This window comes from Lissotriton vulgaris, chromosome 1_1, assembly GCF_964263255.1.
Source record: "Lissotriton vulgaris chromosome 1_1, aLisVul1.2, whole genome shotgun sequence".
Taxonomy (NCBI): Eukaryota; Metazoa; Chordata; class Amphibia; order Caudata; family Salamandridae; genus Lissotriton; species Lissotriton vulgaris.
The window spans coordinates 1,397,754,035-1,397,898,213 of NC_141685.1; the positions used below are offsets into that span (position 1 = coordinate 1,397,754,035).

Sequence of the window (144,179 nt, forward strand, 5' to 3'; positions counted from 1 at the left end):
CAATAGCTTAAACGTTTGTAAATAAATTTTGTGAAGATTATGTTCAGTGTATTTTATTGTGATGAAAATCCAAGAACATTGCATTTGCACCTACACACACATATGTGTTGTAGCACTGAGTGGTGTGAGGGTGTATGGGTGGTGTGAGGGTGAGGGTGAGGGTGAGTGGGTGTGTGAGTGTGTGAGGGTGAGTGAGGGGGTGTGAATGTGAGAGTGTGTGAGGGTGAGGGTGTGAGGCTGAGTGAGGGTGAGAGGGTTGTGAGGGGGGTGAGGATGAGGGGGTGAGTGAGGGTGTGAGGGTGAAGGGGTGTGAGGGTGGGTGAGGGTGGGTGAGGGTGTGACCAGTTAGATATGGTTGGTATATGTTAAACATAATGAGGATAGGAAATGGACCGTAGAGCGTTAGATATATATGTTTACGATATTTGCAAATAGAGGAAAGCGTCCCTACCCCTGCAAGAAATACTGGCAGGATAATGAGCAAGTAAGGGTAAATTAGATTTAGGAACAGCCATACGAGATGTGCCTAGATTCACAGACGATCGGTCAGGCGATGGAGCCGAGATTGGGCTCCAGTCGCCTCTTTCAAAGACTTCAACTCAGCTTCCATATAAGGTAGCACAGGATAGACGATGTCGGTGATGCAACGTGCGCCCCCCCTTCGGTATGCATTTGGAGCGGGGGAACCAGGCTTGATCCACCATGTTTGGCTCGGCACCCAATGATTAGGAGCAAATCACGTAATCACCCACGGGACTAACACTAAGGAAGGTGCCCCCGTTCTATAACGCTGCTGTGCGCGTAAAAAAAAAATTGCTTTCATACCCGCAGGCTGAGTCCACACCAGATATAGCTGTGCACTCCTACGCATTGGAGGTAAGACTACAATGCAAAAAAACATTTGCAAATGTGACACCTATAGCATTTGTAATGCAACATGTTTTGTATTTACCTGACTTAGATGTATTGATATTACAAATAACAACGGCTTTTAATTGTTTAAAATTATTAATACTTAAATAAAAGTGATTGTAATTTATATTGGCAATAGCTTAAACTTTTGTAAATAACTTTTGTGAAGATTATGTTCAGTGTATTTTATTGTGATGAAAATCCAAGAACAGAAGTGAAATATTAACATTTTTTTGTAACATTTGTAATGAAGCTTGAAACATTGAGAGAACATAATTGAACCAGTTGTTGTTGAATGGTTGTGCAGATTGATGCTGTGATGGCGCGGAGTGATGTTGTGGTGGCACTGAGTGATGCTGGGGTGGTGCTGAGTGATGCTGGGGTTGCGCTGAGTGATGTAGTGGTGATGCTGTGGTGGTGCTGTGGTTATGCTGTGGTGATGCTGAGCGATGCTGTGGTGGTGCTGAGCGATGCTGTGGTGGTGCTGAGTGATGCTGTGGTGGTGCTGAGTGATGCTGTGGTGGTGCTGAGTGATGCTGTGGTGGTGCTGAGCGGTGCTGTGGTGGTGCTGAGTGATGCAGTGGTGGTGCTGAGTGATGCTGTGGTGGTGATGAGTGGTACTGTGGTGGTGCTGAGTGATGCTATGGTGGTGCTGAGTGGTGCTGTGGTGGTGCTGAGTGATTATGTGGTGGTGCTGAGTGGTGCTGTGCTGGTGCTGTGGTGGTGCTGAGTGATAATGTGGTGGTGCTGAGTGGTGCTGTGGTGGTGATGAGTGGTGCTGTGGTGGTGCTGAGTGATAATGGGGTGGTGCTGTGTGATGCTGGGGTGGTGCTGAGTGGTGCTGTGGTGGTACTGTGGTGTTGCTCAGTGGTGCTGTGGTGGTGCTGAGTGATAATGTGGTGGTGCTGAGTGGTGCTGTGGTGGTGCTGAGTGATACTGGGGTGGTGCTGAGTGTTGTTGTGGTGGTGCTGAGTGATAATGTGGTGGTGCTGAGTGGTGCTGTGGTGGTGCTGAGTGATACTGGGGTGATGCTGGGGTGGTGCTGTGGTGGTGCTGAGTGATGCTGTGGTGGTGCTGATTGATACTGGGGTGGTGCTGCGTGATGCTGGGGTTGTGCTGAGTGGTGCTGTGGTGGTGCTGTGGTGTTGCTGAGTGGTGCTGTGGTGGTGCCGAGTGATAATGTGGTGGTTCTGAGTGATGCTGTGGTGGTGCTGAGTGATGCTGGGGTGGTGCTGAGTGTTGCTGTGGTGCTGCTGAGGTATAATGTGGTGGTGCTGAGTGGTGCTGTGGTGGTGCTGAGTGGTGATGTGGTGGTGCTGAGTGATCCTGGGGTGATGCTGGGGTGGTGCTGTGGTGGTGCTGAGTGATGCTGTGGTGGTGCTGAATGATGCTGTGGTGGTGCTGAGTGATAATGGGGTGGTGCTGAGTGATTATGTGGTGGTGCTGAGTGATAATGTGGTGGTGCTGAGTGATGCTGAGGTAGCGCTGAGTGATGATGTGGTGATGCAGAGGGCAGAATTGCACAAAAACGATTCTAACAGAGGGCAGAAGGGAAGAAAAAAAGTTTAAAAAAATAAAATGAATCTTCTTGTTAGAGATACCGCTACCCTGTAATCTCTGTGCATGTTAGAATTGCTAAGTTTAAGGTTATTGTTGCAGTTTAATGAAGGACTGTGTATATTTTGCAGGACCCGTACTGGGGTTTAAAAAGGTTTAAAACTCAAACTTTCAATGTTCTATTTAACCTTAAGTAAGGCTGTGCTGCATAAACGAATGAGACCCTAAGATGTGTGAACCAGGCAATCTCTCTGCTGACTAAGATGCCTTCATTTAAAGGCTGCGCGTTTGTCCTTGCTAAATCTAGTAGCTGGTTCTTAGGTTGAAACGAGATGCTATAAAATAAACGCATCGTTATAAAAACGTCACCATTTGAGTGGAGGAAAAGTCCTACTTATTCTGCATACGGATGGCAAAGCCTACTGAAACATCGAGGTACGGATTTTCAGTAACACCCCAATTCCCCTCCCCCAGCGCACAGAATATTTTTTCTGAGTGAATGCACTCCTGTTAATCCCTCTGTAAAGCTGCTTGCACCTAACGACGCAGCCACATGGCAGCATTGATGATTTTTGTTTTGTAAACTCCAAGTACATGTTTCTGAGGGTTCGGGAGATGTGGCGTAAGCGCCAGAGCTGCCGACTTTCGAACTCGGATACCGAGGTCAACACTCTGTGATTCTAGGCAAATCACTCATTGCCTGAAAAACAAGGGCCCAGATGAGAAGTGTGTTTTGAGGGTTGTGAAGAGGAGTGAATGAGATGGTATTGGGGTACATGAGATAAGTGTAGGGCATGGGGTTGTGCACTTGATGTTACAGCTAAGGTGTGTGTGATACGGTACTGAAGAGCATACATTGAAAACTGTTGCAAACATGGGCCCCCAAAATAAGTTTGGCCCAAGGCCCCAAAAATAAGATATTCCTACTCAGCACCTGTCAGATAGGAGGAGAACACACAAATGTAACTGGGTAATAAACAAATGAGTTATTTTCTGCTTAGTGGTCCCCAGGGGTGTCATGGACAACGAAATCGAATCTAGACTTCACCAGGCTGCTGGAAACCCATAAGGGGAGGGGAGGTACGGGGGACAGGTGGGCGACCGCCTCGTTCAGACTTACTGCGGGACATTTTTTGTTGTAAATGGCGCTCTTCGCCTCCCTCGCTAGCCTCACTGCCCAGGACAAGCAAAGCAAGAGTTGGGAGAGCTGTCCCGGTGGGTCAACCATAACAACATAAGAATCAACCTGGGGCGGCGGCAAGGGCGGCAGCCTCTTCCTCCACTTCACTCTGGTCTGGAAAGACCCGCAGGCCCTATGTGTGACGCCACAGTCACTTCCATCCTGCACAGCATCCCCGGTGGTAGTGCTCTATTCCATGTGCTGTCCCGAGCAGAGACAAGCTGTTAATGGACTCGCCCTTGTGGAAACTAATCTCCTTCTCTCGCACCGTCGACCCCTCACTCAGCAGCACTTTAGAGACAGTTTGTAAAATGGGCAGGTTTGCTGGAATCTAGACTTCACCAGGCTGCTGGAAACCCATAAGGGGAGGGGAGGTACGGGGGACAGGTGGGCGACCGCCTCGTTCAGACTTACTGCGGGACATTTTTTGTTGTAAATGGCGCTCTTCGCCTCCCTCGCTAGCCTCACTGCCCAGGACAAGCAAAGCAAGAGCTGCCACACTGCTGAAGCGCTACAGATGAAAGAGGCACTTTCGGAGGCTTGAGATAACGATGCGGCAGACGGAAGAGCCCTCCAAGTTTGTCAGGGAGCGTCAATTTCGGCTTGAGATGGCCAGGCGCTGTGAGGCAGGAGGCGGTGAAGTGACAGGCGCTTCAGAGAAGAAAGGCTGTAGGCCAGGGGCAACCAGGGATGATGTGGGATTGCGTGGTGGGGTAAGAGGGTGCCTTCATCCCCCGCATTACCCAACAAGCTCTCAGTGGGGGCTCACTGCTCCACAAATACTGCGTGACTGGGCGGGACAAATTAAAGGTCTCCGACAATACTTACAGATTTTTAATACAAAGATGAGGCTTGCCAGAGCGTCCTGGGATCAGCCTCAGACTGTCAGGCACTCATTTCAACTAAGCATCTATTATCTGCCTTTGGGCCTCGTGGCCCCTTCTCCCGTGCAGGCCAAGGGCTGCTGGGGGCGCAGGCAGGGGCTGGAGACAAGGCGTAGGTAGTATGCTACAGCAAACAGACTGGGAGCGGCCTTAAGAGTATGTGTGAGACTAGCGCTTAGAAACAGTCAGGTCAGGACGCTGTTCACAGAATGCAGTGAGTAAAACAGAGTGGCTATCAGGTATGGAAGAGGACGAGGAGTGCGGTTGGGGGCGTGTTGCCCACCCGAATATGATCGCCTGTAAAGCGTACTCTGTGAGTCTCTTTATTTCTGTCTGAACTCTAGAGGGGCTTCAGGGAACTACATGAGCCCTCTACCCTTGCAGGCCTTGCTCGTCTCTTCGTGTACTGCAGCGGTCGGCTCACAACGAGCGTTTCTTACAGGAATGGATTTAAGTGGTTGCTCTACAGGGAGCCTCGAGAGGCAGACTCCTCAGTGACACATAAGTAGCCCGCAAGAATGAGTGCTCCAATGTACGGCAGACAACTAGAGGACGCATCAAAGGAGAACAAGTCTTTAAAATAGATGCTGCTCTCATAGGGAGAGGTTATGGGTCAGCGGTGAGAGCAGCCAACCAGCCATGAATAATTAGGGGAGGAGAAGCCGCACAGCACACGCTGGGAGAAGCCCTTTGATGTGCTGTGCGGCCGTGAAAAAATGCAATTATGAGAGAGAGAGGGAGGCTGATGCGCGTGCTTGTTTGGTCACGTGATTCACGTGAACTCAAAGAAACCGCACGAACGAAACCCTTGGTTTCACGAGTATTTTGAGCACTTGAATTCTCGCCATTTTCCAATGGAAAAGGCGAGACCTAAAAAACTAGACGGGTAACGTTAGGAGCATAGCTTACGTACTGCTACACTTCTTTATTCACAGATACAATGATGCATTAACGATATACCATGATTACTTGCAACAGTTATTTTGGAATATTAGGTAAGCGATGTGTTAGGATTGATAATTTCATCTGAAATATATATTATGTGGCAGTATGTTATTAGAGATTTCTTTGAACTTTCAGATTACTATGGTGCTAACTGGATACAGTACCTAACATAAGTTATGGGTACATTGAGATTACTTTTGAGGTAAGCTCCCCTACCTTACTTTATAAATATGAGGCGGCCATGCACGACTTAGTAGCATACAGTACTTAGTTATTTACAACATATATTGGGATTATATGGCACAAGTGGTGACTTTATGCTTGATTAAATGCAAATCGAGAAAATTTCGGTAATATATACTTTCCGATTCTCTCATCCTTTTGATCTATTTTTGTTTATATGACCTCCTTTAACTTGTTTCTTAACTCACAAGTCAACTTCGGTACTTGAAATTTTGTGAGGGACACTCATGGAACAACTTGGGTGATGGATCCCGATGATGGGACTGGATATATTATCATATCCTTCCTTACTCCAATTTACTTGATCTTTCCCCATTCCTTACGATGCTGTTATCTTTATGTTTCAGCCCAGATGAAGTCTTGTTAAAATTTAAATAGATGAAACATGTGTTGAGAAGGAACTTAACAGCAATGTGAAGTATTCGGATGTTCGTATAAAGAACAGTGGATATTCGAATTGCAATGCATCATTTGACTCATTGAGTGCTTGGAGATTCCAATTTAAGATATCAGAATAGGTCAGTGTGCAGATCTCTAGATTGGGATCTTATTTATTTACTTTATGAGTACATTCAACTGAATGGGGAAGAGGATGCTTTAGTGAGAAATCTGCAGTTAGATACAGTTTTTACTAGAAAAGACGTTACCGAAGGTAAGTAACTAGTTCTTCCGATAGAGACTTCTGACAGATTCATCACCTCGTGAATAGATACTAAAGCAGTTCCTTCCCAGATGGTGGAATTACTCAGAAATCCTGCAGGAAAGCTCAAGAACCCATCCCGCTGGACTCGTCGAGCCAGGCAGGTGTGCTTCGCAAAGGTGTGGATTGACACCCACAAATCAGCTTGGCAAATATCCACAGGGAATGGGACTCCGATATGAAGGTCTACCCAAGTTTGAAATGAACCAAGCAGGAGGGGTGACAACTAAGATTTTGACAGTCACTGGATCAAGTACATATCATTAGATACCTTGATCGTAACGGCTAACTGATATGTTCGCTTTCGCTGCATTTCCGCAATTTTCCCCTGACGAAGGGACTTGAGTCCCGAAATGCATTGGGCTCACATGTGGATTGTGATTGCCGGAATTAATGACTTTGTTACTTTAATTGAACGCATTAAATATATAATGCGCAAAGCATGTATCTGATTGATGCGCAAAGATGTAAAGAGCACATAAAGTAAAAAATGTTAATCACTGTTTGAAATTAAAGTGATGTATTAAATAATCATGGGATGAAATAATGTCAAATCGCTGATATATTGTTTGAAAGTTGTGCACACCTTATTCCAAAGTGCCTGTTAGTTCTTGGCTATCCTTCATAAATGTCCAGAACTGGCATAATGCACACCAGCTCAGTGGTAGAAGCCTTTGCTCTGGTGCAGTGAACACACAGGCGTTCGTGGTGCTGCTTCTTGCCTAGAGCATAGAAGATTTTAATACATAAAACAATGGTAGATAGTTTTTTTCTGCACTGCTTTCACCTTTTTTATTGCAGCAAAGCTCATATAAATTTGATCATCCAATCAATGGCCTCTGGGCCTCTGGGCCAATCATTTAAAACCTGAGGGCCATCTTAGAGTTAAGACAGTTTCTCCTTCTTAGGGGGGTGAAGTAGAGTATAGGAAGCCGGCAAGGTTTTGGATTAGCGTATGTGGAAGGACGTGACTCCCTTTGGCAGAAAGGCCACTTTTGTCAACTTGTTTCGGAAGAACGATGTATATAGTTGTTGCCCAGACAAGACCTTAAGTTCACTAACTCACCAGGTAGATGTTATTACAGTTTTCCCAGCAGGCTCACAGAAGTGGAGCGTTGTAGGAGAAAATCCAGATCTCCAGGTAATGGCCGATGCCACCTTGCCGCTTGCCAAATTACTTGGAACAAGATCCTGGCTTTGCTTAGGTGTGCATGAACACATCAGAAAGAGGCTCAATAAATGGGAGTATAGGTTCTTGACTCGTCCAACCTGGGTTTAGGACCTTCGTCAGGGTATCTGTTTTAGCCTCTATTTTAGGCAGATAGAGTTCCCAGACAACTGCTGTTCTTTTGATCAGAGTCGCGAAAAAGGATGATGCCTCCGAGACCTTGGCAGGGTTTAGGGGAGGAAAGGCCAATTTCTGGAGACGTGTCCAGACCATTGCCATCTTGTAAGATCTGGAAAAGGTTCTCATCATAGGTGTCATCATTGACATTATCGCCAGCATATTTGTAGGCTATTTCTGGGTTGTAACCAAGAAATATCCCAACAATTACAACGCATGCTTTTACAACGCGATTTTTAGATCACAGCTACAGCTACCATTACGTCGCACGATTTTACAACACAGGCCATTTTGACGCATTTTTAAAAAGTACCATTACAACGCATTCCATTACAACGCATACCTTTACAATGCATACCATTACAATGCATTTTGGGGCAACAGTAGGGTAAGTGTTGGATAGTGTAGGTGTAAAATTACTATTCCCACTCCAGTGAGTGCAACAGTAGGGTAAGTGTTGGATAATGTAGGGGTAACAATTACTATTCCCACTCCAGTGAGTGCAACAGGAGGGAAAGTGTTGGATTGTGTGATGGTAAAAATTACTATTCCCAACTACCCCAAAACACATACAGACACTAAAACTAAAAAATCCCCACTACTTACCTTATAATTTGTTGTAATGGCATGTGTTGTAATGGTATGCGTTGTAATGGCATGTGTTGTAGTGGCATGCTTTGTAATGGCATGCGTTGTAATGGCATGTGATGTAAAAGCAGTGCGATGTAATGACTGCGTTGTAATGGATGTTTCCCGTGTGGTGTTTGCAACCCCAGAGGGTTGGGGGACACAAGCTGAGTTTTGGAGTCTGACAGATTTATCAGCTCCACTTCCAGCACCAGTGACGTCTATGGCGGCATTGAGGTTGGGGCTGAGGGCTTGGTTGTGGCACATTTGGAATTGCTTTTTTCGCCCTAAGTTGGCAGGGTATGCCCAGACGTGGGTTCCTCGCTCATTTTGCCACTGGATTCAAGATAACCTGGCTGATGAGGGTTATGAACCCGATACCGGTCCCAGGATGGTTGTTTCAGGTCCAGGGAAGACATGGCTTGGCAGTTCGGGCTGGACTGTTTCCACGAGGCACAGGGACAGACTGATTTGCATATGGCCATGTCTGAACTGGGGTGGTGGAGTGAGCTAAAGAACGATTATGGATTAAACTCAGATCAGTTGACTGGGGGTGAGTGTTTGATTTGCTCAAACGCTCCGTCCATTATCCCCTTTGGTATTGCTGTGGCACCAAGGGTGGCATTGGATGTAGAACTCAAGTCAGAGGCGGCAGAGTCGAGCGTGAGGAGGGTGGTGACCTTGTCGAGTGGCACAGTTGTGATCAATCTGTTGACTGCAGCCTGACTGGAGGTCACCTAAGATCTTTATGGCGCAAAGGCGCTCCAGAGAGATCCTGTAGAGTACCAAATATAATGTCCATGGCCAATATCAGGTTTATGGAGCAGTGAGGAGTCACCAATTCCAAGTGACACATTGAGAGCGGAGTGAGAATCAGTTCTGAAATTGGAGCCTGACTCCGTGGTCTGGAGCAAACAGGTGCGTGGCTCAACTCTCAACCATGGGAATGGCAGGATGAAGAGGAGACATGTCTTGGCTTCTTGTGTTTTTAATTTTTTAGAATTACTGAATCTGTCACTTTGACGATGATTGATTGTGAGATTGGCCTTGGGAGTGAGTGATGGCACAGCCTTCTTTGACTTCCTTTGGAGTTCTGCAACAGCAAGTTTGGCTCTGCGGTCACAGATGAGCTTTTGGTTCATCATTGTCTAACAGTCACATGACGCTGAGTATTTTTTGTAAAACACACTGCAAATCACTGACTCACTACTAGGTGCTTCCAAATTTTGGAGTTTGGGAAAGTGATAGCGACGTGATTTTCCACAATCACACAATTTGGCTAAGTGGGGAAGCCAGGATTTGAGTCAGTAATTCTCCCACTTTATATTTTCTTATCTTGTATCCACGTTTACGCCACAGAGCCTTTATATGTGCGTGGCTGTCTTTTAGGAAATTCATTTTCACAATCTTTGCAGGGCAGGACTGGGACCAAAAGCAGATTTTGTCATATTAGACCCCATATTGCATTTTTGAGTGAAGGCCTGACCACTCCAAGGAGGCTTTAGTGGCATGTCAGCTTTAGGGCGCCAAGCTTGAGGGTGCGCCCTTTGCTTCACAGGTTGCTGCTAGCTAAGAACAGCTTGCAGAGAAGATCTTTGTCTGCCTGCCATTTTTCAGACGATAATAACGGGTGTTAACTCTGGTGGTTAATGCACTTGATGAAGAGATCTGTGATTTGTCTAGTCACTGTTTTGATAAAGTAGCACAGATGATTAATGTTTAATGTTCAAGGTGCAAAGTGCAACGTGTAACATATAGTATCAGATTTGTGTTTTATGTAGATAGCTCAGTAGGTTACTGCTTTTAGCACAAAAATATTTTTGATATTTGGCGTTCAAAAGTTACTATTCGTCGACTGTAGCGCACTGAGCTATGAACTGGCATCAAAGCGCTGCACGCAAATTGCAAGATATACACTTAGGGCGATATGCATCAAAGTGTTTTGCCCATTCTGTGTCTATGGGAAAATGTGTTCATGCATATGGCTCTTAGAAACCTAATTGTTTTTGTCTTCAATATTTTGTTATACTAAGGTTGCTTAAAAGGGTTAATTTGGGAAGTAATAAAATGTTATTAGTACGACACTCGAATCCCTGTGTTTCGCCTATATCCTGAGTTGATGGGCAGAATAATTAACACTTTGCTCCTGGTTGCATCACAGAAGTGACTCAGATCTGGTTAAAAATGTTGTTTTGGGATTTACTTTCCAGCACAAATCCTGAGGTGTGCAACTTTGCATCAAGGAGGTGCACCATGACTGGTACATGGAAGTTTCCAGGCCCATACCAATGAATTTAGAGAGGCAGACTTACTTTCTCCAAATGTTTCCAACTTACAACACACATACAAAGTGTCAAAGTGCTAAACGTTGTCTAAGCATAGAAATTTCTGCTTGAAGGGTACTGTTTGAAAATAAAACATATGCTTTACATCACGTTCACACCCTTGCACTCTGGTGCAAGGGTGTTTGTATTGTCACACGGCTGCCTATGGTAATCCAGCGCTAGAGGAGACAGCAACAGAGCCATACCTTATTGGGTATGTTGCTGTTGTGCTTTCTCGTTTTCAAGCAGTGCAGCAACATTGGTTAATGCGCCTTGGAACAATGTAGTTAATCTGCCCTTCATTTCTCAAGGCCAAGCGCTCTTAGCATATGATGCCTACTCGAATGGATCACATGTGGCTACTATACCTTGAAGTCCTCATTGTCTTAAGTAACATTTACTATACAAAGATTTACTTTTTATGACTCATTGTCTCTGTGTAATATGCTTGTGATGTAAAGTTAAAAATGTTGTTTTGGGGTGCCAGGACACCGTATGGTAACAGTGCGCTTTACAAGTGTCAAAAACAAATAAATAAATAAATAAAGTGCTATGACGCCCTTCATTCAGATGAGTAGCGCTATGAAATAAATAAATGTGAGGGCGGGGCTCAGGTAAGATGAGGGGCACCATTGGCGGGTAGAAGTAAGCGAGTCCGTAAAGGAGGAGGTCAAGGGTTGGCTACAAAGATTGTTGCACCGGATGACACAAATGCTAAAGCCAGCCCTGTTTGCAGGGGTTTCTCCCCCTGGGAAATTTTGGAAAACATTGAAAATATGGTGTGTTTTACAGCACATTTTTCTTTATAGAACCTTGTCCAATCATTGACCGGATGGATAGAGATAGGAGACAGGGCTGCATGTCTGAATGAACAAATAGTTGGATGGCGAGGAGCGGGCGGGTGAGTAAATTCAACAATGGGTGACAATGAATACAGACTTTTAGCTGCGGTGAGCAAATGGTCTCAATGCAATGACCGAGGGTGGGTGCTCTGGTTTCATTGTTGCTTCCGCACTCAAACCTCACCCTCTCCAAACACTGCCACCACCACTCTTTATGAAACATGCCTGGATGTATGTAAAATAGTGCACTGGCTCAGTGCTTCAAAGAACTCAAGACCAAATATTAAGGTTTGATGTGAAAAGCGGGAAAGAAAGAGATGACCAAGTAGTGGCTGAACTGCACAGCGTGAAGCCGGGAAACCTGGCGCCAATCCTGGCTACCACTTGACCACATCGCCAGGGCAGTGGCAGCGTGTGCAAGAATGTTTCCATGCTCATGATCATAATATATCACTTTTAACAAACACTCAATGCAATGGTATAATGTAGTATACTAAATTGACTTGAGTTGCACTGTTCACATTATAAACAAATGCACATTTTTAAAAGTTGAAGAGTCTTCATCATATATGTACTGGAGACTCTGAGGCAAGCAACAACAAACTCCTCGCCAAACCTCGCCCTGAAGGTGAGCCCTGCTCGTGGTGACCCTACTGGAGTCAGGAACCACCCGAATGCAAAAACAACTGGTTTTGAAGCGATCATGGTCTGACTGGGCACGCTGCACGCTTTAGAAAATGTGTTTTTTGTTGTTGATTATTAAAGCAAAGATGCAGTGCAGGCAGGAAACGTCATCAACCCCAGCAACAAAATCGCCCCCTACCCACAGTCAAACCTGTCCCCACCCTGCCATCCCACTGGTAAAATCCCCGGTGCCCCGTAGGCCAGTCCGGGCCAGGATCTTTGATTAAATTACTGGGGGAAAAGAGATGGAGCAGTGCCCAGGATGCTGAGGTCAGCCCCACTTTGACCAAGACCCGAGCCTTCATTGCCCACCCCCTTTCCCACCAATACAAATGAAGCTCCGTATTTCTCTTACAGAGCATTGCTACAGCTGTTTTTTTAAAATAGAGATAATGCTGGAACTGGTAGTCAACCCTACATGACTCTGTAAGTTCCCTTTCACACCCACCCTGCCTCTTTTATTTATTTATCTTTCCACTGAATTCTCTCATAGATGATTATAGGTTGATAAGCTTCTTAGGAAGAAACCTTGACCCTTGCTGCCCCTCCTCCCCGCCTACACACTGGGTTCTCTGCCAATCACCCTTTTGTAATTTTCCTCAGAATCGGAGGTCACGCCATCTATATGAGTCACTTACCAGCTATATAAGGCGGAACCCTCCTGAGCAACACCAGCCTGAGCAGCTGGGATCGAAGATCCAGCCTGAGCAGCAGAGATCGAAGATCCAGCCTGAGCAGCAGAGATCGAAGATCCAGTCTGAGCAGCAGAGGCAGTAGATCCAGTCTGAGCAGCAGAGATCGAAGATCCAGCCTGAGCAGCAGAGATCGAAGATCCAGTCTGAGCAGCAGAGATCGCAGATCGAAGATCCAGCCTGAGCAGCAGAGCATGGAGGACCAATGGAAACCGGTGAGTGTGAAGCAATTGAGGAGGTGAGTGTGAGTGACACGATGAAAGCGGTGGTGGGACAATGGAAGAAGTGAGTGGGAGTGACTGCACGAGTGAGGGTGTTCTTCACTCTTCAGTGTGGGGTTGGTGACTTGCCTATGGGGTCTTCAGACCATGGCTTCCTCCAGTGGAGGTGTGTCATCACCAGGGGCGGATTGGCAAGGCGGGCATTCGGGAATGGGCCGAAGGGCCGGTGCCTCAGTGCCCTCTGTGGGCCGTTTTTTTCTCCCCTGTCCCAGTCCACAGAGAGTGGACTAGGAAAGGGGAGGAAAAAAAACGGCCCACGGAGGGCACGAGACAGACAGAGAAAATGAAAGCAGCCTCGCTGTGCGGCCGGACATTGTCAGCTGTGGCCTCTCTTCACCCCTGCCCTGCCAAGCAATCAAGCTGAGGCTGGGCTGGGGAGGGGTGATTGTTTGCAATAATCGGCCTCCCTGGGGGCCAGGTGTTTCTCAGGCCTTTGAGCCATTTTCACCTCGGCCCCCCTGGGGCCCATGCAGCCCAGAAACGGTGTTAGTCTTAACACCTCGCCCACAGCCCTTCACGTTCAGGGCATAGTGGGCGAGGAAGAATGGGTCTTGCTGTGGGGGCAAGGTGATGTTTGGAATTTTTTTATTTTATTTATTTATTTATGCAATTTTATATAGCGCGGACTTTACCCGAAGGTGTCAGAGCGCTTCACACAAGGAACAGCAATAATACATGAGGAGAAAAATTACAAGTGGACAAATTACAAAAGCAAACGTTAAGTTACATGAATCAAAAGTGACAGTGAGCAACCAAAATACATGAGGTAGCAATCGGTACATTACAGGAGGAAAAAGTAATATGTGTGCAGGTTACAAAAGCGTACAAAGTACAAGTAGAGGTATAATACTGCAATAAATGGCAGACACTCCAGCACAAGAACAAACGTTACATAGGCAATGGTGGCACTTGTGCAAGTATCTAAAGCAAACAAAAGTGAGAGGTAGCATACAGTGTGATACCAGAGAAAAGTGACGTGTGCAAGTTACAAAAGGGTACCGTACACAGGTACAAGGGTAATACTACAGTAAATGGTAAACACTCAAACTGCCAGAACACACTGGGAAGACACTTCCCATGCACCAGCTTCACCTCAGCCTCCCCCTGGCTACCTGGCTACATTGGATGACCCAGAAAGCTGTGTTTTGTGCTCCCCTGCCAGGACATTTTCCCGAGGCCTGGAGGGCTGATTAATTTACTAATTGCAGGGTCCTTACCTCTGTTCATGTGCTCCTGAGCTGAAAGTCTGGGGAGGGCTGAGTAGGTTAGTAATAGCAGGGGCTTTGCTGCTTTTCAGGTGCTCCTGTGCTGGAGGGCTGGAATAATTTTGTAACAGAAAGGGGCCTTGCTATTTTTTTTAGTTGCTCAGCATGTAGGCCATTGGCACCTTTGCCCTGTGTCCTGTGCAAGAACAGTATCCTCCCACTTTCATTCCTTGTCTGTGCAAATATTGTTTCATGAAAGGGCACGCCCCTTGAATGTGGGCCACGCCCCTTAAATATGGGCCACGCCTCTTGAATGTGGGCCACTTTTTTTGTCAGTGCCCGGGCCGAATTGTGATCCCAATCCGACCCTGGTCATCACCTGCGTGTGTGATGGGGCTGTGGAGCTTGAGTGGCATCAGTGAGGGGCTCTTCATTGTTCTGTGTGTATGGTGGCGTTCCTCAGACCTTATCCTGGGTGTGAGACAGGTGCTGCTCGAGGTTGTGATGCGTGTGCTGCACTAAGAATGGAACGCAAAGAATCTTATATAGCGCATTATGCCAAGGCGTCAAAGCGCTAGAAGCAACAGAAAGAAGCATTCGCTAAATTCATGAGAAAAGACAACATGCCATTACGGAAGAGAAGAGAGCCACGTTTTTAATTGCTTCCGAAAGGCATAAAAAGAGTCCAGACTAGCAATTTGAGTGGGCAGGGGGTTCACATTTTGGCATCCGCTACAGAAAAGGAGCGGTCGCCCCATCCAGCTTTCCTAAGTTTTGGAATAGTCCTCTTCTTAAGGCAAGATGACCTAGGATGTCTTTTCTTTCGGGAGTGTACCAATGAAAAGCTGTTCTGAGAGGCACAGACCTTTGCTGGTGTAGAACCTGAAATACCATGCAGAGCACCTTGAATGTCTAACAGGAAGTCAGTGAAGGGAGCGCAAACCCTCCCTTTCTGAGCGATGTTTGGGGACATTCAGAAGCAGGTGTGCAGCCGCATTCTGAGTGACCTGCAATTTGATGAGCGATGACACTTCTGATGTGTAAATATAACAAGGCGTTACAATAATCAAGGCACCATGGGCCATATCAACAACCATTAGAGATAAACAATGCTAAGCGCGTTTAGCAATATTTATCCTATCGCTGGATTTCATCGCCGGGATAGCGCTGTATCAACAAAGCTTTTCACCACAGCGATAAGAAATCCAGCGATAGCGGGGAAATCGCCGTTTTGCAGGGAACATCGCTGGTTTTCCAGCGATATTCCCTGTAAAACGTCGATAACATTGCTTATACGACCCTGTGGTCGTATCAGCATTTTCCACCCCTTATGTTAAGCATAGGTAAGTCAGGATTTTAGCAGATGTTAGTTTTTGGCGAAAACCACAGTTTTCGCCAAAATCTAATGTGTGCTAGAATCCTGTGGGCTGCCTTGTAAATATTGCGATATGAACATCAGCAATATTTTACAAGGTAGTCCATCCGGGGTACGCTCAGTGACGCCCACTTTGCATCTCAAAGGGAGGCATCTGGAAAGAGGGTGCTAACATGCGAATATGCATGTTAGCACCCTCTTGTAAATAGGACAACAGTTTTGAGATAAAGCCCTTGTTAATATGCCCTCATGTTTTAGAGCAATTGCTACTGCCAATCTAGGCTCCACCAGAAGGAATGCAAATATTTTTTAACGGATTTTGATTATATAAAAACAGGAGCTTACAGTTCTATTGACCTGTGTGTCAAAAGTGAGAGAATTGTCAAAAATGACACCTACGTTTTTGCCTGAGGCCACAGGGGTAGGTAATGGGCCTCACATCTCAGGCCACCAGATTTCTGATGATACCGATTGCTGTGCTCCAAAAACCAGGATCTCGTCTTATCGGCATTTAATTTCAGATGATTTTCCTTCATCCAGTTACTAACACTGACCATGCAGAGTTTAATCTTGTCAGCTGTCCCAGGCAAATCATCAGTTAAAGGGAACAATGATTTGCATATCGTCTGCATAAGACAGCACCTGGAAGTCAAACGACCTCACCAGTCTGGCCAGGGGTGCAACATATGTGTTAAAAACGCAGGGAAGCTGGAAAGGATCAGCCCTGAACTTGCCACAGCTGACGGCATGAGTCCTATTAGTCAGAAATTACTCTAAAAGTTCCAAAGCCGTATCCCTCACCTCTGCCTGATGCAGTCTTTGCACCAGGTGGGATATCGTATTGAATGCAGTTGACAGATCCAGCGTTACCAGAATAGCAGCACCTAGCCGATCTACCTGGCAGCGTACAGAATTTGCAGCGGCAATCAATGCTGACTCCGTGCTATGACCACTGCAAAATCCATTTTGTGGGGGGTCCAAAAGATCATGTGCAGTTGTGAACAGGCACGGTGCGTTCATTGGGGCGTGGGGGCGTAGCCCCCCCGCCCGCAGCTCCCTCGGCGTCTTTGAACTTAAGTAAACTGAATCAATTTACTTAAGTTTAAAGACGCCGAGGGAGAACTGACAATCATATCAGTCAGCATGACGTCGGACCGCCCACCCCCTTCAGAGTCTAAAGGGAGTGGGCGGTCTGGCATCATGTTGACTGACATGATTGTCAGACCAGTGGGGGGCAACAGGCAGCAGCACAACACAAGTGTGCATGAGTGGGAACGGAGGGCGAATTTTCGTGCCGTGCCCACTCATGCGCACTAGTGTCTGCTCTGCTGGCGCATGCCCATTAGGAGAGCGAGGGTTGAGCAAAAGCTCAAACCTCGGTCTCCTAATGGGCGGGCGGGCGAGTAGTAATTGTGCCCTAAGCCAAGCCTGGTGCTGCTGGCAGCGCCAGGATTGGCTGAGAGTGAGTGGCTGTAGGCGCCAACACTGACCCGAGGCGGCGCGGACCGGACCTGCTCAGGTAGGAACAACCACTACATTTTTGGAGGCTTAATATGTTTACTTAGTGTCGGGGTTATGAAAAACATCTAAAGAAAAGTGCTCAGTAGCTGAAGGATTTGTACATTTGATGCAAGTTTAAGGTTTCCCCCTTACGCTATAAAATATAGATGGAAGGGACCCGTTTTTCGCTCTATCGGCTTGTTCTGACTCGTTTGACAAGAGAGTCTTGCTGACATTTCCCCCCACCAACCATGTTAAAAATACAAAAGTGAATGGCTAAAAGTGCTTATGGTCTCCGAAGGCATTGCAGAGGCCTCCTCTCGGCTGCGCCTTGCTAACGCCATCGCCCCTTCTTGCCCTGGTGTCTTCATAGCTCTGTCGCCTTGAGGGGAGGAGGGGGACAGGGCTCTGTTCCAAAGTTCATGCCTTTTCGTAATCAAGTGCTATTCATCAGAATGCCCGTCTTATTATAGATTATCATTTTTATTTTTGAAATATCTTTTCATCAAGAGATTGTTCTCAGGCATATCATTTTACAAAGAATTCCCCCACGCTGTTACAACATCTTATATTTACAATCCTCAAACCACCTTTCAGCAGTCCCAACTCGCAACTCCTCACCCTCACTATGAGGAATAAATTAAGGGGCAAGAAATGCGTTGAAGATTGATACGAGTCCTGCAAAGGCCAAATGAAACAGCACTACGAGGACATGAGATGTTCCAGGTTCACTCTTTGAAACTGCACGAGGGTTTGTGGTTGCCTTTAAATGTTTGCCAGCATTTACCACATTTTAGAGTTAAGTGAACTCTTCCACCAAGCGGGATTTCCATAACCTGAAGCAGATGAGTGCATGTGGCTGTACTTTTGTAGTGCGTTCTGCAATATTTAGATGAGTAAGAATTACACTACTGTGCGCCTACAGCGTTGTTGGCTGGCTACTTGGCTTTTGGTTTCGTTCGTGGCACTGGCAGCAGATAGTTTAAGACCCTGTATGCCTTTGTGTGCAGTGCAGAGTGCACGCTCCCACAGGTAGGTCTGGTCGCACTCACTCCATAGGTAGGTGGGGGTGACGCTTGGTTTACTAGTGTATGTTACACACACACGCAGGTTCAGGTTTATTTTATTTTTATTGAATGCATTTTTATATAGCACAGACTTTATCTGAAGGTGTCAGAGCGCTGTACAATAGAAAGAGTCGTCGTATGTGCAGACAGCAGGTGGGGCCCAGGCACAAGAGGAAACACACATTCCCTGGCTCCCGGTGCTGCCCTCAGACTAAATGCATGCCCGAAAGAGTACGGGCAATCAATAGCCATGACAGCCAGAACAGCGCCCTGAAGAGCAGCATCTGGCATGTAAGGGCTGTGGAGCTGGGGAAGAGTCAGTCGCGTGTGAGGCCATTGTCTCTGAAATGGTAGCAGCATTAACACTGAAGCGCTTAAACACGCGGGTGCTTCCAAAAGACTGAAGGACTAACCCTGGGTTGGTAAATGACTGACGGGTTCCTCTCGGGTCAATCGTCCTATTTATGCACAATCGCCTCTACTTCTGTGTTATTGTAGAAGAAGGCTTGATTATACAAGTTGCATACATAGTACTAGGTTTAGGATAAAATCACATGTGAAGCGGTCATGTTGCAGTAGCGTGCCATTGCAAGTAAACTCCCATGCGTTTTCATTGCATACACGTACCCTCTGCTCTAAGCGAGGGGTGAAGACATGTGGGGGCCTGATGGTGTGGTTGAGAGGAGTCTGGTCGAGAAAGGGAAGCTTCTTTCTAGCAGTAGCAAGTGTAGTGAAGCTTGGCTGCTGCCACCAAAGTGTCATGCATGAATTTCCGTCTGGTTTACCAAGCAAAAACCTCGTATTTGGCTCTTCCGCTCCGAGTAACACTTGCTGGGGAAAGAATGAGTGACTCCTGGGTGCCATCAGAAGCTCTGCCACTCTACCTGCAGCTCAGTCTGGGTGGAAGGTATTGTGCCATCACAGTCTCCTAAATAAGTGCATAGGTAAGCTCTCAATCGTTGTTTATCATCTTTACCTGGACATAATCAGTCTCCATCGGCCTGCAAAGGCTTTCCTAAGGCTAAGATCTCACCATATCCGAATAATGTTGTGACCTGATACAATATTGTGTTTCCGCTTGTCTGGCGAACAGGCTAATTGAGAACGTGGTTCAAATACAGACAAGCAAATATACACTTTCATTGAGATGGATGGAAGGGAGGTTGTCTGAAGATGGCTGGATGGTCTGGTGATTCACCAGTGGTGAAAGGATACATAGATGAATGAGTGGGCAGAAGAGTTACAGGAGAGTGTGTCCAGAAGGATGAGTGAATGTGTACATGAATGAATGCTCCAAATGATGGACAAACAAGTGGAAGATTTTCTAGTGAATGGATAAATGGATGGATGAGCGAACGGGAGAGTCTCTACAAGGACCGATGGATGAACAGATTAGTGCAGTGGATGATAGAAACATGGATAAATTAATGGTGAATGATGCGTGGGCTGAACACCTCTTATGTCGGCCACACTTGCTCGCTATGTAAAATTCATCCCCAACTTTTAGGCCTCACCACTTTCAAATGTCACCAGCCACCACTGGTTATGAACTTAACCAGTTCCTGGTCTAAAAATGTTTGTAAAATCTTTGCTAGTGCAGGCTGCAGCAAAATAAGGTGCATATTTTTAAGATCCTCCGCATCCCCACTAGGCTTTTTTTGGAGGGGAGGACTACTGCTTCCTTCCACAGTTGAGGAAATACTCCTGTGGGCAAAATCTGATTGAAAACTCTTCCAGGAGACGCACAATCAGATACGGAGGACGTTGAAGAATTGTAGGAGGACAGGGACCATCAGGTGATCCTGCTTTTAAGCTCATAAGAAGATTTTCTGCTTCAGACATGGAGATTGGAGTAAAAGCTGACATAACAGAGAGCACATAATGGTCGAACGCATATTCCGTTACCAATGCAGAGGGAAGTTCTTTCTCCAGTACGTTGAACTCAGACTAGATCTTTAAGATCTTGTCTTTGAAATACGCTGCAATATTATTGCAAAAACTTTGAGAGCTTTCCAAGGGTTGCTGAGTACCCGGTATGCAAAGCTCTTTGACCACCTTGAATAATACATTGGGAGTGTTGGTGACAGTTCTAATTTTTCTAATTTAACAAGTGGATTTGGTTGCGGCACTAGCACGTTTATATATAAGTAACACTTCTTTGTGTTTACCTTTCTCCTCTGATGTAGAATTAGCCCTCCATTTTTCTTTTGCCTCCAGCACTGCCTTCTTAGTATTTTCAATTCTTCCGAGAACCAGGGTGCGGAAGCTTTGGCTCTAGTGCAAATCATAGATTTAATAGAAGCGACCTGGTCAATGGTGCCCGTAAGCCAGTTTTTAAAGTTATCTGCACTAAGTTTATGGGCATAATTGTTATTTTCAAAAGCCTCTCTAAGGCCAGATGTCATATCTTCTGCAGAGATTTTATTCCAACTCTTAAAGAGTATAGGTTTATCCTGTGACTGTCCTACTTTTGTCTGCGTTAACATTCTATAAGTCACCCCTGAGTGATCCACCCAGCTTAAAGGAAGAGTATCCCCCACCGACAATGCTTCATGGTTGGTAAAAATCCATTCCAATTTATGTCCTACTGTATGGGTCGGGGATTTGACCTATTGGATAAATTCAAAGCTTGACATACATCCCAGCAGTTTGATGGAGTCATTGCGCCCCTTATCTTCCAAGTGGGAGTTAAAATCACCCAATGTAGTGAGCAAGGTAAAGAAATTCGGCCCCAGGACTCGATAAACTGAGTCCAAGAGCCAGGGGGTGATACATCAGTAACCCGGAGAGTGAGATATTCTTAATCACTTTAAATTTAAACTCTGCCACCTCACACATCCCGTCAAAGTCCACACTAATTGGCTCTAAGGTGCACCTAATAGACTTTATTTTAGTATAATAGCCACACCACTCTATGGAGGGGCCAGTCAAGCCTAACAATCATAAAGCCTGAGGGGACAGATGACACCAGGTCGGGTCCTGAATCCCCCTAAGCTTAGGTCTCTGTAATGAACAAACATTCTAGATCCAACATCAGTGAGGGACTCTTCCATGTTCTGTGTGTGGTGGCGTTCCTCAGAGGTGCAGATCACATGCCTCCTCAGTGTGTGACCGGTGCTGCTTGAAGTTGCAGTGCGTGTGCTGCACTAAGTGTCTTCAGTGTTCAGCGTGTGTCGGTGATATCTGCCCTGGTGTGGCCTCAGTGAGTGACTAGTTATCTAGAGTGGGTTTGTTCACAGGGAAGAGGGCAGGCACTGCTGCTCAAGAGTGAATGCTCCTCTCCTTAGATAGTCACGGTGTGAGGCACCAGGCAAGAGCATCTCAGTTCCCACTGTGTGACAGCGACACTCAGGAATGCCCTGCATTAGTGAGGGTGTGTCACTATCCTGTGTATGTGACAGGTCGTGCTCAGGGTTGCCAAGAGTGGATTCGTGTAGTGCAAAAGGTGCTCTTCAGTTCTGATTGTTTGACGAGTTTACTGTGGTACAGAACATGTGCCGCATCAGTGAGGGGGTTCTTCGGTCGTCTTTGGTTCCCCGGGGTCTTAGGTGTTCAGAGAATGTGCAGCGCTAGTGAGAGAACTTCGTGCCATGTGGTGTTCAGCGCTGTAGAGTATTTGCTTCTCTACTGAGGCAGCTTTTCGATTCCCGATGAATGATTAGTCAATCTGGGCAGGGGCTGAACGCAGGCCCCTGCAGCCCCTGGGGAGCAGGTGGGGACCCCAAACCTTTAGGGGGCTCCAACCCTTCAGGCGGTCCCCACTGAGCCCAAGACCAATGATTATCTGTGAGAGATGGGCTACTCAGAAGCCTCTATCACATTCTGCAGGGGGGGGGGCTCATAATATTGTGTTACACCAGTGGATCTGAGCTGAACATGTGCTGCACTAGTGTGAATGGACTCTCCATATGCCATTGTGTGACAAGCATACAAGGGGCTACAATGCATATGCTATACTAGTGAGGGTGCTCTTCAACCCGTAGTATGTGCCAAGGGGCCTGGGCACGTCATAGGCACTACTCAGTCCCCGCGTTTAACAGGGAGTTCTGAGGATGCATTAAGGAGAGGGTGTTCCAGGGAGTTCTGAGGATGCATCAAGGATGAAGTGTACGATGGAGTACTGAGAATGCACTAAGGAGAGGGTGTACCAGGGAGTTTTCGGAGGATGCAAGAAGGAGAGGGTGTACATCAGGGTTCTGAGGATGAATTAGGGAGAGGGTGTACCAGCAAGTTCTGAGGATGCATTAAGGAGAGGTGTACCACGGAGTTCTGAGGGTGCACTAAGGCGAGTTGTGTACCAAGGAGTTCTGAGGATGCATTAACCCCTTCCGTGGGGCTGCGATTTTCCCCGTGTGCGACCGCCGGCCGAACACGGGCGGGCCATGACGAACCCCAGCCGTCATCAGCACACGAGCACCGTAGTGCATGACGGCTGGGGTTCGTCACCAGCATGGAAGGGGTTAAGGAGAGGGTGTACCACGGAGTTCTGAGGGTGCATTAAGGAGAGGGTGTACCAGCAAGTTCTGAGGTTGCATTAAGGAGAGGGTGTACCAGCAAGTTCTGAGGATGCATTAAGGAGAGGTGTACCACGGAGTTCTGAGGATGCATTAAGGAGAGGTGTACCACGGAGTTCTAGGATGCATTAGGGAGAGGGTGTACCACAGAGTTCTGAGGATGCATTAAGGAGAGGGTGTACCAGCAAGTTCTGAGGGTGCATTAAGGAGAGGGTGTACCAGCAAGTTCTGAGGTTGCATTAAGGAGAGGGTGTACCAGCAAGTTCTGAGGATGCATTAGGAAGAGGGTGTACCACGGAGTTCTGAGGATGCATTAAGGAGAGGTGTACCACGGAGTTCTAGGATGCATTAGGGAGAGGGTGTACCACAGAGTTCTGAGGATGCATTAAGGAGAGGGTGTACCAGCAAGTTCTGAGGATGCATTAAGGAGAGAGTGTACCAGCAAGTTCTGAGGATGCATTAAGGAGAGGTTGTACCACGGAGTTCTGAGGATGCATTAAGGAGAGGGTGTACCAGGGAGTTTTTGGAGGATGCACGAAGGAGAGGGTGTACACGGGAGTTCAGAGGATGAATTAGAGAGAGGGTGTACCAAGGAGTTCTGAGGATGCATTAGGGAGAGGGTGTACCTCAGAGTTCTGAGGATGCATTAAGGAGAGGGTGTACCAGGGAGTTCTGAGGATGCATTAAGTAGAGGGTGTACAGGGAGTTCTGAGGGTGCACTAAGGAGAGTTGTGTACCTCGGAGTTCTTAGGATGCTTTAGGGAGAGGATGTGCCTCAGAGTTCTGAGGATGCATTAGGGAGAGGGTGTACCTCAGGGTTCTGAGGATGCATTAGGGAGAGGGTGCACCACGGAGTTATGAGGATCCATTAAGAAGAGGTGTACACAGGAGTTCAGAGGATGAATCAGGGAGAGGGTGTACCAAGGAGTTCTGAGGATGCATTAGGGAGAGGGTGTAGCTCAGGGTTCTGGGGATGCATTAAGGAGAGGGTGTACGAGGGAGTTCTGAGGATGCATTAAGTAGAGGGTGTACAGGGAGTTCTGAGGGTGCACTAATGAGAGTTGTGTACCTCGGAGTACTTAGGATGCTTTAGGGAGAGGGTGTACCTCAGAGTTCTGAGGATGCATTAGGGAGAGGGTGTACCTCAGGGTTCTGAGGATGCATTAAGGAGAGGGTGTACCTCAGAGTTCTGAGGATGCATTAAGGAGGGGGTGTACAACGGAGTTCTGAGGATGCATTAGGGAGAGGGTGTACAACGGAGTTCTGAGGATGCTTTAGGGAGAGGGTGTACCTCAGAGAGTTCTGAGGATGCATTAGGGAGAGGGTGTGCCAAGGAGTTCTGAGGATGCATTAAGGAGAGGGTGTACAATGGAGTTCTGAGAATGCATTATGGAGACGGTGTACCTCAGTGTTCTGAGGATGCATTAAGTAGAGGGTGTACAGGGAGTTCTGAGGGTGCACTAAGGAGAGTTGTGTACCACGGAGTTCTGAGGATGCATTAGGGAGATGGTGTACCTCAGGGTTCTGAGGATCCACTAAAGAGAGGGTGTACCAAGGAGTTCTGAGGATGCATTAAGGAGAGGGCATACCAGGGAGTTCTGAGGATACGCTAAGGATAGTGCTCTTCCATTCACAGTACAGAGATCTGGAGGGGTGCATAGAATATGCTACACTATTGACAATGCCCTGCGATCGCTAGTGTAGGGCAGGAGGTGCTAGGGGCTTCTGGGCATGCACTGCACTTCTGAGGGTGCTCTTCAGTCCTCAGGGTTGGCAGAGCGTGCCCAGGGGCTGTATTAATAAGGTAGGTCTGAAATCTTCACTGCACGAAGAGTGCGGAGGGATTTAGGAATGTGTTGCACTACTGAGGTTGCTCTATCAAAGGCAGTATAAGGCAGAGTATGTTCACGAGAGCAGAAAATACTAGTGAGGTTGTTCAGAACGTGGTCCCGGTAGTTCTTAGGCATGCAGACAATGTACAGCACTAGCGAGGGTGTTCTGCAATGTGGTCCAGGTAGATCTTAGGCGTGCAGACAATGTACAGCACTAGTGAGGGTGTTCGTCAATGGGGTCCAGGTAGATCTTAGATGTGCAGACAATGTACAGCACTAGTGAGGGTGTTCGTCAATGGGGTCCAGGTAGATCTTAGATGTGCAGACAATGTACAGCACTAGCGAGGGTGTTCTGCAATGTCGCCCAGGTACATCTTAGGCGTGCAGACAATGTACAGCACTAGTGGGGTGCGCCTCAGTTGGTGACACTGGTGGTCAGTGGTAGAAAGACTATGATACACTGGGTAGGGTGCTTTTCATGCTACAGTGTGTGACGGAGAGTGCACAGGGTGAAGAGAAAGCTACACTAGTCTATAATATTCAGTGTGAGTCAGCAGGTGTGTAAAGGTGCATAGAATATGCTCCACCAGCATGGGTGCTCTTCAGTACTCAGTGATTGACACAGTCAGTGGTATATGCTGCACTGGTGACGGTCCAGACTTCAGTGTGTGACACAGCCTTGGGGTATATGATGCACTGGTGAGGGTCCAGACTTCAGTGTGTGACACAGTCAGGGGTATATGCTGCACTGGTGAGGGTGCTCTTCAGTCCTCAGTGTGTGACACAGTCAGGGGTATATGCTGCACTAGTGAGGGTGCTCTCCAGACTTCAGTATGACACGGTCAGGGGTATATGCTGCACTAGTGAGGGTGCTCTTAAGTCCTCAGTGTGTGACACAGTCTGGGGTATATGCTGCACTAGTGAGGGTGCTCTCAAGACTTCAGTATTACACGGTCAGGGGTATATGCTGCACTGGTGAGGGTGCTCTTCAGTCCTCAGTGTGTGACACAGTCAGGGGTATATGCTGCACTAGTGAGGGTGCTCTCCAGACTTCAGTATGACACGGTCAGGGGTATATGCTGCACTAGTGAGGGTGCTCTTAAGTCCTCAGTGTGTGACACAGTCTGGGGTATATGCTGCACTGGTGAGGGTGCTCTTCAGTCCTCAGTGTGTGACACAGTCAGGGGTATATGCTGCACTGGTGAGGGTGCTCTTCAGTCCTCAGTGTGTGACACAGTCAGGGGTATATGCTGCACTAGTGAGGGTGCTCTCCAGACTTCAGTATGACACGGTCAGGGTTATATGCTGCACTAGTGACGGTGCTCTTCAGTCCTCAGTGTGTGACATAGGGGTATATGCTGCACTGGTGAGGGTCCAGACTTCAGTGTATGACACAGTCAGGGGTATATGCTGCACTGGAGAGGGTGCTCTTCAGTCCTTAGTGTATGACACAGTCTGGGGTATATGCTGCACTAGGGAGGGTGCTCTCCAGACTTCAGTGTATGACACAGTCAGGGGTATATGCATCACTAGTGAGGAAGCTCTCCAGACTTCAGGGTATGACACATTCTGGGGTATATGCTGCACCGGTGAGGGTGCTCTCCAGACATCAGTGTATGACACAGTCAGGGGTATAGGCTGCACTAGTGAGGGTGCTCTCTAGACTTCAGTGCATGACACAGTTAGGGGTATATGCTGCACTGGTGAAGGTGCTCTTCAGACTTCAGTGTATGACACAGTCAGGGGTATATGCTGCACTGGTGAGGGTGCTCTCCAGACCCCAGTGTATGACACGGTCAGGGGTATATGCTGCACTAGTGAGGGTGCTCTTCAGACTTCAGTGTGTGACACAGTCAGGGGTATATGCTGCACTAGTGAGGGTGCTCTCCAGACCCCAGTGTATGACACGGTCAGGGGTATATGCTGCACTAGTGAGGGAGCTCTCCAGACTTCATTGTATGATACATTCTGGGGTATATGCTGCACCGGTGAGGGTGCTCTTCAGACTTCAGGGTATGACACAGTCAGGGGTATATGCTGCACTGGTGAGGGTGCTCTCCAGACTTCAGTGTATGACACAGTCAGGGGTATATGCTGCATTGGTGAGGGTGCTCTCCAGACTTCAGTGTATGACTCGGTCAGGGGTTTATGCTGCACTAGTGAGGGTGCTCTACAGACTTCAGTATTTGACACAGTCAGGGGTATATGCTGCACTAGTGAGGGTGCTCTCCAGACTTCAGTATGTGACACAGTCAGGAGTATATGCCGCACTAGTGAGGGTGCTCTCCACACTTCAGTGTGTGACACAGTCAGGGGTATATGCTCCACCGGTGAGGGTGCTCTCCAGACTTCAGTGTATGACACAGTCAGGGGTATATGCTGCACTGGTGAGGGTTCTCTCCAGACTTCAGTGTATGACACGGTCAAGGGTATATGCTGCACTGGTGAGGGTGCTCTCCAGACTTCAGTGTATGACTCGGTCAGGGGTATATGCTGCACTAGTGAGGGTGCTCTTCAGTCCTCAGTGTGTGACACAGTCAGGGGTATATGCTGCACTGGTGAGGGTGCTCTCCAGACTTCAGTATATGACTCGGTCAGGGGTGTATGCTGCACTAGTTAGGGTGCTCTCCAGACTTCAGTGTGTGACACAGTCAGGGGTATATGCTGCACTGGTGAGGGTGCTCTCCAGACTTCAGTGTATGACACGGTCAGGGGTATATGCTGCACTAGTGAGGGTGCTCTTCAGTCCTCAGTGTGTGACACAGTCAGGGGTATATGCTGCACTGGGGAGGGTGCTCTCCAGACTTCAGTGTATGACACAGTCAGGGGAATATGCTGCACTAGTGAGGGTGCTCTCCAAAGCTATAATGCCTGGGGCCTTCCCAATATCACAGGCCACTACAAATGTGGGAACTGCAGCGTTTGCCCACTAACTGAGAACACTAAAACACTTGCTCTTGAACCGAATAAAACGTGGACCATTAGTTCACATACTAACTGCAACAGCTCAAACGTGGTGTATCTAATCACATGCCCCTGCAACCTGAGGTATGTAGGGATGACCGGCAGAAGAATAAAACAGCACATCTGCGAGCACAGGAGTACTATCCGATGCCAGAAGTCAATGACAAAACTGACAGAGCATTTTCTATCCATGAAACACAGCCCGAATGACATCAAATGGACAGTCATAGAACAAATTGACAATAGCAGGTACCAAAAGCAACGTTTATTCGAAAAGGAGCAACGTTGGATTTATAGACTTTCCACGCACAAATCTGGCTTAAATGACAATATCCCATGCAACTCTGTCCTCCCTAAGTAACAGCAGACCGGGATTGGTGTCCAAAGCTAGGGGCTTCCCCTGCACGTAATTCAATGTAAGAGACACTGTGGAACACCGGTTTTATTTAAAAGAAAAAAAAATTGATAATTTTTTGATTGATTGTATGAATATGGGGTTCTCCTCTGGACACAATGCTACTATAGAGACATTATGGAGCACTCCTGTAACAATACCGATCCAACAGGGTTTGCTAGTGAGTCCACTATTCCCTTGGATCCTCCACTCTGCCCACTAGTGTTAAATAGCATTATCGCTAATGATTTTACTACTTCCTATGATCCTCAACTCTGCCCACGAGCATTTATTTTAATGTTAATTTATGTTATTTTGTCTCTCTGTAGCAACAATCACTCTTCCTGAGCATTAAAGCCCCTAATTCAAACAACAGTGTTTTCTTGTGAGGCGCATTGCCCGATAAAACAACAGTGTTTTCTTGTGAGGCGCATTGCCCGATAAAACAACAGTGTTTTCTTGTGAGGCGCATTGCCCGATAAAGTTTTCAGGTCCACAACAGGTACAGTGCGCTTTGACACTGATTAGCTACTAGGTGCCTGGCAACTAATGATGCGCCATGAGCAGTCAGTCAAGCCCCCGCGACCGGCAGCATTCACTGGCTGCAGCAGGGGGGTGACGCGTTCATCCTAACCACACCCTTCCCGGAAGCAGTCAACTCCTTATTACTGCCGTGATGGGCTCGATCTCCACACTACGGGGCTCCCTTTGAAACAGCATAGGCACGACTTGCACCCGTCTTCCCTCCACAAGTAAGGTTGTTTTATTTAATCGCCGAAGCCGAAGGGTATTAATACCGGAGGCACATTTTTTCTTCGGCTTCATTACTACCTGCCTGACCTCGCTGTTTTTCATCGACAGATTGTTGCGAGGGCTTCATATTGCAGGCTCGGGGACGCCCATGGAGCCATAAATTCCAGCGCTCCTTGTAAGATATTACTAAACGCCAAGCAGTGTTTGATTCAAGTTTATTCATTTCTCATCTATTAACTTTCGCTCACACGTAGGAGGTACCCTGGTACCATCAGGTTCCCTCGGAAAGCGCGTTGGATTTGGATGCAGATATGTATTAAGCATGAGCGGATTTTGCGGATTGGCAATCCGCGAATTTTGCGGATTTGCGGATTCGCAATCCGCAAAATCCGCGAATTCCCGCGAATTTGCGGATTTTTTTTTTTTTTGTGTTCGCCCGTGTTTCTGCCAGTTCGCGAGGGTTTTTACAATTTCGCAATTTGCGAACTTACCTGTCGGGTCGCAAGTTTTGCGAACTTGTTGTTTCTACGTGTCCAGCCTGTTTGGGACACTCTTCTTCATCACTGCCACTCTCTGTCACCACTGCCACTCTCTGACTACTCATGCCACCCTCTGGCCCACCCATGCCACCCTCTGTTTCATCACTACACCCTCTGGTTGTCCAGTGTACATTATTTACGGCAAAGCAAAGCACACCTTCCCTGCCTCAAGTGACCTGAATTAATTTGGGGCTGATTAATGTGTCACAGAATATTTTTTTAGCTGGCACCTGCTTCCTTAGTGCGCCCTGATTAGTGATCTTTTGCACTTGCTAAGTGCTTTCATTGTTGCAAAATTAGTTACAACACCTGCCCTGCCCCAACTGACAATAATGAATTAGGGGCTGATTAATGGATTTTAACTTCCAGCCTGGCTCCTGCTTGTCTCCCTTAGCTGTAATTCAGGACCTTTGTGGCATATGTGTAACTATTCTGAGGTTCAGAGCAGGGTCACATAATAGTTTCAACTGGCAACTGAACTCTGGAGGGGCCCCTCAGGAAGCACTACAGGAAATGGCTACTAATGATGTGCCTGAACTTTTGAACCTGGTAAGTAGTTACTTTCAGTTTTGCCAAGATCGTATTTCTGCAATTTTGCACTTATTCGCGGGGCGCGAACTCACGCTAACAGTGCGAGCAGTGCGAGCAAAATCCGCTGCTCGCGGATTTGCGGATTTTGCGGGAAATTCGCAAATCTCGCGGATTGCGGATTTCCCGAAAATCCGCAAAATCCGCGAGCGGAACGGATTTTCCGCCCACGCCTAATATGTATGTGCTGACAGTAGCTACGCGCACGTACCACGATCACTTCTACCTCAACCACGAGGCATGACACCCACAATGCTTATTACTCTGTGTGCCTGCCTCTTCCACTAGCGCTGGCCACACGTATGGATGATAGCTCACAAGTAATACGTTTCCAGTGGGTTGAACCAATATAGATACAGAGATACAGCTTTTTTGTAACAAGCACGTAATGTCTGAAAGTTCTATTGGCCATAGAACACACACTCTCAGTTAGTGTGAATCATTGTTGGTCCGCCACCAGATAATACCACTGATGTTGTGGGGACCTCACAAGGTGGACTTATCATGATAAGATCTATATATGTGTATTTGTTTGTATATATATGTCTGTTACCCACAACCCTCTCCCCACCCCTTTTTTTCCCTAGGTTTTTTCCAGAATTCAGGAGAAGAACACACTTTTTGATTTAGAATCACATTTTGTGATTCTGACTTTGCTACCAACGTGGAGAGGGTGTGCCTTAGCGTGCGTAGACCATCCCGTTGGCGCTACATTGGTCCTGACGAAAACCTTACAATCACACATAGGTTGAAACATGTAGACCTCTTTTTAACTACACTATACGACTTCTTAAAACACCAACAGCCCACCTAATTGGGCAACAGGTGTCCCACATTTTAATTAGTATCCAAGACACTCCAGAATAAAGTCTTTGAGTGGGTAACATTGGATACCTTTTAAACACACTGGTGGTTTAGTCGTGGGGTGAGTAACTCTCTGTACGATTACGCGTTGATTCGGATCGCGCCGCTGGCCACCAATGTTAGACGGGGACCTGGAGGGTCGGCCGAGGACAAGGGGAGAGGTCTCCGGGGAGAGCCGTCTCCTAGCGATCGTACAGACGAGTAACTTCCCCCCCACAGATGGACACCACACAAGGATGAAGTTAACGTTCTTTATATATAGTTCTTGAAGCAAGGTATTACGATACAACAAGATCAGGATACGAGGATCCTCTCAATTCTAGTCTCTGTAAGGGAAAGGGGGTAGCGGGACAGTCTTGTTACCAATCTGGTATTGAGATGGAGTGATGGGTAGCTCACAATCCTCGAGCTCGGCGTTCTAGATGGTCGGGCCGCGGCAGCGCCAGCAGGTCCCGAGGAGGTCGTAGGTGGTAACGGGCGCGGCAGCGCCAGCAGGTCCCGACGAGGATGAAGTTTGCAACGGGCCGCGGCAGCGCCAGCAGGTCCCGACGAAGATGGAGGTTGCAAAGGGGGCCGCGGCAGCGCCAGCAGGTCCCGACGACGAGGAAGGTTGCAGAAGTCCGCGGCAGCGCCAGCAGGCAAGACGATGGTTCACAAGACAGGGCTGCGGCAGCGCCAGCAGTCCGTCAAGGATGAGTTCTTCAAGGTGTCTCTCGACTCCAGGATACAACTGCCTTCCTGCTCTGGAGCAGCCCCAGTTATAGGTCTGGCGCCCTTTGATGTCCGGAGCCTCGCACTTGGAGGTCGGGAGGTCCGGGATGAGGGAGTCCAGACACCCAGCAGGGGGGTGGAGCCAGCGCCCGGGGAGGCTGGGGCGATCGGCACCTGGCGGGGGAGAGCCATCAACGCTCCTTTCTCCCATTGACCTGCCAAGTGGTCCGTTCACCTCCTGGGTGGATGGTGGTGCCGGGCTGTCGGGGCCTGGCCAGGCCCAGGGTTGGGGTCGAGCTGAGGCCACGCGGCCTCGTGGTGCAGTGCCCAAGATGGCGGCTGGGCCCGGGCAATGGTGCTGACAACGGCCCGGGCCAGTGATACAGATATGTCCGGGAGCAGGCGTCCCGTAGGGGACGGGTTACGGGTCGCTTCTGTGGGTCGTTGGGGTTTTCCTCCGGGTAGCACCTGGAGGGCCGGTGTCCGGGTTCTGTTATGCGGGGAGGGAGCGAGCCCTTTCTGGGGCCTGTCCAACATGCGTCCCCCCCAGCTGAAGGCGGGGAGAGTCACCCATCATCTTGGGGACTCTCCTCGTCGAGGCAGAAGAAGCGTGACAGGCCATCTGCGTTGGCGTGGTCTTGGCCAGGGCGATGCTCCACAGTGAAGTCCATCCCCTGCAGGGAGATGGACCATCGCAACAGTTTGGGATTCTCCCCCCGCATCTGCATCAACCATTGCAGGGGGCGATGATCGGTCTGTACCCAAAAGTGGGTACCGAAGAGGTAGGGCCGGAGCTTCTTGAGGGCCCACACTACTGCAAAGGCCTCCCGCTCGATGGTACTCCAGCGCTGTTCTCGGGCTAGCAGGCGTCGGCTGATGAAGGCCACTGGCTGGTCGACTCCCTCGGAGTTTAGTTGGGAGAGGACGGCCCCAATGCCATGGTCCGAGGCATCAGTCTGGACGATGAACTCACGGCTGTAGTCGGGGGCCTGGAGCACAGGGGCGGTGCACATGGCGGCCTTCAGTTTCTCGAAGGCCGCTTGACAGGCTGGGGTCCAGTTGATTGTTTATGGGTGTTTCTTGGATGTGAGTTCCGTGAGTGGCCCCACAATGCTGCCATAGTCCTTCACAAACCGCCGGTAGTATCCGGTGAGCCCCAAGAAGGCTCGGACCTCGGTTTGGGTGACGGGGGGTTGCCAGGACTGGATGGCAGCGATCTTGAGCTGGAGGGGGGCCACCAGACCGCTCCCCACTTGGTGTCCGAGATAGGTCACGGACTCCTGGCCAATTTGGCACTTGCTGGCCTTGATTGTGAGGCCGGCCCGTTGGAGGGCCTGCAGGACCTCTCGGAGGTGGTCTGACCAGTGGCGGCTGTATACCGCTATATCGTCCAGGTAGGCGGCGTAGGGGTTCCTCCAGCCCCATGATCATCCCCTTGAGAGTGCGGTTAAACCGCTCGACCAGTCCGTTTCCTTGCAGGTGATAGGGGGTTGTGAATCGGTACGTGACTCCGCGCTGCTGCCAGAGGGATTTCATATATTTGGAAATAAAGTTCGTGCCCCTGTCGCTGACGACTTCCCGGGGGAAGCCCACTCGAGAGAAGATCCCCATTAAGGCTCGGCCTACCACTGGTGCTGTCACCGTTCGAAGGGGGATGGCCTCGGGATAGCGGGTGGCGTGGTCCACCAGGATCAGGATGAATCGATGCCCTTGTGCTGTTCGGGGGTCCAGGGGCCCCACAATGTCTATTCCCACCCTCTCGAACGGGGTGGTGATGACGGGGAAGGGTTGCAGGGGTGCCTTGATTTTTTGCGGCCGCTCTTCCCGCTGGCCTGGCAGGTGGGGCAGGCCCGGCAGTGGTTGGAGACATCATTTCGCATTTTGGGCCAGTAAAAGTGGGTTACTAGGCGGTTGTACGTTTTGTCTTGCCCCAAGTGCCCAGCAAGGGGGACATCGTGTGCCAAGTTCAAGAGGAAGTCTCTGAAGCGGAGGAGCACCACCAGCACCCGACTGGCCCCCAATTCTGCGATTCTTTGTTCGCTGTACAGTAGGTCATTGTCCCAATAGATCCAGTGGGCCCCTGCGGTGTCTCCGCGCTCTGGGCGAGTGCTTGCTGTCGCAGTCCCTCGAGGGAAGGACAGGTCTTTTGCTCCTGCAGGAATTGTTCCTGGGTGGGTCCCCCCTCTTGACGCCACTGAGCCAGTTCTGGAAGGTCTTGGGGCTGAGCGGGCCCTTCTTGGGTTTGTTCTGGGGGATCAGTACGGACGGTGTCCTCCTCGGGAGTGATCGGGGCAGGAGGTACTGGCCATTCGGGTTCTTCGGGTCTGGGGATGGCGCGGGCGGCCATGGACTGGGTTGTTACGCACGCCCAGTCCGGGAGGCCCAACATCCCCAGGTGCTCTCTTCTTTCAACGGCCGCCCACTGGGAACTCTCGAGATCGTTTCCACGGGGGCATCATCGCGGACAGTCACTTTTAGCATGCCGGACACTCCTCCCCATTCGAAGGGGACGCAGGCCATCCGACACAGGCTCTCGGAATTGTCGGCCGATCGGACAGGGCAAAGGACGTTTGGCAGGATTTGTTCCGGGGTCACCAGGTGACAGCGGACGGCCGTCACACTGGCCCCAGTGTCACGCAGGGCTTCGGCCTTGCGCCCATTTATGTTCACCCACTGGCTGTACTTTCTGGTGTTGGCGGGTAGGGGAGCCCGCGGAATCATGTCTCTTCCCCCTAGGCAGGCCAAGACCATGGCGGCGGGTTCCCACTCGGGCTGCTCCTGCTCGTACTCTTCATGCTCTTCGGAGATTTGCTCCTCCCCTAGGGCGGCGGCCGCGACCTGGCGGGGCCCGGGAGACTGGTTCTTGGGGCAGTTCGGGTCGCTGGCATAGTGGCGGACTCGCTGGCATCGGTGGCAAGTAACGTTGGCCCGGAAACCTGGGCGCATCGGTGGGTTTCCCCGACCGGCCGGGGGCAGGGTGTTGTTGGCGGGAGCTGCTGGGACGGCCTCTCTGCCCCGGCCCTGGCCTCCTCCTCCTCGGGGACGATGGTGACCTTGGTTGGTTCTGTTCTGCTCTTTTGGCCCACTCCGGGCCACTCGGGTGCTTTCCCATCGGTCAGCTTCAGCGGCGAGCTGCCGAGGTTCAGTCAATTTACTGTCGAGGAGGTGCTGCCTGAGCTCGATGAAGCAGTTGTTGGAGAGGTGCTCCCACACAATGAGGTTAAAGAGTTGTTCGTAGGTGTTTACGTGGCTACCCTTGATCCATCCCTCGACGGCTCGGCTGAAATAGTTCACATACTCTACCCAAGTTGTACCCGGGATCCGTGTGCAGTCGTGGAACCTCTGGCGGTACATCTCGGGCGTGAGCCCATATCGAGTGAGGAGGGCAGCCTTCATGTGGTCATAGGACGTCATCTGATGGTCCGGGAGCTGTAGCAGGGCATCGCGGCCTTCATTGACGAACCTCCCCCATAGACCGGCTCCCCAGTCACTTCGATCGATCCGGTGGGAGGTCATGGCGATCTCGTAGGCCTTGAACCACTGTTGTATGTCGTCGTTCCGAAAATATTCTCGGACGACATCCTTGGGGATGTGGACCTTTTGTTCTGTAGTGCCTGGGGTGCGCGGTTGCTCGGGCACCCCCAATTCTTTGTTCTGTTTCCGTATTTCTATCTCTGCTAGTTTGCGCTCGTGTTCGTATGCCAGTCTTTTTTCTTCGAGTTCTCTCTGTCTTTGCTTTTCTTCCCGCTCTTCCCGGAGCCATAAGTGTTCTAAGGTTATCTTTTGTTCCGCCAGTTTCAGCTCTCCGTCCAACCGGAGCCGTGCCAACTCTAATTCGTGTAGTCTGCTTTTTTCTCGTTCTTGGATCTCTTCCCGGGAGAGACCGTTCTCCTTTCTTCGGTCGGGGTGGAGTTTGTCTCTGGTGCTTCGACGTTTTGGTTCCGGGGTTCGGCTGCACCTGTTTCTGCCCAAGATTCTAGGGCGTGTTTGAAGTCCTCTTTCGTGCTCAGGCCGGTGGTAGCAATGCCTAGTTCTATGCAAAATTGTTTTAGCTCTCGATGACTGTACTCTTCTAATTTCTCCATCTGGAATTTCTCTGTGGATCCGCTCTGTTTGGTTGTCATCGTGGTTTAGTCGTGGGGTGAGTAACTCTCTGTACGATTACGCGTTGATTCGGATCGCGCCGCTGGCCACCAATGTTAGACGGGGACCTGGAGGGTCGGCCGAGGACAAGGGGAGAGGTCTCCGGGGAGAGCCGTCTCCTAGCGATCGTACAGACGAGTAACTTCCCCCCCACAGATGGACACCACACAAGGATGAAGTTAACGTTCTTTATATATAGTTCTTGAAGCAAGGTATTACGATACAACAAGATCAGGATATGAGGATCCTCTCAATTCTAGTCTCTGTAAGGGAAAGGGGGTAGCGGGACAGTCTTGTTACCAATCTGGTATTGAGATGGAGTGATGGGTAGCTCACAATCCTCGAGCTCGGCGTTCTAGATGGTCGGGCCGCGGCATCGCCAGCAGGTCCCGAGGAGGTCGTAGGTGGTAACGGGCCGCGGCAGCGCCAGCAGGTCCCGACGAGGATGAAGGTTGCAACGGGCCGCGGCAGCGCCAGCAGGTCCCGACGAAGATGGAGGTTGCAAAGGGGGCCGCGGCAGCGCCAGCAGGTCCCGACGACGAGGAAGGTTGCAGAAGTCCGCGGCAGCGCCAGCAGGCAGGACGATGGTTCACAAGACAGGGCTGCGGCAGCGCCAGCAGTCCGTCAAGGATGAGTTCTTCAAGGTGTCTCTCGACTCCAGGATACAACTGCCTTCCTGCTCTGGAGCTGCCCCAGTTATAGGTCTGGCGCCCTTTGATGTCCGGACCCTCGCACTTGGAGGTCGGGAGGTCCGGGATGAGGGAGTCCAGACACCCAGCAGGGGGGTGGAGCCAGCGCCCGGGGAGGCTGGGGCGATCGGCACCTGGCGGGGGAGAGCCATCAACGCTCCTTTCTCCCATTGACCTGCCAAGTGGTCCGTTCACCTCCTGGGTGGATGGTGGTGCCGGGCTGTCGGGGCCTGGCCAGGCCCAGGGTTGGGGTCGAGCTGAGGCCACGCGGCCTCGTGGTGCAGTGCCCAAGATGGCGGCTGGGCCCGGGCAATGGTGCTGACAACGGCCCGGGCCAGTGATACAGATATGTCCGGGAGCATGCGTCCCGTAGGGGACGGGTTACGGGTGGCTTCTGTGGGTCGTTGGGGTTTTCCTCCGGGTAGCACCTGGAGGGCCGGTGTCCGGGTTCTGTTATGCGGGGAGGGAGCGAGCCCTTTCTGGGGCCTGTCCAACACACACGATTACCTCTCTTTTACATATAAAGAAGAAACCAGCTCAACTGTAGTCAGGTGTCGCAGCACACTTGAACGGCACTCGGCTGTTCAGGTGGGACCCCGATGATGAAGCATGTCACCAACCAGGTTGGTGAGTGAGGGGTCTTCGAAAGGACAAAGGATGTCCCATAATGGGTTGTGATTAACGCACCTCGACCTCCCCTACTGAGGTTGGGATTTATTGAAAGGGTTTACTCCTTACTTTGTTGTTTAATTCTGAAATAAGGGGACCAGGAGTCCTGACCCTGTCTTCACTGGCAAAATACCCTTTTTCTCCCATATTGTTTCGCAAAATGACAGCCAATCTAGTCAGTGCAAATAATGAGTGCACCAATGAAGGAGCTTTTAAAACCTCAGTGTGTAACACGTGGTCACGGGAACAAATTCTATGCGGCACAAGTGATGGTGCTCTCCAGGCCTCAGCGTGGGAAGTGCAATTAATGACTGCACCAGTGAAGGTGCTTTTTTGTTCTCAGCGTGTGCCGGGCCGTTCAAGGGAGGAGCTCCAACAATGAGAATGTTATTAAATTGTGGGAGGAGCTGAGAATGTGATGCACACATGAGGGTGTTCTTCAATCCTTTATGTAAGACGGTGGATCTGAGAAGTGCAAATAACGTGCAGCACTAGTGAGTATGATTCACTCCCCAGGGTGTGATAGGGACCCCTCTGAGGTCCACACAATGTGCTGCTCTTGTGAAAGTGGTCTAATTGTTTGTCAGTTCCTAGTGTGTGCCAGGAAGTCACCAGGGTGCAGACTGCGCTGTAACATTAAGGTGACGCTTCAATCCTCAGGGGTGCATGACGTGGTGCTCGAGTAAGGATGATCTACAATCCTCAGTGTCTTCCATGAGGGGGGGTCTCAGTGGTTCAGAGGATGTGGCCTTGCAGTGAGAGTGTTTTTCAATCTTCTAAGTGTGGTAGGAGTGCACATGACATGCTGCCCAGGAGAGAATGCATTTCTTGCCTGGGAAACTCTGGGTGCAGGAAATGTGCTGCACTTGTGAGGGTTCTCTACAGTAGTATGTGTGCAACCGATTTGCATACAATATACTCCACTAATGAAGGTGCTGTTCAGTCCTCAGTGAGTGGATGTCAGATGTGGACATGTTTTGCTGCTTCATGGAGGGTCTCTTCACTCAGCATCACGTGGCAGGGACCGAAGTCCACTTCTCAGCAAGGCTAGAGTTGTCAGGAAGTCCCTGAAACCCCTGCAGTGTCCCATGATGCACGCCTTGGAGCCGCTGCTGGAGATACTGACTCACATTTCGTAATGCACCTGATTCAGGAGTCATGTGGACCCTTTTCTGTGATCCGGATCACATCACATGTAATGTGCCTTTTTGTCATGTTGCCACTGGTCCTCATTTTGTGTAATGTCCCAATATGGTTTTAAAACATGGAAAAGCCTACCTCTTCCTGGTCGCAGAATCACCATGGCAGTTTTCCAAGGCCGCCATTTGGACCATCCACAGTGGCGCAAAGGAAGTGCCCTTCCCTGACGGTGACACAGCGAACAGGGGTAACCAATATGGAAGGCAAGACCGCCGCGGTCTGTCGAGCCTATTTTGAGTTTCCCCACTGTCAACATTTTCATAGTGGTGAGCCCTCCATGAAAAGGCTAGTGGTGGAGAAACAGAGGGGGCCCTAGGGGGCCCCCAAGCCCTTGCCACCATGAGAATGCATTCACGAGGGCACAACATCGGCCCCTCTGTTTGCATGCACCCCAAGTTCCAGCACGGCATGGACTTCACAGTCCATGCAGTTCTGGAAATTCTTTTGCGTTCCACAGCAAAAGAAAAGCCCGCCAGACACAAGTTGTACTCATAATCTGGCGGGTGAGACCATGCACAGCTTCGGTGGTGCTGTGCAAGAGCAAAGCTGCCGCAGCATCACCAAAGTCGTAACCAGGCCCTTTGTTTTCAGCCACTGATATGGTGTCAATGAGGGCAGCACATTGTGTAATCCACCGACCATAGTGTAATAGAGGGGGGGGTCAGAACCATATAGCAACCACCTCCACTCCAATGTCTCAATTTGTTTTCTCTTCTCTCACAGACACTGGTGACCGACAAACTTTGTCTGAGGCCTGGCAAGACTCTAATCATTGAGGGCATTGTACATTGTCAGACCGAACGGTAAGAGTTGGGGTATCTGGGGTGAAGGGAGCACGTTACAGAGGACAGGACAGGCACTGAAGGTGGAGGGCTGGCACCTGTTGGTGGGTCGGGGTGAAAGCAGTGAGAGAGAAGAAAGGACACTTGGAGGCGGAGAGTATGTATCTGTGTCTGGTGAGGAAAGAGAAAGTATGGACGTGCATGGGCTAGGCATTTTGGTGCATCAGGAGGGGCAGTGGGGTAAGGCTGGGGTATTTAGAAACAGGAGGTGTGAACTGCGGGTAAAAAAGTCTTTAAAATTTCGAGACAACCTGGCGGACATTCTCCTAACTGATTCCGAAGTCTTTGTACTCCGCTGGGGACCACTGGTGGCCTACTTATCCAGGGGCTTGCCTTCTGCGGTTTGTCCGCAGTGTCCGCCAACAGTGCGGGCTATGCACCTTTACAGCTTTAGCGGCCTCCTCTTTGAGACGGTGAGCCTAAGCAACTATTCCGAATGTATTATTGACTTATCTGTGCACCGCCATTACTGCCTATATCACGGCCTATTTCTATCTTTGTTATTTACTAATTTACTTCTTTTACTTTTATTTTGTCACCACCGGATGGGGCGGGAGGGGGGTGGGGGGATACTGTTGGTTTGGGTGAGGGGTTACTTGTTCAGGACATCAGCATAATCCATCCAGTACGGGACGGTGACCAGCTTGGGGACTTTGCGAAGCTGAACCCACCATAGCTGCTTCTGTTGACACCCGGGCAGTTGCCCGCCCTTTGTACTATTAAGATTGCAGTCTTTTGTATTTGGTCACATTTGATGCTCAATAAAAAGACAACTTTAAAAAAAAAATGTCAAGACAAAATGTAAGCAAAGTATCTTTTCCCCTTTAGCTTTAACATCAACATTGGGCAGGACCTCAACACCCTTGCTTTGCACGTCGACGCTCGCTTCAACTATGGCACCTCCATCAATACCATCGTCCTCAACTCCCGTCACAACGGCAACTGGGCGGAAGAGGCCCGCTCCTATGTCTTCCCCTTCTGTCTAGGACAGAAAATGAGGGTAAGTGTTATGGCAGGGTTGTGGCAGAGGCTAGAAACCGAACCAGACTGCCAAATATGCCCTGACTTCCCGCATTCCACATGTTCCCAAACACAGGCCCTTCTCTCTCGTTTAGCCCTCTCGCACTTCATTAGGTTGTCATTTTCGGCAAGTGCACTCAGTGCTTTAAATGGAAAAAAATAAGTGCAGGTACTCACCAAATTGAGATGTGGACCAGGGGGCGGGGCTTTGGGGGTGGGGTGGTGCTTTGGGGCGGGGCTATGGGCAGTGAAAGGGATCCGGCAAGGAGCACACATTTAATGTGATTGAGATTGAATTGGTGTGCAAATGTGCATAATTATACTAAAGCATTTCTGGTATATTTTGATTATTTCATTTCCCTTATATGTACAAAAGGGTACATTTATCATTAAAGTGGGCTTCTTTACTAAAACTTGATGCCCAGTGCTGTGCTACAGCATCACTGTCACCACCTTCCTCCTCGCTCTGGCTCTGGCTGCTGTACTCCGCTAAGCCAGCAGGAAGCCTTCCCTTCGATTTTCTGAGAGTCAGGAGATAGGCCTGTTAGCAGGCACTGCCCACACGCCTACCGAGCTATTGTCAGGGCTTTAAGTGGGCCGGGTCTTGCCGGTGCTCAGCACCGGCAGTTCTAAAAAGCAGGCGCCGGAACGGGTCTCTATCGGGCTCTCCATTCATTTTTGCCCTCACCCTCGTTGGAAAAAATTATCTTAACTCAGCAGGGCCACCCTTCACTGCCTTAGATGTACATTCAAAGTGACTCGTTATACTTCTTACATAGTCTCATCATTTTAGAACTGAAGAATTTTTAATATTATATACAATGAAGTCAAAGTTGTTGCTTTTTTGATCTTCTACAACTAACAGCCTTTGACAAAGTGAATAGTGATGGCTTGATGTAGGTGTAATATTACACCAGATTCTGGATGCAATGACAGAAGTAGTAAAATACCAGTCAGGCGACACACTATGCTAAACCACATATATGTAACTTGTGTTTTTAAGCCATGCCCTTAATTATACCGGTCACATCCCTTTGAGAAACCCCCCCAGTTATTTCATCACACTTACAGCCCTGGCTATTGTCTCCACAGAGCGGACACAGTGTCAGTAATCACAGTGCACCTCGGACCCCTCCCAAACTTCCTTTCAGCTCAGAAGGAATGCCTACGGGCCGCCGCTCAATTAGCACATTAAAAGGAGAGATTAGCACTCGATCAGAGTGCTTCATGATAACGGACCCACTCATTGTCAGCTATGATGCGCTTCTCTTTGTTAAAGACAATTTCACTAAGCTTGGTTTATGGCCCCATGAGTACCTGTACTCTCTTTGGACAAAGAGAAGTTCCGGTACTCAAGCGCCAGAAAGTTAGAAGTGCCGGTACTCAGTACCTGTGAGTACCGGCCCATTTAAAGCCTGAGTGCACTGCTCGGGCACACGCTGTCGATGGGCGCAGTGGCTTCGGCCATGCTGCAGTCCATTGCTTCAGGAGGAGCGACTCAGGTCTTTGCCAGTGTAACATTTTGGATTACGCCTGAGTAATCTGCATAATTTGGGGAATTTCGCGTCATGCTTGTTATGCAAAATTCCTAATATTATGCCATTATACCACATTGCATATTTAAATGCCTTTAATAGTAAAAATGTACAGTGAACACGCCTTATGAAAACAGCAGAATGCGAGTGGCTGTTACTAGCTGTGCTTTCTTTTGTTTTACATTCTTTTTAAAATGTGAAATGCGTCCTCCTATCAAAAATTGACACAAGGACACATTTCACCCTAAGGCAGAGCACTGAATGACTGGTTTTGATCTTATATAAGTACGTGTAATTTTACCAGACTTTTATTTAGTTATGATAAATGCAAATTATGCGCATTTCACACTCTCCTACCGTGGTCAGACCACTGTTGATTACTTTAGGTAATCAAAAATCATCATATATCCCTCTGGTTATCATTTAACACTTAACAAAAATAGTCCATTAACATCAGGTAAATTCTATCATTATTGCAGAATAACTTGGGAATGAAAAATGTGGTTTGCCAGTTTGGGGCATAAAGATATTGCTTTTTAAATACTAGGGTCTATTGGGAGCAATTAAGAAGTTGATGGACTCTTTTCGAATTAGGTTTGAACTTTTATTGTATTAGTCCTTCAAATAGGCCACACCATTGTGTACTACCTTTTTATGATCACTTTTTTATGTATTGTTTTAATATTTCAACCACTTGCACTGTGTGATCCCTTTACTTCACAGAGCAGAATTATTGCTTTTTTAGTTGATCCTTGTGTACAGTGCTGTAACTGTAAAAATCTGTTTTTTCGATGATCCCTGTACATAAAGGAATGTAGCATATCACATTGATTTACGTTTATCATAGCTAGTTATTCTGCAATAATGATCAAATGTACCAGAGGTTAATGGATTATTATTGTTAATTTTTGAATGAAACTGTGGTAAATATAAATTACCTATACTTAATTTATGCGGTAAAGTTCAATAAGAATAACTCAGTCAAAAATAAGAGGCAGAATCCGTGGTATTTGAGGTTTTAAAAGGGGTTTTATTCCTTAAAAAGGAATTGGTTATATGGTTCGAACCAGGCAAATCGCATTCCATCGCCACGAAGGCTCAGGAAGGGATAGACAATACTTTATTGACAGGTTATCATATATATAGTCAATGCATTACAGTAAAGGCAGATGCAGGAGGCGTAACAGCTGAGAGAAGAGATAAGAATACACATACGTAATGAAAGAGGCGTTACAATAGGCGTGCATAAGGGCATGTACTAGAAACGTCATTATGAGATGTCACAGGTGGGTGGATCCATAAGAGAATCCTGTAGTGTCAGCAGAAATACATGGCAGAGATGCGCGCGCAGCAGCATGACGTGTAATTGACGTAGAACTGGAGGGTGAAGGGGACTTGACATTTAGCCTTACATGAGGAGACAGAAGTCCGGGATGTCAGAACAACCTAATCCCAAATCGTATCTAATATCTTGTGTTTAAGGAACTGTATTATCTGGAAGGAAAGGTCTCTCGGGCAAAGGCTATTCTATACTGACTGCTAGTGCGTGCATATGCGTCTACGTGTCTACATGAGATGCGAGGGGGGCATGGGCCTACCATGGTAACAGGAGCTATGAAATATTTGCATGGAGACAGTGAGGCCGGGCCCTTTGCTCTGCAGCTGGAAGGATGTTTTCCTAAACTACTAGACAGGAATGTATTTTCGAGGAGCGGAGCAGATAACTTGAAGGCAAAATACCGTTTTGGCAGGCAAACAGGCTGAGCCTGGTACCGCTAGCCGCGTAGGGAGTAAGACAAAGGTCAGGGAGACAGATGCAGATCCAGGCTGCAGTATCTAAAGACAGAAGGCAGGCAAAGACTCGATGATAGAAATCAGGGCCTAACTCGCCTGAGCCAGGGAAAACGTGAAAAGTGCACCATGAAAAGACGTTGGCAAGGCACACTTAGGAACGGAATATCCGACCCATTCATAGTGGATCTGAAAGAGGACATGTTAACGTTGGACGCAAATGTATTTGCGTCTTCATAGCTGACACAGAAGGGAAGTTACATGCACTTTAAGCTCGTACATGGAGACGGTGGGGTACACGTTAGGGAACATTTCTAACCATAAAAATTTATATTTCCTCATTCCCTCCTTGTTCCCTACGGACCCTTCATGAAATATCGATACTCATAAATCTATCAATCTGTTCACGTAGTATCATTTGCTCTTCTTTCTTCTTATGTCGTTTTGAATGAGAACTTGAATGAGGAATACATGATGTGGCGCACAAGCCGCAAATCGCTGGCCCACATTGTAGACATAGGCAACAACTGAATACTATGAGAAGGGCAATACCTAGGAAGGATAGGACCTTCCATCCCCAGGCTGACAACGTGGTCCAGAACCAACCGGACCAAGTCCAGGTGCCTGGATTCTGGTGTATCAAACTTGCAATTTTGTGAAGACGAGTGATGGCGTTTTCTGGAATGAAAACACAGCAGCTTGATCCGATGACTCTACAGGCTCCGCCCCTATCGGCCAGGATGACGTCAAGGACGAGACGATTTTGAAGAACAACAATCCGCATCGCAGACTGCTCCTCTGTTAAGTTGCCTAGGGCAGAACTAGTCTCATTCACTACTGCTTCGAGAGTTCTGGTTAACCTGCGTATCAGTTTACTATTAAAGATAGCACCTAAGTAGGGGAAGAAACCTTTATTGAAATCGGTGTATTGCTCCCATGCCGTTTCAGTATAGTCGACAATCGGGAGATCTCTCTGGGGTCTATTGTGTACTAGATGGGTATTCCTATGATAATCAGGAGGGGCTAGGAAAACAGGTGGCAGAAGGAATGCAATGTAACAGGTACCATCCCAATCTAGAGGTAAACGTATATATGCGGTATGACCACAAATGAAGTAGGAATGTCGTGAAGCTTTAAACGCAGACTTGCCCTTATCACTGAATTCGATCACAGTAGTACATTTACTATGACCCAGATGTACTGAACCATTCTTTCTAACACATAATTCACCTTTGACTGGTAATACTGACATAGCAGGCAAGACTGGCTCGGATTCGGATTCAACATTCAGAATCATGAGATTAAGTGTAAAGTTACCTAATCCATATACTTCATTTTCTAGATCAGTCCCTGTCCTCGTGGGAAGTCCCTCCTTGTCAGGGAAACATACTTTATGCAGAACAGTGTTCAGGTTTCCCCATACCCAGTTGCCCTGGTAAACTACGGTATTTAAATCTAAAGAATTAATTAAATTAAACCATGCGCCACAGGAACCATTATGTGTGAACGGGTACGGAAAGAGGGGCAGAACTCCCTTGTATTTCTGGTAGGGAGGGAGTCGGCCACATATCCAACAATTTGTAGCGTTGCTGGTCTGATGAGAGTGATGTAACATACTAATGAAGGTGTTGTTGCGCAGCGCAAGTCGGTAAGACAATTCATGCGGGGGTAATTCACTAAAAGAATGTTCAGCAGTAGCATTGAAAGCAGAATGTGCACGCTTGAAAATAGGGTAGTATATGTGTAACAGTATACTTGCAGCAATAATCAAAAGACTTAGAAAAAACATAATCAATAGTGTCACTATACAGTGACTACGAAGTGATTTACAATATTCATGTTTCTTGAGCTGTTTCTGTCTATCTCTCTCTCTATTTCGGTCTAGGGGATACATGTCAGAGACTAATTTAACCGATTCACCTAGGGGAGGACTTAAACAATTAAACTGTCTGACTTGCTAGACCTTAGTTTCAGCTTATATTCCTGGGAAGCGGTTTTCTCAATCAGGGGGAGTTTTGAGTCAGTCTGTGGAGGAGGGCAGGGCTGAGAATTCAAATCAGAAGGCAGTCCGTGATATTTTTTTATGTGACTCGAGTGAAGCCAGCCTTTACGGCCCTCGACTTTCACTGCTGTCCTCGTCGTCAAAAGTACTAATTTCGGCGTCTGCCAGCGGGGCTCCAGCGGACTCCGTCGATCAAAGTTTCTTATGAAGACAAAGTCGCCTGGAACAACTTCATGGGGCTTCACCTCGGTGTTGTCGGGAAAGGCTGCAGCTACCTGTGAACGACAAGATTGTAGTGCAGACATCAAGGAGGCAAGGTAATCTGTCAGCATAATACAATCAACATCAGTAATCTTTCGAGGCAAAGGCGTCCCCCACATATTCGGTGGCCTACCAAAGACCACCTCATACGGGGATAGCCCTGTTCTGGAGTGTGGGACCATTCTTAGGTAAAAGAGTGCGACTGGCAAAGCTACTATCCAATCAACTCCTTTCTCTCTACAGATCTTGGCAAGTCGGATTTTCAAAGTCTGATTATGACGCTCCACGAGACCAGCTGCCTCGGGATGTCGGACACAGTGGAATTTCCACTGATAGCCTAACAGGAGTGTAACTTGTTTTACAAGCTCGGATGAGAATGGCTGACCGTTATCTGAGTATACGATACGGGGTAAACCATACCGTGGGAAGAATTCACGAACCAGCTGCTTGGCAGTGGTCGGAGCAGTGTAATCTGGGACTGGATATGCTTCTGTCCATCGGGAGAGTGCACATACAACTACGAGGACATATTTGAATCCTCGACAACGTTCCATCTGGATATAATCCTTCTGGAGGACTTCAAAAGGTTGATCGGGAGGATGAAATCCACCTTGCTCTACAGGAATGCTTTTACCTGGGTTGAACTGACAACAAATCATGCAAGTACGCACTTTCTGTTTGGCTGCTGCTCGTAAGTGTTTATTGAACCAGATGTTTTGAATACTGTCTAGGATAGCTTTTTCTCCTAGATGTGCAGGACTGTGTACTGTATTAATGATAACTTGAACCATAGAGTCGGGGAAAAACCATGTAGATTTTCCCTTCGTCATCCATCCCTGATCTGTTTGGATCCCTCCTAGTTCAGTCCATTTCTTGATTTCATCTGGTGTAGCATGTGTCTGTATGTCAATTACATCATGGGCGGGATCCCTAACTGTCATGCAGTGTGTCGGTGTCGGAACTATTGTCTTTGTCAAGTCAGTTGCGCGAGTCTGAGCTGTGTACTTGGCTGTTCGGTCTGCCAGGTCGTTACCCTGGGAAACGATATCGGTGACTTTTGTATGTGCCTTACACTTCATGATGGATATGGCAGTAGGCAGATGTATTGCATCTAACAGAGCTTGAATGAGGGGACCGTGTTGAATGTTGGCACCGTGAGAAGTCTAGTAACCTCTCTCTCGCCATAATACACCGAAGTCGTGCACGACTCCGAATGCATAACGGGAATCTGTGTATATGTTAACTCTCTTGTTCTTGGCTTGAATACAGGCTTGTGTCAGAGCGATGAGCTCTGCTGCTTGAGCTGACAGGGTGTCAATACAATTTGTTTCTATGACTTCAGTGTCTGTCGTGACTGCGTAGGCGGCCACTAACTCTCCTGTACTTGTTCTCATACATGAACCATCCACATAAAGTGTCAGGTCTGGATCTGGTAATGGAGTGTCTGTCAAGTCTTGTCTAGGCTTCGTCGTAATAGTAATGACTTCAATACAATCATGTGCCAATGGGTCTGTTCCACTTAACGGCAAAAGTGTGGCGGGATTTAATGTACTACAGCGTCTGATCTCTATGTGTGGCTGAAACAATGTCAATTCATAACCTGTCAGTCGTGCTATAGTCAAGTGCTGGGTCTGTGTTCGGTTCAAAAGAACTTCCACGGAGTGTGGAACTTGTACTGTCAACTGATGTCCTAACACTATAGAATCACTTTGTCTGATTGCTAGAGCTGTCGCTGCAACTGATTTCAAGCACGCAGGCAGAGCCTGGGCTACTGGATCTAATGTGCTAGAAAAGTAAGCACACTGTTTGTGTGAACCTGCTTGTTCCTGGGTGAGTACTGACAAGGCAGTACCTTCGCGTTCTGTGACAAAAAGTGTAAAAGGCTTACTGTAACATGGTGTTGCTAAAACAGGTGCTTGACATAAGGCTTTCTTTAAGTCTTCAAAAGCTTGTGTATGTTCCTGAGTCCAAGGAAGGACAGTCGAAGACGCTGCCTCCTGGGTTGTCAACTGAATGAGTGGCTTTGCTAGAAATGCGTACTGGGGAATCCATTGTCTGCAGTAAGAAGTGAGGCCTATGAAGGCCCGTACCTCCTTTTGTGTCTTGGGTCGTGACATATTTACAATCAACTGGATACGATCAGGTGTGAGCTGTCTCCCCCCTTTGGACAGCAAGTGCCCAAGGTAAACAACTTGCTGAACACAGAATTGCAGCTTCGAAGGGGACACCTTGTGCCCCTTGTCGGCCAGAAAATGTAAAACCGTCAGTGATGCCTTTTCACATTCAGGTTCGCTTTGGGCGGTGATCAGCAGATCATCGACATACTGAAGCAGAGCAGTGTTATCAGGCATGTGAATACTGTCAAGTTGTCTTTTCAGTGCTTGGCTATAGATGCTGGGGCTTTCTGTGAATCCTTGAGGTGCGCGTGCAAATTTGAAGCTTCGTCCATTTAAACAGAATCCGAACAAGTATTGGCTTTCCGGGTCAATTGGAACACTAAAGAAAGCGTTCTTCAGATCAATTACAGTAAAGAACGCTGCTTCTGGATCAATAGCTGTCAACAATGAAGAGATATCTGGGACCACGGGGTACTGTGGTACAATACATTTATTCAAATCGCGCAAATCAATAACTAATCGATAAACTGGAGGTGCATTGGGATCGGTGCGTTTAAGAATTGGAATGATAGGGGAATTACATACATTGGAGTCGGTTTCCACAACCACTCCTTGTGCAATGAGCTCGTCAATGATTTGCAGTAAAGCCACTACAGCATCTGGGGGTAGCTTGTATTGTCGCATTCGTGGTAATACCACTCCTTGCTTGAGTGTAACTCGGTATGGTGTGATGTGCATACAACCTACATCAGTAGGGCCTTGCGCCCATAAATGTGCAGGGACATTCTGTAATCTGGGATCAATATCTCTCAACACATAGTGACCTTTAAAGTCGCGCAAGAACAATCTCACTCCTTCCGGAGAACAGCAAATCACAGCTCCTAGAGCTTTCAGTGTCTTTATACCTAGCAAATTTTCTGGGCATGATTTTGTAAGTAGTAAGTCTGTAGTACGTGTCAATGGACCAACTGCAAGGGGAAGTGGTTGCGATACTTCGTTAACAATAGGCTTTCCTGAAAATCCAAGGGAAACATTCTGTGAGCCTGAGAGGGGTGCCCCTGGAACCTCGTCGTGACTTATAGTTGTCCTGCTTGCCCCTGTATCAATTAAAAACTTTCTGTCTTTCCCTAATACTTGACTATGTACATAAGGACCCTCTTGATCTACAGGAACCTCAATAAGAGGCAAGCCAACCTCCCTCTCTAGGCTGTTTCATGTGTATCGCTGATAGTCAGGATAATCATTTTGCGCATACTGGTACATCTGTTGTGTCGTGTTTTGTGTTGCGGTGATGGGCTGTGACTGTGGCACTGCTACGGTCTGTACTGTCTGTTGTGAGGCTTGCATAGGCTGGATATTCTGTGGTACTTGTTGTTGGGCCTGGTCTTGTCTTGGTGGACGTGGTCTCTCTTTAGTTTTACCCGTAGAGATATTATGTTTCAAAACTGCACAATCGTTTATATAGTGACCTGGCTGCTTACAGTAGTTACATGTCCCTTTAACAGGACCTGCGGAATTATTGGACTGTGTCGTACCCTTTTTCTGACCGTCAGCTGGAACTGACTGAGCAACTAGCATTTTCATTTTCGTGTCTTTCATACGTCTTTGTTCGTGTTCATGTTCTTCTCTAATTCTATTCTGGTGGTACTGTAACATTTGTAACATTTGTGAAGGGGTATTAGCTTGCCAGGTGCTCTCGACTTTCAATACTCGGTTCTTAACCTGGGGCAGGGAATTCTCGACTAATTTGGATACAAAAAGATGTGGATATGACTCGCTACTTGCTTTCAGGCCACTATTAATACCAAAACATTTCTCAAATCAGGAATAAAAATCACTAGTGTCTTCATCGGGTTTCTGTTTACAGGCTGAGATTGCATCCCAGTCTTCCTTTTTCGTTGCCAATAAACGTGGTAATACTTGTACTAACAATCCTGGTAATGCTTTAGTTTTGTCCCCAATCCCTAGGCCTGGAGTTCGAGTGTTTTCTTCGTTTTCTAATGCAGCCCACTCAATCTTTTGCTCTCCCACCTCCCATTCTTTTTCTTTGAGTTTCTCGTAAATACCGGCAGGCAATAATACTTTCAAGATTTTCATGATATCGGGATAGGTATAATCACCCATGAGTAACATGTCTTTTATTTCACGGTGGAAACCTGCTGGATCTTTGTCATGGCTGGGCACTAATTTTTTCATTTCCAATAGTTCTATTTTAGTTATGGGCGTGTACACAAACACGCGTCTAAAAGTATCATCATCATTCTGTCGTCACCTTTACCGGGCACTGGATCATATCTACAGTCTGTAAGAGGCTCATTAAGTATGTCGTAATTCGCTGTTTGAGGTGTACGTTGGTGTGCTAAATCCCTACAAGTCAATCGATGTGTTGGTGGTGGGGTCTGAAAACCTCCTGTGGCACCTCCTGAGGTGCCAGGTCCAAAAGGATTTGTTGAGTGTAAGGTAGGGAGGGGAGAATAGGTGCAGGAAGGAGTGGTGGAACGGGCGGAAGGTGTGGAACGGGAGGAGGAGTATGTTGCTGCAGAGGTGGGGGCGGATTATCTCGGGGTCGAGCGCCGTCAACAGGTGGTGTGCGTGGCGGCGGAATATTAACATATTCGGGGGCTACATCGTCTAGATAGGAAGAAAGGAAAATGTCCTTTGCGGTCTTGTGGTGTAATTGAGTCGGAAGCAATGGAGATGGCAGATCTTTTGATACTTCCGGGGTGGCCTTAGGTAAACCCTCGGCCATAAGAGGATACATACCATTCATAAGAGTGTTTCGTTGTCTGTCTACTTGTTCTGCTTTTACTCGTATACCTTCCTCAACTAATACGTTTTCTCGGGCTTTGTCAGAATCCTCTCTACTCTTCTCTTCTTTTCTGAGCGCTTTCTCTGTGCGTCTATGCGATTCTTTACGCCATAATTCAATGGCATCCTTCTGTGACTGTCTGGCTTTCTTTTTCCATAATGCTTCTTCTACTCTCATGATGCAATCAGCATCCCATGTCCCAGCAGTGGGCCATCTCTGATTCTCTGTTAAATCTTTGGTGTAATCTACCCACAAATCGAGATATAATACGGCATCTAGGCCATGTTTGTGGTACATAAAGTACCCTGGAGTGTCCCTAGGTGGAATAGGAACAGCTTCCTCGAGTATCCCTTTTCTGGTTTTTATCTGTCTTAGTTTGGAGAACAGCGGCATCTTGAACCCTGCTACTTGATACTTACGCGAACTTGAACACAGTTAATACAATAAACACAGTAATAAAGATCGAACAATCACTCATACCACGACATTTAAAACCACATTAAAACATTTTTAATACGAACAACAATAATTAGAATAAAACTAGCTAACTGCATGATACTAGATGTACTGCTAAACAGTTAGTCAAAAAGGGAGATCCCTGGAGTCGAATGGTCGACTAATAACTATTGGCCTTTCCTATTTGGGGAGAAAAGGTCACAGAATACCATAGGTATTTAAACTAACACAAGAATAGGTTTTCCACACTGAGATAGAATCGTTTACAGTCTATATTTATTAAAATTACAATCAATTAAACAATAAAAAACAAAGTAAATTCATATACTTTTTGCAACACAGTTTAAAATCCAAGTGAGAAGGTACCTTGGAAGGTTAAAAGTAAACATAAATGTTCCACAATGTTACACAAACACAATATAACGATACACGATAAATAAGGACACAATCAAAGCATATTCACAGTAAATGGACAACAAACTGCACATAATCACAAAAACCCCTAATTCTTATGTGGCCAACCAGATATCTATGCCACTGTATTTTACCCGATCCAATGGCCTGAATCAGTTTTGTTGTTATAAAGCTCTAGTGGAAGAATGAAATGCCCATCTAAAGTTATATACGGCCCTCACTGGATTCTATTAGAAAAAACAAACAGTGCGTCGACGCGTTTCGGTGCTGTACTCTGGATTTGGTTGCACCTTCCTCAGGACTTCTTTTTTTCTGGGGTTTCGGGGAACGGATGGTTACACCATATCTGTGGATATATTAGGAAAGATGTGCGAAATCAATTATCGTGCAAAATAGCTGTTCTCTCCTTCTCTTTGGAGGGTGGGTGTCTAGTTTATGGCTTCCCCACCCTGCGTTTCACTGCCGTTCTTATCTCACATTTTCGATTGTCTGGCGCTAATACATTTATTCAATAAATACCCATTTAGTCTTGGTGCCTTCACCGATACATACAATTCAGTTTTCTACGTATTGTCCACTGCTGTTACTTTAGGACGCTTATACATTTGTTCTATAAATACCCATTTGGTATTGTTGTTTACACCGGTACATACAACAACTCAGTTTTCTATACATTGTCCACTACTTATACTTAAGGACAATCCCGTTTGCCATGAAGCAATCAGGCAACCCACACCTTAATCCCTCCGAGTCTTTTTTCAATGTGGAAGACCTTTCGGTTCAGGGGGGACATGGGTACCTAAGGGGGATAGAAACATATGAATTCTCACCCTTTGAGTCGTGTGGGGGGCGTTTCAGGATATGGTCAGCTGTAAATTTCAATTCACTTCTGCGGATAATGAAGTCTTCTGTCAAATAACCACAGACTTATATTAGGGATAAGTTGGGATCTCCTGTGCCCTAACTGCTAGACGGGACTCTGGGTTCATATAATTACCTCTCTCCTACAGTGGGAGCGGGTATTTGCGTCTTCATAGCTGACACAGAAGGGAAGTTACATGCACTTTAAGCTCGTACATGGAGACGGTGGGGTACACGTTAGGGAACATTTCTAACCATAAAAATTTATATTTCCTCAAAACTCAGAGGGATAGCTGTTGTTTTTTATTACACAATACCCCTACCTCTCTGGGTATAAAGGTTGCTTCTTGGTGAATACAATGTTGATTACATTGGATGAAAAATAAAAGAAGCATTGGCTCTCAAGAGCGGTAGAGGGATGCCTGACTCCAAGCGGGGACAGGGCAAATCTGACTGACTGTTGGAAAGTGGGTTATTAGCAGTGGCAAATGCACATCTGTCACTGGCAATACAGCCACGAACACAGTCTAGGGCTCAGAACAGGTCTTAGAAAATTATTCCCATGCTCAATCCTTGGTAGCTTGGCTGCAAGCAGGCAGGCTTTACTTAAAAGACAGGTATGTAAAGCATTTAAAAAACCCAATTCAGTAAATAATTAGGACACAACACAGAATAAAAATGCAACACCAATTTATAAAAATAGGAAATATTTTCTATCTTTAAAATGGCACCAAACTGAAAAAAAAACAATGTAGGAAACCGAAGATATGGATTGTTAAAGATTTAGCACTAAATAGCACATAGAGACCTGTAGCGCCTATTGGGACATCTGGTCATGCTAGACCGGGACAAAGTCAAAGATTCAGGCTGATTGTGATGGAGCCCTGCTCGGCTATCCCTTGCGGTAGGTCTTGATCAAAGCTTTTACCTTCGAATTTAGCAACATTCCTGGAGCTTTTCTCTACGGGGTTACTCAAAGCTTTTAGCCAGTGCGGATTCTGTTCTGGTTCGCCGGCGTACCTTACGACAAGCTACCGGTCAAACTTATGGAAGTCAAACATCCGGAGATTTCCAGGAGGACAAACCAGAGAGATCCAGGCTGGCACGTGGTTCAAAGATTGGCGGCTTGACTCTTGCTGTTGGCCCCGGTCACCTCTCCTATGTTTGGAACCTTTTATGGAGCTTTTTCTTCAGGGGTCCCTAAATACCCTTCACCAGGCTGGTTTCGGTGTGGGTTCACTGGCTTGGGCTTCAGCTTACTCCCGATCCAACTCTGGAATTCAGACCTCCAGAGCATTTCATTGGGACCAGCCTGGATGGCAGGTCGGCTCATGGTTGAGTGTCACCAGCTTGGCTGGCCAGGTAGAGTCGATCCCCTTATGAAGCTTTATTTCCAAAATTGCTCCAAAGTTCTCCAAACTTCTGGAACTTCTCCCTGAAGTTCCCCAAAGGGTCCCAAAGTGTGCAAAACTTACTCCAAGGGTCTAGACGCTCCAAGATGGTCCTTTAGAGTTTGGGAATTCCCTTCCCACAATCCACTTGGACAAAACCCTTAGAAATCCACTGGTAGTACTCCAGGCTGAGGATTCTTGGTGGTGATGTTCCAGGTGAGCTCTGTTAACCTGTAGTTTGCAGGGATCCCACTCTTTAGTCCTTTCAAAGCAAGGTAGTCCACAGGTCTGTAGTTTCAGATTGTGCAGCATGTGCAGTCTTCAGAGTGCAGTGCCTGGTTGGTACACATCCAACCTCTCAGCAGGAACCCTTCTTCTTCCTTTTGTTTCAAGCAGAAGATCTGAGAGGCTATGCACCTCTCAGATACTTATTCCAAGTTCTCTGGGTCAAGCAGGAGGGCATTCCTGTCCAATGAGATACAGGGCAACGCACCAGGGTTTGACCATATCCTCCAAAGTGTGGCACTATAGTATTCCAGAGAGCACTATTTCTCCAAAATTCAACATGGCTGATTTTCTGGCAGAGGGACAAGAGCTGGCTAAGCCCTCCTCCAGGATGTTTAATTTCCATACTGTACCTCCCCCTTACATCTGCTCATTCCTTCCTTAATGTTTACATCTGCCTGGGTTCAAAGAGTAGGGGTGTAAATGAAACTGGCCACTTCTGGCTGTCGCCTCCTTTTATTGAAGATTATTGTTTATGACCCCGCCCCCTGCTCTGTCCTTCCTATTTAGCAGAACCATGCCCTCCCAGAGTGTCTCTCTAACCCCCAAGGGTTCCTTAGCCCTTCATTAAAGCAGCCTGGCCAATCCACTTAACTCTGGCCTTCAGGTCTGAACACTGGAAGTCTAAATGTAGGCTTACGGACGAGAAAGTCTTACAACTTCCTGTCTGTACATTTTAGGATAAATTCAACAATAGCCTATTGTTGGATTTATCAATACAATTCTAGGAAGTATTTAAACTATATTTTATGCCCCCTTAACATTAGGTATTATTAAATAACTTTTTGCCTTGTTACCTTTTTGTGTTTGGGAATTTGCAATGGGGAAAATGAACTGGGCTGATTCTCCAACACCAGGGCTTTTAAAACATCTTTTGTAAGGACCCTGGCTATATCTACAGGACCCCCCCCCCCCTACTAACATCTAAGGGAAACTTTAAGGGTTCTGAATATGTCAAAATATTGCAGATCCTCACTTAACAGTTCTCCTAGCCCAAAGTCGATTTTGGGAAGCAATCTGCGAAGTGAAATCTACAATTGCACTTGCCCCAGGGCATATAAAAACCAGTTTATAAAGACCCTCTTTATAAATACCTGACCCCTCACCCACCCACTACTGGGACGCCCAGGGGAGTCCCTGGGGGTACCCAATAAGCCAAAACATTGTACTATAATAATTATTAAGTGCCCCTAACACCAAAGTCGAGTTTGGGCACCATTTGTAATTTTAAAAGCAGTCCTGAAACACAAATCTGCTTTAAAACTGATCCCAGGCTTCTGCAGTGCACACATGCAAATGCAGAAAGGCTGCTGGCCCTAAACTGCCATGCCCGATTATATACTAGGGACTTAAAGGTAGCTTCAATCCACCTGTCCTAGTATGTACTAGGGCCTTATAGGGGAGTTAAGTTAATGCCAATGATTGGGGCACCCTAACCCATAGTGTACCTAAGTGTATGTAAGGGTTTTCACTCTATTCTATGTGTGTTTTCAGCATTGCGCTGGTCCTGGTTAAGCAGAACCCAGGATCAGTCAGAGTCAGCACCAATGCCAGTCAACAAAAAAGTTGGGGTTGCCCAGGGTACAGGATGACTGTGCAACACTGACTAAAAGCAATGATATACAAATAAAAGGCGAAATTTGACAAAGTATCCAAGTCTACTGTTCCCCCATTGAAGGAACCAATAAAACCTAAACATTAAAGAAACATTAGTGTCAGTCCTCTTCTCATGAATCATACAATGTAAGGTTTTCCAACACTGTGGTGTTCACAAATATCGTACAAGTGGGGATTCTTCTCCACTGCCTTCCCTCATGAATTGATTTGAATTGAATTGAGCTTTTATATAGCGCAACTGTCACCCTACAGGTATCCTGGCGCTCAGACTTAGAAAAATCAACCTACACGCAAGCGGAGCAACCGTAGGGGCAGTATTAAAGGTCAGTCCTAGGGAAGAGTCAAGTTTTCAGGCTCTTTCTGAAATCTGTCAGCGAGTTGGCCTGTCTAATGTTCTGTGGCAGCCCATTACATAGTTGGGCGGCCACCACGCTAAAGGCCCTCCCCCCCCCATCCTGGAGCGCCTAAATCTAGTAGTCCCCAACAGGCCTGTACTAGAAGATTGAAGCTGCCTTTTTGGATTATACCAAGTAAATTTCTCTTGTAACGGGATAGGACCTAAGTTGTGCGCAGCTCTAAATACAATGCAAAGTGATTTAAAATGTACCCTTTCCTTGATGGGCAGCCAGTGAAGTTCTCTCAAGGCCAGCACTGTTGAGGACCTACGTTGTCTATGAACTGGTGCAAAGGTTTACTGTTCAGCTCATTAAAATATAATTGTGTGGCCCTTGAGCACAATGGAACCATAACATTACAGCTAATAAGAATATTCCCAAGACTTGGCTTTCTGAACCGAGAAAAAAGAGTATGCACAGCAAGAAAGAACACAGCATTTCATTTAACATCGAGCTTCCAAATCAAGGACTACTGCGACTATGGCTACCTTTACATGAACACACTCTAACACTGATTAACTTTTAATGTGAAAATCACTCATTAAGGTCACTCAAAATGTAAAATCACGTTGAAATGCGATCAAGCAAAGATTACATGTAATACACAATTACGTGCAGTCAAATAAAAAATAAATGATACAAAATGGTAACAATGCTTCACTGCCCCTCACTTTTGGGAAGCTATTAGGTAAACTTCAGAGCATTCCCTTCTGTGATATTTAAGAACTTGGAACTGGAACAACAAGTGGGTCTGTGGACCCTTCTTCAATACAAAGCCTACAGGGCATGTGTATCCACTGTCTGCACATTCAGAACCGGATTGCGTTTGTACTCCATTCCAGTGTCCTTTTGATGCTGCTCTCCAGACACAGCCTTTACATAGAGTGATGCTTGTCAGAGCAGGGTTGTCTCCAGCCTGAGACCCCAAAACATGTGCACAAAAGGTGTGAGCTTTCTGCACCTGGCTGTCATCAGCCACCCTGAAATGCGACCAAGGGAAAGACAAAAGGCTGGCTTCACCTAAGAGGTCCCTTTTTCCTTGAACAAAAGAGACTACAGTCCCACCTTGACTCCACCTCACCAAACGGCAGTGCTTCAAAGAGACTTATTAGCAGCTCCTTTCAGCCAAAGGCCTGATCGAATTTCTAAAGGATCCCTGCCTCTTCTTTACCCACTTCATTGTCTAGTTCATCTCTCCAGCTTCAGGATTGTCAGCAAAACATTTTCACTGTCTCTGAAAATAACCTGACTTTCATCTTGTGCAAGAGGCAAAAGCAGGGGCATCAACAATGGATCCCACAGGCCTCCATTACTCTGGTTAACTCACACACACACAATCCATGTACCAAGCAGACCACATGCACGTGCAACTATTCATCTCATGAAGCGGCGGCCCCACCACTAAGGCGGAGGAACGTCGCCCCACTACATTTTGAGCAGTGGATAAAATAAAAATATAATGATAATAACACTATGTAATTATCATTTTATTTTTTCGTTTTCTGGGGTGGGTGGGGCTTGGCGGTGTCACAGTCCGCAAGGGGAGGAGTGGTGGGCACTTAAGTGGGCATGACTGATTGGCCGGCCATCTTGGTCCGGCCAAATTGTTATGCACACTTTGCATGTTCCCCACCAGGCTGTAATGCACAGCCCTGTGAAAAACATGCACTGGCTACCACTGCCTGTCTGAGCGCCGAACCACAGTGCTCAGACCAATCACAATGCTGCATTGCAGTGTTGTGATTGGCTGAGGGAGCCTGTTTGTGCTTTATGCTTCAAGCAGGAGCAGAAGAGGATGACAGAAGGCGAGACGGCAGTCCCTGAGCAAGGTAACTAATGTTTTGAATTTACTGTTTTCTTTCCCACCTATCCTCCACCCCTACCCATGTTACTTGGTGGCAGCTGCCACTGATCTCATGCACTTGGGATTTTAGCGCTAAGAAGTGCCACTTTACAATAGTATGCCAGTAGGTCTTCATTCCAGTGTACAGATCAAAATTTGTGGTCAAAGCAAGTATAGATTCACATAAAATTGAATGCTACCTTCAACACTATATGTACTATACCTGTGACAGTGATTGTAGTCCAATTTCTCACAATGAGAGCACACTTGGTGTGCCCGTCCAGGTTATAGGACAGCTCCAGGACCCAACTTATGTCATGTCATCTAGTGTGGCCCTGCCACACTAGATTAGTGTGTGGCTACTGCCAACACAAAAACATATATGTGATACCAGGTAAATGCAGTAAATGCAGTCAAGTATTCCAGACAGCGTAACAAGACTGTTCAGCGGTTAGGGGATATTCTTGTCCCAACACTGTGTATAGTATTACGCTGTTAAAACAAGGCAGAGTTTGCACAAAAATGAGGGCCTATGTCTCCTCATATTCACAGGTTAATTGCCCTTATAGTTCTTATTTCATCTTATAGTCCTATCTAACATCTGTCAGTATAATAGATGTAGCTTCTTGCAGTCGGCCTATGTACACCATGGCTCGATGCCACCACATACATCTCTCTCACATCTTTCACCCTTTCATCTGTACATCCATGGATCCTACCTTTAGAAAGTGCCTGTGTAGAAGATGCAATATGTCTCTAGGGCAAGTTGAGTGCGGTGATAATGTCACTTAGATACACTAAGGGCCTGACTGCGACCTTGGCAGTCGAACGCAGCGTCAGCAATTGGGAGAATGCTGGCAAGCCGAAGGCATCCCGGATAGCTGGATTTTGACTTTACCACCAGGCTGGCGGTCTGCCAGCGGCGGTCTTGCGGTGGCGGCATACTCATACTCCATTCGAGCTTGAAACAAACACTTTCCAGCGCTGCTGAACATTTTAAAGAAACTCTTGTTCTTGTTCCCAAAATGCAGCTGCTACTGTTGATGCTGTTGATGGTGCTGCGTGTTAATGTTGAGAAGCAATGAAGGTGGGAACAAGAGTTTCTTTAAAATGTTCAGCAGAGCTGGAAAGAGTTTGTTTCAAGCTCCAATGGAGTATGAGGTAGCATGGGATATCCCTGACGAAGGGAACAATTCCCGAAATGCATTGGATTACCAATAAATATCGTGACTTGTGGAAACGTTTTACTCTTCTGTGCTTTATAAAAGGCCTTTTCAAGGGAAGTTGCATGTATAAAATTATTTGAAAATACTAAGTAAATGGTTGAAAAAGCAATGGATTAAAAAAGAGAAAATAGAGGTTTAAAGTTGAGACTTTGATTCATTTGATGCATCCATGGCTGTGCATCTTGCATGGAATCTACCCCGCTTCCTTTTTGTTTGATGTATTTCATGCGCACTGGGCGAAGAGCTATCAAGTTTGCACGCCGTTATTGTGATGAAGAAATTGAGCATTTAAATAAAGAAGAAACGGATTGAGTACAAAGGTGTGCATTCGTTCACCCACATTGATTTATAGTACACTGTTGCCATGCACCATGTCATGCCTGGCACACCATGCGCCCACGACAGTGGAAGCATAGGGGACAGTATGTGCCCCTGGCCACTACCCACACTGGGCAGAATCACCCTGGAGCCCTGTTTGGGGCCCCATACCTTCCTTTCCACCAACCTGTTCGTGGCAGGATTTCCGCCATGAAAAGGTCAGTGGAAAGGAAAGCCATGATCTGCATGGCAGTGCCACCAGAGATCGCGCCTTTCCCCAGCGCCACACCTGCTGGATCCTAGATCCTGGCGGCAGTCGGACCACCCAGGAAGAGGCGGGCAGCTTGCCACCCCGAGTACACCCGTCTTGGAACTGCCATACTCGTAATCGGGCCCTAAGTCTTTCACGGAGTGCTTTACAGCTTCCACTGAGCCCTGTCCCAACAAATAGCCACTCATAGACAGCATCAGTGGCATGGCTGAGACACAGCTCATTGAGGCAGCTACACTCCTAACAAAAAGCTCAGCACAGCCAACAGGTGAGACAGAGCAACAAGTTTATCAATCATGTCTGAGAGCATAAAGACTGACACTAGTAGTCTAGGAACATGGTGCAAGCCCATGGTAGGTGTGTGACGTCCTCTTCCGATTGTTGAACCGTGCCCACCTCTAAACCAAAGTTTTCCATTCTCCATGGGGTATAATACAACTCGAGCAGATGTTTACAGCATAGCAAGCTATGTCTGTTATTCACAAAAATATCCATAGTCTGCGAGCAAAAGTGTTGCCACTGCTCACTTTCACATGTAATCCTCAAGCCTTTGGCATCTCTGTCTTGCAGCTAGCTGCAATAATGTGTCGACTGAGCTTGCATGTTGCAAAATTAGGTGCAAGAGAATGTCCTATGGCTGCTGCTCTACTAACAGTGAGAGTATAACAGTTCTCAAAGATATGTTGGACTATAAAGTAGAGAAGGGTTTCTAATAGTCATCGGGGTACTTTCATTGAACAACATCTGAATTTCCCATGGATATTATGTTAGTTAGCAAATATTACATTGCTCCTGTTATATATAGATTTCCTGGCAGATGCATCAAAAATCGGTATTCCAAGTCCTTATTAGTGAAAAATAAGGAATCGCTAATAAGGACATGCAAACCGCGATGCATCAATAAATTAGCTAAATATTACCGAATCGGTAAAAATCGGTAAAAAATGCGATAACATGCTGAGAGAAACCGATTAGCAAATACCAAATTAGCAAATACCTAATCGGTATTCGCGAATTCGGTATTAGCGAAATCGCAAAAAGACACGGCGCTCCGGAAGCAGGCTGATGACATCACAACCAGGAAGTAGCACAGCCCATGCTTCACTCGGTGCCCAGAGGAGGAGGCAGAGCACAGGAGCAGAGGAGCAATACATAGCCAGCAGTGACCAGGACCTGCACAGAGGAAGCACCCAAGGGAAAGGACACCCCCAGGAAGAGAAAACGAAAGTTCTCTGACAAGGAACTTGAGATTTTAATAGAGGGTGTCAGCAGCAGGCATGAAAGGCTGTTTAGCAAGCTCTCCCTGAAGGTGCCAGAGGCGGAGAAGCGGAGGGTGTGGCTGCGCATCAAGGACAGCGTGAATGCTGTCGGAGTCACCCACCGCAGCATCGAGGACCTCAAAAAACGGTGGTACGACCTCCGCAAAAGGGCTAAGGAGAGCATTGCGGAAAGGGTGAAGGATGCGGCTGGCACAGGTGGTGGGTCCTCCAATGTGACACCGAACACAGCCCTCGAGGACCTTGTGGAGTCGACAATCGAACCGGAAGCTGTTGTGGGGGTCACCCAACTGGACACCTCGGGTGCTGCGGAATGTGGACAAGGTAAGATGCATGCCAGCGCAGATATGCAGCGTCTTGTCAACCCCTGCCCATTTCCCCAAGCCAAACACAGTGCACAAGTAGCCGTGCCTAAAGCAGAATCCCTCAACAGAGTGTTGCATCATGGGAGTTGTAGTCATAACATGAATTAGTTCATGTCTGACACCTGAGGTGCATGACATGAATACAGCAGCAAAGGGCCAAATGTCAGTCCCTATATGTCCTTTATGTAGATGACAAATGCAAAAAATAACAATATCCACAAATTCATAACAATGCTCTGTTTCACACACAGATGCCTCCCCCATGGAATCAGATGACAGCAGCCGCCTAGTCATCTGTGAGACCCCAGTGGTGACCGATGCGGAGAACACGCTGGAACATGGAGGCAGTCCTTCCCCTTCACCACCACCGCAAACATCACCACCACCACCACCACCACCGCGGACAAGAACACCACCACCACCACCACCACCACCGCGGACAAGAGCACCACCACCACCACCGCGGACAGGAACACCAACACCACCTCCACCTCCACCAGTCCTGCCAACCACACATAGCCGCAGGGCAAATGTCCCCTCCCTGCAGGAGATGGGGACGGAGCTGAGGCCAGCAGCCACTAATGTACAGCAGCAGGCTGTCGTCACCCCAACTGCCCGAACAGCAGCACGTCTGCGAGCTAGACAGCGGGCCGGATCCCTGGGTAGGGCTGCAGCGACAACAGTTGATCCAGCAGATGTGTATGGAGTCCTGGAGAGCCGGATGCTGCGTGTTCAGTGCCTGCAGGCGAAACACATGGGTGCAATGAAAATGAGCATAACAAGAATGTCCAACAGATTTGCATAAATGACTGACGCTGTGCGAGAGCTGACCACAGCCATTGCAGAGGGCAACAATGACATTAAGGTATGCCTACAGGAACTCACACCTGCTGTTGTTGCAGGCCAACGGAGTGAGCGCCGGAGACATCAGCAGTACTCACTCAGTACCAATGCCACATTTAATGCCATCAAGAAGCTGTGCAACAGCACAGCTGTGATAGCCCGCCGATCGGTGTCCCTACCAGGTTGACTTGGGCCATTATTGTGGGGATGTGGCAAGGACCCTCGATAGAGTGACCACTGCAGTGGAGCATCTGCAGTCTGGAACTGCCAGTATCAGCAGTGTGGGAGGGGATGAGGTGAGTGAGGCAGGCTCAAGTGTGAGCAGCGTCACCATGCCTGAGACAAGCGGGAGGAGGCGCAGCGCGCGCGCAGCGCGCGCCAGCGCACCAGCCACTGAAAGTCATCAAGGAGATGTTGAGGAGTCACGGGACAGGAGGCTGGGTGTCCGTGGCAAATGTAAATAGCCATGATGCAATGGCTCCCTGGCCATGGTGAGGTAACCATGGGCCAACTGTAGTGCCACATGCAGCACCTGTGTTGTCAATGGACATTTTCTCTTTTGATTTAATTTACGCTGCATCATGTTACTGTTACATTAATCATTCAGAAAAGGGGGTGGTGATGAACAGAGTGTCTGAATTAAGCAGACCACTCTTACCCAGTCCAAAGATCAGGGCTTGATCCATCACCGTTTTTCAGCTCACTGCACCATCCCAGCTCAGAACTTGGCTATATGCAAATTAGTCTGACCCTGGCCCAGTGCATCATGGGAACAGGGCAGACCAAACTACCAAGCCAATTCTTATACTGGGAAGGAAACAAGCTACCGGGGACCGGTTTCTGGCATTTCAGCCGTCTTCGGCCGGCTTGCTTGAATCCTGATGGTGCAATGAGCTAGGGACTCACATCTGAGTATACCCTTCCACGCTTATGGTGGACAAAAATGATTCAGAAAAGGGGGTGGTGATGAACAGAGTGTCTGAATTAAGCAGACCACTCTTACCCAGTCCAAAGATCAGGGCTTGATCCATCACCGTTTTTCAGCTCACTGCACCATCCCAGCTCAGAACTTGGCTATATGCAAATTAGTCTGACCCTGGCCCAGTGCATCATGGGAACAGGGCAGACCAAACTACCAAGCCAATTCTTATACTGGGAAGGAAACAAGCTACCGGGGACCGGTTTCTGGCATTTCAGCCGTCTTCGGCCCGGCTTGCTTGAATCCTGATGGTGCAATGAGCTAGGGACTCACATCTGAGTATACCCTTCCACGCTTATGGTGGACAAAATGATTCAAAAAAGGGGGTGGTGATGAACAGAGTGTCTGAATTAAGCAGACCACTCTTACCCAGTCCAAAGATCAGGGCTTGATCCATCACCGTTTTTCAGCTCACTGCACCATCCCAGCTCAGAACTTGGCTATATGCAAATTAGTCTGACCCTGGCCCAGTGCATCATGGGAACAGGGCAGACCAAACTACCAAGCCAATTCTTATACTGGGAAGGAAACAAGCTACCGGGGACCGGTTTCTAGCATTTCAGCCGTCTTCGGCCCGGCTTGCTTGAATCCTGATGGTGCAATGAGCTAGGGACTCACATCTGAGTATACCCTTCCACGCTTATGGTGGACAAAAATGATTCAGAAAAGGGGGTGGTGATGAACAGAGTGTCTGAATTAAGCAGACCACTCTTACCCAGTCCAAAGATCAGGGCTTGATCCATCACCGTTTTTCAGCTCACTGCACCATCCCAGCTCAGAACTTGGCTATATGCAAATTAGTCTGACCCTGGCCCAGTGCATCATGGGAACAGGGCAGACCAAACTACCAAGCCAATTCTTATACTGGGAAGGAAACAAGCTACCGGGGACCGGTTTCTGGCATTTCAGCCGTCTTCGGCCCGGCTTGCTTGAATCCTGATGGTGCAATGAGCTAGGGACTCACATCTGAGTATACCCTTCCACGCTTATGGTGGACAAAAATGATTCAGAAAAGGGGGTGGTGATAAACAGAGTGTCTGAATTAAGCAGACCACTCTTACCCAGTCCAAAGATCAGGGCTTGATCCATCACCGTTTTTCAGCTCACTGCACCATCCCAGCTCAGAACTTGGCTATATGCAAATTAGTCTGACCCTGGCCCAGTGCATCATGGGAACAGGGCAGACCAAACTACCAAGCCAATTCTTATACTGGGAAGGAAACAAGCTACCGGGGAACCGGTTTCTGGCATTTCAGCCGTCTTCGGCCCGGCTTGCTTGAATCCTGATGGTGCAATGAGCTAGGGACTCACATCTGAGTATACCCTTCCACGCTTATGGTGGACAAAAATGATTCAGAAAAGGGGGTGGTGATGAACAGAGTGTCTGAATTAAGCAGACCACTCTTACCCAGTCCAAAGATCAGGGCTTGATCCATCACCGTTTTTCAGCTCACTGCACCATCCCAGCTCAGAACTTGGCTATATGCAAATTAGTCTGACCCTGGCCCAGTGCATCATGGGAACAGGGCAGACCAAACTACCAAGCCAATTCTTATACTGGGAAGGAAACAAGCTACCGGGGGCCGGTAGCTTGTCTCCTTTCTGGTGAAGAATTGGCTTGGTAGTTTAGTCTGCCCTGTTCCCATGATGCACTGGGCCAGGGACAGACTGATTTGCATATAGCCAGGTTCTGAGCTGGGATGGTGCAGTGAGATAAATAACGGTGATGGATCAAGCCCTGATCTTTGGACTGGGTAAGAGTGGTCTGCTTAATTCAGACACTTTGTTCATCACCACCCCCCTTTTCTGAACTGTTACATTAATCAGCACCAGTCAGGTGTTAATGGGCATTAAACCCTTGCAATGCATATCATCTTGTCATGGCTCTTTCTTACCTGTCTCAGAAGTGATGCAGTGTGATGTATGTCCGCCTCCTTTGCCCTTCTGCTGTGTTGGGCACATGTGCCTGTCGGTGTTGGGGGGGGGGGGGTTGCTGTGCACGTAGCTCGTCCTCACGGTACACCTCTATGGGTATCCCCCTTCTTGTTGCGATGTTATGCAGGATGGCACAGACAGCTATGATCTGGCAGCAGGTCACTGGGTCGTACTGCAAGGCACCTCCTGTCTTGTGCAATATTCTGAAGCGACTCTTGAGGATGCCGAATGTGCGCTCTACCACATTCCTTGTGCTGATGTGTGCACTGTTGTAGCGCTGCTCTTGTGGTGTTGCTGGGTTGAGGTAGGGAGTGAGTAGATACTCACGCAAGGCGTAAGCGCTGTCACCTGCAGGATGGGGAGAGAATGGTCAGCGGCATGAATGCAATGGTACATGTGGGGATGGATTACATGATGTTGCATCAATACGTGCCTAGTAGGTGTCCAACTCCAAAATCACCGTTGATCAGGCGCCTGTGGATGCCACTGTGACGGAAGATGTATGCGTCGTGTGTGCTCCCTGGGAATTGGGCTACAAGGTCCGCTATGATGTACTTGGCATTGCACACAACCTGCACATTAATGGAATGGTATGACTTCCGGTTGCGGAAGATGTATTCGGTGGCTGAGGGAGGACAGATGTGGACATGGGTGCACTCGACACACCCTATCACATGGGGGAATTGTGCCACCTGGTAGAACTCACGCTTGGTGCGGTTCAACTGCTGGAGGGTCCTGGGGAAGGTGATGTGGCGACGTATCAATGCTAGCATGGCATCCAGGAACCTGTGGAAGAAGCGTGATAGTGCGCTTTGCGACACGCCTCTGGCCTCTGCTATTACACCCTGGAAGCTTCCAGACGCCAGCAGGTGCAGGCTGCATAGGACCTGGACATGGGCTGGTATTGTGTGGGTCCTAAGGGTCTGGTGCTGCAGTTGTGGTTCCAGATCTGCTATTAGACGCATGATCATGGCAGGGCTGAGTCTGTACTTATCGTACACCTGCTCCTCTGTTTGCCCCAGCAATGTGATGCGCACCTTGAAGACCCGTTCCTGGATCATCCTCCTTCGCTGGGCCAGGGCATTGATTCTCCTCCTCCGAACAAGCACGTAGGGGGCAGCCATTTTGGTTGAATAACAGGGTTTCCAGGGTAATTTTTAAAGGGTTACTGATTGTCAGCACCTCATTCAAATACCTTTACCTCCAGTTTGAGATTCCCCTTATTTAGCTCATGCTAAATAGCGATTATTGAGTGTTTCGGTATTTGCGATTTTTGATGCATTCCGTTGCAATTCTTTATTAGCGATTCGGTATTTCCGGGGCCTGCTTTGGTTTCCGTTATTTCTGATTGGCTGGATAGCGATTCGGTAATTTACCGAGGGGATTTTTTTTGCGATTCTTTATTATTTACCGATTTGTGTTGATGCATTGCATTTGGGGGTTTTGCGGTCGGTATCGGCCTGTTTTACCGATTCGCTGTTTTACCGGGAGGTATTTTGCTTGATGCATCTGCCAGGAACCATCCTTTAGGAGCCCTAGTCTGACTTTGTTCACTCTAGCTGATTAGTCTCAAATTATGATACAGCCTATATATAACAACAGTTCCAAACTATTCTTAAACCTTCACATTTTGCCCTTTATTTAAGAAGCATACTCTGGCTAAAAGCAAGCAGAACCCGAACATAATATTTGCAATCAGAGCCAAAAGGTAGCCAATTTTTCAGGCAGCATCTTCATAAATCTCCAATTTGTAAAGAGGATGTATAGTGATCGGACACTTAAAAAGTAAACTAATGGTGATTGTAGATGACAATACGGCGTGAATGCTCAGAAAAATTTGCCACTGTAAATTATTATACACATGTTTTAAAAGCTCAAAAACATTTGGAAAGAAAATAAAGTGGTAAAAAATGATCGGACCCCCTCATCAAATTGGAACAATTTGATAATCTGCCTTCCTTGTGAATATTAAGCTCCATGGGCCGTATTAGACATGACTGTACTAGCGCTAGTTGTTGCTGTGCACCGGAGTATGCATCTGTTGCCATTATGGAGGATCAGTTTGTAATACGCCGCAATGTTGGCGCAGACTTTGCGGTCTGTGTTTATGTGCGTTTGCGTCTGTGCGCATATGGTATTAGTGCTGGTGTAAATGCATTTTTGGCTGTAACATTCCAGTGTGTGTGGGTGCACAAACAGTTTCCTATTTAGGGAGTCCATTAGGATGGCAGACGAATGACCGCCCGCGATCGAAACCTGGAAAACCGCCGGTCCGATTAACATTGCGGTCATGACCGCAGCGGTGTGAATTTCCGCCCGCCACTTTTCCGCCGGTAGCAGTCCACCCACCTGCCTGACGGGCAGAGCTGGACCGCTACAATTGTGGCGGATCAGGGCCAGGCTACGCCGGCACGATTATAATGCTGGTGGTAGCCAGCCTTTCCACTGCGTTGGGACCTCCATGGAAAGGGTGGTGGAGACATGTTCCAGGGGACCATTGCGGGCCCCCAATGTGTTGGGGGGTGTGGGTGCACTGGGGGGTACCCATGGTACCCCCTACATTTCCCTGTACCAGGTGGCATGCACTGTGCAGTGCCTGCCACACAGTGCACGGAGATGCAGGACATGCTCCTTTTCACATTGCAGCCGCAATGTTAAAGGCCAAAATCCGACTGCCGCAGTCATACTTAAACTCCAAGCTTTCTAATTGGACCGGCGCTTATGCCGCTGTCCTTGCGGGTGATCTTTTCCCGCTACCATGGCGGTCGGGGAGATTTTCCAACCGTCATTCTAATGACCGCCATGAATAGGCTTTGCGCCACAGCAACATAATACAGAGCATAAATAAACATTCAAAGGGACGCAGTGCAAATGACACAGTACACATGTGTATGCACCAGGCACAAACCATTCAGTAATACGGCCCCATGTCATCATATATTTGTTCTTGATTTTGACTATTGCTATTCATATTTGTGGAGTCTATCACTGGGAAGTACTTTCATGGGGTCTGGATATAGTTGGTTGCCTTGAGTATGACCCACATAGGTTGGAACGCGTGGAAATGTGGCTATCTTTATATGAATACATAAAGGAATGTATAGTTTTACATGTAAAGTGCTGGTGTTAGGAAACTGTGTAGTTGTGAATAATACTCCACTTTTTAAAAAAACTTTTTTTCTTTTTATAATTTTTGTGCTATTTGTTGAATTTTTCATTTTAATTCCCATTGTAAGTTTTGCAAAAATGCTTCAGTGCAGTTTCAACAAACATGGCATGAACGTAGGCCTATGCTTTTTGAGCTATACATATTAAAAAAATGTGGTTATTTGCAACTTTCACTGAAACATGCTCCTCTTGTATTAGCGCTTGGCTCGCTCATTCTCACTCAACCCAAGAAGTTCCTGCTTTAGGGAAAGGTCTCCGAAGTGCTACTGGCTTCTCCTCATTACTCGTCTTCTGCATGGAAGGTGCCAACTCAAAAGTTGCCAGCCGTGACAAAACAATCTGAGAGCTCAGTATGGTTTGGAACTATCTGTGAAAACTAGGACATAAGTGAGAAGAGCAGCATTCAGAGGAATTACATTGAATACAATAGTGACCCTGGCTGCCAGAAGTTAAGTAGGTCACATCTGATCCACCGTCCTCCTCCTGTACCTATTCTGTAGTTGTTTCACTTCCAAGTGTCTTTTTTTCTTGAACAAGTCTCTCTCTCTCTCTTTTTCTCTCAAACATGACCTTCTAATTTAAGTATTGGATCCCGAGCTTCTCTTACACTTACACTAACACCTCCTTTTGTCTTTCATCTGAACTCCTTTCTCTTGAGTCCCTGGAAGTCAGATGAAGTCAGAGAAGGACGCACAAGGGCAGTGACACTAGATGGTATTGTGTCCTTAAGGGGCAAAGCTGAGCGGGGAAGGAAAATTTGAGATGCTCCAGATTCTACTTTGAGTCTAATCAAATCAAAATATCTTTATTCGGTTATAGTAGACAATAATCATAAAAGCACATTAAAATACAAGTTAAGAATAAAAAAAATTCTTGGCCAGAAGTGCATTTACATATCACATTATCGTGTTATTCCGGCAACTAAAAACATTTTTAAGGAACTCGGTAACAGATGCAATAACAAATTCATTCTCTAAAAATTGCAATGCTAAAAATGCTGGTTGACAGCGTTTCAGTCCAAAATTCTTTAAAACAGGTACAATCCATTTCTTTCTTAATGCAGCGTAATAGTTACAGAAAAACATGATATGGATAGTTGATTGTGATTGTGATGAAACATAATCGCACGGACACTTACACGGATCTCTAGACCAGTCGTTCACTACGGGAAAACTTAGGGATCTGAATAAAATATTTAATCTAAAACGGGTCACCAAAAAACTATCAAAGTCTCGATCTATTAAGGATATGTACGGCTGGATTGATGGAGTCAGCAGGGTTAAGTAGTGGGCTTGTGCCATGGGCTTTCTCATTTTATTTGTGGTTCTGATTTCATCCAACACACCCATACAGATGGCTTTAAGATCTTTTCTAAATATACCACACATCGCAGAAGGCTCTGTGAAATATTCCGGATGTCCTATTTTTGGGAAGAACATTTTCACATACCCCAGTCATCTAATGTATTCGACCCCGTTAGACTTCAGTGCATCTGCCAATAGGTGGCGGTTAAAACCGGTTTCATCTGACAGACAAATTCTGTGCCAAAGAAGGACAGGCTGGATCTTAATAGCATCTTCCAAATAAGGAATGCCTAGTTCCTGGTGGCAAATGTAGTTTGATGAAATTTGTGGTAAGGCCAGAAGAAACTAAAGAAAAATATTTTCCGCAATCTGAAGGGCGTTGATGTCTGCATAGCCCCATATGCCAGCTCCATAAGTAGCTATGGATACACATTTGGCCTTGTAAATATGTAGAAGGTCTGCCAGGGGGCGCTTTCCTAATTTACGACTAAAATTTGATAAGGCTGTTAATGCCTTGACAAATAACAGGCATCTGGTTTTGACCACCTCAGACCATAATCCTGTTCTATCAAATAGAATCCCTAGGTATGAAAATATTTCTGTACACTCAATAGGTCTTCCATCTATATATAGAGTTTTGACCCTCTTGTTCGATCCGACTCCACAATTCATTATATACGTTTTGGTACAATTTATTGTAAGTCCAAAATTCGACATGAAGCCAGAGAATGAGTTGACAACTCTTTGGAGTCCGAGTGATGTACGGGCCATTAAAACAGCATTGTGTGCATACAAGAGTGCAGGGATAGATAGCTTTGCAACCTTCGGTAAATCCCTGCACTCTTTAACTAAAATAGATTATAATTTATTTATATATAATGTGAAATGAAATGGAGCAAGGACACAGCCTTGCCGCACCCCTCTCCAAATTCTAAAGTGACTTGTGCATTCTCCTGCTCGCCCGTATCTGACCTTAGCCTTAGCCCCAGAGTAAAGCTCCCTTAAAAATGCGATTATCAAGGGATCCACACCTAATTCCTCTAAGATCAACCACAGCTTGTCATGGATGACGCAGTCAAAAGCTGCCGTTAGATCCACGAAGGTCATGAATAGTCTTCCCTTTTTTGCCCTTGTGTACTTGTCCAATAAAATATTCAGGTTTAGACCCTGCTCAACTGTACCCAGACCCTTGCGAAACCCATATTGTATATCACTGATAACATCTTGTTCTTGTGCCCAGACCTGCATTCTATCTAATAAAACCCACCCTATGATCTTAGCTGTAGAATCTAACAATGAAATCGGGCGATAGCAAGCCGGGTTCATCCTATCTCCCTTTTAAAAAATTGGCACAATCGTAGATTTGTACCAAGTTGGTCAAAAGCCGCTTTTATTACATACATTAAAGACCTGAGTTAATAGCGGGCCCATAATGCTAGATTCGTTTAAAAAAGGTCCACAGGAATGCCATCTGTCCTTGGGGCCTTGCCACCCAAACTAGAATTAATTGCTGCAGTAATCTCATTGAGTTTAAAATCCATTCTTAGTTCTTGTACTGTAGCCTCTATGTTAACTATAGTGCCATGGTCTTCTGCGCTCGGATTATTATACAAATTTGAATAATGTTTTATCCATTCTGATTCAGAGATGGCAATCTCCATGGCTGCCATCTCATTGTTAGCTAGAAAAGGGGAATTCACCACTTTCCAGAAAGAAGAAGTCTCAGCTTTCACCAGCATCGTGTAAGGCCCGCCATGTATCTTGTTTTAAAATGGTCTTTCTAGCTTTAAGTACAGTTTTATAATTTCATCTTGCCTCCCTAATATGGTCGATATTTTTTACTGTGGCATGTATACAGTTTTTAAGATTGGAATATGCCTTTGTACATTCTGAATCGAACCATCCTTGATTATTAGTAGCTTTCCTTTTAGTTTCAACAAAAAGTGATTTCTTTATGTAATTTGAGATAGCCAAAAAGTTTTCCCTAATCTCTTGACTGGGTGTGTTTTCATCCATGACAGGAACATGTTTTTGCAATTAAGAACAACTTTTGGAATAAGTTCCTTGGTGTCTACAGTAGCCCATTTAAGTGCATATCCATTTTGCCTACTCATGGCAATATTGTCAACTTTGTCTATGGATATAGTTCTAGCGTTAGTTCTCTGTTTAAGCACTGTCACGTCTACACTTAGAGGGAAGTGATCGCTTAAGGCAATCTCACGTGTCTTAACATTTTTAATACATGAAGAATATCTGCAGGAAGACAAAATAAAATCTATGGTAGAAAATGTACCATGAGCATTAAAAGTAGGGCAGAAAGGAACCATGGGTGAACACAGACTGTTGACAGAACCTAGATCGAACGTGAACATTATATCATTCAGTGAGTCACCGTATGGTGTATGCGGAAAATGAACGAAACTGCACCCATTCTCATAAGTTAGGCCACAAACATCTTTATCAATATGTTTACAAATAGGGGAATTAAAATCCCTACCCCCATATTACAAATACCTCCTTATTTAGGCGAGTATATAGGGTAAGTAAATGACAGCCCAGGGATTTCAGTGTTTCTTTGATCAAAACAGGTGTCACATTATTGTAGAAGTTCAGTATTGCCAAACAGAGAGTGCTACCCACATGTAAAATAACTATATGGTAGTAGGGTTCAATGGCAAAAAATTCAATTTTCCCTACGATAAGGTAATTTGAAACATAACTGCACAATCCCCCCACAGCTCTGCCAGATGTTGTTCCAATAGCTGGGGTATGGAATGTTTTGTAGCCACTTAAATGTATGGGGTCTATCGCCCAGGTTTCTTGCACTTTAACAATATTGAATTTGTTAATAAACTCAATCCATAAAGTATTTGACTCCTTAGATTTTAAACCGGCATCATTCCAGAAAAAGGAGTTGACACTTATCCTCCAGTTCTTTACCATATTCACTGACCCCCTCATTACCAACATGAGATTGAATGGAGCTATTTTGTTGAGATCGGGGTAGATTTGATACTGGCGTATTATTGCCCAGCATGTCATGCACCAACCCTATGCTTTCCTTCTCATTACGATCAAGCTCAACAGTTGTTATATTAGTGGGTGGCCAGACTAAGTATCCCGAGCTAGGCACGGTGTCCTTAATACTGGGTATAGCTACATACTGATGTTCTCCCTTTTGCAGGCAGTCAATTAGGTCGAGGTTAGAGAATGTCTCAAACCGATTATGGACAGGTACATTGAATTGATTCATGGAGCCAGGATTGAGTGGTTCCCACAAGTTGGCAAAATATTATTATTCTTTGGGTGATAGAAATAACCTAATGGTAATAAATTAACGCCCTGGGTAGTGATTGTATGGGACCCGGCTCTATTCAAAATTAGTTGCACTAGTTGTGGAGATTTGAATGTCAGTACCACACAGTCCCCACTCAAGTTCTTCTGGCCTTTACCCACCCACTGCACTCTTCTAGCCATCTTGAAATCTTCATATAACCTCTCAGTTAGTCCTATCCTCGCACCTAACTAGTGTATCGATCTATTTCTTAAAGTCTCCCATGATTCCATACTCCCCATCTGTAATCTCGGAACATTAGCTAGCACCACTACATAAGGAGTGGTGGCAGGCGGTAAATCAAGAAAGATATTATGGCAATTACCTTCATTCCCATTAAGAGTACTAATGGTGTTAAGGTTAGGATTTAAGGGATTGGTGGATATGAACGGGACTGAGAGGGAAGTATTGGAGTGTGCTTCAGGGTTAAGAGTAGGAATTTTCCCAGCTCTTCGGTGTAGTTCACTACTCTGTTCTTTAATACTAGTAGGTGCAGGTTCTCCAGATTGACAGCTATCAGTGTTAACAAATTGGACCTGATTACTCTTTTGCACATCTAATGACTCCTGTGTTGGTTTCTGTATTTTACTCAGACAATTAAGTAGTGCATCTTCCAATTTTCCAATTCTACCTGATAAGTTATCTAGTGTAGCTCTGAGAAATGTGTCCAAAGAATCCAATTTAGCTTTTATCTTAACAACCTCATTATGTGTGTGTGTATTGGGGGTACCTGTAAGCTTTTCCCTACCCTCTGATTTTTGTGATACCAACGGGATGCCCTTATTAGAGGCTTTTTTCCGTGTGTGTTTTTAAAAGGGGTATCCCCGATGGTGAGCCTATGTTCCCCGTTATTTTAGGAGGTATAACAGGATTTCTTGCTCGCTTAGAGGGTGGTTGGCACTCCTGATCTTGATCACTTTTCAATATGTGCCCTGATGTGTCTATAATGCACCCATTACTGCTTAGCTGGGGACTTTCAGTCCATAGTTCAGCACACCCGTGTGGGGTGTTATCCCCTACCACATTTGCACCTTGTTCTAAGTTACCGGAATTCAGCGACTCCTCCACAGTCAAAATCTGTTGTTCAATGGCTCCCACAGCATCCGTTAGATAATTAAGTAGTGATTGACGCGAGCGCGTCTCTGTATTGGGCTACTTGTTGTTCTTAAGAGTAACAGTTGGGGCCTTTCTTTTCCCCATTTCAAGTTAGGCGTTATATAGAAACCCAGCACAACTAAGCACAGAAACAACCCTCATCAGACAAAAGATAATCCACACTAAAAACGCTGCTGTCCTATCAAGAAATAACAGTGGCGGGGTAATGAGTCCCAGTGTTAATAAGCAAATAGCATTTTTACCCTCAACCACAGTACCTTTCAGTGCTGAATCAAAAGCAGTGGCCCAGTCTATTCCTGGCTATGACTGGCTAAGAACGGCCTGTCTAATTTCTAATTTCTAATTTAAAACACTTGTAAAGCGCGGCGTACACCTTGCGGTTTCTTGGCGCTGGGGGTTCATCAACTGAGGGAGAAAGACCAGGGAAAGGGTGAGGTAAGTTTAGACGGGGAAAGCCTGGCAGAAGAGGAAAGTTTTCAGGTCTCTACGGAAGGAGAGGTACTGAGTTGCAGAACGAAGATTGTCTGGAAGTGAGTTCCAGAAAGTAGGGGCCAAAGTTGAGAAGTTGGACCCGCCCCACTTTTTGCGTGAGAAGCGGGGGATCTGGAGAAGGGACTTGGAGGAAGACCGGAGATCTCTTACAGGGACATAGGGTTTAATAAGTGAAGTGATGAAAGCAGGGGCAGTGCCCTGACGGGCCTGAAAAACCATGCATCCGATCTTAAAAAGGGAGCGTTGTTTCACGGGGAGCCAGTGGAGCTCTTTTAGTAGGGGGGTGGAGTGGTGATAGCGTGGAAGGCCGTATACCAGCCGGGCCGCCTGGTTCTGGATAGTTTGGAGTCTACGCAGGCTGTACGCTGGAATACCATGATAGAGGGCGTTGGCGTAGTCCAAACGCGAAATTACCAGGGCGGCTATGATCATCTTTAGTGCCTGGGGGGAGAAGAAGCGGGAGACAGAGCGGATAGTACGGAGAGTGAGGAAACAGGAAGAGACCACGGAGCTGATTTGTGAGTGAAGAGTGAGCTGATTATTCATTTTAACACCCAGTGTTTTGACCGAGGTGGAGGGGGATGGTGCCGGGCCAAGAGAGGGGGGCCAGAAGAGAGAGTTCCAGGGGCTGGATGAACCACCAGTGAGAACCAGCTCGGTTTTATCCGGGTTCAGTTTAAGATGGTTGTGGTTCATCCAGTCCCTGATGAATGTCATGGTTGACTGGAAGTTAGAAACCGAGAGAGAAGAGGGAGACAGATCAAAGATGAGCTGGAGGTCATCCGCATAGTTGTAGACGGTGACCTCCAGCTGCTGGAGTGCATAGATAAGAGGAAAGATGTAGAGATTAAAGAGTAAGGGAGAAAGAGAAGAGCCCTGGGGAACACCGCAGGTGACAGGAAGAGGGGTGGAGGTGAAATCGCCTAGTCGGACCGCCTGGGTGCGGTCCCTCAGAAAGGAGGAGAGCCAGACCAGAGCTGATCCCCCGATGCCAGCCGCCTTGACACGGGCAAGTAGGATAGTATGGTCCACCGTGTCAAAGGCGGCGGAAAGATCAAGGAGGACCAGTGCCTGGTGGTTGTTGTCATCCATACCCTTTCTGAGGTTGTCTAAGACTGAGACTATGACCGATTCGGTCGAATGCCTAGGGCGAAATCCTGCCTGGCGGGAAGCCAGCCCCCCATTCGCCTCGATGTGAGCGCTCAGTACCGCGGTGACATGGCGTTCCATCACCTTGCCCAAGAAGGGCAGCAGGGAGATGGGGCGAAAGTTGGCCGAGATGGAAGGGTCCGCGCCGGGTTTCTTCAGCAGGGGCACTATAGTGGCTGCCTTTAGTGCAGGGGTCACAACACCCTGAGCCAAGGAGCTGTTAAGGAAGGCAATAGGGGGATCGGGGCAGCTAGAGTAGATTTGCTGTAAGATGCGTGCGGGGCAGACGTCCGCCGGAGACCCCGACTTCACTCTGGGAAGTATTGCCAGAAAGGATTCCTGAGTGAGGGGAGGGATAAGGGTGAGAGGATTTTGGACGATGGGGGGGGAGGGATCGACAAAAGCAGACGAGGGTAATGGGATGTTACTCTTGATAGTTGTGATTTTGTCCAGGAAATAGTTATTGAGTTGGTCGCAGAGAAGCTGAGAGGGAGGGATTTGGGGCGAGGTTCGGTCCGAGAATGCCAGGTCATTCACAATGCCAAAGATTACCCTGGGTTTGTTGTCGGCAGATGTTATTTTTGTGGAAAAGTAGTCGGTTTTTGCAGCCAAGATTGCTGATTTATATTTAGCCAGTGATGCAAGGAAGTGGGTTTTTGACAAGGGGCTGTAATCTTTCCTCCACAGCCTCTCCGCCCTTCGGGTGCTCAGTTTAAGTTCTTTTAGGTGGTCGTTAAACCATCTATTGGAGTCCTTGAGTCGGCGGATGGAAATGCGACGTAGGGGAGCCACTGAGTCGCAACCTCCAGCCAGCCAGGTGTTAATGGCCTTGGCTTGAGAGGCGGATGATAGGCCAGCAAAGGTGGGGGTGGAGTTGCGGAGCAGGGAGGTCAAGGAGGGGAGATCCAGCCTGTTCCAGTTCCGCGCCCAGGTATTTTTGGCATGCGAGGTTTTGGATAATGGATTGTGGAGAATGGAGAAGGAGATGAGGGCGTGATCGGACCAAGGGCATGGAGAGACAGCCACCGAGGCCAATGGGAGGTTGAGAGACCAGACCTGGTCGAGTGTGTGTCCATGAGAGTGAGTGGGGACAGTAATATGTGACACGAAGTTGAAGGATAATAAGGATTCTGTGAATTCTTTTGACGCGGGGCACTCGTGTGGGTCTGAGGGCCAGTAATTGAAATCCCCCAGCACCAGAACCGAGGCATAATTGACCACTAGATTGGCCAGTAGGTCTTGAAAAGCAGATAAAAAAGAGGGTGAGGGCTGGGGAGGGCGGTACATGAGAAGGCAAGTGATGGGAGAAGAGGATAGGAGGGAGCGGACTACCAGAAAGTCAACAGGGAGCATAGAGGGAAAGGGAAGTGATTGAAAATGTAAATCTGACCTGGCGATTAAGGCAACCCCACCACCAGCCCTGCCCGCCGGACGGTCGGCGCGCAGGGCCACGTAGGAAGGGGGGAGGGTAGCCAAGAGAACGGGGAGGGAGGAGTCACAGTACCAGGTTTCGGTCAGGAGCAGTAGGTCCGGTTTCTCTGAGTCGAGTAGGACGGACAGCTCGTGGTGATGCTTGACCGCTGACCTGGTGTTGAGTAGGATAGCAGACAGTGCTGGGGTCGTGGGTTGGGGATCGGGGAGGGGGGGGCAGGGAGACGGGGGAACAAGTGGCGGGGAAAGCGGAGGTGTGGGGAGGGTAGGGGCAAGGCCTAGTGAGGAGACGAGTCTACGGACGGGATCCGGGAGTGGCCAGAGGCCTTGGAGGGCGAAGAGGTCCTTGAAGGAATAGGACAAGTTTTTGGCATGGTGTTGTGCCCCTGGCCCCGTCCGGACTTCGGCGCGAAGTCGGCGCTCCCGCTGCGCTCGTCCGCTGCGCGTTCTAAAGTGGCACATTGATATAGGTGGCCGCAAGGGCGGAAAGGGGGCGTGGCCTGAAGGTGGGCGTGGCCAGCCGGCAGGAGGGCGTCGCGTGAGCGATTGATCCGCTGCACGGAGCCCTCGAAGTGCAAACAAGCAAGTAGCAGCAGGTAAGGTTTTAAAACACACAGAAATACACAGTTCTAAAAAAGCGCCTCCCGGCTTTCCGCCTCAGGAGATATGAGCCCAGAGAGCGCTCGAAAGCTGGCGCTTAAAAGGGCGGAAAGGGGGCGTGGCCTGAAGGTGGGCATGGCCAGCCGGCAGGAGGGCGTCGCGTGAGCGATTGATCCGCTGCACGGAGCCCTCGAAGTGCAAACAAGCAAGTAGCAGCAGGTAAGGTTTTAAAACACACAGAAATACACAGTTCTAAAAGAGCGTCTCCCGGCTTTCCGCCTCAGGAGATATGAGCCCAGAGAGCGCTCGAAAGCTGGCGCTTAAAAGGGCGGAAAGGGGGCGTGGCCTGAAGGTGGGCGTGGCCAGCCGGCAGGAGGGCGTCGCGTGAGCGATTGATCCGCTGCACGGAGCCCTCGAAGTGCAAACAAGCAAGTAGCAGCAGGTAAGGTTTTAAAACACACAGAAATACACAGTTCTAAAAGAGCGTCTCCCGGCTTTCCGCCTCAGGAGATATGAGCCCCTTGTCTTGGCCCTGTCTGCATGCGTCCCACGCTGCGGGTCCGCCGCACTTGTTTTAAGGTTCCTCCAGGGTCTAGCAGCAAAGTGCGAGTGCACAGCTGGGCCAGGGGATGGGTTCAAAGGATGCAGGCGTCTGTCTGCGGTCTCCCGCCCTACCCTACGGGACCACCGCGCTGGTTTTAAGGTCCCTCCAGGGACTAGCGGCAAAGTGCGGGGCCCGGCTGGGCCAGTGGCCGGGTTCAAAGGATGCAGGCATCTGTTTGCTGTCTCCCGGCCTGCGGGACCGCTGCGCTGGTTTTAAGGTCCCTCCAGGGACTAGCGGCAAAGTGCGAGTGCACTGCTGGGCCAGGGTCCGGGTTCAAAGGATGCAGGCGTCTGTTTGCAGTCTCCCTAATTTGAGCCAATAGTATCAGAATTACCTTTGATCCCTGTGTCAGGGCTCCCATTTCCGATTGAACTAGCAGGCCAGGATGTTGACAATGAAATGACATCTTTTAGTGGCTGCAGGGTTAACCTTTTTCAAACAAAGAGTTCACCTCCAGCTCTTCAAGTTCCTTAGTACAGACCCCGTCAAATATCCTTGTACCCAACTCCATGAGAAAATAAATACCCAAGAAACTAAATACCTCAACAAAATCAACAAGGTCCTGATGTTATCCACGATCATTTATTACCTTTCTCCCCTCTGATAATCTACTCAGCATCAAAATGACTTATTATTTTTGTCACCGATTCTCCTTTTACTACAGAGAAAGACACCCCTTAACCCTTTTATCAATCCACAAGCCTCTGCAGAGCACGCCTGTGTCATATCCCAAACCATCCACTAGTCATAGATATTGTTTCCATCATATTTTATTCAAGATCATGAATTACTTTGTTACAGGTTAATGATTCTGGCATCCTGCATTGTATCTGCCATTTCAATTGGCCACTTACAATTAATGTACAGAACTTTATTAAGTGGTATTTAGTGTATTGTAGCGTAAATGTGCTGAACCTTATAAATGTTTATATTGAGCGTGTTACTCTAAACCACAAAATGACCTCAGCTACCATGCAATATCTCTTAGGTCCTCTGATGGATCTTGTTCTGTGCTGAAAAGGACTCTGATACTTAGGGGAAGAACAATTATCATATGAGGACCTGGAATAAGATCATCGTAACTTTAATTTATTACTGATGGAATTTTCCAGGTAATTCTATCTCTAGATCAGTTAATTATAAGGCAGATTAATTTGGCCACAGCCAAATAATGAAATAGGATCAGCAAAGTATTTTACCTCAACTTGTATTTTTATCAAAACTCAAAAGATTAGCATAAAAACCTAATTTTATAAATTGAACTGATTTAATAAGCATTAACAGGCCTGTCAAACCCAATTTTGAAGAGAACTATCTTCCTCAGCCTAGGGAGATTTTATCATATGAGAGAAAATATTTTAGGAAATCAGTTATCTCTCACACAAAGCCTGTTTATTTAAGTTCCGTAAGTCACGGAATGACCAGTTCCAGTTCATGGACAGGTTGTCGGCTCCTGTCCATACTGCAGTGTCAATGCCACAGCTGTTTGTAGGAACCCTTCCAGCAGGAAAGATACCACCCGGCAGCAAACTCAGTATATCGCAGTGTTCGCCAATCATCAGTCTCTGTACCACAAGATGGGTAGAGAAAAGATGGACACGATAGGAACTGCTCCTGCCCAGAGTTTAGGCAATTATGCTCCTTCGATTTCCGGCTTACACCCTTTGACATCACCAAAATTTTCAGACCAGTCTATCTCATTGGTCAGTTTCGATAGGATGAGATGATGTAGTAATTTAAAGTATACAAATCAGTAAGAATTAAGTAAGTAATCCATTACTTTGCATTTTCCTTAAGACCACTATACTTTAGTCATACGATCGGTTGTGACATTTAGGTAGTAGGCGAGTTTATGTTCTCATCCTTTGTCAGTTCTTTCCCAAGCATGTGCTCTAGGAAGTAACAATTTTGTTGCAAGACTAGTCAAGTAAGCTACAAACGTGAAAATAATCATTGAGTGTTACCACACAAGTAGAAACTTTACAGAAGGTTCCCATAGGCTTCAGACTATTCAGTTCCTACTATGAAAGAAAAGCAATTTTTGAGACCTTCATGAAACACAGCTTGGGCACGATGAATTTGTGCTGAAATATGAACTGCACATTATTTAAAACAGTGCATTAGTTCCTCAGTTAGGTAAACTAGAGATTTGCAATTATATCATATGAGTATAAGGTGCCCATAAAAGAAATATTAACACTTCACTATAATTGTGCATATAATTTGTAAATCTCTCAACACGTTATAGATTAATGTTTCATTCAGGATTTAATAGGCACATTTAAAATAAACCTTTACGAAGCACAAATTATAACATCACCTTGTGTAGCATCTAGTTCTCCTGTCAATGTCAGTGCTCACAACACACATTCTAGTGTTATTAATCATTTTCCTAACACACAAAATGGCTTTTCTCATATAGAAATGTCTATGTTATCTTTTTGTTTACATTCATCTATTGCATAAAGAAAACATATGTTAATCTTTTTGTTAAACTTCACATTAGCTTATCAACGAGTAAATGTCATAAGCAACCCACACCAATCTTTCTGCATGCTTTTATGATGCAGTATCTAAATCAAGCTTCATTTGTGCGTTTTTTTTAAACTTGGTAACCTAACACACATTTGTCATTATCATACATTAATGTCACAAATCCTTTTTCCAAGGTAAATTCATAGAGACAGACAAAATATAATGTCTATGCTCTATAAAGTGTCTTCTAAAGTCTTAAATCTAGTAACCCCCGCCACATATCCATCAAGGATAGTCTTTTGATAGGGGCCTGGGTCAATGTGCCGTAACTTCACTATCCTAAGTGTGTACAGTCATTAAACAGTGGCGTTTCCTTGCCAGTTATTCTGGTTGCACTTATATTGTGTAATCAAGTTACTCCTGTTCTGCACTTCTCCCTAGGGGCAGTGAAGTTAAGCAGTTTCAAGACTGCCATCAAATTACTCCTTTTCAGCACATTTTTCAGGGGTAGCAAAGTCGAGCAGTGGAGATTTGGGGCCTAATTTAAGGTTTGACAATACTGTACTCAATCTGTCAGGGTGGTGGAGGGTATTACGTCTGCCACCCTAATGGACTAGAAGTCACCACATTTAGGGCCAGATGTAGGTAAAGTACAATTACCGATTCTAAAATACCGAATTTTACAGATTCAGTATTTTAGAATCGGTAAATGCTATGTAGCAAAAAAATCGGTAAACATTACCGAATCGGTAAGATTCGGTATTTACCGAATCCGTATTTACCGATTCGGTAATTGCCATTCTTTCCTATGGGCCTGGAGGCCCATAGAAATGAATGGCAATTACCGAATCGGTAAATACCGATTCGGTAAAATGGGGGACACATTCAAGGGTGCCAGGGTGTCACTTTGACACCCTGTTGCAACCCTGAATCGTGATTGTGTGCAGATGTGGCACACATACATGCCCTAAGGGCATGTATGTCTGCCACATGGCACAGTTGAAAATGCACAGTTTTGCATTTTCAAAGGTATTCGTTATTTACCACCAACTTATAGTTGGTGGTAAATAACGAATCCTAAAATGGGACAAGCACTCATTTGAGTGCTCCCTACATTGCAAATTCGGTAATTTACCGATTCGGTATTTTAAGGAATCAGTAATTTACCAATTCCTTAAAATACCGAATCGGTAAATTGCCGAATTTGCAACTTAGGCCACCTACATCTCAGTAGCCTAATACCTGTCGTTAACGGCCGAAATTCTGTAATTTCAGTCGTTACTGACCGGTATTGGGCGACCTACATCTGGCCCTTAGAAATGATCGCCAGCTAGCCGTCATCTCTATCCTTTGAAAGGAACCGCTGTTAAAGTGGGTATTTTCAATGTTTAAAAAGGTTGGTGGACAGCCAACGTCAGTTTTGATGTCTAGTTACCATTCTTTTTCAAAGCTTTTGTTATTCAGAAATAAACTCCCCTAGTGGAAGGTTGCTTCTGCAAAGCAAAGAACTAATGACTCTCATACTCTGGCAGTTTTCTCCCACATATGGAGTTTGTAATTTTAAATGTGTAATTTAGTTTTTTTGTAATTATTTATTAATTTATAATGGAGTAGTTGGTCTGTATGGTAATAGGATGGGAAGATCAATAAATTGTAATTGATTTATTGAAATTTGCAAATTTATAATAATAATTGATATTTTAGTAGTGAATTGTTATATTAAATAATAGTTTTCAAATTAATTATTAATATTAATCAGGTCTTTTGTAACTGATAATTAACTTAGTATATTTTTATTTTTATTTATTATTTAAATTATTTGTTTTATTAGGATGAATTCATTGCTACATGTTTGTCTAATTAATATTTTGTAAAAGGTGTTTTAAAGTTTTCATTTTGTTTTATTTAAGTAATAATTTCATGTAAATGTTAATGTTTGGGTGTTTGTGACTTTTCTGGGTCACAGGAAAAGAATTGACTTTAATTTAATATCAATTAACTAATTATTTAGATGATTGTATTTTTATTGTTTTGGTTTATGCTGTATGTAGCTTTTGTTTTTAAGAAAATATGATTTAAAATTGTATTGTTGTTTGGAATTTAAATGTTTTCTAGAAAATATTTATGTGTTCAACACTTACCCTACAGTTGCATTCATTGGAGGTGGAATAGTAATTGGACTTTCCCTAATGTTGCTTAGATTGAAGTGGGAATAGCAAATCTAACCTCTCTGAAGTCGAGCGGTTTGCAGACTGTTGAGTAGACTGGAATGGGACTAGTAAATGTAACCCCTATGAAGACCAATATTTTCTTACTGTTGAATAGATTTAAGTGAGAATAGTAACTTTAACCACACTGAAGTCCAATGCTTTCCCTTACGTGGCTTAGATTTGAGTGGAAATAGTAAATCTAACCACTCAAAACAGTTTCCCTAATGTTGGTTAGAGTGGATTTATATTCAGTTCTATTTTGTTGTTTAATTTTATTTTTACTAATGTTTTTACATTTTGTTTTTTATGTGTATATTATTTTTTCATTTTAGTATTTAATATATTATTGTAAGTATTTTTTTGTTTCTTGTATTACTATTTTTGTAAATTTATAAATGATTAAAATATTGTTATTGTGTTCTTTTTAAAATATATATATAGTTGTATATTATTTGTATCTTTAGTGTAAAGTATTGAATACAACTATATTAATGCTATTGATGTTGGTTTAACATGTTTGCTAATTTTCACTTCATTTTAATGTTAATATTTAAATTAAATAAATGTAAAATGTTTAGTTATTGTTATATATTTAATGTATATATCTATTAATATATATATTAATACATGTATATATTTAAATTAAATGAATGATTTCAACTATTTAACATTATATTATCTTGAAAGAATTAACTATTTTTAATAAATTACTTTGAAGTCAATATTTATTAATAAAAACAATATTGTTACCTTTTTTGCGATATTTTTGACGCACTATTTTTGTCATTTCTATTATAAATACCTAAACGCAATATTTTGGTAAACTATATTTTGACACAATATTCATGTCACATGATATTTTTGTTCACAATATTTTGTCATACAACATTCTAATACTTAAAATATAATAGGATTATATGAACAGATAAGCAGAAAAGGACCAATAGAAATAGGATAGATATAAAAACTAACAAAAATTCCTGACACAGTGCTGGCACCTTCAGAAGCTGAGATAGAACCAAAAATATGGTTATAGGTTTGACAAGCTAGAGAGTACATTTTCAGATATCATTCAGCACTAGCCTAGTGTTATTTTATGAGGCATTGTGCAGACAATCACAAAAAGGGTCTGGCCTCCTCAATTTACTACTGTGAATTGTAAATAGTTCAAATGTTGTGCTTGATAGAAAAATGGTAAGTGTATATTTTGGATGTGATCTGTGTTCCCGCTGATATAATGACTCTGATGGCAGCCCAGATTAATCAGTGGATTGAAACTCTAATGTTAAGATATCAGTCAAAGCAATTCTAAAACTTCATGTCCTAAAAAACTACCACAAAACAAAGGTCTCACACATGTGATGTTCAGACTGCCAACAGATTCTCAGTATCCTGTTAACAGGGCCTTCAATGAATCCCTTACCTACTTTGATTACCCTTGAAGAGACCACATTTCAGAAGTCTATATCTCAAAATGTAGTAATCTTAGTCAAATTTCTTTCCATACCAGGGGCTCCAATGAAACAGCGAATGGATGGTGGATACCAAAGGCTAGCCCGACTGAGTTCAAAAATGGGATTTATGTCTTTGGTCTAATCACAGCTTTAAATGATATTATCTACATATTCTTAAGGGCTGGAGAGATAAACTGCTCTGAAACCAAAACAATTGGCCACATGTAATGAAGTACAGCTTTAAGTGATAGGCTTGAAGAGGAAATAGCAAAGGGACCGGATGGAGGTTGTAGAACCGGGAAGGTTGGACATGGTTTACGCTCAAAACAAATTTTGGTGGGGAAACAGTAGATGTAGCTGCTGTACTTCAGGCCTAGCTTTGGCTGCAGGGATATTGTGGATTCTGGACATCTAAGTCCATTAAATTAGCCTCAAGGCAGATCTTATCAACTGCACCTTGAATAGGCCTTTTTGACAGCGAGAGGACTAGAGCTGAGCTAAATTTAAATTAGCTGGTGTCATTTCAGGAACTTCATGACACAGTTATTAAGCAAACCTCTTCAAAATTTGCTACAAATGGAACGGAACTTGAGCGGCTGTTATTTGGGGTGCTTTCGTTTTTGCACACCGGAACATCTGAACGTGAGTGCCTGTTTGTGGTGCTTTTCTACTTGTGGCGTATTTCATGCTAAAATATATCACTAAATGATGACCTTGCATTTTGCCTAATTAAGTGTAATTGCACATGTTTTGTCTTCATTTTGCATAACTAGACGAAGCAAATTACGTGAATTTCGCATAATCCTAGACAAGACACGTCTCTTTTTATATGGAAGGTCAGCGAGAGGATCCCTGAGGGCAATGTGACATGGATTATTTTTGCCCTCCTTCCTTAATTGTATTGTTGCAATTGGTCTAAACTTTTTCCTCTTCTAAAATAGTTTTGTCTGCCTTACTTGTGCTGTGGATGTCAGAATAAAAATGTAATGTTTCTTCAGTGAGAAGGCCTGTCTGTTGTGCAACTTACAATGCAGAGGGATGAAAATATGGAGTGGAAAAAATATAATGTGTACCTTAGACCTAGGTTTCAGATACCAATGGTTGCACCATAGTTCATGCAAATTTCAATATGTTTCTGAAAAGTACGAACACGCTTTACAAGTCCCCCACCATCAATGGCTTGTATTACATGCTTCCACAATCTACCTCCACCAGAAACATGCAGTTTAACAACTTCCACAGTCATGCATGCATTTTTTATTTTTATTTTCCATATCTTCCACCACCAGCAACATTTATTTACAAGCAGCCATAGCTCTCTTCCAACTGGGAGATGTATTTACAACCTGCCGATGTCCTTTTTCACTAGGGACAAGCATTTGAAAACATCAATCTCCGTGAGGGTCACATATTTACAAGCTTCCCATATCTTCCTTCACCAGCGATGTGTGTTTATGAGCTTCCCATGTGCTCCTCTACCAGGACATGTATTTAAAAGATTCCAATCCTCTTCTAGAAGGGTCGTGCATTTGCAACTCCTACTGTCTTATGCAAGGGGTTTTAGAAGTAAAATTGGGGCAGATTACAAGATAATTCTAGTGAAAACTGGTAGCAGGTGGAAATGATAGAGCCCTGGTTGAACCAAAGAGTCAAAGAAAGTTAGAGGAACACTTAGTAGAGTTTTTGGGGTGGAGGTGAAGAGGAGGGTGGGGCTGGAGGAAGAGACTGATGCAATCAGTGGGGTTTGAGATGCTGGCAACATCCTGGTTGGCAGATACTGAAGCATGGCATGTTACCCTAATAGTGAACTCTACTTTTTCCTATTCATTGCAGGTAACCATACGATACGGCATGGATCAAATGCTGATCACTTTGCAGGATACTGTAAAGATTACGTTTCCAAACCGGCTGTGCCTGGATGTGGTCAACTGTCTGTTTATTGAAGGATTTGACTTGCATTCTTACAGTGTTGCTACAATGTTTAAGGAAGGATGCTGAAGCCTGTGGTGACCGCCTAGAGTACATGCCACAGAAACTCCCTGACTGTGGGAAGTCAGCCCGATTATCTAGAGAGGGCGTGGAGTTTGAGCTTATCCCATGGGGTGTCATCTTTTTCAATAAGGTCCTCTGTATACGAACATATATTCTGAATAAAGTTTTCTTTTCTTTATTAAATTGTTTCTTCTAGAGTTATTTATTCCTCTACATCTATTTCTGTAACCAGTAAAAGGGCAACACCTTCAAAAATATATCTCTGCTCTTACGACTATCCCTGCAAATGTGCTGCCTGGCTATGGTTGAAAAATCTATTTTTGGGATGCCATATTCACTTTATAAAATGGATTCTGGTCTGGCAAAAGCTCTCTACGACGAAAGACCGACCAATATAATTTCGCATCTGCAATTGGCAGAAAGACAGAAAAGCTTTTTTATATCCCTTTGTCCTGATTGTCCCAACTTTTAAGTTTAATAACAAGTGACAATATTATTCAACTATTCATTTACTCACTAAACATTACCTTAGCCAAATGTGATACCTGCAGGAAATACTGTCACATGAAGTGTCATTACAGGAAGTGGCCTCCCATGATGCCTCACTCAGTGAGGACGTCAGTGACACAGAGGAGAAGGAGCCTGGGTTGTGATGTAGTTAGTATCTTGTTTGTGAGTTTTTACATGTATACTCAGCAATTCATAGATGCGTCATGTCAGAGAAGGAGGGCACGTGACTTAGGCAATGGTTGCATCAGAGTTCTTAACACTCTGTGAACAAAAAGCGCAGGATTTTTCAGGTTTCAGAAAAATAATTTGCATTGTGATTAAGGGCCTGATTACAATGCCGGTCAGACTTACATCTGACCAGTTCTGTGGTAGAAGCAGGACGGCCCAACTAGTAGTCGGCGGTACCACTGCCTGCACTACAAGAGACCGCCTTAACGGCTATCACAATGTGTATACTTTGTCTTGCGGCGTGTGCTGCGGACTTCAGCCCACGCCCCATTACAAAATATGCACATCTTACATATCCCTGCACTATGTTGTAGGCCTCATTTGGTGCCGGCCACATGGTGCAGTGACATGTAGGGTTCCCCATAGGTGCCCCCCAGGGCCCAAAGCGGAGGCTCAGGGAGAAGGGGGCCTGCTAGGGGACCCCAAGTCACTTTCTGCCTGCCTTTTCATGGCGGGTTAACCGCCATGAAATGGCCGCCGCAAAGGGACATCCTAATCCCTGCTCAGGCCCGCCCATTGTATGGAGTAGCATTCCAGCAGCCGCACTGATGTGATCCTTGATCCTGTCGGACACAGCGGTCTTTCCCCCCACCAGTCATGATCCGACCGCCTGCAACATAATGCGACGGTCAGATCAGATGGGCTGGATGGCAGTGGGACAGCCACCAGCAACCTGACGGTGGCTGTCCTACCGCCATCGTAATCAGGCCCTAAATCACTAGAAACTGTATTACTTGACCTTTGGCCTGACAGTGGCATCACCAAAAAATAATATGGGAAGAAATGTGACTCGAAAAGTGACTGGAAAAGATAAGGTGGCTTCTGACCCAGATGACAGCAAGAGAAATGAATGGTATGAGAGTGCCCTTTGAGCAAGAAGAAGCGAGGGCCCACATGAATGTCGTTACAAAAACATTATGGGACAATGCAGTGTTGTTTATTGGTAGCTAGTGATATCTGAAATTGGTGTGGTGTAAATGCCATCTGGACACCATGTAGTGACTAAACCTGACTTACTTGAAGGGTGCTTTCTGTGGGGTACTCCTAAAAGAAGCTCTTGAAAAACGGGATTCCAAAAGATCATTTTAGAACAGTATTTTCTGTCACATAAATATACAGAAAACTGATAGGTTCCGAGGTGTCACTTATGAAAAATTCCAATACTTTCAAGATGTGGCAAGTAAAGTTGACAGTCCGCAGGGGTGTTGAATGTCCACCTGCTCCAGAAAACGGTTTCAAAAACTGCCTTTACAGGACAGATTGACCTAAGAAATTTATACAAAACCATAGGCGACTACACTGTGACAATAATTACCACCAATCTACCTGGTCAAGCATTAATCCAGGAATGTGCACTGTCACAATATGGCGGCTAAGAGCATGCTAAGAATTACCACCATAGTTGCTAGGGCTGATATTCCTTTATTGGGCACAACTATTTGTATTTGTATTTTGTGAAGCGCAACATTCATCCCAAGGGACATCACTCACAGTGCTAGGATAGACGGAGAACCGGCTTGGAGTGAAAATATGGTAAATGCTAAAGACATCAGGTCTGGAGCCATAATCCATGAGCATCACTACTTGAGTCCTGAAAAAAAAAATGTCTTCAGCTTCTTTCGAAGACTCATGTGATCTTCAGTGAGAAGAAGCTCTAACGGGAGGTTGTTCCAGTGGGTAGCTGCCAGATAGGTAAAGGAAAGACCCCCTGCTCTAACTCGTTGATGTGTGGGGTTTTGGCTAGAGCGTGACTGCCTGACCTAAGGTCGCGTGAGGGGACATAGAATTCCAATTTGTTGTGCGCTATTCTGAGGCTACGTTTATACAGTGCTTTGTGCGCATTGCTTATACTCGGCTCTTTGTCTGATAGGCAGCCAGTGTAGTTCTTTTAGGCAGGCTGAGGCCGAACTATACCACGGGATGCCTACAATATGCAAGGACTTCCGACCATTATGATGGGGCAATCGGTTTCCTGCTATGGATTCCCACAATACCGTGAATTACTGTAATTATGGAAGGGCCAGGAGTATCTGAGGGGAGGTCTGGTCACCATTACACCAGGGATACCTACAATATAAGAAGAATTGCCACCATAATGCCAAAGTCAGCAGTAAACATGGTGTGGGTGTCATAATTGGTATAAAAGTGAATCAAGCAGCAAAGTTGCCAGGGATAACTGTGTGCACTACTTGAACAATGTTTTAACTCTTTTATCTCAATATTAGCTGTAATTATCAAGATGATAAACAATGTTCATACAGAAAACAGCTTAGTCAAAAATGTATGTCCAAGAATATTTTCATTGTTACTCAGGAACAAAACAAATTTCAAAAGAATATCAATCGATTTACACCATATATTCTTGTACACTTGATACATGGTACAAAAATATAGAAATAAAGTACAGTCTTCTTATTTCATGTTCCACTTAATTGTGTGATGCCATATGCATTTCGGGACCTATTGTCCCTTCTTCAGGGGACACTGTGAAATAAACAGATATTAAGCACTTGATTACCACCTTGTCAAGTAACCATTATTTATAACTACCAAATTTAATGAAACTCCCTCTCGGTACGGTATTACCTGCATAACTCCCGCATGTATACCAAATTTCCAAGACGATAAAGTTGGTGTCATAATGCCATGGATTTTCCTCACATACTGGCAAGAATTACCACAATTATACCAGTACCAGTAATATGTGCCAGTAGTATGCCAAGTGTGAGTGCCAATGTGATTGGAGGCCTCAAGAAAGCCTACACTCTCTGCCCTACTGCCTCAATAGCATCTACTTCCACTTTCCTTATCACTTGTGCTTCTACCTGACTCCAGGTGGATTCTAAAATGATCCCATTTAACTCCTAGGTCCCTATGAGCATGTTATTTGCAAGACGGTGGTAAATGCTAAGCCATATACTTATCGAGCAGGAGATGTCGCCAATGTTCACTGCACCACTATGAGGGTGTCCATCTGGAAGGAGGCACAGGCTGCCCTATCAGTGCCAACGAGGTGGCATATTTTCATATTAGGTGCTTGAGTAGTTCATGCAGTCCAGGTTTTCCCCTGAATTCTGCACTTGTAGCTCTAAATGTATAATAGTTTAAACTAACCTGCAAATATCTGTAGGAAAAAGAAAGAAATTAATTGAATATCCTCTCACCCATGGAATTAGGAAGCCCATTAGAACTGCCTCCTCCCCTGCAATTGAGAGCCAGAATCCCATGCAGGACCCCTCTCTGCCACAAGGCACAAATTGGGCTGTCAACATAGTTTTCTCTGGAGCCACTTTCCCAAAGAAAAGGCAGACTGAGAAAAACACATGCCATAGGAGGATACTGATGGGGATACAGCGATTGGATTTCCTATTGCAGACCTGACAACTCACATGATGCCACTGTGTGACACACGATATCTGCTCCTTTCCTACGGTCTCCTGGTGAAGAGCTGATATCACATTGCATTAAAGGGTAGAATAAAAGATGATCTGGAAACCCCTTCACAGTGTAGGTTTCCAGCTTGTGTTCAGAGGTCCTGCATAGCAGATGAAGGGGAGTGAAACCTAACCAGGACATCAGCAGCAGCCTTAGAAGCATTTTGTTGGTGTGGAAAGGTGGAAAGACGTCCCTCACAGTGTGCTCAGCACTAGGCCCCACCCATCCATGGCCCTTCACCACCCCTCACACAAGGGGACATTTTGTTACAAGTCAGCAAATCTAGTATTGCAATCAGGTAACGACAGTGAAAGGATCAGCAACAGGGCACAGAGTACCTGACGCCATCCGTACACAAACAACTTTATACAGGAGGGGCATAATGCATCACAACATTTGGAGCTTAATGTTGCCATTATAAGTAAAGTTACATTATGACACAACCCCCTTTCTTATAAAACATTAAGGAGGCACTAGAAATGTTAACATATTATACATAAAAAATAAGAAATAAATAGGAAGCAGTTTCAAATTGTCAACAATTTGTTCAAACTGATGCATGGTGCATAACTACATAACATAATTACATAACAATACTGGGAGAAAGCTTGGAAATCAACTGGAGACAGCCTCACAAAGTCTACCAGGAACCTGAACATGTTTCCACTATGGGTGAAACGTGGTTCATATATATCTGCCCTAGCTTGACAACATCAGGCGCACCTACACCACCTCCTTCTACTTCTTCACAAATGTCAGAACTTACACAACCACTCTACCCTTACTCGCTCATGTACATATCATCAATGAAATCATAACTTCCTGATTCTGAAACAGTTTTGTTATTACAAGCAAAATTAGCTGTCACTTTATGAACTTTTAGCTTTCCTTCATTCTCCATCTTCCAACCATGCAGAATTTGTTTCCACTTTAGAGCCTTTGAATGGCCTCGAAAACGAGCTAACATTTACATATTTTAATTGGTTACATCTTTAGGATTTAATATCAAGTTTAACAATACCAGGTTTTAAGACCGATGTCCTTTATGCTTTTCCTGACTCGGTGTTTCTGTTTTGGACCAAACTACTCATTTGTCATCATCGTCATGCATCTTGTAAAACTTCTGTATCCATGATGGACATAATGAAGATTGAGAATATCTCCCTCTCATAAATAAAATAAGAGAAAGAATGTGAAGGGTTCCTAAGAATGAATGTCATTAATCTAAATGCTTTAGCAATCTCCATTTTGTTGGTCATAGACCACTGTATACATTGGTTTAAAATGTGATTTAGTCTTTCAACCATGCCATTAGCTTATGGACGCTAAAAGGCAGTTTGCCTGTAATGAATCCCATATTCCTTATGAAATGCTTTTATGGTGGATGACGTAAATTGGGCACTATTATCGCTTTTGATAATGGAGGATCAACCATCGCTGACAAAAAAACTTCCAAACATTCAGTCACTATTGGCCTATTCTACAAACTTCCAATCAAATGACCCCCCGAGAACTCCTTCCCGTCCTCTCTTGGAGAAGTTGCACTGGCTACCAGTTCGTGAACGAGTAAAGTTTAAAACCTGTTGCATAATCAATAAAAGTATCTATGGCTCCTGCCCTCCATACCTGGCTGAGAAATTTGTCCCTTACGCCCCTATGCGCACCCTTAGGTCTAGCAATCAGTCTCTGCTCCAGGTTCCTATGGTAAGGAGGTCGAGATTAGGTGGAAGTGCCCTTTCCTTTTTGGGTCCCACCCTATGGAATAAGCTGCCCCTTACTCTTAGGCTGTGTGCTAATCATTTAGCTTTCAGGAAAATGCTGAAGACTTTTCTGTTTTGATTACCCTTTCCGCCTCTGATCTGTTGAGCAACATTTCTGTTACCTGCTGGCTGAGCAAAGTGCAGAGATACTCCTTCGGGAGTCGAGTCTAGCGCTATACAAACAAATAAATAAATAAATAAACCACTTTATTTAATAACCAAATACTGCCATTTTAGTCTTGTTTCTGCCTTAACTCTTGTGAAAGGACCTAAAAAATCAATACAAAAGTATGCCATGGTAACATGGGAAATTCTACAGACAGTAGCGGAACTTCATGAGACTTAAAGGTCTTATCAGCAGATGTGCAATTATTCTAACCTAGTACAAAACTACTGACTTCTGAATCCATTCTATGCCCCAAAACAGTTTTGGCACATTTTCTCCTTAGTTAATGGTCTCCCAATGTCCTTCATGGTCAAGATCCAGAGGTTTGCATCTTAAACCTGTAGGAAGTACTAGCTTAATATTAGGACACACTACATCATCTTCCATAGATGATACCTTTATTATTTTCCAAAATGTTTGCACAGAAGAGAACAAACTCTTTTCTTTGGCCTAAACTTGTTTAATTAGATTCAACAACGCTTGCACTATCTGTTCAAGCACTCAATCCACTCACCTTCACTAATGCTCCCTTCTGTGCACTCACACACTCGTGATCATACAGTCTTCAATATCATCTTCAACCATATTATCTCAAGTCCTTTAGTTCCCGTCTCATTCGTTACTCATGAGGTCAACCCATATTCCAAAGACAGAAAAAAACAACAGAAAATCCTGAAAAGGTGTCCCTCCCCCATAGGCAATAGCCTAGCAACTTTACCCAGCATTCCTCCTGTTCTTTTTTCTGTCTTTCTTGAGACAGGGACTAAGGACATACTACTCCTGTCAGGCAGAAGGCAGTTATAGGAAAATTGTACTGACCCGACGGTAGCCTCTTCCAGGATTAGGCTCCTCGGGTGGATATTCATCATGTAGATTTAGAAGGGTATGGCAGCCTCGCTGATAGTGCATTATGGATTACAAATCGTCTGTTTGAAGTTGGAATCATGGAAGGAGCTGGGCTTTTTCCAGAGCGGAGAGAGTACTTAAAGCAGTGGAATATAGTAAGTCTGCATAGCGGTTTGGGTGATTTGTGTTTGTGGATTGCTACCAGGGATTTCTTGATTCTTCATGGAGTGCTGTGTTTTGCTGCAATGGGGAAGCATTCAAGAAAAAGGAGGCATGCAGAGTCCTTCTCTTCCAGTGACCTTTCAGCCTCCCCTCCTTCAAAGCGTCCTGCCAGGGAGGAGGATGATGACCGTCTCAGGAGAATTATAAAGGAGACACTGCTGGAGCTTAATGTGGAAAAAGTGCCTCTAAAATAGGCATTTGTCAATGGTTAAGCTGATGTATCCTCTTTGTCTGATGGGGAGCAAACTGCAGTCCTGGATGAGTAAAAGGGGAAGTACATTGGTAAAGACTTACTTCCTTACCCTCTGGAGCATGTGAAGCAGGATATGGGGTTTCAGTATGTGGAATCTCCCAAATCCTATGAACTTTCTTCCTCAGGTGTTCGTCTTTCGCATCACTTCCAGCAGTCAGCACAAATGGTTTTCCCTGTACATCCTGGTATCATGGGGTGGTGCACAGGCAGGTGCAGCCCATGCAGGTAAGAGTGGTGGGCAGGGTGGACGGGGTGGGTGAGAATTCAACATACGACGATGAGGGAAACTTAAATAAAAAATAAGAAAACCATGGTTTTCTTTTTTTTAAATGTAAGTTTCCCTTGTTGTCGTATGCCGAATCCCCCCCCCCTGCTCTTACCTGCATGGGTCGCGCCTTTGTGCAGGGAACAGAAGTTCCCAGATAAGATTCTAATGCTTAGGTTCATGGCTAAATTGTATCCAATTACAGATATGCAGAAGGTTTTGCCAAATTCAATTCCAATTGATTCCTTTGTCGCCTGTTTGGTGGGCCGTACATCTTAATTCATTCATTCCCATCTCCGTTGCCCAGGTCATGACGATTCTCAGTCAGGCAAGATCAGGATCACCATAGGACCCATGCCCCCCTGAAGTTCTCCACTTGGCCCTGTGGTCTTAGCCAGGTATCTTAAAGATATCTTCAAATGCATGTTGTCTGATAGGTATTTCCCATTACAATTGAAGAGGGCATCTATTCTCCTACTGCTGAAAAAAACAAATTTGGACAATAAATATCCGAACAGTTACAGGCCAATCTCCTGACTTCCTTTTCCAGCTAAGATCGTAGAGAAGGCCATGAATATAGGCTAACCCAGTTTATTATTGATAATAAGCTTCTAGACAGTTCTCAATATGGCTTTAGCAGTCATGATAACACTGAGCTTACATTGATAAACTTGTTGGAGGAAATTAGAAAGGCCCTGGACAAAGGAGGAAAGACAGTGTTGATCCTGTTGGACCTCTTGGTGACCTTCAACACGGTTGATCACAGTCTTTTTATAAGTTGCCTCTTTTCTGTGGATATCAGGGGCAGAGCTTTTACCTACTGAAGTCCTTTCTTAGTGATAGGGATCAATTGGTGGAGCTTGGTGGACACAGGTCCCCTCTGTTTACTTTCCCTTGTGGGGTGCTGCTGAGCTCCTCCCTGAGACTGAACCTTTTCAATTGTAGTGTAGTTCCTATATTCCCAATAGGCTCTGCGCATTGGAATAACATATACTATAGTTTAGACGTAGGACTGAAGTCGACTAGGTCGCTATCGTATATATTAAACTTAATTGTGAGTGCCACCTAGCTCAGAGGTCACTAGAAACTCTCGAATTAGTTTTTTTTTTTTTTTTTTTTAGTCCTCATTGAGCGAATTACCTTAAGGTAAGGAGGAGTCAAAAGCCCCAGTGTCTTTTCAGAGCTTTGTAAGCGAGGGGTCCAGATTTATCCTGAAATACACAATTTCTAGCCTTGTCCTTTTGGGGCCTTCTTTTGTCCAAACCAAAAGGCTCACAATTTTCGGTAGTGGGAGGAGCTAGTCATTATGACTACTCTGGTCAAGTAATTAACTTGAAATCGTTGTTATTTTTGCCTTAATCATTGGACCCTCTGTTATTTCGTAAATTATACCTTTCCCACAGATTCCAGAATCGTTTTTTCTTTGTGTGTTTCTTTTGAGTCTCAAGCTTATATACCCTTAATACTGAATTTAGCCAATTTGTGAGTATTGGGGGACATGGTTTAACCCAATTAATACAGATGTCTCTTCTTGCTAAGAGGATCAAGACAAAAATTATATTTTCTTCATCTTTAGTTAGAGGCAGGGGTGTGTCGTTACTTGGTATCCCAAAAATAACCAATTCTGCGCTTACCAGAAACTGGGCTAATATATCAGCAGAGACTCTCTGCCCTGCTCTCTTAGCTACTACTCCAGCTCTGTCACTAGATGTGAACACGGACGCTGTAGCTCTAAATCTTTGGATAGGTAATACGTTGGATACCATCGCGCCTGCAAAAATCGCTACATCACGCAGAGAATCCCCTTCGGCCCCATGGTTCTCGACTGAGCTACTGGCTGAAAAAAGTCATTGCAAAAAACTAGAGCGTCTCTGGCGGATAAACTATTCCATATCAGCAAAAATTTGCTATAAAGAAGCCCTGCGTGTTTTCCACAAATCCATAAAAAAAGCAAAACAATTGTTCTTTGTGTCCTCCATTCAGCAAGCTGAGCAATCTAGCAAAGACGTTTTTAAAATTGTTCAATCCTTCTTTAAACCTGGGGCAATTGAAACTGAAGTGACTCCGTCGGAGAAACTCTGCGAGGACATCTCGGTCTTTTTTGATAAAAAGATCGAGAAAGTCTACGACACCTTCACCAGTCCCGAGCCCACTATCATGTCCGACACAAATGATAATGTGGCACCCCTCCCCGTCTTAGCTCAATTCCATCTTATTTCCCTCGCCGAGGCCAAAAGGGAACTACAAAAATGTAAATCAGGGGCTCCTGACGACCCATGCCCGCCCAAGCTCTGGAAAATGATGTCGGACTCAATTACCACCTCACTGTTACATATCTGGAACACATCCATAGATTCAGGAGCATCGGCTATGTTGGTGCTCCTGGATCTATCTGCCGCTTTCGATACTGTGGATCATGGGAGGCTACTGTTAAGGCTAAAAAACACAGGCCTGGAAGATAAGGCTTTGGGCTGGCTACAGTCTTATCTCACTGATCGTACCCAGAAAGTAGCCTTGGGCCCCCTTTCCTCAAAACCCAAACCCCTCTGGTGTGGTGTCCCTCAGGGCTCGGCCCTCAGTCCATTACTTTTTAATATTTATCTGGCCCCACTCTTTTCTCTTAATGCTAATTGGGGCGTCAAGGCGATTTCATACGCCGATGACACGCAACTAATTTTTCCCTTCTCGGATGTTTCAGAGGCAGCCTTCAGCAATATGAAGGGATGCTTGCGAGATGTTGCCAATTGGATGAATGCAAACAAACTCAAACTGAATGCGAGTAAGACGGAGGTCGTCTTCTTTGGCAAACATACTCGGCCCCCCCCAAGCCTGTGGTGGCCCTCCGAAATGGGTTCCCCTCCTCTACCCAGCACCAATGCGAAAAATCTGGGAGTAAGGTGGGATGAGAGTCTTTCCTTCTCTTCACATATACAGCAGGTCTCTGCGTGCTGTCTCCATAAACTAAGAAACCTACGCAAATTTCTGTCCCTTCTGCCTGAAGACTGTCGCAAGACGGTGGTCCATGCTACAGTCACTTCCAGACTGGATTACGCAAACGGCCTCTACCTTGGCCTACCCAAATATCTGGTGCAACGATTGCAGATCGTGCAGAATGCGGCTGCGAGACTGCTAAAAAACATCCCTTTTAAACAGCATGTCTCTCCGCACCTGCGCGATCTGCATTGGCTCCCTGTAGCCTGCAGAATCAAGTTTAAAGCTCTAACTCTGGCGTTTAGAGCTCAAAAGGGGACCTGTCCCTACTATTTAAAGCTCAGACTCCCCAGATACTATCAGGAGAGATGCTTGCGCTCTAATTCACGACACCTGATTTCTATCCCCCGCGCCAGGAGAGCCAGACTTGGAGGCAGGTCCTTCTCTGCCTGCACGGCGACACTCTGGAACGCCTTACCGGCCAACATCCAATTGGCTCCAACGGAAGCCAGCTTTAAGAGGCAGCTAAAGACTTGGCTCTTTTCCCAGAATAACTAAGCACTCCCTCCCCTTTTTCCGCCCATTCTGCCTGGAAAAATGATCACTCAGCGCCGGGACACCTCCTTGCGAGGTAGCTGTTCGCGCTATATAAATATCGGTATTATTATTATTATTATTACCTTTATCTGTCGATCTACTACGTCAGAGACAGGTAAGTGCAGAATTTGTTATTTTTGGGATACCTTTTACCCACTCCAGACGTCTATTGGAGTATTTTACGGGAAAAAGGGGTCTGTGTGAAAAGTATGACTGAGTTACTCTAGTATCTAGCGTTAAATTATCGCCTTACCAAACGTTGGGCGCCATGTAGTGTAGTTCCTATATTCCCAATAGGCTCTGTGCATTGGAATAACATATACTAGAGTTTAGATGTAGGACTGAAGTCGACTAGGTCTCTATAATATATATTAAACTTAACTGTGAGTGCCAGCAAGCTCAGAGGTCACTAGAAACTTTCTCGAATTCACAAGAAGGAATTCGTTTCTGACAACCGCTTAAACATGACTACTTTGTTTCCCAAGAATAAGAAAGCAAATCTCTAGAGTCGCGGAAACAATAGATAACTATTTTACCAAGTCAATCGTGCATGCTTCGTTTCACCAGAGATGCAGAGAAATAGAGAGATGGGCGTTTTCAATAAAAGTATTTATTGAACAGTCTTCTTTCTCAAGCATAGGAAATGAACTGCTACAATCGTAATACTGGTTACAAAGTACAATGCATATAATACGAACAGTATTATAAAGTAGTACTGTAAAAGCATGATATGGTTTCTAAGCCATAAAGTGCATAAAATGTATAAAATACATACAGTAATAAATAATGACTAAAAGTACTCAACTGGTGCTTCTAAAATACGCCTACCCCGGTGTACCTAACCTAAGTCTAGTACTAGGGATGAAGTAAGTGAGGAGTAGCTTAAGTTTAGTAGTTCTCTGCCAGGAATATATTCCAAGAATTCTCTAAGAGGTCTAATCGTCTCCGTACCTTGGTTTTAGAATGGAGGAGGTCTTGTATCTCTCTCTCAGGACTCGATTTCCCAGATACCCGCAAGGGTAAGCTGGAAACACTGGAGCTGGATTTCTCGGCAAGAGAAAAGACAGCGTCTCTCTCAGGGCGTCAGCTGGAGGGTCGGCTTCCTTCGGCACTTGCTGCTGCAGGGCGTCCGGCAAGTAGATAGTCGATCTGCTCCAAACCACCGTGTGTTTGGGCAAACCTAGGCATATTTATACTTTGAAGGTGCTGAGTTTGACGCATATTTGGACTTAATAACGTCACTCAAAGGCTAAATTCTTGGAAAACGCCAGGAGTTCTTTGAGAACTTAATATTCAAGCACTGCGAAGTGTCCCTAGCTGCTGAAGGCGGGTTTTTCCAAGAAATTGTTGTTAATTCTCGGAACTTAGTTGAAGTAGCCATGCCGTATTTGGGCTGTATGGCTTAGGCCAAATATGGTAGTGATTTCTATGCCTATATAAGGATATGATAAAGTATACCTATATAAGGGCATGACTCGGGAAAATTACACTAGGGTCCTAGATTCGTTTACAACACCCACTCCACAATCTTAAGTTCAATAAAGCTAACCTAGCAAGCACTGAACATATCTAAGGCTAGTGTTTACAATCCCACCCCAAAATACATAAAAATGCACTTGAAATGGTTGTACATGAGAAAACATATTGAGCATTTCTACAGTATGCATTTTAAGGAAGTGATGACATTCTAAGCATATAGTATCGTATCTAAATATGCAAACTGAATGAATCATGAAATTACATTTTGTGAAAATGGCTCTGAAATACAGAAAGAAAAAGTCGAGACCATTTTATAACATAACATATCATATCAATAGTTATAGTTATGAGGACAAGGCCAAATAGTTTCTCTAGGCAGTGAAAAGGAAAAGAATTTCTTGTTCTCTAAGAATAGTTCTACTTTAAGCAGATTAGTCTGTGCCAAAAAAGTTCAATGTTTTGGAGAGAATATTTTTAAAAATGGTCTTGAAAAAATAGAGTCCTAAAGTTAGAATTCATTGTTTTGAATAATTGAAGGCCGAATTTCAGAGTTCAGGGAACGCTGTGTGCATGAATGAAAAGTTATTCTCGGTGTCAGGAGAAAACATCAGATCATCTAGGCTGGCAAAGAAATCGTCTACCACAGTAGGTGAAAGTGGAACTACTTGATATAGCATATCAAATGTGCACAGATGAGAAGCATTGCCGTCAGCGCCAGGTGCCGCATTAGCAGTGTTCATATCAGATGGTCCCCGTGTGCCTGTTGATCCTCGTATCTCACCCTCAGTGAGACTTACTGGTGAGACCTCAATGAATGCCATCATCAGGATTGGTAGCCGTTGTGGACAACACAATGCATGAGCCGTTACCGGACCTAGCAAGGCATCGACATCCGATGGCAGGACTGATGGAAGTGTAAGACAGATGTCCAACACGCATTCCTCTCCGCAAAGCAGGCATCGTAGAACAGGTAAGATGCAATCTTGCCAGATTGGTCTGAACGATAGAAACCAGGTTGTGTTCAGATCTCTTAAATGAGCCAAGCCAAAAATCTGTGGAATAGTCTCACGATACCTCATGGCAAGGAGGATCCTTTCCATGTTGGTCTGGGTATCGTTGGTTGCCAGACTTGCCATATCGGAGCAGAAGGAATAAAAATAGGATTCCTGCTACGAGTCCCAAGATGAAAGGCAGGCCGCCGAACACAGAGTGCACAAAGTTTGGAAAAATGCTGAGGACTGCTTTGAATGATGTTAACAGTCCTGAAAAAATCATCTTAAATACATGTGCGATGCCACTGGTATCAGACATGTTTAAGATTTGACTTAACATTTCTGCGAAATGTACTGGGAAGTTTGTTGATAATAATGCATGTATCTCTGCAGATGTCCTCGCAATTTGCAGATCATACGTTTCTCTAGACGAGGTCAGTGGCTCAGATTTTTGCAAAAGAATGGCTTTTATTCTGCTTAAATTATCAATTCGTATAGAAGAGATATTCAGTGAAGGCCATAATGCCGTCCCACTGTCTGTCTTGTGCGTTGGATACAATACTTGCATACAACAAGTGACCATGGACGACACACTAACGAGATAAAGTTTTCCTGGCATCATGCCACAGCAGCTGTGATCATTCAACATAACGTAACTGCCATTGGATAGCTGCCTGAAAATGGGTTCTATCACTGTGGAGGGTGTACCGTGCAGGTGGCAAGAGAGGTTATTTGCAGAACCGTCACAGGCTCCGTGTAAATTAATTCCTTTGCACAAAAGTGTACCACTTAGTGAGTTCTTACAATTTTTACCACTAAGAAAACCTCTTTTCCCTTGTTCCAACATTTGTGTGTGTAAGGTAAAGTCCATGTCGACTTAATGTATTCTTTACCCAACCTTTCATACAGGCCAGCTGGCATATGCTGTAGACAATACTGAAATTGGAAAATCTTCACTGGTATCATGATAGTGCCATGAATTATCCATTCAATGAAAGGCTTCTCAGAAACTGTCAATGGTAATCTTTCCAGTTTTTCTATGCTCAGCACTGTATAGTCTGCTCCTCTTTGTGCCAAAGAGATTTGTTTATCTGTAAGGTTAAATACAGAAAACAATGACTTTGTGTTGATTAGACGCCATGGCACGTAGCCTGAACGAAGATTTTGCAACGTCCAGCCTAACTGCATTATAGAACGTAATTGAGACTGGCCATGTTGTAACATTAGCAAGTCCTGTTCCATTATGTCAATTGCAGAGGATACAATGCTGTCCAAAGAATATATTCTGGAGGACAGAGTCATTAACCCATTGTCCACAACAGAGAGAGCTTTCTCTAAATGAATACAATCAATTTCTCGTAGTCTTTCTGCAGTTTCCATTTGCGTTATTTTCCAAGCTTCGTTGTATGCAGCGTATATACCGGCGTATATTAAACGTTTTTGCTGTGGTTTGCGAGGCCCCATTAAGAAATCTCACAAATCATTACTTTCTTTAAGTAAAGATAAGTGTTGTTTGATTTCCGGAAGTGTGGATGTCTTTAGCCACTCTAGGCACAGTTGTCCTACACTGTATGTTTTTACTATCCCTGGATGTTGTCTCTGGGAGTATCTTGGATCTGGCCTGTTCAGTTTTAACCCCTGTGTTTTGTTCAGGAATCTATCATGACAGTTATTGGTGTCTGTGGGCCAGATTAACCATTTTTTCCAATCAGGATTAGTTCTGTTTTGTGTTAAAATATATGGTACGTCCACATCCTTTTCTGTAGTGTCATTACTCTCAGATGTGGGTTTAGGTATAGACGTTTTATTCAAATCTTTTATCTTAGCCAGGCCAAGACAAGAAGTCTGTTGAACAGTGTCGTTTAAAAACATTATTTGTTCTGGTATAATGCAGGCTCTGAACAAGGCCTCTAAACATTGTACCTGCCAGTCTTTCGTGCCCCAGACTGTTTTTGTCTCAATGTTGTCTTTCCAAAAGTCGAAACCTAATGTAGACAGCCGAGCATAAAAGTTTGCAGAATAAATTTGTTTAGTATTGGTCAACATTGTTTTCATTCCTGTCTTATTTACATTTTTTAAATAAAACGCTTCTGGATTTGTAACATTAGACCCTGAGAAGTACGAGTTGATAAAAGAGTTCTGTTGTTTTTTCTTTGAGAGTTTTATTTGCTGGCCTTTCTTCTGGTTCACTGGGATCCTCAGAAAATGTATCAAAGTTGATGAATAGCCAGAGGCAGTTCTGTCAATTGTTTGAATTGCATCAGGATTGTTATTAATCTTTGGGGTTGCTTCTTCCTTTGTCATATTGGTATAGTCAGAGGCTACATCATTGTATACAGGTGTTTCTTGACTAACTGTTATTTGGGTCTCAAGAGGCACGAGTTCCATGGCTTTGTTACATTGTCCTTCTTTTCTTACTGCAGGTTTATCAAAGGTGATAAGTCTTTCAGTTTGAACCTCTTGAATTGTAGCAAGATTTGGTCGTCTGCTACATCTTGGGAGTCCACTGGGCCTACTACTTATTATTGGCCACATGTTGGGTTTGCCCAGGTCGATGGACACGACTCGGTTCTCCATTTTTACCTGCAAGGGGCGGTAGTACTACTGATCTTGTTTCTTGGATTGCTAAGACAGGTAGTGCTTTTCTGTAAGAAGGCCCAAATTCCTTCTTCACCACTATCTTTTCCCTGACTCGATCCCCAATCTTTGGAATCCAGACAGGTCTTGCTGGGACAGGTGGTTTTTCTTCAGTGGCTGTTGGCTTCTGTGTTGTGTTACTCAGACTTCTTCTTGTTTCATTTAAGTCCTGTAAAACAGCCAAACGATCTTTGACATCAAAGGGTTTTTGTTCCACCACTGAAGTTTGACAATCGAGGTCTTCGATTATCATTCTAGTACCAAACAGTAGTTCATATGGAGTGATTCCCCCCAGAGAATTTCTTGGCAGTTTGCTAAGACTACATTGGACCCTTATTATATGTTTGACCAACCCATCACCCGAACCTAATACCTTCGCTGTTATGGATTGCTTTATGTCACGATTTTTTCTTTCCACTACCGCATTACCCTCAGGATGGAAGGGACTAGAATACCGCAATGCAACGCCCAAGCTAACCATAGCCTCCTTGTAAGGTCGATAGCTAAACGCAGGACCCTGGTCAGAATGTAGCGTGCCGAATGCGTATGTCTGCCGATAAAGATTCGCAGATCCTTTATAACAGTTCTGGCGTCAGCCGAGCGCTGGGGCCATAACCAAATAAATCTTGTCCTAATAGTTGTGGGACCGCATTTGTCTGTAAGGACGCCTGCGGGTAGATAGTCTAATGCTGCCTAACAAAGGTATCTGTACTGGGCTGGCTACACTGTAGTCAGGTATCTGGTGGTTGTCAAAGCTATGATATCTGTTACTGGTATCACAGTTTATTCCAAGTTCGTAAACTTGAACGCTCATTCCTGGCCACCAGTACATCTCTTCTAATTCTATTAAAGATTTCAAGATCCCTTGATGTGTCAGACCCTCTCCCATTTGTGCTTCTTGAACCAAGTAAGCTCTCAGCTTCCTGTTTGGAATTACTCTGTCCCCCACTCCAGGGATTCGAGCAAAAGGAATGGAGTTTGCATCAATTATGTATGTATACGTGAGTGGATAGTGTAGAGGTAACGCTGCATGATTGCCATCCAGTGAGGCTTTTACTGCTAATTGCGTTTCACCATCTATTACTCTTTTTGAGCGAGCGATTGTAGCTACGGAAGCCGTTTGCACAGCTGCCTTCGCGGCTTCATCAGCCAATGAATTCCCTGCAACGTGAACGCCATCACGCTGATGACTCAGTGTATGAATCCCGTGAGTCTTTTCTAGTTCTTTCTGCAAAAGAACTACTTGTTCCCAAAGCTTTTTATGCTTAATTATACCACCCTTTGAATTTTCTAACCCGTTTTTAACCCAGTTCTGCAAATTTTTGTTGTAAGATTCAACGCAGAAATACGAATCGCATACTATGAGTGTGGGGAATTCGTGATCGGTATTTTCAAGCGCCATCTTGAAAGCCTGTAGTTCAGCTTGCTGAGCTGTAAAGTCTACGAGTGATTGAGTTTTTGTGACCATAGGTCTGAATTTACCTTCGCACCAGAGACCTTTAACAATCGCGCACGCAGCACTATAGGCTTGTTTACCCCCAATTGCAGGCAATGCTGATCCGTGTGTATATATTATACATCCGTAATGTTCCAGAGGCAGAATTTCGGTCGGCAGAGGACATTCGTGTTCGTATTGGAGAATTCTTGTGTTTTCAAGCTGGGGTCAAAAACGTATTCAACGTCTGTTGCAGCAAGAGAGTTAACCCATTGTATCCATCTCGGATGTAAGGCTTTAGCATTTGGGATGCTTGCTTTCGTCACTACCTCTAATGGCAGGTACAGGTGTAACGATCATTATGCATTTACCCTGCGGGAGAGCTCTCTCTTTTGCTACTGCAGTTTGAACCGCTGTCAGAATTTTCTCAGTAGAAGTGAACTTCATTTCAGCTTCTGTGTACAAGTCTGATTTGTATGCTATTGGTACCGTTTCTCCCTCATTAAAGGTCAGGTACGTGAATCCGCATCTCCCTGGGATGATTCGGATCACAAAATTGCGCACGTTTTCGTGTGTCTGTAACTGTGGTTTTGCTAACATGTCTGTTTGGACTGAACACAGAATTTCTGTGTGTGTTTGAGTCCAATTAGTTGGTTTGAAATCAGGTTTGATTAGTTCGTAGAGAGGTTTAACCCTTCTGTGTAATTTAGAACGTAAGTTCTTCCAAAATTCAGGAAACCTAGAATGGACTGCAAGTTTTTCAGCATTTTTGGAGCTTGGAGCAGCGCACATTTCTCTAGAAAGTTTGCTGCCAGGCTTTTGCCTTCACTCGATAACTCGTATCCTAGAAATAGGACGTTGAGGTGGGCAATTCGTGATTTCTTAAAATTGAATTTATACCCTTCAGAAGCGAACCCAAGTATTATGGTGTTCACTCTTTTCAAGTGCCTGTCCAAGTCGTCATCTGTAAGATAGATGTCATCGACATAAGCTAATGCCTCATCATCGTACGATTGTTGTCACTCTGTTACCCTGGCTGAAAATAACCTGGACTATTCTTGAATCCTTGGGGGAGACAGCAAAATTGTCGCTTTGTCCCCATAATTGAGAAAGCGCTCAGAGGCCTGCTTTCAGGTGCAATGTTTTGACAGAAAAAAACATTTGAAATATCTAATGTGGTTTTATATTTTTTGTGCACGATGTTATTGATCAGTGCTGAACTGTGTGCATTTTGTACTGCAAATGTTTTGCAACAAGAGTTTAAGTGTCTGTAATCCAATAATAGATTATATGAATTGTCTGGTTTGGACACAGTAAAGAAAAAATTGTTCATTGACGAGGTGCATGTTTCAATCATCCCTTGGTATTCAAGTTGATTTAAAATCTCCCTGACTTGTTTTTTCGCTTCTTGCTTAACTGGGTACCGCCTTTGTGCAGCAGGTTGATTTTTTAACTGGATTTTATGGTGAGGAGAATCCTCATCCCATCCTACATGATTTTTATATAATGCTGGAGCCTGAGCTACTGCCCATTTTCTGGCATAAGTGTATTTTTTATGAATTGGAATGTGATTTGAGAAGGCTGGCATAATTATCTCTTTGCCATGTGGGCACTCCCTGACAAATTCAGGTGGCCAGTCTTGTTCAGCAAGAAGTATGTTATAGCCCTTAGAGAGCTTCTCCCAAAAGAGTGCTCTTATTTTTCTAGTAATGTCCCCCTCCATCCGGAGTGTTGCTTCATATAACTTGTGGGGTACACTAACCCTGGAGTCGGCAGTTTCAACTTGAATGGATTCATTCAAGTCCACTGTCTCCAGATGATCCTTCAGGATCCTGCGAACTATGGTGACTTCTGCTGCACTGTCTAGCATTGTTTGAGCCCACTCCCGGTTCTTGAGTTGTGTCCTCAAGATCCTCGGCATGTCTGATTTTTACGCTTGCTACCTTCTTCTTGGAAAATTTAGCTTTTTTACTTTGGTGAATGGGTTCTTTGACTTTGGACTTTACGAGTTCTTCCTTGTGTTCTGACCGTCCTCTTCTTTCCGATTTCTGCGAGGAAGTCTGAAAAGATCGAGAGGGATGTGTATCATTATCTTGATATCTGCCAGGTTTTTTCAAATTATCCATATTCCTAAGGCTATACCTTTTTTCAGAGGGCTCCCGTTGGGGAGACCTACCTCCCCTTTGGGGAGATCTTCCTCTGGACTGAGAACTTTTGTCTCTAGGAAGTGTCTGTTTCGTATTTTCCCACTTCTTTTTAGGAGTAGTGAGATTATTTTTAATAAACACCTTTTCAGGATTTTCTGTTAATTCAGGTTTTACTGGTTTTCCACCCAAACTATTTCTTCCTAATTCTTCATAAGATTTTTCAAAAATTCTAGCAAGCCCATATGGTTGATCTGTTATATCTGTTTCTTTTAACTTTTGGCAGATTGCCACGGATGCTGCTTCACCTTTAATGTTAGCTAATAATATAGCTGAGACCTGTTTGAAATCTTTCAGTAATTTCATACCTAGATTTAAGGCCCGTTCTGGACCGTATTCGTTTTGAATCTGCCTCAGAATATCTGGTATTACCGCCATGGACGGTACACCATGTGTTTTTGTGTAGATCGAAGGAAAGACTGTACCCCAAGTGTCACAGTCCTCCACATGTGGTGCTATTCCAATTGGTAAACAGATTGTCAGAATTCTGTGTTTCTCATAAGGTGTACTATCAGGGAATACTGCCTTTATCTGAGTAATTTTTTGAGCTAACCAGAACAGAATGTGTTCCCTTTTTGCGGGTAATTTACCAATGTCTGATTGTATAGTCTGGTGTAATTTTGTTTGTGTTCCCCTGGTGAAGGGTGTACTGGGAATCCTTACAGCTGGTTGGATTGTTAAAGTCCGCATGACATATTGAACCAATTGTCTGTGTATTTTAATTAACTGTTTCATCTGAGCTAACAGTTCTGGATATGTCATTCCGTTAATGTCAGGATGTGGTGTGTAGCTGGCTAGTACCGGCCATGTTGCACCTGGTCTACCTAGTGGACCGAGCCTGGTAATGTGATTTTTGATGTTGTAGGGCGCCTTTGAACCAGAGCTGATGCTCCTGGTAAGTTAATGGAATTTCAACGTCCTCGAAAGGAACGTATTCTGCTGGAGGTTCCTCTATTTTGTAGTAGTGGAACTCGTGTGTTACTGCATTTGCTGCAGGAAGTAGAATCCATGAATAGAATTCCTCTGTCTGCCGATATTCATATGCCTCTATAACAAAGATTACTTTACCACCTCTCGATGATACCCCATTTTCTATAAGTTTTATAGTTATGGTTTTTCTTACATTTACCGGGATGATTATTGCATCTGCGTCATTTTGTTGGAGATTTGTGTCATCTAAGACTGCTTGAGCGGCTGCTCTAGCTCTCTCCCCTTCATCATCACTCTCCGACATTTTGTCGACTGAAACTTTTTGCAGAGCAAAGTTTCAAGGAAACAAAGATTAGGTGCACAATATTTTGGAACACTGTATCCTTCAACATTGAATAAACCAAAAACGAATACATAGGATTTTCGTCCTACTAAGTTTTGGCGGATATTAACCTTTTACCCACCCCAGACGTTTATTGGAGTATTTTACGGGAAAAAGGGGTCTGTGTGAAAAGTACGACTGAGTTACTCTAGTATCTAGCGTTAAATTATCGCCTTACCAAACGTTGGGCGCCATGTAGTGTAGTTCCTATATTCCCAATAGGCTCTGCGTATTGGAATAACATATACTATAGTTTAGACGTAGGACTGAAGTCGACTAGGTCTCTATCATATATATTAAACTTAATTGTGAGTGACAGCTAGCTCAGAGGTCACTAGAAACTTTCTCGAATTCACAAGAAGGGATTAGTTTCTGATAACCGCATAAACATGACAACTTTGTTTCCCAAGAATAAGAAATCAAATCTCTAGAGTCGCGGAAACAATAGATAACTATTTTACTCAGTCAATCGTGCATGCTTCGTTTCACCAGAGATGCAGAGAAATAGAGATTCGGGCGTTTTCAATAAAAGTATTTATTGAACAGTCTTCTTTCTCAAGCATAGGAAATGAACTGCTACAATTGTAACACTGGTTACAAAGTACAAGGCATATAATACGAACAGTATTATAAAGTAGTACTGTAAAAGCATGATATGGTTTCTAAGCCATGAAGTGTATAAATGTATAAAATACATACAGTAATAAATAATGACTAAAAGTACTCAACTGGTGCTTCTAAAATATGCCTACCCAGGTGTACCTAACCTAAGTCTAGTACTAGTGAGGAAGTAAGTGAGGAGTAGCTTAAGTTTAGTAGTTCTTTGCCAGGAATCTATTCCAAGAATTCTCTAAGAGGTCTAATCAGCCCCGTACCTTGGTTTTAGAATGGAGGAGGTCTTGCATCTCTCTCTCAGGACTCGATTTCCCAGATACCCGCAAGGTTAAGCTGGAAACACTGGAGCTGGATTTCTCTGCAAGAGAAAAGACAGCGTCTCTCTCAGTACATCAGCTGGAGGGTCGGATTCCTTCGGCACTTGCTGCTGCAGGGCATCGGGCAAGTAGATAGTCGAGCTCCTCCAAACCACTGGGTGTTTGTCTGGGCAAACCTAGGCATATTTATACTTTGAAGGTGCCGAGTTTGACGCATGTTTGGACTTAATAACGTCACTCAAAGGCTAAATTCTTGGAAAATGCCAGGAGTTCTTGGAGAACTTAATATTCAAGCACTGGGAAGTGTCCCTAGCGGCTGAAGGCTGGTTTTTCCAAGAAATTGTTGTTAATTCTTGGAACTTAGTGAAAGTAGCCATGCAGTATTTGGGCTGTATGGCTTAGGCCAAATATGGTAGTGATTTATATGCCTATATAAGGATATGATAAAGTATTCCTATATAAGGGCATTAATCAGGAAAATTACACTAGGGTCCTAGATTTGTTTACAACACAATCTTTATGTCACTCATAATGTCCTTTGGCTTTAAGATGGTGTCATATGCCGATGACACGCAAATTGTGGAATCCTTTGCAGGAGAGCCGACCAATACCGCATCGAGATTCCATGACTGCATGAGTGAGGTTAGATAGTGGATGTCCCAAAACTGTCTGTAGCTAAACACAGGAAAAATGGAGGTGCTTCTTTTTGGTTATGACACCTCTTTTTGGGAACCAAGCTGGTGGCCACAGGACCTGGGAGAAATCCCACCTCCAGTCTCCAAGGCAAAAAATGTAGGGATTTACTTTGACACTAAACTATCCTCCGAGGAGCACATTAATGCAGTCCTGTTTTTACATGATTAAGACTGTCAGGAAAATTCTACTCTACATTCCAATGGAGCTTCAAAAAGCGGTGGTTGCAGCACTTATGCTGTCAAAAATTGATTATTGCAGCGGGCTTTTCCTTAATATACAATCACGATTCCTTAATAAAATGCAGATCCTCCAAAATGTTGCTTGCCAATCCGAAACATCAATCAGTGGCTCATACACTACTGTTGCTGCACTGGTTACCAGCCAAAAGAATAATCGAATTTGAGGCGCTCTGCTTTGCGTTTAAAGCACTGCATGGACTTGGCCCCGATTATTTTACACGCAGTCTCAGGTGGTAAGTCCCAGAGAGGCAGCTCCGCTCAGCGGCCTCCTTAAACTTGATAAACCCTATGGTCAATACTGCCTGATTGGGGGGGGGGATGTTTTGTCACAGGTACAGCTAGACTGTGTGTTGGGATTGGCAGTGGCTCAAGAATCAAGAACACCACTAACCTTGTTCCTGTGCCAAGCGGAGACGATGTTCGAAGCTAGTCCCCCCAATCCCTCACGACACGACCCCCTACAGAGAAGAATATACTCCCTGCGTGGATTTGTGCCCCAGGGGAAAAAGGGGAAGTGGATAAAATAAGAAAGAGGCTGTGGTTTCTGTATTCCTCTATAGGGCGTGGCATGCACTCTGCGCTGTTTCGGAAAGGCCTCCAACGCTGTATAACAGGGCGACAAAACAGAAGATTACTCTGTTCTTTTATAAAAGTTATGCACTGTCTTGTTCGTCCCCTTCTTCAACTCACCAACGTCTCAAAGACTGCTGCAATCATATGTACTCTTCTAGTACCTTCCACTCGAAGATCAGAAATAACTTCAACCTAACTACTGAGGGTAATATCAGCGACAATTCACTTCCCCAAAAGGTCCACAGTCTTAGAATGCTGCCAAAACACCAAATCATAAATAGTCACTAGAAAAAGGATATTTGTATTCCTTTGCAACAAAGCGTTGTTGCAGTCACAACTCGAGTTCCTTGGATCATAGCTAATAGTACTACTTTCTGTCCTTGATGCAGAACAAATGACCAGCTTGTTCAAACAGACTCCAACGGAAATGAATATAACTTGTGCCCACAAAACACTAAGGCATGCTACACTAACACTGAAAGTAATTGCACCGAACACGTCTTTCTCTCAGACGCGGTTCGCAGCACAAATGCTTTCTTTTACTTACGTGCCATGTAAACGCGACTCCGTGCGTTTACTTGCATTGTGGCTTCTCTTTGCACAGGAATAAATGATTGAGGCAAAGGAGGCGGTCCCGCTCTCCTTCCACAGGTACTGCGTGACGATTGTTTTCAAACACTTCTCCGTTTCCTCGGAGAACAAGATTTCACCAGGTCCGTAGCAAAACAAAACACGAATCTTCACGCTGGAGGAATCCGGCAGGGAATACCATCCGCCATTCCTCTCTGGAAACAGGCTAATTGACAAGCACCTTTCCCCTGTATAGGAGGGGCTTATGACTGAGGAGAAGGCCCCAAGGCATTCTGGTAGCTGTAGTCTTAATGACATTTCCCGTTTCTGTGCATAATAGGGAATCAGCCCCCTCGACCTCATGATCGCTACACTGTGGAACTCACTCCCCTGGCATTCAAGATGGAAAGTAGTCTCTTGGTGTTCCTCAAGCTCCTTAAAACCAGATTCTTTATTAACTAGCCCGATTGCACCAATCTGTCATCCCCTCCGGTTTTAGCCATCACTTCAGAGCCACCACGCCTACACACCCTTGGGTATTAGCGCATGTTACAAATTTAAATTTCTTTCATCTTTGACAGAGAACTCTGGGCCAGATGCATCAAGAAAAATGCGGTCGCAAAAGGGCCAGATTCTGAGAATCTGGCCCTTTGCAAGTGCAATTTTTGCATTTGGGATGCATCATCCCAAATGCAAAAATCGCAAATAGAGAATTCGCTAAATTGCGATTGTTTGCATTTAAGGAATCTCAAATTGAGATTCCTTAAATGCAATGCATGAAAGTATCAAAAATAGCGAATTCGCTAATAGGGCACGCAAATTACCACGAAGTACAACTTCATGGTAATTTGCAAAAACTTTGAAAAATGCACTTTTGTGCATTTTTCAAAGTTTCATGTTGCGCACACACATGCCCTAAGGGCATGTGTGTGCGCAACATAAGTGCACAGATCAAATTCAGGGGTGTAACAGGGTGTCCTTTGGACACCCCTGCACCCTTGAACTCGCAATCTCAATTTGCGAACCGCTAATTGCGATTCGCAAATTGAGATTGTCTTCCCATTCATTCCTATGGGCCTCTAGGCCCATAGGAATGAATGGGGAGGTATTCATTAATTGCGACTCGCAATTTGCGAGTCGCAAATAAGGAATTCTAAGGAATCGCTATTTTTGTACTGATTGCTTGATGCATTCCATTTTGCCATTCCTTATTAGCGATTCCTTATTTTTCGCTAATAAGGAATCGCAAAATGGATGCTTGATGCATCTGGCCCTCTGTAATTAAGGATCAACCTCATAAGAAAGTTGATTCTTCCTTGTAGAAGGTGTACTCTGGAGCACATCTTGCGTTGCAAGCTGATATCTGTAGCACTTATGTCTTGCAATCATTGATCTGTGAGTTAAAACAACTTTTTAAGGCTGTGGAAGAAGGGACCAATTTCTCTTCCTTGCTGAAGGGTATTGAAAGCCAGGTGGAATACATGTCTGATATTTCTTTCAATGTGGTCCGGGCCACTGCCTTGTCTGCTGGGGCATCTAGTGCTGCCTGCCGCAACTTGGTTTTAAAAGATTGCCACACTGATTCTGGACAAAGGACTTCTGTGCTGTGTCTGGCTTTTGAAGGTTCCATCAGTTTGGAGCTCAGCTGGAGTCAAAATTGCACACATTTTTTAAGGAGGAAAAGCACTCTTTTTGCTTCAAACAGTCATCCTTCCATCCTCCAGCTAAGGCTTTCTCAGTTTATCAGCCCTCTTGTCACCAGAATTCAGGCCAACAGGGCATGTTTCACCCCAGGAAGAAGCAGGAGAAGAAGAACCATCTTCAAAGATGCAGCGTTTCTGACTATATAGAGGATGGCCTGCCCTGTGTGGTTGGAGGCAGGCTTAGGTTCTTTCTGACTCCCTGGAGTAGGTCTGCTTCAGACTCTTGGGTGTACCAGATCATCAGTGTGGATTGTAGGATAAGTTCGTAACACCTCCTACAGATTCCAGTATAAGACCAACACCTTGGCCATCCTGCAAGGAGAAGAGGCTTAGCTCTACAGAAGGAAGTGATTTCGGAAGTTCTACTGTTGTCCCGAGATCGGGGCTTCTATTCCATCACATTTCAGGTTCAAAAAGCTACTGGAGGATTCCGAATGGTGCTGTATCTCAAACATCTGAACAAATTTGAGCAGTCCATTCTGTTCAAAATGGAAACACTTCGGAAGATCATTCCTATGGTATGCAGGGGTCATTTGATGGTCACCTTGGATCTTCAGGATGAGTTGTTCCATCTGCCAATTCATTCGTCCCACCGACAGTATCTGTGCTTCTGCATCAACAACAGTCATTACAAGTTCAATGTACTGCCTTTCGGTCTGAAATCGGCTCCCTGGGTCTTCATCAAGGTGGTAGCTCCACTGGTTGCTTCTCCCCATCTCCAGGGTGTCTGCCTGTTCCCATATCTGGACGACTGGCTTCTCCACACGCCCTCAGAGAGCCAGCTTCTGCAAATCATGGAGAAAGTGCTGGTGCAGGTCCAGGAACATGGGTTCCTGTTCAATTGGACCAAATGTCAACTACAACCATCGCAGGAGAGGAGCTTCACTGAACCTGTTTCAGTACAGACTAGAACAAAGTTGTTCTTCCAGAATTAAGACCCAGTTCTCTGAGAGGATTGTTTTCCCAAGCACTTCAGAGTCACTCTCTTTCTGTTCATCATTGGCGGCACCTTCAGGGTCATATTGTGGCCACTGTGTTCACTGTCCTTTAGGCTTGATTCCATCTTTGTCCCCTGTGGAGCCATCTTCATGCATTTTGGTTTCCATCTTTGGAGGAATATGCTATGATGGTTCAACTGTCTCCAGAGATCAAAGAGGATCTCACATGGTGGATTTAGCTGAAGTCGTTGTCCAAAGGGGTAGAGCTACAAATTGCCCCCAGCTGGTTCTAATGACAGATGCCAGTGATTCAAGTGGGGGACAATTTGGAGATGTCCTCCACTCCGGCTCATTGATCTCTGACTGAGTGCAAGCAGTTGTCCAACTTGAGGGAGCTAATAGCAGAAAATTGGGCCCTATGGCATTTTTGGGTGGTATTGTTTGGACATCATGAACTGGTCAGGACAGACAACATGGTTATGGTTAACTAAAGAAACAATCTGGGGGCACCAGGACAAGATCCCTGAATTTAGTGGCCAGGGAGTTGATGGCATGAACAGATATCAGCCTTCTTTCTATCTCTGCTGTCCACATCGGGGGTAGACAATGTGATTGCCCACTCTCTCAGTAGAATCTTTCCTCCCTCGCAGCAACTGTCTCTGAAGGTGTATGCTTTCGGTGAAATTTGTCAGAGGTTTAGGGTCCCTTTTCTAGATAATTTTGCTTCTCAAGTGAATGCCCAACTTCTGAGGTTTTGTACACTGGCTCAACTAGAGGGGGCACGGGTGGATGCTATTCTGGTTTCTTGGCCAAACATGCATTCCCTCCTTTTCCTGTGATTCCCAGACATCTGGACAGCGTCATGAGGGGGGAGAGTCTCATGACCCTGGTGGTTCTTTTTTAGCCAAGGAGGGCATGGTTTTCAATTCTCATGTACTTCCCCCTTCAGGATATTTGTTACTTACGCTCTCCCTCCCCTCTCTGGCTTCCAACAATGGTCCTATCCCAGAGGCAACAACTGTTTGTTTGGAGGTTGAAAGGAGGGGTTGGCAGTGTAAGGGAGAATTTTCAGCAACCTTCCACTTTGCACTCTTTTGGGTAGCATTGGGTACATTTACAGCCTTGGTGTAGGGGGCATTCTGTCTTTCCTGTGAATTAGTCCCTTCCGGAGGTGTTGCAATTCCTTTGGGATGGGTATGAAAAACATTTGTCCATGTACATGTTGAGAACCCAGATGGCTGCTATCCCAGCTTCTTAGGCTCCCTCTGACAATTCTGTCGATTTTGATTCTTTGGTATCTCACTTACTGAAAGGTTTGTCTCAGTCCAGGCCTTTGAATAAACCTCTTCTCTTAGGATCTTTCATTTGTGCTTAACGCTTTGACTTCTGCCCCTTTTGAGGCTCCTGAGCAGTCTAATATTAAACTTGTTACCCTAAATGCAGTGTTTCTAGTGGCCATCACTTCAGCCTGAAGGATTGGGGAATTGGCGTCTCTTATGGCTAGGTAGCCTTTTCTCACTTTTTTGAGGATGGTGTGGTCCTTTGCCTAGATCCTGCTTTTGTGCTGAGGGTAGTGTCAGCTTTACACAGAATTCAGGAGGTTATTCCGCCAGCACTGTTGGAAGTGTCTGAGGCCACCCAAGATTTGAGGTGGCATCTGCTGGATGTGAAAAGGATTTTGAGAATTTATTTGGATATGACTGCTTCTTTTATTAAATCTGACTCCCTTTTTCTTTCCTTTGGGGCATCTCGTAAGGGTGAGAAAGCTTCTCTGGTTTTCATTTGTAGATGGATTGAACAGGCCATTTTTGGCTTATTCTGTTTCTGTCCAAATCCCCCTTCACTCTCCCTCTGGGTGCTGTTAAGGGACATGCCAATAGGAGTCTTTCCTCCTCCTGGGCTGAGGCGAAGGGTGTGTCTATTGTCAAGTGGCTACGTGGACTGGCAACAACACCAAGAAAGGAGGCAGGGACAATAAAGAACAAATGCAGGCCTATGGCAAAAACACACTGGCCGGATATACAAAATGCTTGCCGCATATATGGTCAAACTAGCAAGGAGGCTGGTAAAACAAAGAAGAACACATGCAGGTCTATGAACACCGACTACACAAAACTTTCCATGGCCACATGACATGGAAAACAAATCCTTACCAACTCCAGCGATTCGAAGGAACTTTTCAACATCATCCAGCGGTGTGTTACCGCTACAACGCATCTTTTACAACGTAATGCTGTTACAACGCAGCTATTACATCGCAAATACCATTACAATGCATGCCATTACAACGCATGGCATTACATAGCAGATGCTATTACAACGCATACCATTACATCGTAAGTATTTTTTATTTTTTTATTTTATTTAATATTTTATAATTGATTTAATTATTATTAATTATTAAAAAATATTTATTTCGTTTTTAAATATTATAAATTAAATATATTAATTTAAGTATTTTTTAAAATAAGTATGAGTATTGGAGTATATGTTTTGGGGTACTGATGTATATGTTTTGGGGTGTTTGGGTATTTTTAGGTTTTAGGGCAGTGTTTGGGTTTTGGGGTACAGGGGTGTTTTTAGGTTTTAGGGCAGTGTTTGGGTTTTGGGGTACAGGGGTGTTTTTAGGTTTTAGGGCAGGGTTTGGGTTTTGGGGTACAGGGGTGTTTTTAGGTTTTAGGGCAGGGTTTGGGTTTTGGGATACAGGGGTGTTTTTAGGTTTTAGGGCAGGGTTTGGGTTTTGGGGTACAGGGGTGTTTTTAGGTTTTAGGGCAGGGTTTGGGTTTTGGGGTACAGGGGTGTTTTTAGGTTTTAGGGCAGTGTTTGGGTTTTGGGGTACAGGGGTGTTTTTAGGTTTTAGGGCAGGGTTTGGGTTTTGGGGTACAGGGGTATTACGACTTTATATAAATTAAATTAATTAAATTAATTTTATTTAATTTAATTACATTAATAACTATATTTACAATTATTAATGTAATTTTATTAATAAACGATTATAATTAAATTATATTATTTAAAAATGTTTAATTATTTAAATTCTTTTAATTTTATTAAATATAATTATATTATGTATTATTTATAACTAAATTAAATTATAATTATATTTATTGTAATTAATTACATTATATTATTTTCTATTTTTAAATTTTTTATATTTCATTAATTATATTATTTTAAATATATTTAATTAATATCAATTTTAATATTAATTAAATTACTATAATTAAATTAATTACTGTTTTAAAAATGTTATATTATTTTTATTATTTTAAATTAATTTAATTAACTTTATTACATTTTTTAAAAAAAAGATATACTTACCTATACTTACGATGTAATGCCATGCGTTGTAAAAGTATCTGCTATGTAATGCCATGCGTTGTAATGGCATGCATTGTAATGGTATTTGCGATGTAAAAATCGCGTTGTAACGGAACGCGTTGTAATACATCGCGTTGTACTGACACCAATCCCATCCAGCAACTCACCAAAACTCCCAGGAAAGCCACGGGTGCCACACCCCCCAGGACCTTTGCAACAAGCTCGGCTCCTACTTCCAGCTGAAAATAAAGACACTCCACGACAACTTCATCGAGCAGATTCCAGAAACCACCATCCGCTCCAACAAGGACAGCCAGGCCACCATCACCACTTGGACCCCGGTCACCAAAGATGATACCACCATGACCATTAAGAGCACCTATTCAGGAGCCCCCGAAGACCCCTGCACACCGCACATCTTTAACAGAGCCGCCGCCACAGCACCAAAGCCACGCCACTCCATCAACACTACCTTCTCATCTGGCATTTTCCCTGATGACTGGAAACAGGCAGATGTCAAACCCCTCCTCAAGAAACCCACTGTTGACCCTACGGACCTGAAGAATTACCACCCCCATCTCTCTCTTACCCTTCGCAGACAAGGTCACAGAGAAAATCGTCAACGCCCAGCTAACCACCTTCATCTAAGAGAACGACATCCTCGACTCTTCCCAGGCTGGATTCCGCAGCAACCACTTCACCAAGACCACCCTCCTTGCCACCACAGACAACATCTGCACGCTTCTCGACCAAGGCCACACAGCGGTCCTCATCCTGCTAGACTTCTCCGCAGCCTTCGACATCGTCTCTCACCGCACTCTCAGAGCCAGACTTCCCAATGCCAGCGTGCGTGGAACCGCCCTCAACTGGATCCACTCCTTTCTTGCCGGCAGAACCCAAAGGACCAGACTCCCACCCTTCTTCTCCAAACCCACAGAAATCAACTGCGGAGTACCCCAAGGACCATCGCTCAGCCCCACACTCTTCAACATCACCATGGCCTCCTTCACCACCATCGTCAGACAGCATGGACTCAGCATAGTACCCTATGCCAACGACACCCAGCTCATCCTCTCCCTCACGAAGAACCCCAAAGCCACTAGAATCAGCTTCCAGGAAAGAATGAAAGACATTGCAGCCTGGAACAGCAGCAACTGCCTAAAACTAAACTCGGAGAAGACAGAGCTCCTCATCCGTGAACCTTTCCCCACTGCTTGGGACAACACCTGGTGGCTCCCAGCCCTCAGAAGCCCACACACTCCTTCCGACCATCCTTAACTTCTCCCTCACCATGACTCACCATATCAAAGCCTTCGCCTCCACCTGCTTTAACTCCATCCGTATCCTCCACAAGACCTTCAAGTGGATCCCACCCAAAGCCAGAAAAACCATCACCCACACTCTCATAACCAGCAGACTGGACTACGGAAATGCCCTCCATGCTGGAATCAACAAATCCCTGCAACACAAACTCCAGACGATCCAGAACAGAGCGGCCAGACTTGTCCTTGCCACCAACCGACATGAGCATATCACCCAACACCTGTGAGACCTCCACTGACTCCTCATCGAGAAGAGAGTAACCTTCAAGCTACTCACCCATGTCTACAAATCACTCCACTACATTGGAGCCAAATACCTTAAATAAAGAGTCTCCTTCCACATACCAAAAAGAAACCTCCGCTCAGCCGACCTCGTCCTGGCAGTAACCCTGCACATGCGCAGAACTAGCGCAGGTGGAAGAACCTTCTACATTGCTGCCAAGACCTGGAACAAGCTCACAATCCGCATAAGACGCAGCCCTACTCTTCACACCTTCAGGAAGAGCCTCAAGACCTGGCTTTTCGAATAACCCAGCGCTTTGAGACCCTCACAGGTAAGTAGTGTGCTTTACAATTCCCTTTTTGATTGATTGATTGAACAAAATAAATGGTGGCCTGGGGCAAACGCATTCACCGGCCAGACAAACAAAGCATGCTGACACTGTAGAAAACACTACCAGTGCCAAAAATGAAAATTAACTGAGCTATAAAAGTTTTACAACACACATCCGCCCAAGGCATCAAGTATTGCCCCACCTATACACTTTATTCAGTAAAAAAGACGTGAAATATCCCCCCCCAAAAAAACAAAACACATTTTTAACATAAACCAATACCATCCTGGCCCTAAATGAAGGTTTAAAACAAAATATACCACAGGAACAATTGTATCATGCACCCATCACTAGTTTTGGGCCTCCTGGTTGGATGGCCCATTGGCAGACTAGTCCGCATAGTGAATTAAATGAATATATTGCACATTTATTAACAAATATGGAGAACATGTACTGACCTGTGCAACTTTTTTCCTTTACAAAAGATTAAAAAATAAATGCAAAAATATAGCTGGATCCCTACTGAAACTGCAGGCCACCCACCACAATAATTATAAGTTTTTTAACTTACCTGTGTCATATTTTCCAGAGAGTAACGTTTTTTGATGCTCTGATGACGCACAATGCTGAGCCATATTTAGCAGGCCATGCAAAGCCACCTTGCGCCTTGTAAATATGGCCCCTTTCACGATTTACTCTGCGTGAAAGGGGCTTCGCATGGGTGTTGCTGTGGGTGTTCCCATGTAACACCTATGCATTCTGACACATTCCTAGATTTACAAGGTTTCGTAAACCTGTGAATGCCTCAGATTCTAACGCCTCTCCAGGGGAGGCATTAAAGTGGTGTAACAAGGAGAAATATTGTTATTTCTCCTTGTTTTGAGCTTACTCTATATGTGCTGCATTCTGCAGCACACATAGAAAGAGGAAAACACCATCAATCATTGTTTTTGTGCAAGAAGGTGTCCCTTTCTGCACTAAAACAATAATTCCTGCAATGCAGGCACCCTTTTGCTGTAAGGGTATCTGCATTAGCACTGGGTAGCCAATTGTGCGCCACCACAGAGGAAAGTACAGGGATGCATCATATTTCTGTAAATACGACGCATCCCTGCACTTTCCTAATGACGCTGCTTGGAGCAGCAAGATGGCTTCCAGCACTGCGCTGCATCATTTTTTAGTAAATATGCCCCAAAGTCCTTAAATCTAATAGTTTATATGTAGCAGGCAAAGAGAGTGATCCTTCCAGCTCCAAATCCAAATGAAAAGTGACCAAAAGATGGACAAAGTAATAGAATATTAATTCGAAAATATATTTTCGAGTAGATTTAGCTGCTTATCGAGTAGAGACTCTGCTCCAGGTTCAGCCGCGGTCACTCAAACTCAAACATCATGAAAAAGGCGCATTTGTGGCTGGAAACCATGCAACAGGCACCAAATCTTGCGTGTGTTCACTAGCGGCCGGCAAGACTTGTGGTGCTTGCCAGCATGCACTAAAACAAGTCTTGCACACACCAATGGATGGCAGCATTTAATGGACCTTCATGTCACATGCAAAACACTGAGTTCCGAATTCAGCAAACTCTGTGAACAGAGTGAATTTTACCACCCACACGTGGACCCTGTTGTCCTGTGGTACCAAATCCATCCCCCATACCTGTTCGAATTCCGTGTCATGCAGAATAGTTCACTGTTGTGGAACTATGCAAGGTTGTGTTCTCTGTAACATTGCATGTTCTTATTATAGTCAGTTCTTATTTTCCTTTGAGTTTCAACAGAGGTTTTTGGCATGGTGCCGAGTTCCACAAGAGTATACAAAGAGCCTGTCTATTTTTTATCAAATCAGAGCAAATCTTGAAAAAGAATCTTGAATCACTACAGATGCCTTACAACTCAGTTCTCATGCAGGACATTGATGACCTAATTATGGCTTCAGAGACACGAGAAGCTTGTAAACAGGATACAATTGCATTGTTGAATCACCTGGCTTAGAAGGGACACAAAGGGCTCATTGACAAGCTCCGTGCTCCACTGGTACGTCACTTTTAATGATGCTCCTACAGTGCACCCTGCAGAGCTGTATCTATGAGGCCAAATATAGCTGCCATGAGTGGAGGTGATTCTCCAAATTAATCCACCTCAAACACAGAGAGAAGTCAGGATGTTTTTGGGAATGGCTGGCTACTGTAGACAGCTTTTACTGAGGCTGACACACAAAGATGTGCCTGATCTGCTTCCATGGGACAAGTGGTTGAAAGCTTTCATAGAGCTGAGAGAAAGTCTCCGTAGTTTCCCCTAACTATGAATGCCTAACTATATAAGATGTTTACATTGTTTTACACTGAAAGGGAGGGCTGCATTCTCTCAGTGGTTACTCAAATGCATGGAGATGTACAAAGAACTCTGGCTTATTTTTCGACTAAACTTGACCCCGTAGCCGCAGGACTGCCCGACTGCTTTAAAGCGGTTACGGACGTTAGTGTAATTATTGAGAGGTGTGAGACAATAGTGATGGGACAGCCAATAACTGTTATGTTCCCCCACTCCATTAAAATATTGCTTACCAAAATGAAGACCCAATACATGACCAACAGAGAATATGTGACGTTACCACGCAATCATTTAGATCGCAGTACTTTACGTCACAGTTATTACAACTCAAGTCTTTACAACGACTTGCGCTTGAGGACGCTGGACTTAGGAATAGTATGATTTACTATTCCAACTCCAGCCTACGAAACAGTAGGGAAGGTGTTGGAATAGTAAATCATACTATTCCTTAGGGTACAGCGCCATCCAGCACAAGTCGTTGTAACGACTTGCATTGTAATGACTGCGATGTAGAAGTATCGCTGTGTAACAACCGTGTTGTAAAGCCGTGGATGGCTGACAATGTTGTTTTAAAGAGCTGCCAAATCTTACAACAAACTTCCCTGTTACTAATAACTGAAAGTGCTAATGGTGATGAAGTTGAATAGGATTGTCTAGATGTCATGGGTTTATGCACTAAGCCAAGGCCAGACATTAAAGATTAACCCCTGAGGGAGCCTGATTATGTAATCTGTGTCAAGGTTGAATGTTTAAGAAACAAAGAAGGTACTTTGAGAGCAGCTTACACTGTATGTACAATTCATGATGTAGTAGAAGCTACATAGCTTTCTCGTATCACCTCAGCACAAGTTGCAGAATTGGTTGCACTGACCAGAGCTTGCAGGTTAACAGCCCAATTGAGAGTGACTATATTTACAGATATGTTTTAATCAAAGAGAACTAGTATGTTTAGATGTGATGGAAGTCACAAATGTGTATGATTGATGATTTTTGTGTAAGGAAAAGTATGTTTCCTTTTTATAAAGCCCTCACTCACCAACCTAGTTGGTGGCATGCTTCATCAATGGGCCCACCCGATGACACCGAGTGTGTCCCGGGTGTGCTTCTACACCTGTTTACAGCTAAGCATGTTTTTTTCTGAATGTGCAGTGTTGGTGACTTGAGAACCAAAAATCCCATTGACAATATCAGGGCCTCACCGTCAAAATATGTACCAACATGTGCAGACAAAGAACTTCCAGGGAGACAAAATAATCATGAAAATATCAATAATACGTCGGATCTCAAAGAAACAGATGGGATCAAGAAAACAAAAAAACAAGAAAAACTGGACGCAGGAACAATATGGGATATACACTACCAAACCTCAGTATTGACTCTTGAGGCACTATCAGCACAATCAAACAAAATGGATATACAAATAGATATTTTGGGATTTATGGCCAACGCAGTTGCCGGAATTGAGACAAAACTAGCAGAACTAAATAATCTAATAATAAAAGTTCAAAAGACATCAGCACCAAATTACATCGAGTGCTCATGTTCCCCAATAATCAATAAGCTGGTAACTATACCGGAGGTCGTGAAAACAATCCTGGAGGACATTAAAGAAAGTGTCTGCATTAAAAAAAAGGACACCTGTAAGGAGGACGGTCTTCAAACTAAGATTAGTGAAATTATACCTGTAGATAAACAAGAACAAGTGCAACAAAAACTGTGTACTGCTAACACATCAAATGGTATCATAAATCCGAATAAAAATCAAGAAATAAATACTATGGGAGATGAAAAAAAACTGCTGAACTCACTATATGAATTGAATAGAGAAGGAGAAAAGGAAGAGGATATGGTAGCCTTTGAACCAACGAAAAGACAGAGAAAAAAGCTGCGTAAAGCGAGAAACAAGGCACTAAAGGAAAACACTTTTCAATTGAATACTGAATTGGTCACATCTAACAAAGAAATAGGAACAACAATAGACACTAAATCGGACTCAGTGCCAACTAGGAATGAAGCAGGAACAAAACATACACAAACAAAACTAATAGATGGTAATACTAATGGAACAAATAAAAAAATAAAATATAACACCAACGGGAACAACCCAACAAAAGGCTCAAAAACTACTGAGGAAGATAATAAATACTATGACATCTTCTTAAAACCAACAGTTTCCAGTAATAATCATAATCCGGTACAAGTTAGCAACAGTACACTAGCTGATAACTCAGAGGAAAATAATCAAAACATAGCTCAGGAAGATGGAGTAAAGCGAATAAATAATGGAAACGGATGTATAATAAAGGAGCCTATTTATTCTAATATCCGAAGTGACCCAGCAAAAGATATGATCAAAGAAAAGTTGTCAGGGACTGCATCGGAATCCGGAAGATCCTCACAAAACGAGAAGGACCAACACAATCATATAACTCCACTAACTCAAAGAGAAGGAGATAAAATACATCTGGTAAGAATCGTGAGGAACTGTAACCAAAACACTGATCTGGAGGCAATGAACGAAACAGGTAAAAAGAGATTACAACCAAAACCTTGGAAGGAAAAAGAACCAACAGAGGATTTAATATACCCAAATATCCAAAATAATTTGGTAATTGAAAGAAGAGGTCAGAACAGACAGATCACTTATATGGATTACAGAAGAAATGGAGCCACCAATGGTGAAAAAGACAGGTCCACACAACTCGTCCTCACACCACTTTATGAATCAAAAGGTCCACACGACATACTAAATAGAGGAAATATCCTCTGACTGCTGAAATCGATAACAGCGCTTGAAATGATAACCACAAAAGACATTAAATGTGTGGGCTTTCAGCCAAACCCTGAAGGAAGCCTTCCGCTAACGCTACTAACAGTCACCACAGGATCGTTAGCGGACCTAATCTTAAAAGAGCATGATACCTTTCTTGAATGGGGTATACAAATCAGCCATCCACTTCCAAAGGTCTATCCAATCCCACTTCTACATGAAGAACGTCAAACAAAAAAATTACAGTCTGAAAGAATCGAGAGTGTATTTTCTATTCTAAAAAATCCTCTTGGCAAAACAATCATCGAAAATAAAAAACGTCTGATTAGTCCAAAGAAAGACAATACTAATGAGGTAAACGAAAAATGGATTACAGCAGCCTTGCATGGTAACAAGGTACATTGACAAGACTCGCCACTAATACCATTACAAGAACAGAGCACAGCAACCTCTATAATGAAAATATGCTCATGGAACATCAATGGGAATTATAGTAAGTTAAAAAACGCCAAAATAGAAGGTCTCTCGGATCAAAACCAACTTATATTATTGCAGGAAACATGGGCAATAGATCCGCCTATGTTAAAAAATTACAAGGGGTATTTTGTACCAGCAATTAAATACAAGAAGTTTGGCCGCCCGTGCGGAGGCCTAGCAATATACGTTCCATTGGTATTAGACGCAAAACACAAGCAAATACAGAGAAATAATCCAAATCTACTAGCAGTAAAATTACGATACAAAACTCGCAGAAGGGGGTCTTATAAAATCTTGATATTAGTCAATATCTACATACCACCGAAACAGAAATTAAAGAAAGAGATGACTGCCGCCATAAACAATTTACTTCTGGAACTAATCTTGGAAGAGCCGTTAGCGGACTACATCGTATCAGGTGATTACAATACAAACTTGCTGACATCCTTTGTGCGGGATGACTTCGTCCAAACTCAAAACCAACAGTGGGAAATCCCGGATCCAATAATGGAACCTAGAACATCTAATAAACAAAATAGAATAGGGATAAACTTGGTAAAGAACTTGGAAGCACTCGGTTTTAGGGTACTAAATGGGAGATTCACAACAGACTCTCCACCGGCTAGCTCTTTTCATTCAACTAACAGTAAATCATGTATTGATTACACATTTACATCATTATGTACTTTCAGCAGAGTGACTTCCTACTATCTAAAAAAAGTTTTGAACAGCGATCTCAGCCAGCAAATCATTAAGATAAAGTTATTTTGCGCAAATCTGAAAAGTACTCGATATTACAAGGCCAGATCAGTACCATAAATTACAAGAAACTTACTTGGAAACCTGAAAATATGGAGGAGACTATTGCAATGGCAAAAAATCTAGCTGTGGAATGCTTTGATGAACAAACAAAGTGCACTGCCCTAGATGGATGGGCTGAATTTACACAGAAAGTGGTGTCCAACAATTCAAAAATAATAGGTAAACAAATGAAAAAGAATACATTTATGAAGGTAAAAGAAACTAAGATCTATCTCCCATATGCGGTAAGGAAAACTAGAACCATGAGAAACAGGCTGAGGAAACAGCTAACCAAGACCCCACTTAACGAGGAAATACTGGCATCATTAAAAACTACAAATAGCACCTTAAGGAAACTAATCTGGAACGAAAAAAATAAAGACAAACAAGAGCTTTTTTTACAAAAATCTATTCCGCAAGTACTTTAACAAACTCGCAGGAATTCTGGAGATTAATTAATGGACTAGCTAGACCAAATAAGGTTGCTATAAGATCCAGCTTATCTGAAGAAGAATGGGTGACGTTCCTTAAAAAACATCTAGATTCCAAATCCCCAGCACCAAAACAACCTGCAATCAATCCGATGTATATAAAGGCTGATCAAGAGGGCAATTTTGATATTATAATAACTGAAACTCAAGTGGCTGGGCTAATTAAAAGACAGAAGGATGGGTCCCCCGGCCCCAATGGTATCCCATTTGCACTATATAAGGAAGCACCTGATTTCTGGTCCACTTATCTTACAGATGTTTTTAGAGAAGTAGTGGAGAGCGGCCAAATCCCTAAATCATGGAAAGGATCACTAATAACACCAATCCTAAAGAAAGGAAATTGGCAACTATTGGAAAACTATCGCCTAATTACATTGCAGGACACCGATGCAAAGTTGTTTGCCGGACTCCTACTGAAGATCTTAACGGAATGGGCAAAAGAGAAACAGGTACTGCCTGCGAATCAAACAGGCTTTATTAAGGGATTCTTGGTACATCCACAAATATTTTAATACTATCACTACTAATAGATAAAGCAATCACATCTAAAGAACTGCTATATCTGTGTTTCGTAGACTTTAAGTCTGCTTTTGACTGTATTGACAGAGAACTCCTTTGGGAAAAGCTTAACAAACAAGGAATTCCGCATAATCTCTTACAATTGATCCGGCTCCTGCACCCAGAAACTTGGGTAAAGGTAAGGTTAGGTGAGGGAAATACACTAACCAGAAAAATCTCTACATCGAGTGGCCTAAAACAAGGGTGCGTTCTGGCCCCCTTACTTTTTAACTTATTCTTAGCAGATCTTTCTACAGACCTAAATGAAATCAATGCACATTCCCCAAGGCTAGCAAACAAACTGATATCTAACCTATTATATGCCGACGATGTTGTGCTTTTAAGCCAAACCAAAGTCGGCATGCAACGATTAATCGATGGGATTTTTAGGTATTCACAGGAAAATGGCATGCAAATAAATGAAGCTAAGACCAAAGTAATGGTCATTTCAAAAAATGCTCATCTTAAATCCAAACATAAGTGGTTATTAAACGGAAAAAAATTGGAGCAAGTAGCAGATTATAAATACTTGGGAGTTACTTTTAATGACAAAGGCAACTTTCAGACACAAAAATCGGACATTATAAGAAAGGCAAACTCCCTAGTAGGGGCCTTTAAAATCATTCAGAAATCAACGGGAGATTTGTCTTATCACCCTTTATTAAAAATAATTGCCGCAAAATTATTGCCTGCTCTAACCTATGGTAATGAGGCACTCAATGGTTAAGATGCTGAAATTATTAATATAGCTGTAGCTAAAACGTGCAGATCCTTATTCTCTCTCCCGAAGAATGCCTCACAAGCTCAGGTGAGACTTGAGTTTGGGCTAAACAATCAATGCTACGCAAGGAAAGGGCACATACTAAAAGTATGGAACAGAATAAAAAATGACAAGGATAATGAAATGTCCTGCTTATTGTGGCAGGAAGTGAACAACAAAACAAACACAAACGTCAGCTCCTGCTTAAACAGCGCTATTGCAGAATTTGGTATAACACCAATCTGGGAAACCACAATTACGTAGGAGAGCTTCAAAAAAACAATAAACAAACTTACTAACTACCTCTCCATGATTATGGATAAAGATATTCTGGTCAAGCGTAGCCACGCATGGTCAATTGTCTCTGGATATAAGAAAAAAAAGGTTCAAACCTATCTAGAAACTGCATGGTCTAAGAAAAATAAACACATTTTTATTAATGCCAGATTTGGCTTCTATCCAGGCACATGCCACTTACCACCATGGAAGAGACCACAAGGAAATAACATATGCAGGCTTTGTAACCTAGGAGAAGAAAACATCTTACACCTATTGTGTCTTTGCCCGGATCTGGAAATTGAAAGAAAAACTACAATTAAAAGAATGTTTAACATGCGTAGTGTAAGGACATGTAGACAGGCACTGATCGCAAGTCTTAACCCAGAAGATTTGCCGATGAGTTTTGCGCTTGTTAAATTCCTTCATGCGGTACAGAAGAAATTGGATGTTTTTGATTGACCAAACAATAGGCTACGTGAATATGGACTTTATACAATGCAGCTCTTTTTCTTATTTATGTGTATAATATATATCTAACTTTTGAAAACTGATTGAAAATCCAATTGTTTTATAATTTAAAATTTGGTAAAGTTTTATCTGCTTTTTTGTAAGATTTTAATTATTCAAACAAATAAATAAAATATGAAATATGACTTGAGAAGTGAAAGGTTTAAAAACTGCCCAGTGGTCCCATACACCCAAAAGGATTTGCTTTATTGTTTGGGCCTCTGGCAGTAGTAAAGCAAGGCTTTGGATGTAGGTGGAGTCGTATTTAGGGTACTTCTGCATCCAGTGGGTGGTCTACATGTTTCAGCCAGGCCTTATATTGTAAACTGGCTTTCCTCAGGACCTATGTGAATAGTGATTTGAAAAACTATGCAACAAGTTGTGGCATAGAAACAAACAATGTGTTGCACGCGCTAAGGTGGATTATGTGTAAGAGGGGGTTGCCCTCTCAGGACATTACTGTACATATAGATATACAGGACATAACAAACATACAGAAATGTGAGTTAGCATGAATTGCATAATCACGTCAGGTCATAGGAGCTGTTGCGTTTGTGTGGTAGAGGAACTAGCAGCGGAGTGAGGGTATTTAATGTGAAAACCCGGTATATGCGGGAAAGTGGGTGGGGATAATATAATTAGTACAGAAATAGTGATAAATAATGGCTTTTATTCTTGCATAAGCGTTTTGCTGTACCCCATGAGTATCCGGCATGGATAATGGCTATGAAGAGAAAGAAAAAAACAGGAAATGGGATTGGCGCGCTGGTCAATTGGTCAGATCTGAAAAGGAAAGGTCTTACCGGTCAGTAGCGGCATGGTAGTGCCTCATGGTCGACTTACTGAGTGTGAGTCCAGGACCCTCCTTTCAAACTGTTGTTGCTGCCATGGATCTCAGACGGTACTGGTGCTGGGTTCACGTGTGCACTTAAGTATCCTCCATGATTGGCCCGGTGTTGTCAATTGGAGCCTTTCGTGAGAGGCATCTGCTAAGAGAAGAGGAAACAGACAACGGGCCTGCTCTGGTGGCTCCACCTGCTCCAATGACGTGTGAGCTATGAGCAAAAGGGGCGCGGCCTCTCTCTCCAGTCAGTGGTACGTGTGAAGGTGCACAGCACCTAACGCTGGTGTCGGATGTCATGGAGAGAAAATGTAACTGCTCTGTGATAGGACTAACGTGTTATCGGCTTACCTGGCCATTGTCAGTGTATAAACATTGCCGGCAAAAGCATTTAGGAACCATTAAGAGTTTATGAAATATACGCTGGCGGCCTCTCTTTTGTTAGGTGGCTATGTTGGGGTAATGTGAATGCTATGCTAACTTGTAAGTGTGATAAATGTGGGCACCATGCTTACTGGGATTAGGTATTAATGTTACCTAGCAGGTGTGGTGAGACGTTGAAGGATACAGTGTTCCAAAATATTGTGCACCTTATCTTTTTTCCTTGAAACTTGCTCTGCAAACTTTCATTAAACAAAAATGTCCCTCAACGGGGATAACAACACCGAGGCCGGTGGAGCTGCAGCTAATGCAGCAGCTTTACAGGTTTCCAAGAAACCGACGATGATGCTATAATAAAAACTCCAAATGTAAGGAGAGCCATCACTATAAAACTTATGAGAAATGGCCTAACATCAAGAGGTGGTGGGGTAGTTTTCGTGACAGAGGCTCATGAATATCATCAGACAGAGGTATTCTATTCATGGATAGTCTTCCCTGAAGCAAATCAAGTTACACATGAGTTTCGCTTCTACAAAGAAGATGAACCACCAGGGGAATACATTCCTTTCGAGGATTTTGAAATTCCACTAACTTACAAGAAGCATGCGGTCTGGTTTAAAGGCACCCTAAAACATACACATCACATTACCAGGCTCGGTCCACTAGGTAGACCAGGGGCAACATGGCGGTATTAGCCAGCTATACACCACATCCTGCCATTGAAGAAATGTCAGATGCAGAACTATTAGTTCAACTGAAAGAACTACTCAAAATATATAGACAATTGGTTCAATATGTCATGCGGACTCTTACAGTTCAACCGGCAATAATGATTCCACAACATCCCCCTTATTAGGGGAACACAAATAAAAGTACACCACAGACTTTACATTCAGTCGTTGGTAAATTACCCGCAAAACAGGAACAAATTCCATTCTGGATAGCTCAAAAAATTACTGAAATCGAGGCTGTATTTCCAAATACTACCCCTCATGAGAAACACAGAATTTTAACAATCTGTTTACCAATGGGGATCACACCACACCTGGAGGACTGCGACACTTGGGATTCAGTCTTTGCTGCAATTTACACTAAAACACATGGTGTTCCGTCTATAGCGGTATTACCAGAAGTCCTGAAACAGATTCAAAATGAATATGGAGCAGAGCCTGCTTTAAATCTAGGTATGACATTACTGAAAGATTTTAAAGAGATCTCAACAATAATATTAGCTAATATTAAAGGTGAAGCAGCATCCATGGCGATCCGTCAAAAGTTAAGGGAATTTGATGTAACTAAGCTACCACATGAACTGGCCAGAATAATTGAAAAATCCTATGAAGAACTAGGCAGAGACAGTCTGGGAGGGAAACTAGTAAAACCCCAACTGTCAGAAAGTCTTGAAAACGTCTTTATTAAAAACACTCCTACTCCTCCTAAAAAGAAGTGGGAGAACACTAAACAAACTTCTAAAGAGAAGCATTCTCAATCCAGAGGTAGGTCTCCTCAAAAGGAGCCCTCTGAAAGGAGGCATAACCTCAGGAATAGGGATAATTTGAGAAAACCTAATAGATATCAAGAGACTGATACACGTTCCTCTCGTACCTTTCAGACTTCGTCACAGAAATCCGAAAGGAGAGGACGGTTAGAACACAAGGAAGAACGTGTGAAGTCCAAAGACGATCAACAAGTACAGAAAAATAAGAAAACTCAATTCACCAAAAAGAAGGTAGCAGGTCTAAAAATCAGACATGCCGAGGATCTTGAGAAAACAACTCAAGAACGGGGAATGGGCTCAAACGATGTTGGACAGAGCAGCAGAAGTCACCATAGCTCGCAAGAACTTGAAGGATCATTTTGAGACAGTGGACTTGAATGAGTACATCCAAGTTGAAACTGCAGATACCAGGGTTAGTGTCCCACATGAGTTATATGAAGTAACACTCCGGATGGAGGGGGACATAACCAGAAAAATAAGAGCACTCTTTTGGGATTGACTTTCTAAGGGTTATGACATTCTTCTAGCTGAACAAGACTGGCCACCTGAATTTGTCAGGGAGTGCCCACATGGCGAAGAAATATTTTTGCCAGCTTTCCCCAACCATATTCCAATTAATTTAAAATATACTTATGCCAGGAAATGGGCAGTGGCCCAGGCTCCTGCATTATATAAAAATCATGCAGGATGGGATGAGGATTCTCCTCACCATAAAATCTAGTTAAAAAATCAACCACTGCACAAAGGCAGTATCCAGTTAAGCAAGAAGCTAAAAAACAGGTCAGGGAGATATTAGATCAACTTGAATACCAAGGGGTGATTGAAACATGCTCCTCGTCAATGAACACTCCTTTGTTTCCTGTCTCCAAACCAGACAATACATATCGTCTAGTTTTGGATTACAGACATCTAAATTCTTGTAGCAAAACTTTTGCAGTACAAAATGCACACAGTGCAGCACTAATGAATAATATTGTGCGTAAAAAGTATAAAACCACATTAGATTTTTCTAACGGTTTCTTCTGTTAAAACATTGCACCAGAAAGTAGGTATTTGACTGCTTTTTCAATTATGGGGACACAGCGTCACTTATGTCGTCTCACTCAGGGATTCAAGAACAGTCCAGGGTTATTTTCAGCCAGGGTAACAGAGTTACTACAAACCTATGATGATGAGTTATTATCATATGTCGATGACATCTATCTAACATATGATGACTTGGATAGGCACTTGAACAGGGTGAACACCATAATATTGGGCTTCGCCTCTGAAGGGTACAAATTCAATTTTAAGAAATCGAGAATTACCCACCTTAACGTCCTTTTTCTAGGATATGAGTTATCGAGGGAAGGCAAAAACCTGGCAGCAAACTTTCTAGAGAAATGTGCGCTGCTCCAACCTCCAAAAACACTGAAAAACTTACAGTTGATTCTAGTTTTCCTAAATTTCGGGGTAATTTATATTCTAAACTACGCAGAAAGGTTTAAACCTCTCATCGAATTAATCAAACATGATTTTAAAACAGTTAATTGGATTCAAAAACACACAGAAATGTTGTGTTCATTGAAACAGACATGTTAGCAACAAAACATTTACAAACACGTGTAAACGTACGCAACTTGGTGATCCGAATCATTCCAGGACAATGCGGATTCACATACTTAACCTTTAATGAAGGAGAAAAAGTACGAATAGCTTACAAAGCACATTTGGACACACAAGCAGAAATGAAATTTACTTCAACAGAAAAAATTCTGACAGCCGTTCAAACTGCAGTATCAAAAGAGAGAGCCCTCGCACAGGTTAAGTGCATTATGGTCGTTACTCCTGTACCGGCCTTAGAGGGAGTGATAAAAGCGAGCATTCCCAATGCTAAAGCTTTACATCCGAGATGGATACAATAGGTTAATTCTCTTGCTGCAACAGATGTTGAATATTTTTTTGATCCATATTTGAAAACACAAGCATTTCTACAATATGAACAAGAATGTCCTCTGCCTAGTGAAATTCTGCTTCTAGAGCAGTATGAATGTATAATTTATACTAACGGATCAGCTCAACCTGCTACTTGGGTAAACAAGCTTATAGTGCTGCGTGCGCGATCGTTAAAGGTCGCTGGCGAGATGGCAAATTCCGACCAATGGTCACTAAAACACAATCTCTAGGAGATTGTACAGCTCAGCGAGCTGAACTACAAGCATTCAAGATGGCGCTTCGTATTATTGTGTTCAATCTTCTAATGAATACTTGCAAAACTAGATTCAAAACGGTTACAAAGATGCAAAAGGTGGCAAAATCAAGCATAAATTGCTTTGGGAACAAGTAGTTCAGTTATGACTAGGACTACAAAATGCTCACGTGATACATACACTGAGTCGTCAACGTGATGGTGTTCACGTTGCAGGGTATTGATTGGATGATGAATCTGCGAAGGCTGCCGTGCAAACGGCTTCCGTAGCTGCAATCACTTGTTCAAAAATGAAAATAGACAGCGAAATAATGCAAGCTGTCAATGCTTCAAGCAAAGACAGTGGTAAAACATTACCGAAAGGCTATCCACTCAAATACTCATACATAACTGATGCAAACAATGTTCCATTCGCTCGAATCCCTGGAGTGGGGGATAGAGTAATTCCAAACATGGAACACAGATTAAGACTAATTTTAGGAGCACATCAACGGCTCGCCTCTGCACATGCAGGTGTTTTACGCGACAGTAGCATTAATAAAATAGAGATACTGGTGGCCGCGCATGAGGAAACAAACCAGAAACTATGTTTTGGAATGTGAAATATTTTAAAAGATGAAAGTCTGTACACTTAAACGTCCTGCGCAGACGCCCCTGTTAATTTGAGATAAACCATTAGCTTGCGTTTACCTGGATCACTGCGGTCCCTTGCAGAGGGATGGTAACTATAAATATATCATGGTCACAGTGGATTTGTGTTCAAGATTCATTTGGATGTGGCCTCAGTGCTCGGCTGACGCTCAAACTGTTATAAAAGATTTACGAGTCTTTATGGGCACATACGCAGTCGGCACGCTACATTCTGACCAGGGTCCTGCGTTTAGCTCTCGAGCTTACAAGTAGGCTATGGTCAAATTGGGCGTTGCATTGTGCTACTCCAGTCCATTCCATCCTGAGGGAAATTCGGTAGTGGAGTGAAAAAAACGAGACATAAAGCAATCTATAATAGCTAGGGTATTAGGCTCGGGTGAGGGGTGGGTCAAACATCTAATAAGTGTTCAACGTAGTCTTAACAATCTGCCAAGAAGTTCTCTAGGGGGTATCACTCTATATGAAGTCCTTTTTGGAACCAGAATGATCTTTTTGGATCTCGATTGTCAGACTTCAGTTGTAGAACAAAAACCCTTTGATATCAAAGACCGTTTTGGCTGTTTTGCAGGACTTAAAGTAACGGGTTCTGAAGCCAGCAACCACTGAAGAGAAACCAACAGTCCCAGCAAGGCCTGTTTGGATCCCAAAGCTTAGTGATCTGGTCAGAGAAAAGATTGCGGACAAGAAGGAATTTGGGCCTTCTTACAGACAACCAGTAACTGTCCTAGCAATCCACGGATCAAGAACAGCATTACTGCCGCCCCTTGCTGGTAAAAAGGAGAAAAGGTTCGTGCCCATTGACCTGGTCAACCAACATCATGTGGCTGATCATAAGCAGTAGGCCAAGTGGACTCCGACAATGTAATAGATGCCCTAATCTGGCTACTATCCAAGAGGTTCAAACTGTGAGGCTCATCACCTTTGAAGAATCTGCAGTGCGAAAATAAGGACTATGCAACAAAGGTATGGAACTTGTACCTCTTGAGACCCAAATAACAGTTTGTCAAGAAACGCCTATCTACAATGCAGTATCATCTGAATACACAAATGTAACAAGTGATCAAGTGGTTCCAGTGATTTCAACGAATCCTGATGCCATCCCTACAATTGACAGAACTGCCTCTGGCTATTTCATTAACTTTGATACGTTTTCTGAGGATCCCAGCGAGCCTGAAACAACGCCAGTAAAAAGATCTTTTAAAGTACAAGCAACAGAACTTTTTCATCACCTGGAAAAGACTTATATGGTTTCACCATGGATTGTGTTGGGTGTACTTTTTCTTCTAATTTAGTTGACTCTTGTAATAACTTTGGGAATGCTGACAAATGGAAGATTTGTTTAAAAAAGGGCACAGCAAGTAAGAACATCAAAGGAGGCAAGATGGCGGCCGTCACTACGGCTGTGTGAGGTGCTTCGTCGTATCCCCGGTCGAATTCCCTGCCCATGGTGATTGTTCCTACCTTTCTGGCTCCCGATCAACTGCGGCCTCTCATGGCTTAATCGGCGGCTATCGAGCGAGGCTGCTGTACTTTCAGCGAAGTTTCAGCGATTCTCTGCGGCTCCAGCGGTCAGTTTCAGAGGCTGCAGCTGTACCTTCCCGAGAGCCGAGCCGACGCCTGTCCTGATCCCGCTTCAACCCTGGGTTGGGCAGGGACATACTGGTTGCTGCGCCGACACGCTGTGCAGAGACGAACAAACGTCTGAGAAAATCAGAGAGATCAGTTTGGTTTGGCTTGGTCGTAGAACTGCTTGAAAAGGACTATGTGCCTGGCTTCCCTGCTACAGTTGCTACAACTGCTCGCCTGTAACAATTTCTGAAGTCAGAACGCTCGATGTGATACTTTGAAACACTGCCGAATTAAGGTGAGAGTGGATTCATATTTTAAAGCTTACTGCCGGCTCTATCATAAAAAAAAAAAAATCGATATAAAATCTCCAACAGGATATAAAGACTTAGATTTCATAATTCAACAAGCGTTCCTGCCATACAGCTTTTATGATGGTGCCAAAGGGAAGGGGAAACGCGAAAAATAAGGGCGGAGAAGTTATTGAAACTCCGGTTGGGACCCCACAAGGAGTGTGACTGTTGAAGGAAATGACAATGGAGCAAAAACGAGGGGGGCTGTCTCTAAGTCTAAGGGTCCAGAGGCGGACAGTCGCTCGACTTAGGCGGCTATAGATGCTGGCACAGCAGGAAAGCTTAACGTTTTAAGCACAAAAGTGCACTCTCCTTCACAACTTTTACAGCCACATGCACGGAGTGGGCAAGGAGCCTTAGGTGATTTACAGACTAATTACAGAGACTTGGCAGCCCACCAGCCTCAAGAGACACCTGCTAAACAAAAAATAGTCGCAGTTGCAGCAATTTTTGATAAGAGGCGGGGGACCAGGCCGAAAGAAATTATTGAACCAAATACTGAGATGACTAATGAGTCTAACGTCAGAAACGATGCAGATAGAGACGGAAGTGAAGTAAACACCTCTGAGACAGTTGTGAGCCGTGATATAATGGGGGTTGTAGATATGACTTCCCAGCCAAGCACTAAAACTGCAAAAACAGTATTGGATAAAGATCTTGAATCTGAAGCTGAAGGGTAATTCTACTCTATGTCAGACTTAACTACTTTATCTGACAAAGAACAAGAATTGGACAGTGCTAGTAATCTTGGCGATTGGGGAGATCTCCCAGAAAATGAAGGAGAGGACCTGGAACAGTTCCAGACCCAGGATACAGTGAGGAAGATGAGGGATATCAGTGAAACATTAGAACAAGATCAAGAACAGCCATTAGTTCAGATTAACTTGGATGAAGAGTTGGAAGAGGAGGCAATTACACTTGGTCTCATATATAAGACTATTATGACTCATCGTAATGAGACAAAAATGGATGGTCTGCGAACGCAAGGTGCAGTGAGGAAACTGCAGAATAATGTACGGCGGCTAATAAAAACCTGCGCTGAAGTTACATCACGTGTGGTGGAAGTAGAGGAGAGAATCTCCTCTGTAGAAGACACTTTGGGGAAGCAACAATTAGTTGTAGAGTCTTTACAGAATGCAAAATCCGATGTAGATTGGAAGCTTACGGATTTAGAAAATCAATCACGACGCAATAACCTGTGAATTTTGGGTATAGCAGAAACAAGAGAGGGGGCAGACCCTCGCAAGTTTGTTGTGCAGCTGTTCAAGGAGGCTTTTCCAGAACTGACTAATTGGAATTGGGAAAGGGAGGTAATTCGGGCTCACAGATTTCCGTTTGCAGAACGACAGCGTGCGAGGCACAGACAGGGTGACCAAAATTCATATCCAAGGGCGATATTAATTTGCTTGAACAATTATCTGTTGCGAGAAGCCCTTTATGATCTTGCCCACCCTGGGAAAAAACGTACTGCTATGGGTTGTGAGTTTTTCGTACGCCCGGATTTTTGCCCAACAACTGTAAACGAACGATGGCATATGCAGAAACTATTCACTCCCTTCCAAGCAGCAGGAGCCCAGGTTTTTCTGCTTAATCCTTCCAAATTAAAGGTTGTCTTCAATGGGCAAACGAGATACTTTACATCTAGTCGGTTGGAACAAGACTACCTATCTGAACTTAAAAAGAAGGCAGGCTAAAATAGATGTTTAGTGCTAAAATGGACTAACGGGAGAAGTTGATTTACTTAGACTTGCTGCATTGACAATCTGAATCTTATTCTATAGCTTGTAATTGGCATTAAGCTTTTAAACCGTCGGTGATGGGTAGGGTTAATGCTTTATTTTTTGGCTGAACGTTAAAGAGTGTATCTCTCTTCATATAAAATATTGGTTATGTTATTGCATAAACAAAAGGGAGTAGGTCATTTGCTTGTTTAAGAGCTGGTCCCTAGGAGACAATGATGTTAATTGTATTTATTTACATGCTTAGAAAGAGTAATTTCTTTATCATTATTATTTTTATAGATTTTTAGAGATTTCTGTTCAGGAATTGATCAATACTGATATTCACAACTAGAAGCTAATTTGGGAAGTGGAGCAAGAGAGTACCATATGGGTGGGGTAGGGAATTCGACGGGGTGGGGAACGGTTGACGCATCTCAACATCACTGAGGACAATGTCCTTAAGCCTCTTTTTTGGGGTGTGGGGGGGTGTGGGAGGAGGGGGGAGGGAGTTGCCAGGGGTGGTGTGGGGAGGTGGGGAGAGAGTGGGGTTGCAAAAAAACTGAGACTTATTTTGCAGAATTGGTGGTACAAATTACCTATATAATGGCTGAGGAAATCTCATCTGGGTTCTCCTTTTTGTTTCCGGGCTTAGATGGGGGAGGACAAAATAACTATCGGCACTTGGAATATCTGTGGCCTCAATGACATCAAAAAGCGGGCTCTTTTTCGTAAAATTGTTGATTTCATGCATGTAGATATACTTTGTATACAGGAGACGCATATTCCATGGGGGAAGCGGGTATGTTTGAAGTTTCCTGGTTTTGAGTTGGTAGTCTGTTCTAAACAGACATTCATGATCAGAGGGGTAGCTATATATGCCAGGGGCGGCTTGTGTAAATGTAAAAGGACACTGGCCGATAAAATGGGTAGGTGGGCTATAGTGGAATTGTGCATTGGTGGGAAAATGTTAACAATCTGTAATGTGTATGGATCGAATTTAGACGATCCTGAAGTGTTTGAATACTTAGATGTTGAGCTGGCAGCAGGGCCTAATCCACTACTCGTTTGTGGAGATATGAACATTAATATGTCAAGTGATATGGACTTTACGAATGTTATTAACTATGTGGGGAGAAAACCAAAAGTTTTTAAAGCTCTTCAGGCTCTTCTTCAAGAGCACGGACTTACTGACTTATGGTATCTGCATAAGAGAACAGAAGATGGTTATACGTTTTACTCCATGCCTCATAAGAAAAATGTCAGGTTAGATTTTGTTTTTCTGTCTAAAGAACTAGCAGCTGTTAGCGATATTTTTTGTTTACCACGATTTCTCTCAGACCATAATCCACTGATTGCTCAATATCCTTGGCTTAGTGCTAGAAAACCACCTAGAGATTGGACCTTCGATAAGAAACTTTTTTTTGATGAGGGGTATCGCACACATATTAAAAAATGGGTAGTCCAATTTCTGAACATTAACAGAGGATCTGCTACAGATCAAGTGGTCTGGGACACAATGAAAGCTGGGCTACGTGGGGAGACAAAAAGTTTCTCTTCTTACAGGTGGAAAGTAGGGCAAGAACGGATGCGAAATGGTGCAAGAGAGCTCCGGGATGCTGAAATAGCACTGACTTTAAATATCAAGAGTGGAAACGATACAGCTCCCTGTTTACAAAAGATAGCTATTCTTAGAGCTGCTCTGTTGGAGCCTCTTGGGCAGGATCTCGCGCTAACATTTTTACAATATCGCACAGAAATGTTTGAGTTCGGGGAGAAATCTGGTAGGGTTCTGGCTAAGAGACTACGCCAGCGGAGCATTTAGAGCCAGGTGGTGAAAACTCAAGATGAACATGGAGTGGTACATGAACTACAGGAAAAGGTTAACGATGTCTTCTTAAGATTTTATTCTTCTTTATATAATGAAGATACCACTTGGTTTAACACTAAGAGAGCTACTGAAGCTTACTTAGCAGATCTTGAGATTGTCACTATTTCTCCTGAACAGGCTGAGCATCTGACCTCCCCCATTCAATGGGAGGAGATAGAGACTGCAGTAAAATTGCTGGCTAATGACAAGGCCTGTGGACCAGATGCAGTGCCACTGGAGTTTTATATGGTGTTTCTATCTGAAATTGGTCAGTTCTTTTTGGAGGTATTAAGAGCAGCCCAGAGGGGTCCTGTACCAGAATCATGGCAAAGTACAACCATTGTTTTGTTTAAAAAAAAGGCAAACCTGAGTTATTACCATCATCATTTCGGCCTATCTCTCTAATCAATAGCGATTCCAAAATATATTCAAAAATAATGGCAGGTCGACTTGTACAGGTGATTACCCCTCTGGTCTCAGTATTTCAGCATGGATTTATACCTGGCCGAGATACTGCCGACCATGTTAGACGCTCCATAGCATTACTAGATTGGGCTCAAGTCACTAATTCACCTCTTGGGTTGATCCTGTTGGATGGTGAGAAGGCGTTCAACAGGGTCTCCTGGGGGTTTATGTGGGCCATCTTGAAGTGGAAGAGATTTCCAAAAGAATTTATACAGGCAATTTGTGCCATGTATATTTCTCCCAGGGCGCAACTCCGTAAATCTGGCCAGCAGACCCGTTCGTTTCCTATTACTAGAGGCATGCGACAGGGGTGTCCCTGTTCTCCCCTGTTGTTTGCTCAGTATATAGACCCCTTCCTTTCTAAGATTATGGCTAGTCAGCGTATAAAACCTATAAGAGTTAGTAATATGTCCTACAGTTTATTAGCGTATGCAGACGATATAGTGGTTATAACTTCCGAAGTTTCATCTGCTTTTAGCGAACTTAAGCAATTGGCAGGACATTTTGGGGCAGTGTCGGGCTACAAGCTCAATGTCTCAAAGACACAGGTGGTTCAGACACCTGGTATGGCCATCTCAGATGCCCCAGTGGCCCCCGATACCATGTATTTAGGGGTGCGTATAACCTCTGTAGTGGATATTATACCTGATTTAAACAGCCTACCGGTTATAGACGAAGCCAATAAAAAACTGGAAAGCCTAGACAGCCTACATCTTTCCTTATATGGACGATGTAGTGTCATTAAAATGCTAATACTACCTAAGTTTCTATATCTATTTAGGACCATTCCCCTTTTGTTTTCTCAAATAAGCTTGGCAAAGGTAGATAGAGTTTGTTATAGATTTTTGTGGGGGTATAGACGCTCACGCAGAGCAGCTAAATGGATGTGCCTTCCAAGAGATCGAGGGGGTTGGGCGGTTCCAAATCTTGTTATCTATTATTAGGCAGCAATGCTGCAGGGAATGGGTGTACTGTTATGTGGGGATAACGCGAGCACACCAATATGTAACTCTCCCACTATATATGAGATTGGGCTTGGTTCAGCTGCAAAAGGTATTCTACTTGAAGTCCTCAAACCTAGCTACTATAAGAGAACCCGCTTTAAGGTTTTGATAGCAGCATATACCATCTGGCGAAAGATTAGGAGGAAATTAACGATCCCAAATATGAATTTATATACACCTTTTAGAGCTTCCCGAATATTTCCCAGCATCTTTCAGGATATCGTTATGCACAGATGGCAAAATAAAGGTATCTATGGGCTTGGTGACATTACCGAGGATGGTGTTATTCTATCATACAGGGAAATAAGGGATACATTTCAGTTATCTCCACGTGATTTCTTTAAGTATCTACAGATCCAAAGTTTTATTCAAAAATATTTGAAGATATATTCTTGTATTTTGGAGAAAGTGTCTGTTATTGAGCTGATAAAAAAGAGAAGTAGAAAAGGCATTCTATATCATTATGTGTTATCAACATTTCCGGATGACTTTACTGCTCAAAATGCCAAGTGGGAAGCAAAATTGGGTATAGCAGGTATTGATTTAAGTTCAGTGATAGAACTTGCTAATCAGGCTATAGTATCTGGCTCTCTAAAAACTCAAAGCTATATGGCTATGCTGGACTTATATTATACGCCTGCTAAGATTGCAAAATGGGGGGCTACAAAAGGTAATACATGTCCACGATGTGGGCTGATAGCAGCAGACGCAATACATATGTTTTACTCCTGCTTATCGCTCCGTGCCTTTTTAGACAATATCGAGCACTTTATTAATGTTGCACTTAAGATCCGATGTATAATAACACCGGCACTTGTGAAACTCGGGGTCGATGCAGGTAATACATTAGTTGGTGGTAACACCTTTAACGAATCAGCCCTTATATTTATCGCTATGTCACAGGTGCGTCTATGCATTACTTCTCAGTGGCTCTCGCCGGAAGCACCCACATTTGTACAGTGGCGGGCAAGATTGTTAGCCATACATTGTTTAGAATTTTCTGCATTTTCCTGTAAAGGGGGGAGACGGCGGCAATTTGCGACCCGAGTTTGTCCGCCTGTGGCCGAATGGATTGGATAAGCAAATAGCGGTGTTTGGAATGTATTTTAGTACTAGTATTTTTTTCATATGTTTCCGATGTGTTTCTCTCAGCCTTAATTGATTGGAATGCTTTTGTTTAACTATCTGTTTAATTTGATGAATTAATGTTTGTTTCTTTTTGTATGAATTTTGCATAACCAATTCTGTAGCTTAATTGTAAATTGGAACTGTTTAAATGTTTGGTCTCTATAAAAATAATAAAAAAAAAAAAAGCAAGTAAGAACATCAACTTACTACTCAATCCACAAAAATCATCTCATCGTGAACAAAGAGACTTGTCATCAGTGAACGTCACAGCCGTTCCTATACTTAGTGGTATAGCTTAGGACAGAACTGAATATGACATTTTTGGTCCGGCTGAGCTGTTGCAGATTCTACACCAGTTCAAGATTTCCTTGAATGACTTTGTTTCATCTAGTTCCTTTTCTGATGATTGGGACTTTGAGACTGTTAATAATATGATGTCAGACTTAGAAATGTCTACTGTTTTTACAAATCATAAATACTTAGAAGGTACATCAGATTATGAACAAATGTATTGCTATAATGATTAGGGTCATAATTTATTGCACAAATCTGCAAATCCTAGAAATGTATTGAAGTATAATCAATGGGAACATTGTCCTACGCCACCAAAGGGTAGCTCAAAAACATTTTATGTCAAATTTCCAAACTTTTCAGGTTTTAATTTTTCCAATCCAGAATAATTTTACTTTAAAAATGTTAAGAAGACAGGAATGAAAAGTATGTTGACAAATACCAAGCAAATTTATGCTGCGGCCTTTTATGCTCAGCTTTGGAAAGACAAAATTGAGACAAAAACTGCCTGGGGCACAAAAGACTGGCAAGTGCAGGGATTAGAAGATTTATTTAGAGCCTGCATCATCCCAGAGCAAATAATGTTTTTGAATGACACTGTCCAACAGACACCTTGTCTTGGGATAGCCAAGATAAAAGAGATGAACAAACTGTCCATACCAACACCCACACCTGATAGTAGTAACACTTCAGAGGGGGAGGTCGATGTACATACTATTTTGCATCACAACAGAACAGATTGGAAAATATGTTTAATCTGGCCCACAGACACAAACAACTGTCAAGATGGATTCCTGAATAAAACACAAGGGTTCACATTCACTAGGCCAGATCCAAAATATGTTCAGAGAATAGTAACAACATACAGTGTAGGGAAACTGTGCCTTGAGTGGCTACACAAATCTACACTAAAAGATGTAAAACAACATTTATCTTTACTTAAAGATCGGGCAGACCTAAGGGACTTCTTGCAAGGACCTACTAAACCCCGCCATAAACGTTTTATATATACCGGTATCTTTGCTCTGTATAATGAAACATGGAAGATTACTCAATCAGAGACTGCAGAATGAATAAGAGAAATTGATCGTATTAACTTAGAGAAATCTCTCTCTGTAGTTGACAATAGGTTAACAACTCTGTCATCCAGGATATGCTCTGCCATAGACATAATGGAACAGGACTTGGTCATGTTGCAACATGGTCAGTCGCAATTATGTTCTATCATGCTATTGGGATGGAAGTTGTTGTAAAACCTTTGTTAAGGGTATGTGCCTTGTCGTTTACGCAATACTACGTCACTGTTTTCAGAATTTAATCTCACTGATATACAGATCAAATTGGCACAAAGGGGAGCAGCATATATGGTGCTGAGCATTGAAAAACTGGAAAGATTGCCATTTACACTAGCTGAAAAGCCAGCCATTGAATGGATAATCCATGGAACAATCACTCTGCCTGTTACAATTTTCCATTTTCAATATTGCTTAAAACATATACCAGCAGGCACATATGAAAGGTTGGGTAAAAAATACATCAAGACATCCTGGGAGTTACCATACACACACAAATGTTGGAGTGGGGGTAGAGAAGTTTTTCTTAGTGGTAAAAATTGCAAAAATGCACTAAGCGGTTCTCTCCTTTGTCAGGATAATAATTTACACGGGGCTTGCGAAGGTTCCTCTATCAACTTATCCTGCAACCTGCAAGGTTCACCAGCTGCAGTGATTGATCCAATTTTTAGGCAACTTTCTAATGGAAGTTACATTATGTTGAATGATCACAGCTGCTGTGGCATGTTGCCAGGTTTACCCTATCTCTTAACTGTGTCAGCCAGGGTCATTTGCTGTATGCAAGTATTATTTCCTAAAACCAAGACAGACCGTGAGTCGCCGTTATGGCCTTCACTGAACATCTCTTTTATACAAATTGATACTTTAAGCAGAATGAAAGCCATTCTTTTGCAAAAAACTGTGCCATTGACCTCGGCCAAAGAGACGTATGATATGCAAGTCGCAAGGACTTCTGCGGTAATACACACCCTATTAACTACAAATTGCCCTGTACATTTCTCAGAAATGTTAGGTCGTATCTTAAACCTGTCAGGTACCAGTGGTATTGTACATGTATTTAAAACAGTTTTTTGGGACTGTTAGCACCCTTTGAAGCAGTCCTAGGAATATTTCCAAACTTCGTTCACTCTGTGTTTGGCGGATTGCCTCTCATTTTGGGGCTCACAGCAGGGATACTATTTTTGCTCCTACTGCTATGATATGGCAAGCCAAATTACCAGCGATACCCAGTTCACCGTGGAGAACACTCTACTGGCAATGAAGTGTCATGAGCGCATTATCCAAATTTTGGGACTACCTCATCTAAGAGAATTGAATACCACATGGTTTCTATCATTCAGATAAATTTGGCAAGATTGCATCTTACCTATTCTACGATGCCTGCTATGCGGAGAAGAATGCATGTTAGACACCTGTCTCACACACCCATCAGTCATGCCAACGGATGTTGATACTTTGCTGGACCTGGTAAAGGCCCATGCACAGTGTTGTCTCCAACGGCTACCAATACTGATGACGGCATTCATTGAGATCTCACAGACGCAAAATGCTACTGCTGAGGTACAAGAGAAAACAGGCACACAGGTACCTTCCAATTCGAACATTGCTAATGCGACCAACTCTGACGGCAATGCTTCACATCTATGTGCGATT

At 44.6% G+C, this 144,179-nt stretch overlaps 1 protein-coding gene across 1 annotated transcript; it reads left to right on the forward strand.

The window, feature by feature from the left end:
• The first annotated feature begins 12,921 nt into the window (after positions 1 to 12,921).
• Positions 12,922 to 86,588, forward strand: LOC147750576 (galectin-1-like). Its single transcript, XM_086936574.1, has 4 exons — positions 12,922 to 13,150; positions 38,947 to 39,026; positions 39,894 to 40,065; positions 86,247 to 86,588. Exons 1-4 carry the CDS (start codon positions 13,130 to 13,132, stop codon positions 86,409 to 86,411), a joined length of 438 nt encoding a protein of 145 aa, XP_086792700.1. The 5' UTR covers positions 12,922 to 13,129; the 3' UTR covers positions 86,412 to 86,588.
• Positions 86,589 to 144,179: the final 57,591 nt, after the last annotated feature.

Bases quoted from the DNA above. Each gene is read 5' to 3' on its own strand.
- LOC147750576 (XM_086936574.1), top strand. From the start codon at position 13,130: ATGGAGGACCAATGGAAACCG. The intron at 39,027-39,893 runs GTAAGAGTTGGG...TTTCCCCTTTAG, and splicing joins GTACATTGTCAGACCGAACG to CTTTAACATCAACATTGGGC. The intron at 40,066-86,246 runs GTAAGTGTTATG...TATTCATTGCAG, and splicing joins GTCTAGGACAGAAAATGAGG to GTAACCATACGATACGGCAT.